The sequence below is a fragment of the Patiria miniata genome, unplaced genomic scaffold (assembly GCF_015706575.1).
Source record: "Patiria miniata isolate m_02_andy unplaced genomic scaffold, ASM1570657v1 HiC_scaffold_23, whole genome shotgun sequence".
Classification (NCBI taxonomy): domain Eukaryota; kingdom Metazoa; phylum Echinodermata; class Asteroidea; order Valvatida; family Asterinidae; genus Patiria; species Patiria miniata.
This window is the reverse complement of record NW_024037062.1, coordinates 3,205,744-3,324,896: the sequence shown is the minus strand read 5'-3', so window position 1 is coordinate 3,324,896 and position 119,153 is coordinate 3,205,744. Positions and strand designations below refer to the sequence as shown.

General features: G+C 41.6%; 7 protein-coding genes and 1 pseudogene across 7 annotated transcripts; 3 read left to right on the top strand and 5 right to left on the bottom strand.

Annotated features, from left to right (window-relative positions):
• Nucleotides 1-16,479: 16,479 nt before the first annotated feature.
• Nucleotides 16,480-20,400, bottom strand: LOC119731388 (uncharacterized protein K02A2.6-like). The gene has a single exon (XM_038204561.1). The coding sequence runs from the start codon at nt 20,398-20,400 to the stop codon at nt 16,480-16,482; it is 3,921 nt and encodes a 1,306-aa protein (XP_038060489.1).
• Nucleotides 20,401-28,175: 7,775 nt separating this feature from the next.
• Nucleotides 28,176-32,641, bottom strand: LOC119731387 (monocarboxylate transporter 13-like). Its single transcript, XM_038204560.1, has 6 exons — nt 32,380-32,641; nt 31,559-31,855; nt 30,865-31,289; nt 30,411-30,636; nt 29,838-29,984; nt 28,176-29,353 (listed from the first exon to the last, which is right to left on the bottom strand). Exons 1-6 carry the CDS (start codon nt 32,636-32,638, stop codon nt 29,151-29,153), a joined length of 1,557 nt encoding a protein of 518 aa, XP_038060488.1. The 5' UTR covers nt 32,639-32,641; the 3' UTR covers nt 28,176-29,150.
• A 2,480-nt stretch (nt 32,642-35,121) lies between these two features.
• LOC119731386 (cholesterol 7-desaturase-like) lies at nt 35,122-39,423 on the top strand. The gene is made up of 5 exons (XM_038204559.1): nt 35,122-35,584; nt 35,736-35,924; nt 37,349-37,428; nt 37,843-38,022; nt 39,098-39,423. The coding sequence occupies exons 1-5, from the start codon at nt 35,122-35,124 to the stop codon at nt 39,257-39,259; spliced, it is 1,074 nt and encodes a 357-aa protein (XP_038060487.1). The 3' UTR covers nt 39,260-39,423.
• Nucleotides 39,424-55,969: 16,546 nt separating this feature from the next.
• LOC119731385 (cholesterol 7-desaturase-like) lies at nt 55,970-60,663 on the bottom strand. Its single transcript, XM_038204558.1, has 5 exons — nt 60,079-60,663; nt 59,739-59,927; nt 58,226-58,305; nt 57,632-57,811; nt 55,970-56,555 (listed from the first exon to the last, which is right to left on the bottom strand). The coding sequence occupies exons 1-5, from the start codon at nt 60,539-60,541 to the stop codon at nt 56,394-56,396; spliced, it is 1,074 nt and encodes a 357-aa protein (XP_038060486.1). The 5' UTR covers nt 60,542-60,663; the 3' UTR covers nt 55,970-56,393.
• A 2,406-nt stretch (nt 60,664-63,069) lies between these two features.
• Nucleotides 63,070-67,397, top strand: LOC119731303 (monocarboxylate transporter 13-like). Its single transcript, XM_038204450.1, has 6 exons — nt 63,070-63,442; nt 64,440-64,736; nt 65,009-65,445; nt 65,674-65,899; nt 66,317-66,463; nt 66,949-67,397. The coding sequence occupies exons 1-6, from the start codon at nt 63,184-63,186 to the stop codon at nt 67,149-67,151; spliced, it is 1,569 nt and encodes a 522-aa protein (XP_038060378.1). The 5' UTR covers nt 63,070-63,183; the 3' UTR covers nt 67,152-67,397.
• Nucleotides 67,398-71,799: 4,402 nt separating this feature from the next.
• On the bottom strand, nt 71,800-78,812 carry LOC119731384 (lactadherin-like). The gene is made up of 3 exons (XM_038204557.1): nt 78,710-78,812; nt 73,437-73,651; nt 71,800-72,424 (listed from the first exon to the last, which is right to left on the bottom strand). The coding sequence occupies exons 1-3, from the start codon at nt 78,810-78,812 to the stop codon at nt 72,287-72,289; spliced, it is 456 nt and encodes a 151-aa protein (XP_038060485.1). The 3' UTR covers nt 71,800-72,286.
• A 6,556-nt stretch (nt 78,813-85,368) lies between these two features.
• On the top strand, nt 85,369-86,280 carry LOC119731383. The gene has a single exon (XM_038204556.1). It carries the CDS (start codon nt 85,369-85,371, stop codon nt 86,278-86,280), a length of 912 nt encoding a protein of 303 aa, XP_038060484.1.
• Nucleotides 86,281-116,331: 30,051 nt separating this feature from the next.
• LOC119731382 overlaps nt 116,332-119,153 on the bottom strand; it is a 4,248-nt pseudogene continuing 1,426 nt past the window's right edge.

Genomic DNA, 119,153 nt, shown 5'->3' with positions numbered 1-119,153 from the left:
CTTGACATGCTAAATCTTGACGAAAAAGCCTAACTATTGACGCATTTGTGATCAAAATGCACCAAAGCCATGCCGCTGTACGCGTATACGATGTTCCGTGCGGCATAGCATGGCAGTGCAGTGCAGTGCCATCACCATTTACTGGTAGGACTGGAACCAGTGACTACGACCTACATAACGTGACAGGACGAATTTGGATCGTAGAAAATACCAAATAATTAATAAACATCGATGGAGAAAGAGAATTTATTCCAATTAATTCCCAGAACGTGATCTCTCTTTTCTGTGTATGTATTTTCCATTAAAATATATTTATAAGGAGATTGCTCCGCTCATACGTACTTGATACACCGTTAGCGTGTTTCTGAAAAAAATGTTCGGCCACAGCACGTGGGTTCGTTGCCGAGTCCGCTACAAATACACAGTGCAGGTATGCACACTGATAGTGTGCCGTGTGCGTGAGGCGATATACGGCCACTGCTGGCTGGCGGCTGACGGTGACTAACGTTGAGCATAGTGGCGTGGAGGACTTCAATTCTCCATTATTTTTAAGAATCATCCACCTTAAATATATGTTTTTCATATTAGGTGAGGCAAGTTTTTATCACTTTTGACGGACAGTCTCGATTACTTTTGTGGTGCGAATGAACATTATTAAGGCACAAATTATACATGATTCCTTGGTATGCTGCATTATTTCAATCAGCACAAAATATTTTTTTGACGAAATAAAAATAAATTCCGACCTAACGACCCTAATTTTTGGAAGGTCATGTAATAGGAAGCAGAATTTTGTTTTTTTTTGCTTAATTTGTTTTAATCTGAACTTACTTTTCATCCGAACTTTTCCAGTTCAGAAAATTGTTATGTTTGTGAAATGTTTATTATATTTTTATTTTAAAAAAAAATGTTATCTATCTCCTCTAAATTTTGAGGAAAAATCTACCTCAAAGATCCCAAGATTTGCTCTAAAATGCACCAAAGAGCTTCTAAAGTTCACAATTTTGGGACCATAAGTCGGCCCCGAACCCCACGCCGTGGCATCGCACGTTGGTGGATCACGACAAAACTTCCCCTACAGGTTTAAAAAAATCACGCCCTTCCACCCTTTGGAAGATCCTGGATCCGCCCCTGAAGTTACCTCACATAGATAGTCAGCTAAAACTATTTCCAAATGGTGGGTAGAGGTGATTCATTGATTGTTTCACGAATGAACAAATCATATGCAAACATCCGTCGTATATTATGCAGATATTAGGCCTATATTCCTCCAAAATGTTTAATTTTTTTACAACGTTGCGCAGCTAGGCCAAGTAGGGCTGGAACCGTTGCCAGAACATGAGCAACTCTTTGCAGATGACCAAAATCGACTGAAAGAGAAAAAAGTTCTTTATAATAAATAATCAGTGCTATGGTCGAGTCCACCCCATCCGAGTCCGAGTCCTTGGTATCCTAGTCCAAGTCTGAGTCCGACTCCTTGTCTCCGAGTCCGAGTCCTTTTGTGAATCTCAAATACACATCATCGTGGATGAGAACTAGGACAAAGTTGATTGTTTGACCCCTTTTATTACAAAGCAAAGGTTAAAGGTAATGTGTAGTATACATTTTAACCAAATTCATAAATGATTTCGCCCTCAATATTTTTAAGTGAACTTCAGGATTTAAAAGGCTTTTCAAGTGTAAAAACCTTAAAATATTGAAAACCCAAATTCCGATCCTCTTTAAAAAAGATGTTGCTGGAAAAAATGTCACTGCTTGTACTCAGAATGCCTTGCAAAGTCACAAGTATGAAAATCATGTTCTGGCTTAACTAAGATTTAAACTAAAACATGTTCATTACATCTTTGACACAGAAGCATTTTAACATGCGGGAAGATAAGCTGGCACGATGGGGACGCATTATTATACCCCCATGACTGAAAATGCGCTCCAATGTTGCACTTGATGGGGTATACAAGTAAAATATTTCACAGAATTGTAACGCCTACCACAATGGTTTAAAATTTTGGGAGGAAAGAAAAGGTCCCCCCGCAACTGGATCTATCCCATCATTTGCGAAGTTCATCAGGCTTATACCAGGATTTCTGAACACTAATTTCAGAAATCGTGGCTTTGCAAAAGTTACAGTTTGCAGAATGTCTCTTCTTGCCCGTTTTGTGGCCCGAATACTTCTTGTGATTGGTAAATCCATACTTGATCACTCGCGAAAGCACTGATTTGATAATATCATGTCGGCGCATATTATCATACCACATATTATGTGGTATGGAGTGGTAAGTCAGCTTCCTCGGCAGTGGACAAGAAGTTGAACACGTGTTGCCAACGATCTGCGGGATGATCGGATGGACTGCTCAGTATGTGCGCGTGCGTGCTGCGTAGGCACTGCGTGCGCCCAAACCTCGAACTTTTGCTAATTGACACATCGTTTTGCAAAGGATTTTCATTTAAATTCTAGCGCACGCAATATTTTAGCAGATAAATGCATGAGAATGTTCGCTGGGTGTACACATTGAAAAAGTGCTGTACAATATAGAAATTTAACATTTAATCATGTCATGCAAGCCACCAGGCCAGTGAATGTGCCAGTTATTAGGCACAGTCTCATTAGTCTGGTTCTATGGCGTCGTTAAGCCCCTGTCACACTTTTGCATATCCCAATTCCTTATGAGTTCCTTATCAAAATTTTTCAATACGCAGCCGTACGATCAAAAACGTCGATTTTTTTTGATTACTTTGACATGTGCGACGCAAATCTAGCAAACAAGTAACGAATTCAGCGCATCCACTGCGTATGAGATGCGTATGAGTTGCGTATGCAGTGCGCAAGTTCGCCATCTGTGCGTTTCACATAAGTTACGAATAAGTACAATGCGCTGCCCGCTCGCAGGACGAGCGGTACCAATTCGTGCAATACGTCGGCATTCGATATGAGTTCGTTCAGCGTGCGTTGTATCTGCGCTGCAAGTACGCTATGTATACGTCCAATATAGGAGGTCAGCGTATTACCGCGTATGAACGGCTTATCCCCCTTGAACACATAGCGTAATCGTACCGCGCTCGACCGATGCGGGACCGATGTGCTGCGTATTTATAACTTATGACCTGCGTAACAGCGTACGCAGCGTAGTTTTGTGCATGCCCAAAACTATCCAGCGTATTGAGCCGTACCATGCGTATGCCTGCGTACATACAACTTACACAAAACGATAGAGATGCATATGAGGTGCGTATTGTGCGTACGACTGCGTATGAAAAAAATGTCAATGCGCAACTCATAAGGAATTAGGATACGCAGAAGTGTGACAGGGCCCTTAGGGAGTCTTTCATCAAGAAAGTGAACGGGCACTCGCAGCGGACGTCCGTGCCTACACCGAGCACAGACAGTATCCGTATCACACAATATGGACCCGTACGAGTTCACGTCGCGCAGGGCTAGCTACGTACGTAGGCGAGGCGGTGCGTTCACTCAAATGTACACTGCCACTATCCGGCATTAGGGCTATTTACAAATGAAAAAATATAAAATTCTAGATGATAAATAATCGCTAAAATGATAATCAATAATCTCTGTAGTGTACACTGCCACTATCCGCCATTAGGGCTATTTACAAAAAAAACACCACTAAAATCATCAAAATGTGCACTGCCACCTCCATCCGCCTTTATAGCTATTTACAGTAGAAACAAATATAATATTCTAGATAATAAATAATTACTCAAATGTACACTGTCACCATCCGCCACTGGGGCTATTTACCAAAAACAAACTAAAATCATCAAAATGTGCACTGCCACCTCCATCCGTCATTAGGTTTTTTTACAAAGGAAAAAAACCAATAAAATTCTAGATGATAAATAACCACTGAAATGCACACTGCCGCCTCCATCCGCCATTAGGGCTATTTACAATTTTTTCTTTCTTTTTTTAATTTAAATTCATCTTTAGTGTTGTACATGTATGATTAAAGTGTTGCAATATAGCGGTCGAGTACTAATAGAGGGGGGTGGTAAAGTCCAATGTCAATATATGAAGACGCCCATCTGGGAAATGGTTAACACCATCAATACAAGACTGTTGACACCAAAACTAATGCTGTATCTCTTAAATACCCCCCACCCCTTGAAATTCCAAATTAACCCCAAAATGGCCCCTTTTTCTGGCTATTTGAGTATTCTGCTGTTCATACCCTGACTAGTCATGTTGTAGTAACGATGAATAAAGACTTATTATTTCAAATTGGAAACATTCAGGCACAACAGCATATGGAAAGAACTCAGAAAGATGCTTAACTTGAGGTGCTGCCTTGAAAGTTTAACCTCTGAAAGAGGCAACAGGAGCATTGCTTGGTGTGTTATACACATGCGTAATAAGGTGAATGACTTTACAAGACTCCGAATGTTATGGAGGTGGATTTCAAAGCAGGTCTTTGTGCTTTTTTATGAATTTTTTTTATAAACATTCCTGTATTATTCGTGATTGCACTGATAAATAAGTAAGCTGATTCAATTAATATGTATGGAATTACTATGCCATCTTTAAGATGAAAAGACGGACATGGATGGACATTCTTGAATCATACTACATGTACTTTCTTTCTTATGATTAATCCATCTCTTGTTCCCTTATTCAATGTAGAATTGGTATCATTCAACACTAAAGCAACCTATTTTATTGATGAAATTGAGATGCGACTTGATACATGTTCATAACAAGGACACAAATTTGTGATGAATTTTTGTTCCTGTTATAAAAATGTATGAAGTCTTGAAGATGTACATCCCTGAAGTTTTAAAATACCTACCGGTATAGGTTTAATGTAAGATTGGCCAGTGGCAATCCCTCAATGGATAGCTTTACTTTAGGAACAAATCTGGGATAATTCATGCATTTCATTTACTGCTTCCCAACACTTAAAAATATAATGTTTGTCCATGTTATGAACGTTAAATCTTGAAGATAGTCCTTTGTAATTTCTGGAATCCTGAGAAATTTATCAAACTTGTTGGTGGACAATGTTCTTACCAGGACATGGGATGTAAAAAGAGGAAAAAGCATGACAGAGTACTTCATGTATCGACTTCTGTCTATGGTTCCCTCTAAATGTCGCACTTTAGTTACCGTTTGTGTGGAAAGACCCCTAGGCCTATGATTTACATGTACATCTACATGTATGCTCCGACTGTCTGTGATATTTAGTGATATTTGTGCATTAATAATGTTCTTAATAATTATATTAATTTGTCAGTTATGTGCTCATCTATGAAAGTCTTACTGACTTCAGTGGTGTGTTCAATATAAACTATGTCAAAGTTATTAAAATGGGGGGAAAAAGCATTCATTTCGCAATAATACTCACTGTCCACTGTGCGTGCAGTGCGAATTTAGTTTTTTGGATGGGGTGGTTTTGTTCATGCTAGATACCCACTTCTTATTATACAAAATATCCCTCAAATGACCCAATGCATCACCTCTGAAGTGGGCACAATCATATTCCAACATTATGATTTTCATCCCAATTATCACCCCGTTAGTACTAACGTAATAATTTATTCCAAGTTGCACTTGACCAAATATTAAAATAATCGGTTTATGAAATGTCCGAAAGATGCATATCTTTGCACTGATAATGTCTTTCACTCAGATTCAAAAAGTATCATTTTAGTAAAAAAAACCTATAATATGATTTACGCTGAGATAACTAAGAATTTTATAGGAATACAGACATGCAGGAAGTTAAGATATGCTTGACAAAATGTTAAATATTATGTTTGCTCATTAATGAAAATAAATGTCCGATCAACCCTTACTGTTGGTTCAGACGAAATTCAAAGAACAAGACGATACTTTCAGAATGCTAGAATAATGAAATTAAATTATTCTTTTTGATGGTCGAATGGCGTTATGCGTGATCTTTTCATCTTAATCTAAAATGAATTAACCATAGGTGTTAAATTGAATGAAACATATATTATAGGTTTTCCCGAATTTTTCTAATCAGTTTCATTATCAGCCATTCAATTTCGCGTGAGTTTTGCACATGTGGACTTATTGGGGTTTCTTTTTCACTTGGGGTTCATTCAATTTCATTTTTAGGCAGCCAAGATTTTGCTGTGAATGTTCGTTTTCGTTTTCGGGCAGCCCATTTCGTTTTGGTGAATTCAAGACTTAACTTGTAGCAGTCTAAATTTAAGTCTTTGCAACCTTTTGACGGTTGACGCATTCAAATTAGCGAACATCTGTGCGCTTATAACGCATAATGCTTTTCGTTTCTTATTCGTTTATGGGCAATCACTTTCATCGTTTTGTCATTTAAATTACGGTAAGATTTTTTTATCGATATTTTTTCCTATTTTTCTCCGAGGTTCATTTCCCCCCAAAAATCTTGGCGACTGTAAAATTTACAATGTTACAAATCAACTAATATAAGGGAAACAAGATGCAACGAAATATAGGTTTTCCCAGCGAATTTCCGAATTTTTCTAATCAGTTTCATTATCAGCCATTCAATTTTGCGTGAGTTTTGCCCATGTGGTCCAATTAGGGTTTCTTTTTCATTCGGGTTTCATTCAATTTCATTTTTAGGCAGCCAAGATTTCACTGTGAATGTTCGTTTTCGTTTTCGGGCAGCCTATTTCTTTTTGGTGCATTCAAGACATAAACTTGTAGCAGTCTTAAATTAAGTCTTTGCAACCTTTTGACGGTTGACGCATTCAAATTAGTGAACATATGCGTGCTTATAACGTATAACCATGCTTTTCATTTCTTATTCGTTTATGGGCAATCGCTTTCATCGTTTGGTCATTTAAATTCGTAAGATTTTTTTATCGATATTTTTTTCCTATTTTTCTCCGAGGTTTATTCCCCCCCCAAAAAAAAATCTTGATGACTGTAAAATTTACAATGTTACAAATCAACTGATGTGAGGGAAACAACAAAGGACTAAGATAATTTTTATTTGATCTTTTCTACTTGAACGTTTGATCAAGGGGCTTTCTTACGTTGACGATTTCTTGACGTGCAAGACATCGGGACACGTAATATGTTTGGAAATGGTTATACCGTCGGGAACACTTCTCTTGCGTTATTTCTTAAATGTTTTCTTGCGTATGTCTGACCGAACACTTACCATATTCATAGGGCCCATGCAAATGCAAAACATCTTTGTGTCACATTTAACCTTATTTGCAAGTTTTATTTTCTTTTTTGAGGGGTGTTTTTGGTGCCTTCTCCGTTTTTATGCTAATGCAAAGTTTCATATTCATTAGAAAACCTGTGATGGCATTCCGAGCATGATTAATGTTACACGGCTTATTTTAGCAAAACAAGTTGCTAGAATTTTGGATATTTTGCCGTCATAAATTTATTTTATTTGGTGATTATATAATGTGTCAGTACATGGCAGTAAGGGCCCTGTCACACTTCTGTGTATCCTAATTCCTTATGACTTGCGCATTGACATTTTTTTCATATGCAGTCGTACGCACAATACGCACCTCATATGCATCTCTATCGTTTTGTGTATGTTTTATGTAAGCAGATATACGCATGGTACGGCCCAGTACGCTGGATAGTTTTGGGCATGCACACAACTACAGTTATAAATACGCAGCGCATTGGTCCCGCATCGGTCGAGCGCGGTACGAGTACGCTATGTGTTCGGGAGGGATAAGCCGTTCATACGCGGCAATACGCTGACCTCCTATATTGGACGTATACATAGCGACGTATTGCACGAATTAGTACCGCTCGTCCTGCGAGCGGGCAGCGCATTGTACTTATTCGTAACTTATGAGAAACGCACAGATGGCGAACTTGCGCACTGCATACGTTGCTCATACCCATCTCATACGCAATGGATGCGCTGAATTCGTTACTTGTACGCTAGATGTGCGTCGCACATAAGTCAAAGTAATCAAAAAATTTCGACGTTAATTGAGCGTACGGCTGCGTATTGAAAATTTTTGATAAGGAACTCATAAGGAATTCAGATACGCAAAGGTGTGACAGGGGCTTTAGCCAATGACCATCCCTTTCCCACAAATGTTTTTAATTAGCAAATTTTGGATGAATAATTTGAAAGAAAAAACCCTAAACTGAACAGTGTCTTTCTGAAATGACATCACAGTAACAGCCGGAAAAACATGGAAACTTTTAAATGTTTAAAGAAGTGTACATTTGCAATAAGATTAAATCCAAAAAGTGTTGTCAAATGTGAAGTCTTCTTACATTTCACAGAGTTGCGCAAAAAGAATTCCTGAGAAAAATTCATTGCACATACCCTTTAAGAAAGAAAGTCAATGTACGGTTTGAAGTCATCAAATATGATTTACGCTAAGGAATACGGACACGTATGATATGGAGTCTTAAAAGATGTTTGACAAAATGTATAACATGTTTGCCCATTAATGAAAACGAATGCCCGATCAACCCCTTACTAATGGTTTAGACGAAATTGAATGAACAACGCGATACTTTTAATATGAATGCATCTTTGATTGGGACGAGTGAAGCTAAAAGGCGATAAAATGCTCGGATAGTGAAATTGAACGATTCTTTTTGATTGTCGAGTGCCGGTCTGCATGATCTTTCAATTTCAATCTAAATCGAATGAGCCAGGCGTTAAATTGAATGAAAACTAGGTGAAATTGGCCGGGAAAACCTATAATAAATTGAAAGGGATTAAGATAATTTCTTTTTCAGTGTTGATCTTTTCTATATACTTGTTTAAACGTTTGATCAAGGGGCTTTTTTACGTTGACGATTTCTTGACGTGCAAGACATCGGGATACGTATGTTTGGCAATGGTTGTACCGTTGGGAACACTTCTCTTGCGTTATTTCTTAAATGTTTTCTTGCGTATGTCTGACCGAACACTTACTGTATTCACAGGGCCCATGCAAAGTTTTCAATGCAAACCTTAAAAATACATCTTTGCGTCACACTTAATCATATTTTTTTGAGGGGTGTTTTGGTGCCCTTCTTGTTTTCATGCTAATACAAAGTTTCATATTCATTAGAAAACATGTGATGGCATTCCAAGCAAGATTAATGTGACACGGTTATTTCAGCAAAAACAAAGTTGGTAGAATTTTGGATATTTTACTGTCATAACTTTTTTTTTTGGTGATTATATGATGTGTCAGTACATGGCAGTAAGCCAATGACCGAACCCTTTCCCACAAATGTTTTCAATTAGCAAATTTGGGATGAATAATTTGAAAGAAAAAAACCTAAACTGAACAGTGTCTTCCTGAAATGACATCACAGTATTGACAGCGTTATGCCGGGAAAGCATGGAAACTTTTAAATGCTTAAAAGAAGTGCACATTTGAAATAAGATTAACCCAAATAGTGTTGCCAAATGTGTAGTTTTCTTACATTTCACAGAGTTGCGTAAAAGAATTCCTGAGAAATATTCATTACACATACCCTTTAATTAAGAAAGAAAGTCAATCTACGGTTTGAAGTCATCAAATATGATTTAGACTTTTAAGACTTCATACGGACACGTATGACGTCTTAAAAGATGTTTGACAAAATGTAACATATGTTTGCCCATTAATGAAAACGAATGCCCTATCGATCCCTTACTTATGGTTTAGACGAAATTGAATGAAAAACGCGATACTTTTAATATGAATGCATCTTTGACAGGGACGAGTGAAGCTAAAAGGCGATAGAATGCTCGGATAGTGAAATTGAATGATTCTTTTTGATTGTCGAATGCCAATCTGCGTGATCTTTTAATTTCAATCTAAATCGAATGAGCCAGAAGTTTAATTGATTGAAAACTTGGTGAAATTGGCCGGGAAAACCTTTAATATGATTGTGTATTTTGTTCATTGTTTATTTTGTTAAAAATTGCCTCAGATAGCACCAAAGAGCATTTAGAATCCAAATTTTTTCGGGGCCCTTAAGCGGGCCCCGAACCCCACGCCGTAAGGGCTTCGCGCTTCGCGCTCGCATCAGTTCTGATCAAGTAATGTCTCTTCCCCCCCCCCCACTTTTGAGAAGCGATTGACGCCCCTACATGACGCCCCCCCCATGAAATGTTCTAGCCCCCAGCCCCCCCCCCCCCCCCCCCCCCCCCCCCCCCCCCCCCCCCCACTGAACAATTCCTGGCTACCTAGTGACTGTTTCTAATATTCAAACTCGTCCATCAACATCCATTTAGTGCACCTCCAATGTTTAATTTTGTCTTGTGTCAGACAATTTCAAATTCAGTTCATACAAGCAAATTCAAACAATGATTACACGTTTTCGTCCCGGAGTATTCGATCTCGTCTCGTCTACGCAAAACCTTAGCTTGTTATTCAGAATCAAATTCGTCTAATTGATTTATATAAGACGAATTCGATCTCTGAATGTTACCGTTCGGAAACAGCTTAGATGAATTTGACCTGTAATGTCGAATATTCTCGACCCAGTGACTAAAGAGGGTGACCAAACTTTGAAATTGAATGGTAAATGACTAATTTAAGTGGTTTTCTTTAAGCATGTGACATTTTTCTCGGACGAAATTGAATGTTAGAGTTGATGAAATTGAATGAAAATGTTTTTAAATAGCCGGGACCGTAGACCGTAACATTCCCAAGGCCTTTCTGGTAATATTTTATCCTCTCATCAATTTGATCATAAAGTAAGCCTCGTTCATTTAAGATGCAGTTACTCCGAGAGAATACACAAAAGAGGCACAACCATTAATTGCTAGCTTTCTGCCTCGTCTTCTTGCCAAAATGTCAATTAGGCATCGATAAAAATAAATAAATTAAGTCAAATTATCCATGACATTTCAATTGTGTAGTTCACTGAAAAGCAGAGCCAACATAAACAATGGGGTAACCCATCGGATACGCACCAATGGCGGCGATTTCTAGTCAGGATTTTGAAGGCACAGCGGCGTCGACAGACGAATTTCTGAGGGGAGGGGGGGGGGGGGAGATTGCCATGTAGGCATATTAATGGTTCGAGCTTAGTGGTAGCCCGCTAGCCAAATGCGAGTAAATACAGCAGCGGGCTAGTCAAAGCACTTGTTACATAACGGTGTAATAATTCGTTTGTCTTGTTAACGACTTATACTATTTAGGGAGATATTTCAAGGGGGAATTAATTTAAATTGTGTGGTAGTTGAATGTTTGTAATGTAAAGTTGAATGTATTTTAACGTTTGAGCACGAGAACCACGACACTTTCTATTGTATACCATTGTATATAAATTGCAATCAACCTAATCAATCAACCAATCAATCAAAACCATTAAAGTATAGTCCCCCTGGCGAGTCAAAATTATTGAAATAAGGCACGCAACTTTCTCGTGTATCCGCGGATTTTAGCGTTTTTAATGGGAATTGCGGCCTAAAATCCCCGAAAATGTCATGTTTTGGATTGATTAATACTTATCCTATTTCAAAGGTCTGGTTGAAAGGAAACTATTCTAATGTCTTACAGTTCTAAAGAAAGAAGGGGGGGGCGGTCGTTCACATCGCGTGGATCGGACGCGGCGGACATTTCAGCCGTGTCCATTCAATGTACGGTACTCGTTGCGCGAGTGTAGCAAATAATACACACGGCGCAAATACGCGTCCGCAAAATACAATGCACTGGTAAGACAAGTGCGGCAGAATTCAAGACTAGCAGCCAACAGCTCGATTTTTGAAAGTCAAACTTTTGTCTTTTAAAGGATGGTTATGGTGTCGATATTTATATCCTTTTTAAATGCTCTTTCCAATTTTGTTGCCCTACTTGGCGCATTCGAGAACGTAATATCCCTTTAAAAAATGCCGGTCTCAGAAAAAAAATAATCTGATACTGACGCGCATTTGGCTTGTTTCATGTCATTGCGCCGCCGACTTTTGCGCTAAAACCGCTAGCGTGTAAATTTACAAAACAACAAAACATGGCCTGGCTTTGTGTTTTTGTAGAGCGTACCGGTATTGATGCCAAACAAACAAACAAACACCCCAACAAACACCCCAACAAACAAACAAACAAACAAACACCCCCAACACCCCAACAAACAAACAACCCAACAAACAAACAAACGACATAGTATCTCGTTTAAACGACTTAATATCTCAATTAAACTGCTTATTATCTCGGTTAAACGACTTATTAATATTATCTTGTTTAAACGATTAATTATTTCGTTTAAACGACTTATTTATCTGCTTTAAACGACGGATTTAACCTTGTTTAAACGACTTTTTTATCTGGGTTATAAACGACTTATATCTTATGAATGACTTATTTGTCTCTCTTTCAAACGAGCCTAGGCGCACTATTAAAGTGAAATTCGCGCTACTAAGGTGTTCCCCATCTGCCATCTTACATCTCGCATCTGGTGTGGATGACCTGACCTTTGTGTCGCGAGGTGTAATATGCAAATTTGGAACAATTATCAACCCTTTTACACACAAGAGATTTCCATTCATTAACGGGGGCTTGAGTGAAACATGATAATCACAATACTTGAAACACTTCGTCTGATTGAGCTACAGCGTCAATGTACAAATCGAAATCAACACTAGTCCATCGGAGCCAGGGGCTGAAATTTTACATATTGGTTCCATCTCAAGGGACTAATCGCCACTATGATTTTGTTTTTCCTACATATGTAAAAATATCAGAAAAGTATGATATACTTTGTAGGTGGTAGCTTAAAGTGGAATTTGGGGCTTGTTCCATAACATCACTGATGGAGGCTCAAATCTGATCTTTATTTTACTCCATAAAACACTTGCTTGATGTCCTCTACGGCATCCCAACATTAAATGCTTTCAAAGATTACAATTATTCCACCTGTATATGGCTAAACACTGTATTGTGGCCACCTGCCTAATGTGGCCAACATGTCATTGCATGTCATAAGCTCATAAAAGGGAATGGACAACATAGCTTTTCCTGTAAGTTTCAGAAAAGGCTGTATTTTGGGGGGTAAGTATTTTATAGCAAACTTACCCGGACTTGTATGAAATTTTGTGTTCATAGATGCTGGAAACCCCAAGAAAAAAATGATTTTCTTGTAGTCTGGCTCCCTGACCCCTGTTTAAATGAAACACAGCAATTTATAGACGCCATTTTATAGACCAATTGTATGGTCAGGGAACCAGTCTATGTACCCGTTCAAGGAGTGCAATCGATTGCAAACAAAATGTCAACTAACTAAATATGGTTATTTGGGGGGCACCCTCCCTGTCACGCCGACCTGCCTGTAACACAGTTCAGAATATACGATCACTACATCAACCACAATGAATTTGAAAAACAACTTGCCGTGATGTGACTATATAATTGTTGATATGCAAATGTGATTTGCCTGACAGCCTTGTGGAACTTGGTGTTCTTCTGGAGCTTCTTCAGTGGCGCCACCTTGAAAGCACTGGGTGCAGTCCTCCCCGAGAACACATAGGCCATGTACCGGGCAAACATGACGGTACAGGGCAGATACCGACTTGTTCTGGCAGTACCGTACAGTTTCAATGGTCCAAAACCAGAAACGGGCCGTTGCTGGCTCGATTGCGGCAATGCTGTTCCGTGTTGACGGCACAGAGCTGGTCCAGTGCTGGCAAACCTTAATGGTAGCACAATACAAAGCCTGAATCGGGCCAGTGCCGGCCCTCTTGCGACAAGTTGGATTAAAAACAAAATTATGGTTAACAGAATTTAAATTTACCCTTTGCCGGTGTACGGTTAAATATCTTTTTAAAAATACTGTTAAACTACTATAAAGTGTAAATCTGATGAAGAAACTCTAACTTAGGAGTATGATAACTTGTACTAGTTTTTTGCAATGTTGAAACTTGACAAAAGTAAAAAAGTTAAAGGTGGATGTTTCATCTGTTATAGGAACTCGGACCCTAAACTCCACAACCACCCCTTGGTTTCAGCATTGACTACTAACGGATATTTAAGTGCAACTTTAACTTTACATTGGACCTCCTTGTAAACCTGATTCCAAAAACAATTGGAGCAAGAAAATATTGAATTTTTTTTTTTAATTTCAGTCATGGAATATAGACTTGTACATGTAACCCCAAAATTTAGAGAGGTGGAAGCAAGATATGGATTGGTCGCCCCCCCCCCCATCCCTCTTTGTGATTCTCCTTCCAACCCTGCATGTTTATGTGTCCCCTACATGTTTGTTTCTTGTTCCTCTGTCATTTACCTCTGAAGAAGGCCTGGCTAAGGCTGAAATGTAATGCCACTTTATTTTTGTTTAATGTCAATACCTTTACATATACTATAGAAGATTGATGAACCATATTTGCCTGATCTATCTTCTGTTAATCTGCCCGCCGTCATCATCGTCATTAGCCTATTTGAGAATATGGCCGACACAATAGAAGAGCGCTGTCACAAACTGAATGTGGTGGGCGAGATGTACTTTTAGGATTCATGGCTCAGTGCGCACGCCTCTCTGTGTTTTGTACCGTGCCAGCGTATCGCTCGCATCGGCTACTTTGCCGGGCGATTCACTTGAATATTTTAGTGATTTACAAGTAGGACATATTGCCAATATTTTAATCGTTTATTGTGATGGCCGTAAACAGCATATAACGATTAATGGAACAAAAGTCTTCTCGACTCATGCAAACGAATTGACATTTAGGAAGGAGACGAGGCAGGCATGATGTTACAATCATGTATAAGCTTTATGTGGCCTCTCTGGGCTCCCTTACATTTTGTACTAAATTTAGTCGGGCACCATATGCAGACGTTGTTGTAATTTTGTAATTGTGTGTCTGGCAGCCAGACTGAGGGAGTGATGGTCATGTATCTGGAACATGTAAACGCTTTTTAATTAGCGCAAGCAGACTAATGACCAGCGTGGCAGCTCATGCACGATGTCGATATCGCTGTAGTGTGTGGTCCGACGTTACCGTTTTCTCTGACTTTTGTCTTGACTATCCAAATTTCGTGCATAAAATTGTATTTTTAACATGTCCGGGATGTTTTTCTTTATTTATCGACATAGCTTCTTGAAGTAAAACAATCACACCACAAATATTATATGAGAGATCAAACTAAAGAAAATAGTATAGACTAAAATTCATAATTTTGAAGTTAATCGTGTGCTTCTTCATTCAATTTTGTTCTGCGATCATGGATGCACCCGCCATCAGTAGTACCGATCGATAATAGCGCGGCGGCGACATGCAGATGGGGGGACTCAAATGCGTCCCTGTAACGGCGGGCAAGATAGAGGGCTCCCTTTCATAATTTTAATTGACATTGAAAGCACTCTGGGTTGCGGAAAAAGACCCATTACTATTTTCTTTTTCTATTTTATTGAAATGGGATTCGGTACAAAACCTGTTCTTGAAACAATCGCACATTTTTCCTCAGGTGACTCTTCATGCTCTGTGGAGGGACCTCTCGGGATGGAAGATGGTCGCATCCCGGATGAACGCATCACAGCTTCGTCTTTTTGGGCAAACCGCACTGATCATGCCCCACCCAGGGCCAGGCTTAATATTCAAGGTAAGCATTTGTATTTCAGACTAACCACGTTATACTTCGTACAGCCATTTAAAAGACAATACAGTTGTTTAACCCTAAAGGGGCCGGGCGGAATCCGCCCCCCCCCCCTCAACTTTTTCCGCGATAGCCTTGAAAAAAGAATGTCGCGACCCGAGCTATTCGTCTGACGTTTTAGCTACGAGCCTTGCCCATTTTTTGATACCAAAAACATTTTAAAAAAATTCCAACGCAAACTGAATTTCCCCATAAACGTAGTGTACACAGAGCATTCGTGCATATGAATAATTAATTAGCCATAATTCCAAAATCCTTTGACCTATAGTCATGAAATTTCTTGGGTATGTTCATGGTAAGTGCATGGACTGAGTTTCAAAATGTTTCGTCACTCGATGGCCCACATCTTAGGGGGCTGAGAGATGGTCCAAATAACCTGGCCCTTTTAGGGTTAAAGGGATATTATACGGCCTGAAATTCACGAAATTATTATGTTGTTAGGGATGTTTCTTTTTACTATTTCAAATGTCTGGTTGAAAGGAAACTAACCTAATGTCTTACCGTTCCTGAGAAAAGACGGATGTGTAATATCTTAGGGAAATAACTGGAACGGACTCACCGTAAACCATAGACACTGATAGAGTAAGACTTGTTCATAGCGAGCTGCCATCTTGGAACTCCTTTTATTTGATAACATGTAGTTCGTGCCATACGACATCTCCCCCTTTTCTAGAACAAAATAAACTGGTTAAGAAAACACATTTACAATGCACATGATTGAGTCTGGGTGTTCAATGTTAGAAAGTGTCTGCAAAATGTTGAGTGTTCCAAATCAGCTCCTAGAGTCCAATGTTCTTGGTTCAAGCAGATTTCTAGAGTTCTTGAATTAAATCAGAATGAATTTGTAATTCAGAGATGAGTGCGAGATAATGCAAGATTGATTGATTTTAACCGAGTAATGAGTGATTGAGTGATTGAGTGATGGAGTGAGGACAGTTCAGTGTTCTAGTACATGACGTAATCCTGCTGCCATGCTGGTGGTTTCCTCATTCGCTGAGACAGTCTCACTCCCTGTTGCTGAGCATCTAGGTTTTGTTGGACTGGATCCTCCAGTTGGATCTCGAAGTCTGGCTCAGGTGGTGGTTGTGGCATCCGGACAATATGCCGCCTGTTCCGACGATATTCTGCGCCATTCACTCTCACGATGTAAGAACGGGGTGTGTCTGCTTTACAGAGGACCTCTCCGATTGGACCAAGTTTGCCCTTTGTTCTGATCTTCACCCGGGCTCCTGTTTCCAGTTGATCCAATGCCTTGGCGCCATGTTTCTGGTTGAAGTAGACTTCTCCCTTGGACTTGGATGCAGCGTCTGCTTGTTTCAACTTTGTCTGGTTGATTGGTTTCTGAAGGAGATTCTTGGGCAACATTGGTAGGGTAGTGCGTAACTCTCGGCCCATCATCAGACTTGCCGGACTGACACCAAGACTTGGAAGTGGGGTCGCGCGGTATGTCATGAGAGCTCGTATGGGATCTGGTTGACGCAGGATACTCTTGGCCACATGGACAGCTTTTTCGGCTTGCCCATTTGCTTGGGGATAGTGTGGACTGGTGGTAATGTGGTTGAAGCCAAACTCTCTAGCAAACTGTTGAAACTCTCCTAGGAATTGTGGGCCGTTATCTGATACAACAACTTCAGGGATCCCATATCGTGCAAAGGTAGTTTTCATGAAGTTGATGACTGCTAAGGCTGTTGTCTTCACAAGGTGATGAATCTCGATCCACCTCGAGTAGTAGTCAACGATCACTAAGTACACCTTCCCTTTCAGCTCTGCAAGATCGCACGCGATTCGTTGCCATGCTCGTTGGGGTAAAGGTGTTGACATCAGGGGTTCCGCCTTCTGTGCTGGTTGTTTTTCTCTGCAAAACTCGCATTGTTGAATGTGCTGCGCGATGTCAGTACCGATTCCAGGCCACCATATGGCTTGATTTGCACGGAGTCGGCTCTTGGTGACCCCATGGTGACCCTCATGGAGTTTCTCCAGCATTTCCTGCTGCATCTTCTGTGGGATGATGATGCGGTCCCCATATGTCAGTATGCCGTTGATCTGGCTTATCTTATCTTGTTCCTCCCAGTATCGCTTGACATCAGGATCTACGTCCTTGATGTACTTCGGCCAGCCGTCTTTCACGTACGACGATACTAGGGACAATACGTTGTCTTGCACTGTCTCATCTGTGATTTCTGCAAGTTTGGCATCCGAGGCTGGCCACTGGCTTGTTACCATGCTCACGTGTGCTGCAATTTCTGCTGCGAGATCATCACTGTCATCAGATGTCTGGTCTGTATGAACTGGAGCTCTAGACAGGGTATCTGCAACGACTAGGGTCTTGCCTGGTGAGTAGACAGCTGTACAGTGGAATTTCATGAGGCGCATCAGTAAGCGCTGGCATCTCAGTGGTGCGTCACAGAGGTCCTTTGAATTGATCAAAGACACCAGTGGTTTGTGGTCGGTTTGTAGGGTCACGTGAAGTCCTCTGATGTAGACATAAAATCTCTCGCATGCCCATACGCTGGCCAACAACTCTTTCTCGATTTGGGCATACTTCCTCTCGGCAGGAATCAGGGTACGGGAACAGTAAGCGACTGGCTTCCATGTCTCATCTTCGTGCTGCTGTAGTAAGCATCCTCCCAGCCCATAGCTACTGGCATCTGCGCTGACCATGGTAGGTTTAGCGGGGTCATAGAAGGCCAATGTGGGTGATCTGGTGAGGAGTGTCTTGAGGTGTCGGAATGCAATCTTCTGTTGTGCTCCCCACATCCAGTCAACGTTGTCTTTCAGGAGATCAGTGATTGGGGCTGCAACTGATGCTGCGTTCGGGATGAAGCGGGACAACCAATTGACCATGCCCATGAGCCTCTTGACTTCATCCTTTGATGTTGGTGGGGGCATCTGAACGATTGCTGTGATCTTCGAAGGATCAGCATGTATACCATCCTTGTCTAGCTGTAGACCCAGAAAGGTAACCGTCTCTTGAGAAAACTTTGATTTCTCTTTGTTTAGCCGCAAGCCAGCTTTCTGTAGGATTTGGACTACACGATGCACACGTTGATCGTGCTCTGCCTGTGTTCGGCCGGTGATGAGAATATCATCCATGTAGACAACTACACCATCCAGATTCACGAGTAGGTCACACATAATACGCTGATACAACTCAGGCGCTGATGTGATGCCGAAAGGGAGTCGCGTAAAACAGAAACGCCCAAATGGAGTTATGAAGGTTGTCAATTTCTGACTGTCACTAGCAAGGGGTATCTGCCAAAACCCGTGCTTTGCATCGAGTAAGGAGAACACTTGTGCACCAACAATCTTTCCCAAAACCTCTTCCAGGCTGGGGATAGTGAAACGCTCCCTCTGCACAGCTTTATTCAGTTGTCGCAGATCTACACAGAGTCGAATCTGGTTGTTCTTCTTGGGTACAATCACGATTGGAGCACACCACTCTGTCGGCTCAGTGATGCGCTTCACGATACCTTGGGTTTCCATCTTTTCCAGTTCTTGCTTCAACTGGGGAAGTAGGGGCAAGGGGATTCTGCGAGGAGCGGTCACACAGTATGGAGTAGCGGAGTCGGTTAACTTTATGTTAACCGGTGGGCCTTCAAGACAACCCGTGCCTTCAAACACGTTGTCTCGGTTCACCATGGTGTACACCCGCTGTATCAGACCAAGTGCTTCACATGCTGTCTTGCCAATGACAGGCTGACCACTGGCAAGAATCTGGAACACCAACGAGTACTGACGATTCTTCATTTCACATGACAGTTTCTTTTGTCCAAGAGGTTTGGCCTTGCCACCAAAGTAGCCATGCAAGCGAAGTGTCGTTGGCTGCAATGTCTTATCACTGAGTTTCAGTGATTTGTACACGTTAGCGGGTAGGATGTTGACTTCCGAACCTGTATCTAGCAGGAACTGCACCATCTGTCCCTGCACTTTGATAGGTTGTCTCCACACATCACCATTTAGTATGTCATGGCTGGTGTGATGCACTGTTCCAACGAAGAAATCATTAGTTTCAGTGTCCCCATCATCGCTGTCAGTTGGATCGTGCTGTACTGTATGCAACTTCTTCGGTTTAGCGCGACACACTACCGAGAAGTGACCAAGTTTCTGGCAGTAGTTACACTTTTGTCCACTTGCTGGACAGGATTGGTGGCTTGGATCTCTGCCGCATCTACTGCATCTCTTCCCGCCTTGTTGAGGTTTGGCACGTGTCTGTGGGGGTGGCTGTTTGAACGATGGCTTGTACGGTTGCTTGTACGGTTGCTTGGCGTTTCGGTGTAGTGCGTGAACTGATACTGTGTCTGCATTAGGGCTGTTCTTAAATTCACGCAAGTCCTTGACAGCTGTTTCAAGGGTTTTGGCCAAGTCCACGGCTGCTTTGAAGGTGAGACCATCTTTGGTGAGAAGATGTTTCTGGATATTGTTGCTGGTCAGACCACACACAAGCCTGTCTCGCAATGCGTCGTCGAGAAACTGGCCAAATTTACATGTACTGGCCAAGTTTTGAAGTGTCATGGCATACTGTGCAATGGTCTCTGATGGCTGTTGATCCCTTTTGTAGAAGCGAAAACGCTCTGACACAACCAGGCGTTTGGGTCCATAGTGGGCGATCAACAACTCACACAGTTCTGTGTATGTTTTCTCAGTTACTGGGGTTGGCTCTGCAAGACTTTTAGCAGTTTTATACACAGTTGGACCGACTGCACTTAACAGAACAGCTGTCTTTTTCTCCTGAGCAATGTCATTTGCTTGAAAATACAAGTTCAGCCGCTCAACATAGTTACGGATATCTTCCACCTCATCATATTTGTCGAGGCGACCGATCAGCGGTGCGCGAGAGTGCGCCCCCTGTTGTGGAGTTTGTGCCATTGTTCTGAACCGTCACTCGTGCGGTGAATTTCCGACGTAAAAATGCCCTTATTACGTGTCCAAAAAGTCAAGTGACGTTCGAATACTATGCCCTAAATGTCCGCGGGTATATTAGAAACCCAGCGCTGCCACCATGTAATATCTTAGGGAAATAACTGGAACGGACTCACCGTAAACCATAGACACTGATAGAGTAAGACTTGTTCATAGCGAGCTGCCATCTTGGAACTCCTTTTATTTGATAACATGTAGTTCGTGCCATACGACAGGATGAACAGTTGTTTACATCGCACGCGGTGGACTTCTGTGGCATACATATACGCATTTCCCGCCGTTTCCATTCAATGTACAGTTCAAGTCGTGTGTGTCACAATACACAAAGTAGCAACACAAATGTTGTTTCTCGCACGTCCGCATTATACAATACACTGTGTCATGCCAGATTCACAACTAGCACTCAACAGTTCTATTTTTGAGACTCACTATTTTGACACCCAAAATTAGTTGTCGCATGGTTTACGCAAGAATCACACAAAAACAACCAGTGTTAAATGATGGTTGGGTAGACGTTTATGTCCTACTATTAAATGTTCTTTCCATTTAATATAATTTCATTAAAATGCGTTTTGTAGCCCAATTGGGCGCATTCGCAATGTCCCTTCAGTTGCACAATTTACTGCTCGATTTGTGGTTGATTCGTAGTAACCTAATCCATTATGACTGTGCACTACAAATAACGTGCGGACGTCAATAGTCGGAGGATATCGGCAAAATGTCATCAGGAAATTATATGGGTCACAGGTCCCCGCTGCGCATTGTGATGCGTGCAGCTATCGTACGCGTAACCAGCAATGCGACCGACCACCAAGGCGGTCCTGAAGAGCCGACGATACCATGGGCGTCGCTGCAGGGGGGGGGGGGGTCACAACCCCCATTAGACAATTTTTTGTCGGTGAAATCATGGTGCTGTCGGCAAAAAAAGAAGAAAATATTGAGAGTGTAAATAATAGACAGCGTTGCTCAAAACCCTGCGAAGCTAACATCCGGTTCTGAATTCCTTGGCAAAAAAATTGTACACTCTGTCAAGACTGTCATGTCGGCACGAGCTGCCGCGCGAGGTCGCTTCATATATGGCGGTTGACAGCTACGGCTAAGTGACGACTCAAAACCATGGATCAAGCTAAAGCTAAAGAAGGCAAAACTCGAAAGAGTGTCGAGCTTCAGTTTGATGTAATGTTTGTGATGTAATACATCAACTTTGATGACCCCCCCCCCCCCCATCTCCCTAAACACGAGCCAGTAAAAAGTTACAAAAAGTCAGGGGAAAGTGGCCAGGAAATGCTTCAGATTGCACCACAAAGCATAAAATCCAGACCTTTTAGGCTGGCCCCGGACCCCACGCACACATAAAAAAATCAGTGGAAAGTGGCTAGGAAATGCTTCAGATTGCACCACAGAGCACACAATCCAGAACTTTTAGGTGGGCCCCGGACCCCACGCCTTCAGGGCTTCGCGCTCTCCGCTCGCATATAACAGAAATTCACTTTAGGATTTAAGGTATATTCCATCATTTGTAATTTGTGCATTTTGTTCGTTTGAAGCCACAAAAGTGCTCAAAATCAGCTGTATATTTCGAGAAAAACAGCATTTTAGGATCTCGATTTCAAATCCAAAGTTGCTGAATCATGTTTTGAATGGGCCTGAATTCAGCGTCCGGCAAGACACGTTTTCACTGAGCCGATTGCAGCTACGCGAAGTCGCGCACTGATCCGACGAATTATAGCAACAGCGTGCGCGTGTGCATCGTGTCAACGCTTGCGCGCGCTTCGCTGAATAAAAAAACGAACTACTACGGAAATTTTCAACGGTGCTTCTTAAAACGCACCTTTGGAAAGGCATTCCTTCGTTGATTTCTTCAAAATGACAGCTTGCCGGAAAGAATAATTTCACAGGGAGTTTAGTCCTCTTGCTATCTTTCAACCAAGTATGTTTTTTCAACAATAATTAAGTCAGTCACTTTTTGGATGGCTGCAAATGATGGACTATAGCTTTAAAGAACCCCCCCCCCCCCGGCTGGGATCAGGGATCGGGCCTGCACAAGGTATGCTTACGTGGGCGTGTACACGCCAGCAGCGTATCCAGCTTTTGATGGGGGGGGGGGACAACTGGTTACAATCAGCGCCGAAATGTAGACATGTTTTTTTCTCTTCGGACACTTGCCATTATTATGCATACTACATATCAAATGAAGATTTTCACGGCTCATTTTAATGGTTGTTGAATGGGTTTCCTTTAGGCCAAAAAAAAGTCTCCGGTTTCTGGTATGGAGCTTGCCCAAAAAGTGGTGCGGCGTTATTATGGAAGACCAGAGAGGCCACATAAAGCTTATTCTCGATCATAACCCCATCTAAAAACACGTTAAAATTGTGCAGCAGCAGGATTCCTGTCAAACCAGTGAGTTTGGCGGTTTTGAGACATCATCTTTCATTGAAAAAAAAAAAACTTTTTCATTTTGCCGACGCGCATGGCTACGGCGACGCGCGCGCATACCAGAAACCGCAGACTTTTTTTTTGGCCTTAGTGGGATTGATGTCAGAGGAACTCTTGAAACATAACTGAAAATTTATTCCATTCAGAGCAATCAACATAATAAACCATTATAATACATGATGTGGGGGAATTAGAAATGGATTTAATTAAGGGGTCTTTTGGGGCAGAAATTATCAATTATTTTGTGTGCCGGTCCGTCGGCAAATTTCATGTTGACACCCCCCCCCCTTTCAAAATGGTCTAGCGACGCCCGTGGACGATACGCTAGACAACGTAGTCGTCTAACGTTGGGTCAGACAAAGATTATTGGCAAAGATCATTGTTAAACATTACCTCGAAGTCCAATTTGAGCCAGATTCCTGCAATATGGCTAAATCGTTGAATGCAGTAAGAAATCTTAGGTTTTTTGTTGTTGTACAGAATACGCTGCAGCATGGTGTAACGCTGGCAGCACTGATAATAGTCCATGGATACAGGTTGACTTCGATGGCACAGTCACCATCACTGGTCTGATCACCCAGGGGCGCGGAGACAACTCACACCTCCAATGGGTGGAGGAGTACCAAGTGACGTACAGCGAAGATGGTCAGTCCTGGAATAACGTGACTGATGCAGACGGCACACCAATAAAGGTATATAGTCAGGTTTCATACGGTTGGAATCATGACCGACTGGTCCAAAGCACCAAAATTGGCAGATAGATTATTAAAGCCCTAAAGAAAATATTTAGAAGGGGTGCCCACCTGAAATTCTTTTGGGAAGAGTGCCTAATTTGCATATTAAAGCGTTAATGAGTGCAACTTTAGAGTATAAAAGTAGCCATTTAGGATCGTTACTATGTCCTCATATTATTATCCAGTCAGTCTTAAATGCTTTCGAAAATGTTATTGAGGTAAGGATGTGTAAGTGAAATCCCCAAAATATCCTTTTCAAAAAATTTAAAAATATACTTTTCAAAAAATTAAAAGTGGGAAAAATATATTACACTGTTGGGATTAACGATTTATGCAAATAAGGCACCCTTCCCTTCTTCATATTTACTCTAGGGCTATAACAATCTATCTGCCAAATTTGGTGGTTTGAACCAGTCGGTCACGATCTTGTCAAAAATTGGGTCTAAGCTTTCTGACTAATAGAAATGTTTAAAGGTATCAAAATGTCAAAAGTTGTTTTGCTGACTATGTTACGACATAATCAGTAGCGTATCCAGCTCATGATGTGGGTGTGTGTGTGGGGGGGGGGGGGGGGGGGAGGGGGAACCGCACATCCACGGCCAAATATAGATATGGTGTTTTTTTTCCGACACTTGGCCTCCGTAAAATCAAAAAGTGTTGGGGGAGGACCATCTTCCAAATGAGGGCGCTCTTCAAAACCTTTATTATGCATACTGGAAAATATGTGCCGATTTTAACAGCGCATTGTAATGCCTTTTTTTTAGCTGGTTTTCTTTTTTGGGGTTGATGTCAGAACTCTCTAAACATTTATGGAAATACTTACTGAGCAAAATATTTTTCAAAAAATCCTTGGGGGGGGGGCCCCTGCCCCCCCTGCCCCCCTCCTCTGGATATGCCACTGGACATAATGAATCCATTCGAATCTCTACAAGCTGAACACACCATTCTTCTTTTTTGAACAGTTCCCTGGTAACAAGGACAGTAACACCCTGGTAACTACTCGCCTACCGTTTGCCTTGCGCACCAGAATCCTGCGCATTCACCCCACTGAATGGAACAACCATTGCAGCATGAGGTTTGAAGTGATTGGCTGCTATTAGTCAGACTCATTACATTGCCGACGAGTGAGTGAAATGATTTCAACGTCAAAAGGTAGCTCTGTCGTAGAACAAAACGAAAATATTCATGCTTGTAAATACCGGCTCTACTCAAAATTATTTGGTAGTTTGGATGAAATTTGATGAATATTATTAGCTTTTTTTTCTTAAAATTTGTTGAATCTATATTACTGATGCATTTAAAATGCATACTGGTTAATCGTTAGTCAGGGTGTACGTATAGATATTTAGCTGATTGGTAAGACTTACAGAAAAAAGCAAACCCTGGGAGTACACTTTAAAAAGAAAGGCAAATCTCCAGGGAAATCTGGACAGTCGTACAGCAAGGTTGCTTTTTCCTGTGTACTTGAAGGACTTAAAATATAGGTTTTCCCGGCCAATTTCACCAAGTTTTCAGTCAATTTACCGCCTGGCTCATGCGATTTATATTAAAATTGAAAGATCACGAAGATCGGCATTCGACAATCAAAAAGAATCATTCTATTTCACTATCCGAGCATTCTATCGCCTTTTATCTTCACTCGTCTCTATCAAAGATGCATTCATATTCAAACTATCGCGTTGTTCATTCAATTTCGTCATAACCAGCAGTAAGGGTTGATCGGGCATTCGTTTTCATTAATGGGCAAGCATATTTCACATTTTGTCAAACATCTTTTAAGACTTCATACGTGTCCGTATTCCTTAGCGTAACTCATATTTGATGTCTTCAATCCGTAGATGCCTTTGTTCTTAATTAAAGGGTATGTGCAATGAATTGTTCTCAGGTATTCTTTTTGTGCAACTGTTATGTAAAAAAAAATACACATTTGACAACATTTTTTCGAAAATCTTATTGCAAAAGTGCACTTCTTTAAACATTTCAAAGTTTCCATGCTTTTTCGGACTACCTATGAGCGCGCTGTCACTGTGATGTCATTTCAGGGAGACACTGTTCAGTTTAGGGGTTTTTCTTTCAAATTATTCATCCAAAACTTGCTAATTGAAAACATTCGTGTGAAAGCATGCATTAGCATAAAAATGGAGAGGGCAAAAAAAAAACACCCTTCAAAATGGAAAATAAAACTTGCGATTAAGGTTAAATGTTACACAGAGATGTATTTTCAAGGTTTGCGTTGAAAACTTACTTTTGCATGGGCCCTTTGAATACGGTAAGTGTTCGGTCAGACAAACGCAAGAAAACATAAATAACGCAAGAGAAGTGTTCCCGATGGTTGCCAAACACACGTGTCCCGATGTGTTGCACGTCAAAAAAGTGCAAGACGTAAAGATACCCCTTGATTAGACGTTTAAACAAGTAGACAAGATCAACAGTGAAAAATAAATTATCTTAGTCACTTTCAATTAATTATTTTGTTACATCTTGTTTCCCTCATATCAGTTAGTTTGTAACATTGTAAATTTTACAGTCATCAAGATTTTTTTTTGGGGGGGGGGGAATGAACCTTGGAGGAACATAAAAAAAACATATCAATTAAAACATCTTATTAATTTGAATGACCATACGATGAAAGCTATTGCCCATAAACGAATAAGAAACGAAAAGCACGGTTATACGTTATAAGCGCACAGATGTTCGCTTATTTGAATGCGTCAACCGTCAAAAGGTTGCAAAGACTTAATTTAAGACTGCTACAAATTAAGTGTTGAATGCACCAAAACGAAATAGCATGCTCAAAAACGAACACGAACATTCAGAGCAAAATCTTGGCTGCCTAAAAATGAAATTGAATGAACCCAAAATGAAAAAGAAACCCAAATTTGACCACATGTGCAAAACTCACGTGAAATTGAATGGCTGATAATGAAACTGATTAGAAAAATTCGGAAATTCGCCGGGAAAACCTATAAATTTAGAACATGACAACGAATAAGAGAAATTTTATGTACGAATTTAAGAAAGAAATATGCTCGTTATAAAAAATTAAGAATTATTATGTGTTAGTTGCTAGAAGGTACTGTGTGTCTAATAAAAATAATAATAATAATAATAATCGGCATTTAAGAACGCTCTTTTTAGTCAACTAAATCACAGCGCTTACAAATAATGAACAATTAAAGTAAATAAATAATTTAAGTTAAATAATAAAAACAGGTAGCATAGACAATGAATTGATTATTGGTGGAATAAATTGGTCTTGATCAGCTTCTTGAATTGCTCGAGAGATTTGGCATTTTGAATGGAAAAGGGCAGACTATTCCACTCCTTCGCTGCACTGGGGAAAGCGTATCCAGGAGGAGTGCACTCACCTATGACAACGGGATCATCTTCGTACAGCCAACTCTCACTGATTGCAATGATGTCTATGTCATGTTCTACAATGTAGTCACATGTGGAACATGACTTGTTCCTGAAGGAGTGGGCATTCCAAACACAAATTCTGGAATTGAGTTCATTTGTGTTGTGGTCCTGTTTTGGGATGTATCGTAGGTTTTCATGATTGACACCGCGCAGTTGGTTAACTCTGTGACCGATAACACGGCAAGATGACACAACCTGAATTTGGCGTTGCTTCCTTTTCCCTTACCTCTGTGGGACCTGTGTTTTCGTGACAATCCAAGGGATTTAATGTTTGTCCATATGACATCAGGCAGCTTCTGAGCTGACTGTAAGTAAACATTCTCCTGCTGGACTCGCAAAAGAAAGGATCTGTCATAAACCAAACGATTGCTAGCAGTTTCTGGGCAATGACTACCTTCAAGATTTTCAGGGGGATAGTCATGCGTAACTGGCCCTGGGTTAGGGTTTACATCCCCAGAAAGAAGTAGTTTTGACTGGAATGTTGAAAAACAGTTGGAATAATAGTGGAATCGTGACCAAAGAAATTTGTACTTTGGTTGTGTATGCAGTTTCTTATGCACTATGTCGAGACTCAAGTTCCAGTGAAGAGCAGTATCAGCAGTTAATGTGTCACTGTGTCTACAGAGAATTAGTATGGGAGAAATTATTATCCTGAAATTTTGTAATTCGGAAAAAAGCATTTGAGAAACACTCGCTCTATTTATTTCATATCAAGCCCAAATCTGGGGGTGGATGCAGCCCCTGAGCTTCTGATTTATTTATGATACCAGTAAAATGGGGCCCAAAGAAGATAAAAGGAATTCTAAAGTTCCTATATTCTCAAATAGTGTTATAGAATGGCGGGGAAAGCATCGTAGATTTCACAATTTTCAGGGCGGAGGGGGGGGGGGGATGCCCCGGACCCCCAGCAGTCACAACCTCCTCACACACCCCCTTAACATTACCCCCATGTTTCCTGAATGCTGGATCCGCCCGTGAAGCTGTTTGTATTAGCAATTGTATAAGTCAAAAGACCTTTATCAAGGGTACGCCATCTTGAACATCAAAGCGTGACATAACGCAAACAAACGTACATGGCTGCCTAACTATTGTGTGCGGTGAACGAGTGACTCTTGCAATGTTACAGCAGATTGACATTCTTATAAATGGATGGATAGCTCGATTCCCCGCAACATCAATCAGCATAGGCAGGTCACGTCTTATTGTATTTTGAAGAAGGATCTGATAAATATAAAGCCCAAAACAAGTGGCCAGACTTAAGTTTCCGTGTCTGAGTATAATATGCGTAATTAGCACCGCCGTCAGATTAGAAAAACGATCAAGACTTTTTCTGAGCTGAACATGCATCTGTTTTATTTTTCGTGTTGTCAAAAAGTAGAGAAAGTGAATATGCTTTATTGTGACTTTAAGTGTAGCCGATACATGTACATGTACAATTATCATGCCAACCAGCGCTTTAAAGGCGGCACATATATGTTCATTCATTGAATGAGGTATTTTATAATATATATAAGTAAAGCACTTCAAGTTACTGCTTCGACTGTTTTGGCCAACATAACACAGAAAAAAAAGTGACCAGAGTTTGAATTGATGGCATGGTATCTTTGTAATTCCTTTTTTTCCTACCCCAAATTATGAAATGTATCCCCGCTCCCATAATTTTGTCTCCTGATTAGACGAGAGTGCATCACGTGGTGATGCACTGTACCGTCCATTCTATTCACGAATATTCATGGCGATAAAACGATCGAGACAAACTAAAATAATGGATGTGTGCCCAAAATCAGTGGCGTAAATCCGTGTCGACGAGCGGTGGAAATGGGGGATGACCAGACCGCAAAATCAAGAAATTGCGCGCCGTGGAAATGGGAGGGGGGGGGGGGCAGGCATCACGATATTCTAGGGGGCGCTGTTCATGAAATTGACATGGAATGCAAACAGGTTATACTTATATCCATCTCAACGTGAAATTAAATAAGCAGAGCTACTTATATGACGACTAATAATTGTGAAAGATTGAATACAATATTTTGGGAAAACAAATCCTGTGCAGTGGCTTCGCTTCCTTGCCTTTGAATTTAGTTTTCTGACACACTAATGTTCAGCTTACATTGTCACCTGATTGCATTGACCCTCAGGATATTGTAACTCATGTTGCTGATCACGTGATGCGGATGAGTAACATGAACCACCTGACCGAATCTTTCTCCGCACTGGAATGAACAGAAATGCCGCCGAAGCGCAAACAAAGATGGCGGCGATGACGAGAAGACTGGCGAAATAGCTCCCAGTGACATCAAACAGTGAACCTGACAACAAAGCAAGAGAACAAAAATACGAATAGACGTGTTACTAACACAAATCGAGAAGAACATCAGTGGTTCATGTCGGGCTTGAACTCGAGCTCATGATCTTCAGTCAGAGTCAAAAACACCGGTCAAAAACCGAGCCCTGTTTATCTGCGTCAGATTCCGTAACACGTGGGCTCAAATTCAATCTCGGACTCAGGCATATGGACTCGAGACCAAGTTCAAATTATGATTAAGAAACAACTGGTTCAGTTAAAACAAGGAAGGCTTAAAAGAGTGAAATAAAAGTGCCAACAATTACTGTTATTGTTATTACAATTTTGCGACTCGAGCCTGAGCCTGGTCATGTCAAACTGCCTAAGTTTAGTTCGTGCCCATTTGATTTAGAAATTGTAGCTTGCTCGAATATTTCTGCAGCTTGAGATGGAGCCGAAGCCATACAGGAGAACGAGGTTTCGAAAATCCCAATGTTACAGTACTGTACCTGATAAAGGAGCACTGACTAGGATCCCGAACCCCGGTGGGACCAAAGTTAGAACCATGACGGTACTGGGTCCATACTTCTCCAAGAACAATTCTGCGCCCGCGGCATACAGTACTCCATACGCTCCCGATCGCAGAAAACCAGATGCTGAAACAGATGTTGTGTTTTAGTCTTTAAATAAAACCCTTCGTTTTTTTATACCAGTGTTTGGGTGTAGGAAGACCGTGGACCTTAGAGAGCAATAAGAATAAATCAGATGTCCTCGGTAAGAAATGTTGTCAGAAATGGTCCACGGTAGTGATTTCCATAGTGCAATTGGGAAAAAATTATATCCGAAGATATAGCAACAAGAAAAGTATTACACAGAGGTCCTCGCAAGTGATTTTGCCATTTTGATTGGGAAGTCATGTTATTTGATTCTTAACTTTCAATCCTTCAGCAACGATTACGTCAGGGATTCCTGAGCCTTTTAATGAATACATATAAAGCTCTTATCACAATGCTTTTCCTTCAAGCCAGGTATTTACAGAAAAAAATAAGGTAAAACGGAGATTGAACACTTAAAACACTCACCTACTGCAATCGGCATTATTGCAGCGAACGTTTTGACAATGGTCATCAATCCCAGAGGAACGGCTGCAAGAAGACACGAGGATACTACGACATACAGATACTTGAACGGCAGACGACCTCCTAGCAACGCAATGAGCAATTTCCCGCCAATTTCCCCACCGGCGAAGCCCATAATGACGTAGGAGATCTGGTTGCTATGGAGATTTAGGCCGTCCATGTAACTGGCCTGCATCAGGAGGGGCGAAGATTGTTAAATCCAAATGCATTTGTCACAAGTTTGCATATGTTGTTTTCTCTAAAGAATTCATTTTGTCATGCGCACTTTAGTAAACAGTAAATAAGTACCACGGAAAGTTATTGCACAATTTTGGTGGAAAATGGAACAATCCCGTGTGATTTCTTCAGTTGAGGATGCACAAAGATTTTTTTAAATGGCTGTAAATATGCTACTTACAAAATTGATGTCGAAAAATGTCCATCCCAAGAACGTGAGGAAATTGGCAACAGACCACAACCATAACTCCAGACTTTGCATCATTCTCCACACTTCACACCAATCGGGCTTGGTATTTGAACCCTCGTGGCTTGACACGATGGCGTCATCTAGCAGCTCAGTCCTTTCCTTTCCCTCGTTCTCCTGTTCACAACTCTCGTCGGCCCGTTCCCGTTTCCGTACGTTTTGCATATCGTGTTCATTCTGTTCCGTGTCCTCGGATCTATTTTGCCGCGGGAAGATGTCCTCTGTAGTCGGGGGATCGGTCAGAAGCAATCCGTCGGCGATGCCCACCACGAATATCCCTCCGCTGAGAACTCTCAGTGCATTGCGCCACCCACAGTTAGTTATAAGTACTGTCAGTAATGGGCTGAAGGCGAGCAAACCTGCACGTTGGAAGAAACCAAATAAAATTCACTCTTAAAAAAAGATGTACCTTCTCCCAATGATTTGTAATATTTGAAAATCCATACCCGGTTTTATTTGATAATGTCCCCCCCCCAAAAAAAAAAAAAACAGTGGCATCTTCTTCTTCATTTTTTTTTTTTTTTTTATAATCAGTGGATATTTAAATCGAATACTAAAGTCAAATTTGATTGTACACAAGCGGATTTGTCAACATATATATAAAAAATGTTCAATTCCATGCACATACCGCCCGTGGATCCCAACAAAGCGATTGCACTCGCACGGGCGAAGTTGCCTTTCGCAAACCATTCCAGCAACAGTTGAAGCGATGAATGAAGCGTGAGATTGGCGCCAACACCCGATAGGACTCCGTACGTTATGAAGGCGTAGCCTAGGGCCGGTACGAATGACGTCGTCAACAGTCCTGTGCAGTACAACACGAGCCCAATCAGCGTGACTGCCCTCTTGCTTAGCCTCTGCTCGAGCAGAACGGTGACGGGACTGAAGAGTCGGGCTAAGGCGGCCGATAAAGACCCCAACCAACCTGTCAATGGCAATTATGTTGCACACAAAATGTATACAAAGAATTTGCATAATTAAAGAACATACATTATCATACGACTCCAAGAAACATCGTTGTCTCAAATTAGATGCCATTTTGGTCACTAAAATACTTGACATTTTTCTTCTTCAATACAGGAGGCACAAGGGAGGCAGAAGCATATCGCCCAGATTGACGGTAAAGTCTGCAACAGAACGGATCTATTACGTGGCGACCATTGGCCGACCATTGTGCATCCATCCAAATTTTCAAACATTTACGGCGACCATGGCAACCATGGCGATGTCTGAACCCTGTGTAAAGGGGGTCTAAGAGAATTCCAGAGGCTAACACAAAATCAAATTTGTTTGACACCTTTTTCAATACTAAGACCGAACCAAAATACTTTATCATCAAGCCTGATGGGTCATTTCGTCCGAACAAAACGCTATTAAAGAGAGAGAGGGATTTAAAGTTTGTGTGCCTTGCTGCTTGGATGTTAAAAGAAAACAAAATTGGATTTGTACCTGTTATTGCCGCAGCGGACTTGAATTCGCCCTGAAGACTTAAATACAATATGCTGAAATTGAACATCGGTCCAAGAACGAGGAAATACAGCGTGAATGTTGCCAGCGTGATCACCCAATGCCACCGTCGGAGACAAGTTTGTGGGATGGCCATTGCTGATTTCGCGTCAGTCGTCAGATGTTGTCTCTTCGTGGTACATGTAGTACAAAAGTCGGCCCTCATAGCTGTCTCATTGAACACCAAACAGCACAGCGGCATTCATGGTCCTCTTTTTATACAGCAAGTTGTTTGTTTCTGTAATTTGTATAGTCGCACAAAAAAACCCCGATACCAACAATCACGGTAACCTCACTGCGAGGTCAAACTTTGTGTGCAAAACAACATATATTAGTACTTTGACAGTTCAAGGTAAATTATTGCTGGCATTTTCTCGTTGTATTTATCGCATATACAGTACATGTGGCCTCAACTAAAGCCGAACACTTAATGCAAATGTTTATTTCTCCATTCAAAGGAACAACTTTAATTGTGATCATCTATAAACTTCAAAAACAAGTCTTAATGCTTTTAAGACTGTAAGATTTAAGAACTGTTATTATGATAAGAAAAATATTAGAGCGATGACTAGACTTTTAACTTTCAGAAAACGCGCCTCTAGAGTAAAGTTTTTAGGTGATTAAACAGGTTAGCCGATAGTGTTAATAATTTGGGGCAGTGAGAGAATAAAGGGAGGAGTGGGGGAGAAACACTAAGCTAGAAGAACACCCATTCGTTAAAAATATAACAACAAAAAAGTGGAGATTTGTTGGACTAGGCCCCCATAGAACTGCGCTGGAAATAGTTTAGAACAATGCTAGTTGTAGAGATTTGTTTTTGGGAAAACAAATAATGATTAAATTAGTTTCCACGTAAATTTGCACGCTATAGCGTGGATTAAACCGTCACTCGTAACGGCCACTGGTACAAAAAAGGGCACTTTTTTAACCCCCAAATGACACTTAAAATAACCCCTCAAAACAAGGTCACTTGTTAAACAAAAAAGAGGGGGAGGGCACTCATTGGATAAAAAAAAGGCCTAGCTCGCCTCATTATTAGTCTGTGGAATATTCCCTTGCAAGGGTCTATGATATGCAAGCAGATTCGGCGATTTATGTAACTTGACTGTGTCTTGAACTCGAGATTCTGACCATTCAGCGGGCGCCTATGATATCGAGTCTTCTGTGACCCGTTGGACGACACCTAATCAAAGGAGTTCTAGCACCCCAGTTACTAGTCTATGGGATACCCCCTTGCACAGCAAGGGTCTATGATATGCAAGCAGATTCGGCGATTAATTATGCAAAACAAGACTGCGTCTTGGCCTCAAGATTCTGACCATTTAGCGGGTATAACCCGCTGTAGTATTACAAAAACATAGCAGTCAAATTAACCAATCAACAGCTTAATCCACGTTTCTAATCGAAATGACGTCACAACTTTACAGCTTTACGCTTAAGCATTTGCTTGATCACATAAATGTATCACACGTTGATTACGGAGAGGGCTCCATTGAAAAACGGAAGATACTCAGACTATTCATTTATCGGTACCATTATAAATGGTCCGTCCACGCGAGACGTATGTATGCAGCTCGGAAAAAAGTCGCCTAATCACCATTTTGCGTTGCTATTTCATCGGCAATGTACATCTCAAATCAAAACATTAAAATGTATTATGTAAGTCTCGATGAAATTATCTCAATAAATGTTGACTCCGAACAAAATAAAAGTTAAAACACTCCCCCCCCTGCTGAAAGCCATAAGCACAACCAAAGCCGCAGGGAACATCTGCTTACAAGCCCATATTTTTAAAATAATGTCAAGGTAGGGCTCCACTGTACTGTAACCGGTCATTTCGGCACCTTGTCCACTCGGCACCCACCAACTCGGTACCAAAACTGTTACATAAATATGCATTAGCAAGTGACCTACGTGCGTAGAGGGTAGTAATTGACCAACCCCCTAACCACCTCAGATCTCGGCCATCGAGTGACGAACAATTATGAAACTCGGTGAATGCATAGAACAACTTAACATGAACATACCCAAGAAATTTCATGACTACAGGTTAAAGGGTTTTGGAATTATGGCTAATTAATTATTCATATGCACCAATGGTAATTCTGCTTGTGTACATTATGGGGAGATTCAGTTTTTGCGGCGCGTATAGCGCCCGTAATTATTTTCGCTACGCGCTTACCCATGCTCGGAATTTATGTTTTTGGTATCAAAAGATGCTCAAGACTCGAGGCTTAAAAGTCAGGAAAGCTTGGGTTGGGGCATTTTTTTGCAAAGGTATCGCGGGAAAAATTGAACGGGTGGGGGGGGGTGCGGATTCCACCCTCTGGCCCTTTTAGGGTTAAGGTCGATGAAATACGTACTCTTCAAAGTGCGCTAGAAGCCTGCCTGATGTTCATAAGCTGTCGTGCTTTCACAATTTTATAGTGGTCTTTTTAATGACTCCGTACGGCAAACATATCTGTGAAGCCTATATTCACAGAAGCCAGTACAACTAAAACCTAAAGTATCGAAATCGATGCGTGGCAAGATGAGAAACAATAGTCAATTTTTGTCTGGCCTAAAGTTTGTTGGTCCCATTAACGATCAAAGATAACTGAGGTGGCCACTCATTATAACGCTCACCTTAAATCAGACACTGCCGTATACCCATACCATGTTTGATACCTCTAGGTTCAGTTAGATATGGCCGTCTCAAAAGCTGGAGTTTTATCCTTCATCCTGCCGGTCTTCCTGGCAGGTTTCGTCACCCGTCCTTCGATCATTGAAGATTCAGCTAAGCAGCTCGCTAATCACGTGCAGAATGCCAACATTTCAGCTGAGGTTGTTTCTGAGAAAATCAACCAAGTCGTCCACAGTTCTGGCTTCAAGTTTCTTCTTGTCTACGGACTTGCTGCCGTGCTGACTTACTTGGCAGTTCAGCTGTACAAGGCGGTGACTGAGCCCTTGGCACTCTACTGCGATGAGACCAAATATACGTATTTAGTGGACGGCCCAGCCGACGGAAAATCGGCTGAGGAACGAGTGAGGGATTTGAAGAGATGTCGGAAGGTCGGAGACGTTCCCCCTGTCTACCCGAATGGCTGGATGTCTATCCTGATGTCGTCTGAATTGAAGAAGAAGGAGCACAAATTCGTTGCCGTTGCTGGTAGGCCAACTGAAAAACTAACCTAAGTTGAAATAAATGAATTATATGGAGACTCACCCCACGCAAACTAAGTGATTCCACAACGTCAAGCAAGGTATACACTTTTCATTATTATTGGCCATTTAAGTACCGGCTCCCTCTCATTTTCTAGGTAAGAACTTGGTGGTATTCCGAGGAGAAAGTGGGCGGCCCTACGTCGTTGACCCCTACTGTGCTCATCTAGGCGCCAATCTGGCCATAGGTGGCTCAGTACACGGTGAATGTATCGAATGTCCCTTCCATGGCTGGAGTTACCGGGGAGAAGACGGCAAGTGCGTCCATATTGGATACGCGGAAAAAGGTGTATATTAACAAAGCTTTTTAGCATGAAATTTACCAATGCAAACATTGTGCGAAGTATCCAATGCCAACTTTCTTTTAACTTAGGGGTTCATTTAAAGGGTAATCACCCAACACACTGAGATTTGTTTATTTTTTTTATTGCCGGAACATAATCAAACTTATCTAATACATAGAACGGGTCAAATGGGAAAATATGGGAATTTGGCTACATAAAGCGGAAAAAATCGTGGAAAAGGGAACTCATTTTCTTCCAGCTAATCATGGTAACTCATACGGCTGTGCTTTTCTCGGGATGTCAATTTCCAGTGGGGGGGGGGCACCTGGGGCGTCAACTTTTTATGGGGGGAGTGAGCCCCCCCCCCCCCCCCCCGCCAACGGCCCCCCGTAGCTTCGTTGCTGCTTTACATTCCTTCGGCTCGGTCGCGTTGTAGCCTCGTCCTTCGCACGGCAGCTTCTCAGCCGCGAGTAAGGACGTTTACCCTTACCCCACCCAAAACATTGATGAATACCCTTTAAAAACTATGAACGAAAAGTTCCAAAGGAAAACAGTGAAAAAAGCATCATTCTCATTGCAGAAAAAAAGCTACTTGATTAATTGCTCATTACAAAACCAAATCTGGCAGTAAAAATAATATTTTAATTTTAACTCAGTTAGTTTCTTAAAATCTCATGTGTGTAAATCTCTGGTACTGACACCGAACTGCGCAGAGCTTCAAAATGGCATTCTGTAAACATGGCTTTAGTAATACATGCATAACCATTGGGAGCATGGTTTAATTTCAGTGATTTTTTTTCACATGAGTTCTTATGTTCTTTTAATACATAATCTCATCGGTATATCAACCTTGATTGCTTGTGTAAAAAAAAACATTAGTCAAGGTTTATTTCTTATTGAGTCACCCCGGAATTCTTCTATTCGCTGGCATGGCCCCTACCATGTACCGCCTTATCCAAAGGCGCTTAAGACCGCTAATCCCTTTCACGAAAACTTGTTCAGGAAACGCAGTGTAATATAGTTCACAAAACACTGAATGTTCAAGGGCGTATATAGCAAGGTCATTTTGATTGGGGGTTGGATGTTAAAAGGGCACTCGCTATATCATCCGTCCTGAAAGGAAGACAGGGTTTTCTCACTGATATCAGACATTTTCCATGTTAGCAAATGTGCTAACTTTAGTGTTCCAAGACAATATCGCCGTCTGATTGTAGTCTAGGCACCAGTTGTTAAAGAGGAGCCTAACGGCAGCGGTCGGACTATGCAACGATAGCACAAGGAAACTGGTTACCATGTCTTTGGATAGAGGCGGATGGAGCAAGCGAAGTCGAGAGGCCTCGCTCCTGTGACAAAACTTCCAAAACTTAAAACGTAATTTCCATTTAGATTTTCGTAAAGTAAATATCATGTTTCCCTTTCCCTGACAGGAGGGCTTTCGTTGGTCAGGCCCACTTTACCGACGTCAGCTGGGAGCCACACCCTACCGACAAGCATGTGGCTGTACTTCGTATGTCCACCAAACCCCCGTATTTTTTTAATCTGCTCAACCTGCCGGCAAACACCTTCCATATCGAGCAGGTATGAGTAGAGAACTTTCCCACATCAGGCTCATTGTAAAACCAATCCTGATGTTCGGAATATAACTTTATGAAAAAAAGTATAAAAAGGGGGATACTAGGACCTGTAAGCTGCTGTATAATATAAGCCAAATGTCGACATCCACGTAAGATGAATCGATAGAAACAAGGACGAATAAAATATGCCATATTCGTGAATTAAACTGAACCCAAAATGTTATCCGTTGGTGTACATATTAATATTTATATTGAAGCTTGCGGAGCGAACCGTGTAATTATTATACAGGGTAATTAATCGGAAACAGGCATAAAATGCTGTTTCGCATATTGATTGATCATGACAGATAGGACCCTGCTTCGCCCATTTCCACATGGACAGTCCCCTGCTGGGTGAGCTACAATTGGTCTTAACCGTCACTCCTGCTGGACCCATGCGACAGAGGATTGTGACCACTGGGTATACCCGGAGAGGACCCATCTCATTCTACATTGGCAAGAAGGCCTTGTATGAACAGTACTACCAGGTTAGAATTCCGCCTTCCCCTCCCAATTAACCGCGCCTATCGCCACTCCTCCTCCTCAGCCATGTCAGCCCTTACTGTCATTCACTTCCCGTAGGCCTGCTGTCGTGTCTGTCCTTCCACTTGATCACCATAGTTCACACGCAGGTCATCACTGCGTCTCATTTTGGCGAGAAGATCATTGGCCCATTGGTATGTGTTCCTTTAGGACCAGCATTGTGGAGCCACATTGATCCACTCTCGCTTCTTGTTGTACAAGTCATATGAATCAAGAGCCGCAGAGTACAAAAAACAAATAATGAAATCAACCTAGGATATACAGGGCGATTAAAAAAAAGAAACCCAAATGTCGGGACCATTTTTGTAGTGAAGTTCTGCATGTAGCACTTTCAAAATCTAGGGTATGAAAGCCAAATTCATAAGCTTTCGTTTAGTACAAGAATCAATCAAATCACTTATGTACTTTTTAAGTTACGGAGTTTTAAACACAATCGCCGTTTTAAGGTTCTGTCCACGGATCACAAAAAAGTTCAGTGTTCTCTCAGCAACACGAAAACAAATAAAGGATGTGTGTGAATTGGCGTTTTGCTGAAAGAACACACACCTTTTGTGTGATCCGTGGCCAGAACTTTAAAACGGTGGTTGCGTTTAAAACTCCGTAACTTGAAAAGTACATGTGATTTGAATGACTCTTGTACTAAAAGAAAGCTTATGAATGGGGCTTTCATATCCTTGATTTTGAAAGTACTACATGCAGAACTTCAGTTAAACAATTGTCCCGACATTTGGGTTTCGATTTTTTGACTCACCCTGTACTCCAACAAGTTCCCAGCATAAATTGAATCAGATACATGTACATGCATTATTAAGACTAATTAAACATGGTCCTGTCCGGACCTCATAGCGAACGGGCTACCATACCTAACTCTACACCGGCCTGCTTCATCCTGCTGCCTGTTAATCTGCCCAAACAAGCCTTGCTTCACCATCCCCACTACATGTTCGCCAGTCGGGATGCCTTCCCCATCATATATACTGCCTGCCTCGAAATTAATGATAATATGATTACCTCTGCTAGATTTGGGGTGACCTTCCGGTGTGGGCCAACAAGAAGTACGTTCGTAACCCCCCGTTTGTGAAGGAGGATCATCTGATAGCGAAACATCGCCGATTCTTCGCCCAGTTCTACTCTGAGAACAGCCCCAAGTACGACCCGAAAGAGGAATCTATGGATTGGTAAAATTACCGTCTAAGGTTAAAAAGAGAGTACATGTGTATCTCAAAGCTGTCACTTTTAATATTTTGGCTTGGCGATCTACGAGTAAAGGCTTAAGACTAGAATTTACTCTTTTTGCGCTTTCTTTTTTAATTCATATGCAAAGAACATTCATGTAATTGCTGTAATAAAAGGAATTATTTAAGTGTTGTATTTGTCATACGATTTGTTATGTTAACGTATAATTGCTTCATTATAAAGTACTACGCTTTATAAAGCAACCACATAATTTATGTTTTACAAACAAGGATGACGAGGCGTTGAGTTAAAATAGATATATCTTTTTTAGAATGTAATTACTGTTTCGCTCGGAAATCAAAACGAATTGGTCTAGGTGAGCGTAGATAAACATTAAAAACGTTTGACTCAATTTTAACGGGAAGGGGCCGGGAATGTCTATAGATAAAACAAATATTTAGGGGAATGTTTACCTGAATACCATTTTGAAACGTTTTGAAACGATTTCATTGCTGTATTTTTGTGAACCCTACCCACAAGTATGACAGAATTGAATAAAAGAAAATAATTTGTTTGAACGTACTCCCGAAATTTCCTGTAATCGTAGAAAAATTCCCACTTCCGCCCGAGGGCTAATTCATTCAAAACTTTTTTGATAACTTACTTTTTTTCCTGATAAACACGTTGTGTGACATGAATAAATAATCCACCTGTTGAAATTTAAGTTAAGATGCACTTTGATGTGACAACTGAAGGTTACAATTTGTGAATATCACTTCACTTCGTCGACGTTTCTGGGAATCGCCGATAGAGTGCAGTAGTTACAACCTCGATCCAGCTCTTCGTGAGAGGCATCATATAGGAAATAACGTTCTCGTACCTTTAGGGGGATGAGGTGGGCATGCACAAGCACAAAACACTGCGACGCCCATGAATTATAGGACGACTTATGTTATCATTTACTCAATTGCTGCAGTTCGATGGTCCCAAAGACAAGGGATCCTATTCAAGATCGTTTAATGTAGCTTGAAACTTGCACAATTGTTTTGAGCATTGCTAGCCTATTTGATTCCCCCAAGTCATAAGGAAAAATCGTGTGTACAGAGAAACAAATAATGAGTATCAACAGCACGCTTTTTATTAACAAAAAGGTGTTAATATTTTCATCATCTGCTTGCTTTTTATAAAGTTTGCTTTTAGTAGCCTATACTTCTATTTGTACTGTAAACAGGTTCTTATCGGTAATTTAGGTACAACGTTGTGAGTAGCGGCGTAGACGGGTGCGTGGCATGGGGGCACGCTCCCTCTAAACAATCTGGAAATGTGTATCACCATGGTTAATGGTTTAACAGAAAGTGGGCGCCCCCACATAACATCCAGTCCCCTACCCCCACTTCCCCGTGTGAGAATTACCCTGGCTACGCCGCTGGCTTTGAGTTTACACTTGAAATATTTCGACAGATTTTCGCCAATCTCTGCCAGATCATAAGTATAAGTAGTTGTGTTTTGTACAAGGCATGCTGCGAATAAAACTGACAAAAGAGGGCTGAATTAGATCACAACAAAATAACTCTTCATGTAAAGGTATCATTAGCCGTTATAGTAAATCAACTTAGCGGAAATCCTTAACAGATGACATGTTGCAGTTTAGGTCGTGTCTATGATGTTGTTTGCGTTACAACTAAGCATTCGTTACAAGCGTTTTTTAATAAAACAACTTCATTTCCTGCTACAAATTTTGTCATAATTTTAAAATCTTTCAAATAGACCTTTTGCAACCGCTTGAACTTTTTGGTAACTTTTAAATAATTTTACGATGCTTAATAATTTTACGATGCTTAAATCGCTACCGTGTGATATTCCTCGACGAGCAAGTTATTGTGAAGATACACCTTGCCCAACCTATTGCATATCCTTAATCTACATGAAATGAAAATTCATTCGAATAAATCGTATTTAGATAGTGTACGTCTTGTTTGATTTGCTTTATTTCTTTAATAAAGACGTGAACTATATTAAGTAACGGGGCTTGTATTGTTTTCGCTGATTACACGCTATAATATGGCGTGCAGGAGAAGTAGCTATTGATCGTGTAAAAAAATGGGCTAAATTTTCGTTCAGGTTGTGAAAGAGATCAACAGTTTTTCATGAGCACTGCAACAATTGGTCCTTATGTTGTACAGCAACGTGTTGGTCTCCATAAGTCGTGTAGTCGCACATAAATCACCCCAAAAAGGTGAGAGCTGATTGCATGGTCAAACACAACTGAATTTCAATTCGAGGACTGTCCCTTCAGTTTTGGTCAAGGCCTCAACCTCGGAAGAAATTGCCCATAATATAGCCTGAGACCCATATTTACATGCCAGTGAAAAGAAAAGAAGTAGACTGTACTCTACACCCACGAATTGCATGAATCAGTTTCGGACACAATAACTTTTTTTTCTGCTGTCAAAGTTAGCCACATGCCACGTCAGTTGTTAACCCTAAAAGGGCCGGGGGCGGAAACTGACCCCCCCTCGACTTTTTCCGCGATAGCCTTTAACAATTTTTTTTTCGCGTCCCGAGCTGTTATGACTTTTTAGCCTCGAGCCTTGCGCATCTTTTGACACCAAAAATATAAAAATCGGACAAGGGGTTGTCGCGCAGCGAAAATTTTTCCTGCGCTACGCGCCGTGAAAACTGAATTTTCCCATATACGTCGTGTACACGGACCAGAATTACCATTCGTACATATGAATAATTAATTAGCCATAATTCCAAAAACCCTTTGACCTATAGTCATGAAATTTCTTGGGTATGTTCATGAAGAATTGTTCTATGCATGTACCGAGTTTCAAAATTGTTCGTCACTCAATGGCCGAGATCTTACGGGGGCCGCCCCCCCCCGGCTGAGATTAACGGAGTGAATATCAGGCCACGCTCGAACTTTTTACTTACGCAATATACCAGAGCCATTAATCAGAGCGACAAGGTGAAGTGATTTTCATTGAATAGTATACAAATAATGAACGTTTATGAGTGCAATGGTGAGAATATTTTCATGAGTTGAAAGATTGAATGTTCCATTCAACGAGGCGAAGCCGAGTTGAATGGAACATTCCATCTTTCCACGATTATCACTATTGCACGAATGCGAAACATTCATTATTTGTTTTTCATATAACCGACATACAGATCCTTGTCATTTGATTGGTGGAACTCACATCACGTGGCATTCGTTATTGCTCCAATTCATGCCACGGCTCAAAAAGTACCTTCCGCCCATGGGCAATCCGCTGCTTAACAGCCGATTTTGTGCTTACCCAGCCTCCGTTTATGGCATAGAGGCCGTAAAGTCCGCCGCACACGAGAGCTACGTCCTGAGCAAAAAGTCATTCGAGGCTGTTTGCTCAGCCCGAAGTTTACAAAATATCCCCGTGTTCGGTGATTTGTTTGCTCGCGAGGCCGTGAGGGAAATATCTATCCTTTTTGAATTCTTTTGCCACGCGAGGTGAAAAACTTACCGTTTGCGGTCAACCCGAGGTACCTTCTGAGCTAAAAAGATTATAGCCAATGAAATCACGTACTCTGTATACGTAATTTTCAGATATTTTTGTGCAAATCTTCTAAAGCCTGTTGGCGTTTGTCCCCATTTTTTAAATCACGCGACCGACAGACAAGAATATTGTGCTTTCATTGGTCACTTAATCTTTTAGCTCAGCCCGTAGCTCAGCGCGTAGGGTAGCTATCGTACGCGTGTGCGGCGGGCTTTAGCAGTAAGAAAGCGTGCTTGAAACTCCTCCTGGATGGTATAGTTTTTCGATACCTTTACCGGTGTCACGGTCTCACTTCTCCGTCGTGCTAGCTTCCCAGCCCTGTTGGATTCGGCGGATAATTGAGCACGTTACAGTGCACGTTACATGAGCACGATACATGCTCATGAGTCCACTGTGCTTACTTTTCCTCGGGCTGTGTTGTGAAGTCTACCAAGTCCATTAATAACACAGTGATGGACACCCAAGAATGAGTTATGTAACACTTCCTGTGGGTCAAGTCATTCCATGGTCTTGCAAGCATTCTGATTTGTGTTCCCAGTGTCATGTGTGTGTTTTCATGAGGGAATAAATACTAAGAACGAACTCCTTGCTCAATCGTGGTCTTTTTGGTTATTGCGCACGCCACGAAAATTCTGGATTCGACTGGTTCCCTGTGAATAACGTATACATACAAATATCCCAAGATCTTACGTGCACCAGTACAACACCAGACTCAGCACACCAAAAAAGTTGGCGAAAATGTACACTACTGCGCACAATAAAATTGGCGAAAATGTACACTACTGCGCAATTTTGCGTATGCGTGTTGAAGCGAAATTTCCCTCTCGGAGAAGCTAGCACGCTGGAGAAGTGAGACCGTGACACCTGTCCGCCGGTTTTCACTGAGGACGCATGCGTGTAATACGCTGTGCACAATAATGCATACGGAAAGCCCAGTGTGATCAACCGAGCGTATCCATGAACAACGAGCACGTACACTGAAAGGGCGGATCCAGAACACAATGGGGGGGGGGGGGGAACCCAAACAACAAAGCGTATAAGGGGCCCCTAATTTTTGGGGGAATCCAGATGCTCTGTGGTGCGATCTGAGGCAATTTCTGACCACTTTAACACGCTAATGGTTGTGTACGCAGTGCCTGCCTTTATTGCGAAGTCACTTAAAGGGAATATACATCATTTGCTTTTGCTGTAATTTTCAGAAATGGATGGAATTGGGGGGTTGGAAATATAAAGCAAATATAGTTACACTGACTTTCTGGAGGTTTTGGGTTCGAAAATGCTATAAAAACCAAGAAAAACGATCATTTTCCTGTAGTCTGGCTCCCTGACGCCATATAAGAAGAAACAGAGCAGTTTACATACATTGGGGAATTGTAAGGTCAGGGAACCAGTCTAGCTGGCTCGTACCCGTTCATAGGTTTGTAATCGATTGCAAACAAGTGCAATGGTCAATTGGGGCCAGTATTTGAAAAAAAGCCAGTTGTTTCCAACGCTGATCGGCCGATCAGCGTTGGAAATTGATACAAAAATACCACTTTTCTTGAAAATGACAGTATACCAGGTGCCATAATTTTACAGGATGCTTTAGACTGTCATTTACCAACATCCTATTAAGGTATTTCGCAAAAACTTGGTAGTTTTATTTGTCGATGTTTGCAAATGTTGTATATTCCCTTTAAAAAATAAATGGGTTCGTTGGGGGGGGGGGGAGGAGAGGGGATCCGCCCTGGTGAGCCCGTGTGCCGTGCTCGAGAAAAACCCCAACTATTCAACTAAGATTAATAAGTGGTTTTGCTGAATAATTTCGCTTTTCATGACTAATAAGTGTTCACCGAGCTTTCTGTTTCTATAAAATTCAATCTTGTAGCAACCACATGTGCATGATGAATGAAATGTGTACGTGCGGGAATGCGGATCTAGCCGTCTCCCGGCACATAGCCTTTCTTCAAGCCGCGGCTATAGTCGTCAACAGCCAGCGAGGTGGGGTTAACCCCAGGGGAAAAACTTGCTTAAATCAGCGACGTCTCCATCCGACGCACGAGGCGACGCACGGCGCGAAGCACGACGGTGCGCTGCAACGGGCAACGAAAGGGGAATTATTGACGACACACCGCGTCGCCTCTTTAACATACACGCGACGTGAGTACACAACGTATGGTGTTCTATAGATGCCAAATCTGCGTCGCGTCGTGCTTTCACGTCGTGCCGTCGCATCGTACCGTCGCGTCGTGCCGTCGTCCGTCGCGTCGTGCCGTCGCCCGTCGCGTCGTGGCGTCGCGTCGTGCCGTCGCCCGTCGCGTCGTGCCGTCGCCTCTTAAATTACCGTTTCTAAGCACGTACACTGCATGAGGAAGCGACGCTCCTTCACACGTCGCGTCGTGCCGTCGTGCGTCGCGTCGTGCCGTCGTCCGTCGCGTCGTGCCGTCGCCCGTCGCGTCGTCCCGTCGCCTGTTACCTCGGCGCTTCTAAGTAGACTGCTTGAAGAGGCGACGCACACATTGCCCGTCGCGTCGTGCCGTCGCCCGTCGCGTCGTGCCGTCGCCCGTCGCGTCGTGCCATCGCGTCGTGCCGTCGCCCGTCGCGTCGTGCCGTTGCCCGTCGCCCGTCGCGTGACTGTATCTTTCTTGGCAATAGGTGGCGCCTTCATTCTTCATGTACCTGTGTGTATTTATGACATGCGTGCCGTGCGGTGAAAGTGTTGCAAATTGCTATGTCGTACAGTTTGTACACGGTTTGTGGGGAGGCCTATTATTATGGTGTTCTATAGACGCCAAATCTGCGTCGCGTCGTGCTTTCACGTCGTGCCGTCGCGTCGTACCGTCGCGTCGTGCCGTCGTCCGTCGCGGCGTGGCGTCGCGTCGTGCCGTCGCCCGTCGCGTCGTGCCGTCGCCTCTTAAATTACCGTTTCTAAGCACGTACACTGCATGAGGAAGCGACGCACCTTCACACGTCGCGTCGTGCCATCGTACGTCGCGTCGTGCCGTCGTCCGTCGCGTCGTGCCGTCGCCCGTCGCGTCGTGCCGTCGCCTATTACCTCGGCGCTTCTAAGTAGACTGCTTGAAGAGGCGACGCACACATTGCCCGTCGCGTCGTGCCGTCGCCCGTCGCGTCGTGCCGTCGCCCGTCGCGTCGTGCCGTCGCCCGTCGCGTCGTGCCGTCGCCTGTTGCGTCGTGCCGTCGTCCGTTGCGTGACTGTATCTTTCTTGGCAATAGGTGGCGCCTTCATTCTTCATGTAGGATGGAACGCCGTATTATCGCGGTACTTATCACGTTTCTCGTTCGGAATAGAGATTGCCCACTAACCCTCCAGAATTGTCCTGTCTTATGTGTAGTATAACTCTTCCTTTTTAAATTAATATAAAAAAATCTGACGGGTGGTGAGGTTTATTCCGTGTACGATGCCTGTGAAAATAGACATGCGCAGCGTGTGCGAACGGAGGTGGACTCCCTATTATCGCGGTATGCGGGAAGTGGTTTTTATAATGATCCCAACTTTTTTGTTCATAGTTTATGTTTGACCAAAACACTCCCTGAATAAAGTCTGATATTTTCCCTGTAACGTTCAAGATGATTAAAGACAAAATGTCTGCAGGATGATTTCTTAAGACCCTGCCTTTCCCCCGAAAGGAGAACACAAATCCCCGAGGCAAGTCTACTGATCGGCGATTGAGGGCGCCACTCACTTTACACGGTGTGCCGTTTTATTGTCGCTACGCGCGGTGCTAATTTTGATCCAGTAAAAGTTGTTACAATTTCGCGCTGCAAATATCGTCGTTCGACCTCATTTTACATATGCAGCTGAAGAATGGGAACCAGACAATGGAACTTTCATGGACAGACCGCAATTAAAGATTTATGTTAAAATATAAACGGTACCTTTTAGCAGACACGGTGAGGGAAATTTTGCAAGTTTTGGAAAACGTTAATATTTATTAAAATCGTTAAAAGTCCCGAAAGACACAACATTTTTTAATCGTCCTTTTTATACAACTCGGTAGAAAATCCTTGATGACTGGTGAACTGGATAAAAATCGCCACTTGAAGGAGTTTTGACACTGTAAAAAGAGAAATTTCCCATGCCGCGATAATAGGGATGCTGCGATAATAGGGAGTCCGACTATACTTGTGTTTAAAAAGAAAGGGGCACAATCATACATGTCGCCACTACATTTTAAGTTAAATGGAATGCAGTTTGGCCGCCACCATGCATTAAAGTTTTTATCAGACTTGTGTTTTCTTAAAAAGAAGTGGTTTTCTGGCTAGCTAGAAAATAGCAAGGAAGAACCGGTTTTGTGCGAGCAAAATTCAGGGAACAATCTGTTGATACTGTAACGTCTCTCTAGGGTGAGAGACATTATCAAATAAAGAGTCAGATACAAATATCTTACACACACACTCTAGTACTTTATTCGGGATTATTTACATCTCAGGTCAATAGAGGGCGCACTATATACAATGTAAAGTTACGGCGTACATGATTATCTGTGTACAGACGTAGGGTCTATGGCCAGTGAGCGGACAGCTCGATAATCTACGTGTACATGTCAGGGACTCTGTCGGGGTCAGAGCCCAGATCAACAATCTAACGCATCATACGTGTGGGAGCTCTGTGTAGGTCAGAGCTCAGCTCAAGAACCTACTGGGTGAGAGCCCAGTACAACAATGACCAGAACTGCCATTTCTGCGCGCTTTATATAGACTTTTGGGGGCGCGTCTTAGCCAATGGGAGCATTGGATTCTAGTAGTTATGAATAATGCATCCGTGTACAAAGGCATGGGGAAAGTTCTCTATGGGAGATTTGTACACGACTGACTTAGACATTCTAGTGGAAGAAAGTCCGAGAGCAGTGGTTAGCGGGCGAAGTAGGATCACTCGTGGGTGCGTTACGGGGAACTGATCCTCAAGGAAAAGGGAAAGGGAATAACTTCTCGGTACATAGGTTTGTGTACAAGACTTAGTCTCTAGACTAGGTAAGAATCTACACACTAATGCTATGGAGTAAAACTATGAGATGAAGGACGTAACCTGACCTCTAGCTACCGTAGGTCTCGGCCAGTGGGTTAGCGGGACACACTCGCTGTGGTGTACGGGGTCACTAAGGGGTGAATACACGGGTAGGTTTTAGCGAGCCACATTCGCTAAATGCTTCGGGTCAATGTGGGTCAGATGCGAGGTAAGGTGTGTGAGGGGAATTCGCATCGACTCCGGGGAAAGGTGGAGGGAAAATGGCTAAGTCCTAAGTACATGTCCCATGGCGGTACATGTTCAATAGCTGTGAGAGCTACATGCATTGCGCGCTATACAATGGCGTACTGTATAATGTGCTGCACACTTACACGTGTGTCTAAGACTTTGTGGTAAGCTTCGCGCTGTGTGAGGGCACACAGGATCGCTGCAAGCATTACGCTGTGCATGGAGTGGAATGGATTGGTGTGGAAAGAAGTAAACTACGCAATTTGCGGGAACGCAACAATACTAATAACTTGTTGGAAAGTTCCAAAGTCATTCCAAGAAAGTTGCCGCCGTGAATAAGGGTTTAAAACAAGGGAGGAGGATGGGATTTGCTATCAGCATCAGCAGGGCCGTTCCTCATTCTTTTCTTTTTATGGGATGTATAATAAAATTGGAGTACGAGGGGCTCTGCGAGCTGATGAATCTTTTTGAAAACATTGTATTTGCAACCAGCTTGGGAAGATTTCCGTTTATTTAAGACTTAGAAGCACTGGTATGGATACCTGTGTAAGTATATGACTAAACTGCCTAGAGCGTATTTGTTAAGGTTTTTTTCTTCTTTTTGGAAATTCAATACGCATATAGGGAGTAAAATCAGTTCCACTGCTAGGTTGCGGTGATGGGTGGGTTATAACTTGTCAACACATACCTCGCCAGCGGGCCCATTAGATTGGTGATAACCGGAGAGCGGGAGTTTAAAAAAACTCATCCGGTGTTTAGGCGACGCAGGGACTGGTTTGTGTACATGTGGTTTTTGTTTCTAGTTCACTTAATGATTTGATTTATACCGGCGATAATATGCCGTCCCACCTGTTTTTTCTTTTTTGTGTGTCGGGGGAAACAGTGCATATTTTCTGTGCCCTTTTTACGCACTTCATCAGTCACCCTTTGTTTAATTCTGTTATACGTAATTATTGCTAATGATGGTTAAGAATATTTTACGCGTTAGCATTTCTTGTAATGATCAAATTAAGTGGATTCCTTATTTTTTATTTTTTATTTCGAAATCCATGCCTAAATGACCATTATGTTAGTTCTGTTCTTCAAGAAGTTCCAATAGGACTTGTACGTTCTCCTCATCCAAGTTTTTTTTCTTGGTTGGATGGTGGAGATGGGTTAATCCTTGATCGGACCAGGCCATCTTTTATGTTTTTTTGTCGTTTGTATGCCAGGATGGGATGGGTCGCAAAGAGTGCACTGAGAAAATCATTATCGCTGATCAGATTCCAGTGTTTCAGAAGGGCCTGCTTAAGAGCTGGGTGTTTAATTTGTGGGTGGTAGGGTAAAACAAAGACCAGCGGGATATATTCTTTTCGGTTTTTGCACTCTCTTTAGAGTTCACGCGAGTTTCGCCTTTTTGGGGAAGAAGGGCTAAGTCTTCTTGGTTGTATCCGCGTTTATGAAGTTTGTCTTTGAAGAATTCAGCCTTCTCCTCAAATTCTTTTGAGTGTGTGCATATACGGTCATATCTCATTAATTCTCCCTTAAAGGGAATATACATCATTTGCTTTTGCTGTATGATTTTCAGAAATGGATGGAATTGGGGGGTTGGAAATATATAGCAAATATAGTTACACTGACTTTTTTTAGGTTTTGGGTTCAAAAATGCTATAAAAAAAACAAGAAAAACAATCATTCTCCTGTAGTCTGGTTCCCTGACTCCATTTAAGAAGAAACAGAGCAGTTTACATACATTGGGGAATTGTGAGGTCAGGGAACCAGTCTAGCTGGCTTGTACCTGTTCATAGGTGTGTAATCGATTGCAAACAAGTGCGATGGTCAACTGGGGCCAGTATTTGAAGAAAAAAAGCCCGTTTTTTTCCAACGCTGATCGGCTGATCAGCGTTGGAAATTGATACAAAAATACCACTTTTCTTGAAAATGATATACCAGGTGCCATGATTTTACAGGATGCTTTACACTGTCATTCACTAACAGTCCAGCAAGGTATTTCAAAATGATTTGGTAGTTTTATTTTTTGATGTTTGCAAATGTTGTATTTTCCCTTTAATCAAACCGCCAAACACTGACTTAGCGTGGGCTGAATCTCGAGCAAGATACTGAAAGGTATCAGTTTTTTTGGTTGCTACTCGAGTATCCAGTTTCCCTTCTTTTTTGAACCGTTCACCTTGGTAGATGACGAGGTCGAGGAAGGTGACTTGACTGTTTGAAATTTCTGACGTGAACTTGAGCGTGGGATGAATTTGGTTTAGAGTTTGGACGAGGTCACCGGCTTGGTCTTCGTTACCGTTAATTTTATTAAGACGTTGTCCCTGTATCTCATGTAACTCACAATTGAAGGATTGTGTGGGAAAATAATTTCTTTTTCATATTTGAACAGGGTTATATCGCATATTTCTGGACTGCATTTGCTTCCCATAGCCACGCCAATTGTTTTGTCTGAAGAACTTTCCATTGATTTCAAATATGTTTCGATGCATGATAAGTTCCAGGAGACAGCGAGCGTGTTCTCTTGTAGGTTTGGGTTTTTCAAGCACATGCCCGGAATCGCGTGTATATGTGCTTTGTTGTTTTGACAATCGGAAGCAGAAAATAGTCTATGTATTTTGAAATTGATTGAGTCGGACCTCCGCAACCACTAATAATAGGCCTCCCCACAAACCGTGTACAAACTGTACGACATAGCAATTTGCAACACTTTCACCGCACGGCACGCATGTCATAAATACACACAGGTACATGAAGAATGAAGGCGCCACCTATTGCCAAGAAAGATACAGTCACGCGACGGGCGACGGGCAACGGCACGACGCGACGGGCGACGGCACGACGCGATGGCACGACGCGACGGGCGACGGCACGACGCGACGGGCGACGGCATGACGCGACGGGCAATGTGTGCGTCGCCTCTTCAAGCAGTCTACTTAGAAGCGCCGAGGTAACAGGCGACGGGACGACGCGACGGGCGACGGCACGACGCGACGGACGACGGCACGACGCGACGCACGACGGCACGACGCGACGTGTGAAGGAGCGTCGCTTCCTCATGCAGTGTACGTGCTTAGAAACGGTAATTTAAGAGGCGACGGCACGACGCGACGGGCGACGGCACGACGCGACGCCACGACGCGACGGGCGACGGCACGACGCGACGGACGACGGCACGACGCGACGGTACGATGCGACGGCACGACGTGAAAGCACGACGCGACGCAGATTTGGCATCTATAGAACACCATACGTTGTGTACTCACGTCGCGTGTATGTTAAAGAGGCGACGCGGTGTGTCGTCAATAATTCCCCTTTCGTTGCCCGTTGCAGCGCACCGTCGTGCTTCGCGCCGTGCGTCGCCTCGTGCGTCGGATGGAGACGTCGCTGATTTAAGCAAGTTTTTCCCCTGGGGTTAACCCCACCTCGCTGGCTGTTGACGACTATAGCCGCGGCTTGAAGAAAGGCTATGTGCCGGGAGACGGCTAGATCCGCATTCCCGCACGTACACATTTCATTCATCATGCACATGTGGTTACTACAAGATTGAATTTTATAGAAACAGAAAGCTCGGTGAACACTTATTAGTCATGAAAAGCGAAATTATTCAGCAAAACCACTTATTAATCTTAGTTGAATAGTTGGGGTTTTTTTCGAGCACGGCACACGGGCTCACCAGGGCGGATCCCCTCTCCTCCCCCCCCCCCCCCCCCCAACGAACCCATTTATTTTTTAAGTGACTTCGCAATAAAGGCAGGCACTGCGTACACAACCATTAGCGTGTTAAAGTGGTCAGAAATTGCCTCAGATCGCACCGCAGAGCATCTGGATTCCCCCAAAAATTAGGGGCCCTTTATACGCTTTGTTGTTTGGGTTCCCCCCCCCCCCCCCATTGTGTTCTGGATCCGCCCTTGCAGTGTACGTGCTCGTTGTTCATGGACACGCTCGGTTGATCACATTGGGCTTTCCGTATGCATTATTGTGCACAGCGTATTACACGCATGCGTCCTCAGTGAAAACCGGCGGACAGGTGTCACGGTCTCACTTCTCCAGCGTGCTAGCTTCTCCGAGAGGGAAATTTCGCTTCAACACGCATACGCAAAATTGCGCAGTAGTGTACATTTTCGCCAATTTTATTGTGCGCAGTAGTGTACATTTTCGCCAACTTTTTTGGTGTGCTGAGTCTGGTGTTGTACTGGTGCACGTAAGATCTCGGGATATTTGTATGTATACGTTATTCACAGGGAACCAGTCGAATCCAGAATTTTCGTGGCGTGCGCAATAACCAAAAAGACCACGATTGAGCAAGGAGTTCGTTCTTAGTATTTATTCCCTCATGAAAACACACACATGACACTGGGAACACAAATCAGAATGCTTGCAAGACCATGGAATGACTTGACCCACAGGAAGTGTTACATAACTCATTCTTGGGTGTCCATCACTGTGTTATTAATGGACTTGGTAGACTTCACAACACAGCCCGAGGAAAAGTAAGCACAGTGGACTCATGAGCATGTATCGTGCTCATGTAACGTGCACTGTAACGTGCTCAATTATCCGCCGAATCCAACCGGGACGGGAAGCTAGCACACCGGAGAAGTGAGACCGTGACACCGGTAAAGGTATCGAAAAACTATACCATCCAGGAGGAGTTTTAAGCACGCTTTCTTACTGCTAAAGCCCGCCGCACACGCGTACGATAGCTACCCTACGCGCTGAGCTACGGGCTGAGCTAAAAGATTAAGTGACCAATGAAAGCACAATATTCTTGTCTGTCGGTCGCGTGATTTAAAAAATGGGGACAAACGCCAACAGGCTTTAGAAGATTTGCACAAAAATATCTGAAAATTACGTATACAGAGTACGTGATTTCATTGGCTATAATCTTTTTAGCTCAGAAGGTACCTCGGGTTGACCGCATACGGTGAGTTTTTCACCTCGCGTGGCAAAAGAATTCAAAAAGGATAGATATTTCCCTCACGGCCTCGCGAGCAAACAAATCACCGAACACGGGGATATTTTGTAAACTTCGGGCTGAGCAAACAGCCTCGAATGACTTTTTGCTCAGGACGTAGCTCTCGTGTGCGGCGGACTTTACGGCCTCTATGCCATAAACGGAGGCTGGGTAAGCACAAAATCGGCTGTTAAGCAGCGGATTGCCCATGGGCGGAAAGTACTTTTTGAGCCGTGGCATGAATTGGAGCAATAACGAATGCCACGTGATGTGAGTTCCACCAATCAAATGACAAGGATCTGTATGTCGGTTATATGAAAAACAAATAATGAATGTTTCGCATTCGTGCAATGGTGATAATCGTGGAAAGATGGAATGTTCCATTCAACTCGGCTTCGCCTCGTTGAATGGAACATTCAATCTTTCAACTCATGAAAATATTCTCACCATTGCACTCATAAACATTCATTATTTGTATACTATTCAATGAAAATCACTTCACCTTGTCGCTCTGATTAATGGCTCTGGTATATTGCGTAAGTAAAAAGTTCGAGCGTGGCCTGATATTCACTCCGTTAATCTCAGCCGGGGGGGCGGTCCCCGTAAGATCTCGGCCATTGAGTGACGAACAATTTTGAAACTCGGTACATGCATAGAACAACTCTTCATGAACATACCCAAGAAATTTCATGACTATAGGTCAAAGGGTTTTTGGAATTATGGCTAATTAATTATTCATATGTACGAATGGTAATTCTGGTCCGTGTACACGACGTATATGGGAAAATTCAGTTTTCACGGCGCGTAGCGCAGGAAAAATTTTCGCTGCGCGACAACCCCTTGTCCGATTTTTATATTTTTGGTGTCAAAAGATGCGCAAGGCTCGAGGCTAAAAATTCATAACAGCTCGGGACGCGAAAAAAAAATTGTTAAAGGCTATCGCGGAAAAAGTCGAGGGGGGGTCAGTTTCCGCCCCCGGCCCTTTTAGGGTTAACAACTGACGTGGCATGTGGCTAACTTTGACAGCAGAAAAAAAGTTATTGTGTCCGAAACTGATTCATGCAATTCGTGGGTGTAGAGTACAGTCTACTTCTTTTCTTTTCACTGGCATGTAAATATGGGTCTCAGGCTATATTATGGGCAATTTCTTCCGAGGTTGAGGCCTTGACCAAAACTGAAGGGACAGTCCTCGAATTGAAATTCAGTTGTGTTTGACCATGCAATCAGCTCTCACCTTTTTGGGGTGATTTATGTGCGACTACACGACTTATGGAGACCAACACGTTGCTGTACAACATAAGGACCAAGTGTTGCAGTGCTCATGAAAAACTGTTGATCTCTTTCACAACCTGAACGAAAATTTAGCCCATTTTTTGACACGATCAATAGCTACTTCTCCTGCACGCCATATTATAGCGTGTAATCAGCGAAAACAATACAAGCCCCGTTACTTAATATAGTTCACGTCTTTATTAAAGAAATAAAGCAAATCAAACAAGACGTAAACTATCTAAATACGATTTATTCGAATGAATTTTCAATTCATGTAGATTAAGGATATGCAATAAGTTGGGCAAGGTTTATCTCCACAATAACTTGCTCGTCGAGGAATATCACCCGGTAGCGATTTAAGCATCGTAAAATTATTAAGCTTCGTACAATTATTTAAAAGTTACCAAAAAGTTCAAGCGGTTGCAAAAGGTCTATTTGAAAGATTTAAAAATTATGACAAAATTTGTAGCAGTAAATGAAGTTGTTTTTATTAAAGAACGTTTGTAACGAAGGCTTAATTGTAACGCAAACAACATCACAGACGCCACCTAAACTGCAACATGTCATCTGTTAAGGATTTCCGCTAAGTTGATTTACTATAACGGCTAATGATACCTTTACATGAAGAGTTATGTTGTTGTGATCTAATTCAGCCCTCTTTTGTCAGTTTTATTCGCAGCATGCCTTGTATAAAACACAACTACTTATAATTATGATCTGGCAGAGATTGGCGAAAATCTGTCGAAATATTTTAAGTGTAAACTCAAAACCAGCGGCGTAGCCAGGGTAATTCTCACACGGGGGAGTGGGGGTAGGGGGCTGGATGTTACTGTGGGGCGCCCACTTTCTGTTAAACCATTAACCATGGTGATACACATTTCCAGATTGTTTAGAGGGAGCGTGCCCCCATGCCACGCACCCGTCTACGCCGCTACTCACAACGTTGTACCTAAATTACCGATAAGAACCTGTTTACAGTACAAATAGAAGTATAGGCTACTAAAAGCAAACTTTATAAAAAGCAAGCAGATGATGAAAATATTAACACCTTTTTGTTAATAAAAAGCATGCTGATGATACTCATTATTTGTTTCTCTGTACACACGATTTTTCCTTATGACTTGGGGGAATCAAATAGGCTAGCAATGCTCAAAACAATTGTGCAAGTTTCAAGCTACATTAAACGATCTTGAATAGGATCCCTTGTCTTTGGGACCATCGAACTGCAGCAATTGAGTAAATGATAACATAAGTCGTCCTATAATTCATGGGCGTCGCAGTGTTTTGTGCTTGTGCATGCCCACCTCATCCCCCTAAAGGTACGAGACCATTATTTCCTATATGATGCCTCTCACGAAGAGCTGGATCGAGGTTGTAACTACTGCACTCTATCGGCGATTCCCAGAAACGTCGACGAAGTGAAGTGATATTCACAAATTGTAACCTTCAGTTGTCACATCAAAGTGCATCTTAACTTAAATTTCAACAGGTGGATTATTTATTCATGTCACACAACGTGTTTATCAGGAAAAAAAGTAAGTTATCAAAAAAGTTTTGAATGAATTAGCCCTCGGGCGGAAGTGGGAATTTTTCTACGATTACAGGAAATTTCGGGAGTACGTTCAAACAAATTATTTTCTTTTATTCAATTCTGTCATACTTGTGGGTAGGGTTCACAAAAATACAGCAATGAAATCGTTTCAAAACGTTTCAAAATGGTATTCAGGTAAACATTCCCCTAAATATTTGTTTTATCTATAGACATTCCCGGCCCCTTCCCGTTAAAATTGAGTCAAACGTTTTTAATGTTTATCTACGCTCACCTAGACCAATTCGTTTTGATTTCCGAGCGAAACAGTAATTACATTCTAAAAAAGATATATCTATTTTAACTCAACGCCTCGTCATCCTTGTTTGTAAAACATAAATTATGTGGTTGCTTTCTAAAGCGTAGTACATTATAATGAAGCAATTATACGTTAACATAACAAATCGTATGACAAATACAACACTTAAATAATTCCTTTTATTACAGCAATTACATGAATGTTCTTTGCATATGAATTAAAAAAGAAAGCGCAAAAAGAGTAAATTCTAGTCTTAAGCCTTTACTCGTAGATCGCCAAGCCAAAATATTAAAAGTGACAGCTTTGAGATACACATGTACTCTCTTTTTAACCTTAGACGGTAATTTTACCAATCCATAGATTCCTCTTTCGGGTCGTACTTGGGGCTGTTCTCAGAGTAGAACTGGGCGAAGAATCGGCGATGTTTCGCTATCAGATGATCCTCCTTCACAAACGGGGGGTTACGAACGTACTTCTTGTTGGCCCACACCGGAAGGTCACCCCAAATCTAGCAGAGGTAATCATATTATCATTAATTTCGAGGCAGGCAGTATATATGATGGGGAAGGCATCCCGACTGGCGAACATGTAGTGGGGATGGTGAAGCAAGGCTTGTTTGGGTAGATTAACAGGCAGCAGGATGAAGCAGGCCGGTGTAGAGGTAGGTATGGTAGCCCGTTCGCTATGAGGTCCGGACAGGACCATGTTTAATTAGTCTTAATAATGCATGTACATGTATCTGATTCAATTTATGCTGGGAACTTGTTGGAGTACAGGGTGAGTCAAAAAATCGAAACCCAAATGTCGGGACAATTGTTTAACTGAAGTTCTGCATGTAGTACTTTCAAAATCAAGGATATGAAAGCCCCATTCATAAGCTTTCTTTTAGTACAAGAGTCATTCAAATCACATGTACTTTTCAAGTTACGGAGTTTTAAACGCAACCACCGTTTTAAAGTTCTGGCCACGGATCACACAAAAGGTGTGTGTTCTTTCAGCAAAACGCCAATTCACACACATCCTTTATTTGTTTTCGTGTTGCTGAGAGAACACTGAACTTTTTTGTGATCCGTGGACAGAACCTTAAAACGGCGATTGTGTTTAAAACTCCGTAACTTAAAAAGTACATAAGTGATTTGATTGATTCTTGTACTAAACGAAAGCTTATGAATTTGGCTTTCATACCCTAGATTTTGAAAGTGCTACATGCAGAACTTCACTACAAAAATGGTCCCGACATTTGGGTTTCTTTTTTTTAATCGCCCTGTATATCCTAGGTTGATTTCATTATTTGTTTTTTGTACTCTGCGGCTCTTGATTCATTTGACTTGTACAACAAGAAGCGAGAGTGGATCAATGTGGCTCCACAATGCTGGTCCTAAAGGAACACATACCAATGGGCCAATGATCTTCTCGCCAAAATGAGACGCAGTGATGACCTGCGTGTGAACTATGGTGATCAAGTGGAAGGGTAGACACGACAGCAGGCCTACGGGAAGTGAATGACAAGTAAGGGCTGACATGGCTGAGGAGGAGGAGTGGCGATAGGCGCGGTTAATTGGGAGGGGAAGGCGGAATTCTAACCTGGTAGTACTGTTCATACAAGGCCTTCTTGCCAATGTAGAATGAGATGGGTCCTCTCCGGGTATACCCAGTGGTCACAATCCTCTGTCGCATGGGTCCAGCAGGAGTGACGGTTAAGACCAATTGTAGCTCACCCAGCAGGGGACTGTCCATGTGGAAATGGGCGAAGCAGGGTCCTATCTGTCATGATCAATCAATATGCGAAACAGCATTTTATGCCTGTTTCCGATTAATTACCCTGTATAATAATTACACGGTTCGCTCCGCAAGCTTCAATATAAATATTAATATGTACACCAACGGATAACATTTTGGGTTCAGTTTAATTCACGAATATGGCATATTTTATTCGTCCTTGTTTCTATCGATTCATCTTACGTGGATGTCGACATTTGGCTTATATTATACAGCAGCTTACAGGTCCTAGTATCCCCCTTTTTATACTTTTTTTCATAAAGTTATATTCCGAACATCGGGATTGGTTTTACAATGAGCCTGATGTGGGAAAGTTCTCTACTCATACCTGCTCGATATGGAAGGTGTTTGCCGGCAGGTTGAGCAGATTAAAAAAATACGGGGGTTTGGTGGACATACGAAGTACAGCCACATGCTTGTCGGTAGGGTGTGGCTCCCAGCTGACGTCGGTAAAGTGGGCCTGACCAACGAAAGCCCTCCTGTCAGGGAAAGGGAAACATGATATTTACTTTACGAAAATCTAAATGGAAATTACGTTTTAAGTTTTGGAAGTTTTGTCACAGGAGCGAGGCCTCTCGACTTCGCTTGCTCCATCCGCCTCTATCCAAAGACATGGTAACCAGTTTCCTTGTGCTATCGTTGCATAGTCCGACCGCTGCCGTTAGGCTCCTCTTTAACAACTGGTGCCTAGACTACAATCAGACGGCGATATTGTCTTGGAACACTAAAGTTAGCAAATTTGCTAACATGGAAAATGTCTGATATCAGTGAGAAAACCCTGTCTTCCTTTCAGGACGGATGATATAGCGAGTGCCCTTTTAACATCCAACCCCCAATCAAAATGACCTTGCTATATACGCCCTTGAACATTCAGTGTTTTGTGAACTATATTAAACTGCGTTTCCTGAACAGGTTTTCGTGAAAGGGATTAGCGGTCACAAGCGCCTTTGGATAAGGCGGTACATAGAAGAATTCCGGGGTGACTCAATAAGAAATTAACCTTGACTAATGTTTTTTTTACACAAGCAATCAAGGTTGATATACCGATGAGATTATGTATTAAAAGAACATAAGAACTCATGTGAAAAAAAATCATTGAAATTAAACCATGCTCCCAATGGTTATGCATGTATTACCAAAGCCATGTTTACAGCTATGTCCACGGAATGCCATTTTGAAGCTCTGCGCAGTTCGGTGTCAGTACCAGAGATTTACACACATGCATTCAATTTCAAATGCGATTTTAAGAAACTAACTGAGTTAAGATTAAAATATTATTTTTACTGCCAGATTTGGTTTTGTAATGAGCAATTAATCAAGTAGCTTTTTTACTGCAATGAGAATGATGTTTTTGTTCACTGTTTTCCTTCGAAACTTTTCGTTCATAATTTTTAAAGGGTATTCATCAATGTGTAGGGTGGGGTAAGGGTTAAACGTCCTTACTCGCAGCTGAGAAGCTGCCGTGCGAAGGACGAGGCTACAACGTGACCGAGCCGAAGGAATGTAAAGCAGCAACGAAGCTACGGGGGGCCGTTGGCGGGGGGAAGGGGGCTCAGTCTCCCCATAAAAAGTTCACGCCCCAGGTGCCCCCCCCCCCCCCACCTGGAAATTGACATCCCGAGAAAAGCACAGCCGTATGAGTTACCATGATTAGCTGGAAGAAAATGAGTCCCCTTTTCCGCGATTTTTTTCCGCTTTATGTAGCCAAATTCCCATATTTTCCCATTTGACCCGTTCTATGTATTAGATAAGTTTGATTATGTTCCGGCAATAAAAAAAAATAAACAAATCTCAGTGTGTTGGGTGATTACCCTTTAAGTGAACCCTTAAGTTAAAAGAAAGTTGGCATTGGATACTTCGCACAATGTTTGCATTGGTAAATTTCATGCTAAAAAGCTTTGTTAATATACACCTTTTTCCGCGTATCCAATATGGACGCACTTGCCGTCTTCTCCCCGGTATCTCCAGCCATGGAAGGGACATTCGATGCATTCACCGTGCACTGAGCCACCTATGGCCAGATTGGCGCCTAGATGAGCACAGTAGGCGTCAACGACGTAGGGCCGCCCACTTTCTCCTCGGAATACCACCAAGTTCTTACCTAGAAAATGCGAGGGAGCCGGTACTTAAATGACCAATAATAATGACAAGTGTATACCTTGCTTGACGTTGTGGCATCACTTAGTTTGCGTGGGGTGAGTCTCCATATAATTCATTTATTTCAACTTAGGTTAGTTTTTCAGTTGGCCTACCAGCAACGGCAACGAATATGTGCTCCTTCTTCTTCAATTCAGACAACATCAGGATAGACATCCAGCCATTCGGGTAGACAGGGGGAACGTCTCCGACCTTCCGACATCTCTTCAAATCCCTCACTCGTTCCTCAGCCGATTTGCCGTCGGCTGGGCCGTCCACTAAATACGTATATTTGGTCTCGTCGCAGTAGAGTGCCAAGGGCTCAGTCACCGCCTTGTACAGCTGAACAGCAAAGTAAGTCAGCACGGCAGCAAGTCCGTAGACAAGAAGAAACTTGAAGCCAGAACTGTGGACGACTTGGTTGATTTTCTCAGAAACAACCTCAGCTGAAATGTTGGCATTCTGCACGTGATTAGCGAGCTGCTTAGCTGAATCTTCAATGATCGGAGGACGGGTGACGAAATCTGCCAGGAAGACCGGCAGGATGAAGGATAAAACTCCAGCTTTTGAGACGGCCATATCTAACTGAACCTATCAAACATGGTATGGGTATGCGCCTAAACTGATCGCTAAGCGGCAGTGTCTGATTTTAAGGTCAGCGTTATATTGAGTGGCCACCTCAGTTATCTTTGATCGTTAATGGGACCAACAAACTTTAGGCCAGACAAAAATTGACTACTATTTTCATCTTGCCACGCATCGATTTCGATACTGTTGGTTTTAGTTGTACTGGCTTCTGTGAATATAGGCTTCACAGATAATGTGTGCCGTACAGTGTCATTAAAAAGACCACTATAAAATTGTGAAAGCACGACAGCTTATGAACATCAGGCAGGCTTCTAGCGCACTTTGAAGACTACGTATTTCATCGACCTTAACCCTAAAAGGGCCAGAGGGTGGAATCCGCAACCCCCCCCCCCCCCCACCCGTTCAATTTTTCCCGCGATACCCAAGCTTTCCTGACTTTTAAGCCTCGAGTCTTGCGCATCTTTTGATACCAAAAACATAAATTCCGAGCATGGGTAAGCGCGTAGCGAAAATAATTTCGGCGCTATACGCGCGGCAAAAACTGAATCTCCCCATAATGTACACAAAGCAGAATTACCATTGGTGCATATGAATAATTAATTAGCCATAATTCCAAAACCCTTTAACCTGTAGTCATGAAATTTCTTGGGTATGTTCATGTTAAATTGTTCTATGCATTCACCGAGTTTCATAATTGTTCGTCACTCGATGGCCGAGATCTGAGGGGGTTGGGGGTTGGGGGGTGGTCAATTACTACCCCCTACGCACGTAGGTCACTTGCTAATGCATATTTATTTAACAGTTTTGGTGCTGAGTTGGTGGGTGCCGAGTTGACAAGGTGCCGAAATGACCGGTTACAGTACAGTGGAGCCCTACCTTGACATCATAAAAAAAAATGGGCTTGTAGCAGATGTTCCCTGCGGCTTTGGTTGTGCTTATGGCTTTCAGCAGGGGGGGGGAGCGTTTTAACTTTTATTTTGTTCGGAGTCAACATTTATTGAGATAATTTCATCGAGACTTACATAATACATTTTAATGTTTTGATTTGAGATGTACAATTGCCGATGAAATAGCAACGCAAAATGGTGATTAGGCGACTTTTTTCCGAGCTGCATACATACGTATCGCGTGGATGGACCATTTATAATGGTACCGATAAATGAATAGTCTGAGTATCTTCCGTTGTTCAATGGAGCCCTCTCCGTAATCAACGTGTGATACATTTATCTGATCGAGCAAATGCTTAAGCGACCCCAAGCGCCAGCCAATCGAAGTTGACTGTAAAGTTGTGACGTCATTTTGATTAGAAACGTAGATTAAGCTGTTGATTGGTTAATTTGACTGCTATGTTTTTGTAATACTACAGCGGGTTATACCCGCTAAATGGTCAGAATCTTGAGGCCAAGACGCAGTCTTGTTTTGCATAATTAATCGCCGAATCTGCTCGCATATCATAGACCCTTGCTGTGCAAGGGGGTATCCCATAGACCAGTAACTGGGGTGCTAGAACTCCTTTGATTAGGTGTCGTCCAACGGGTCACAGAAGACTCGATATTATAGGCGCCCGCTGAATGGTCAGAATCTCGAGTTCAAGACACAGTCAAGTTACATAAATCGCCGAATCTGCTTGCATATCATAGACCCTTGCAAGGGAATATTCCACAGACTAATAATGAGGCGAGCTAGGCCGAAAACCCAATCTCACAACACGTGTCAGAGGCGTAGCCAGCGAGGGATTCCTTTGTAAAGACTGCCCTTTATCATTCAAGTTCCCCCTTTTTCACCAGTGTCCCCCCCCCCCACCAATATATCCAATGAGTACCCTCCCCCCTCTTTTTTGTTTAACAAGTGCCCTTGTTTTCAGGGGTTATTTTAAGTGTCATTTGGGGGTTAAAAAAGTGCCCTTTTTTTACCAGTGGCCGTTACGAGTGACGGTTTAATCAACGCTAGCTTCCCACTTTTTTTCATTTTTTTTTACAATATTACTAGGAAACTAATTTAATCATTATTTGTTTTCCCTAAAACAAATCTCTACAACTAGCATTGTTCTAAATTATTTCTGGCGCAGTTGTATGGGGGGCCTGGTCCAACAAATCTCCACTTTTTTGTTATATTTTTAACAAATGGGTGTTCTTCTAGCTTAGTGTTTCTCCCCCACTACTCCCTTTATTCTCTCACTGCCCCAAATTATTAACACTATCGGCTAACCATTTTAATCACCTAAAAACTTTACTCTAGAGGCGCGTTTTCTGAAAGTTAAAAGTCTAGTCATCGCTCTAATATTTTTCTTATCATAATAACAGTTCTTAAATCTTACAGTCTTAAAAGCATTAAGACTTGTTTTTGAAGTTTATAGATGATCACAATTAAAGTTGTTCCTTTGAATGGAGAAATAAACATTTGCATTAAGTGTTCGGCTTTAGTTGAGGCCACATGTACTGTATATGCGATAAATACAACGAGAAAATGCCAGCAATAATTTACCTTGAACTGTCAAAGTACTAATATATGTTGTTTTGCACACAAAGTTTGACCTCGCAGTGAGGTTACCGTGATTGTTGGTATCGGGTTTTTTTGTGCGACTATACAAGTTACAGAAACAAACAACTTGCTGTATAAAAAGAGGACCATGAATGCCGCTGTGCTGTTTGGTGTTCAATGAGACAGCTATGAGGGCCGACTTTTGTACTACATGTACCACGAAGAGACAACATCTGACGACTGACGCGAAATCAGCAATGGCCATCCCACAAACTTGTCTCCGACGGTGGCATTGGGTGATCACGCTGGCAACATTCACGCTGTATTTCCTCGTTCTTGGACCGATGTTCAATTTCAGCATATTGTATTTAAGTCTTCAGGGCGAATTCAAGTCCGCTGCGGCAATAACAGGTACAAATCCAATTTTGTTTTCTTTTAACATCCAAGCAGCAAGGCACACAAACTTTAAATCCCTCTCTCTCTTTAATAGCGTTTTGTTCGGACGAAATGACCCATCAGGCTTGATGATAAAATATTTTGGTTCGGTCTTAGTATTGAAAAAGGTGTCAAACAAATTTGATTTTGTGTTAGCCTCTGGAATTCTCTTAGACCCCCTTTACACAGGGTTGCGGCTTTTGGGCCTCCCTTGTGCGACCATAAAACTAGTCAGGTCGCCGTTGGAGGCTCAAAGGAGGCGAATGGTTGCCTAGGTCGTTCAAAGGTGATACACAGGATGTTCAGACATCGCCATGGTTGCCATGGTCGCCGTAAATGTTTGAAAATTTGGATGGATGCACAATGGTCGGCCAATGGTCGCCACGTAATAGATCCGTTCTGTTGCAGACTTTACCGTCAATCTGGGCGATATGCTTCTGCCTCCCTTGTGCCTCCTTTGGCCGACCAATAGCGTGCATTGAACGATGACTGTGGTGGCCGATGTGCCTCCATTTCGGCGTTGGTTGCCGTAGGTTGCACAGGGGAAGCACAGGGGAGGCAGGCAAGTGGCTAATAAGTGGACGCACAAGTCGCTCGTAGCTCGACATGAAAATGCCCGAAAATTGCAGTTTTGGTGGTTCAATGGAGGCAAAAAGATCGCTGGAGCAGTTACATAGAAACAGGATTTTGTGGGTTTAGGCGACCATTGAGCGTCTTGACCATTTTGGTCGTTCATAGCTGGTACAAAGGTCGCAGCCCTGTGTAAAGGGGTCCTTATACTGACATATAATTGATATATGCGTAAATTTTCCATGGAGCTGAATTGAAGAAGAAAAATGTCAAGTATTTTAGTGACCAAAATGGCATCTAATTTGAGACAACGATGTTTCTTGGAGTCGTATGATAATGTATGTTCTTTAATTATGCAAATTCTTTGTATACATTTTGTGTGCAACATAATTGCCATTGACAGGTTGGTTGGGGTCTTTATCGGCCGCCTTAGCCCGACTCTTCAGTCCCGTCACCGTTCTGCTCGAGCAGAGGCTAAGCAAGAGGGCAGTCACGCTGATTGGGCTCGTGTTGTACTGCACAGGACTGTTGACGACGTCATTCGTACCGGCCCTAGGCTACGCCTTCATAACGTACGGAGTCCTATCGGGTGTTGGCGCCAATCTCACGCTTCATTCATCGCTTCAACTGTTGCTGGAATGGTTTGCGAAAGGCAACTTCGCCCGTGCGAGTGCAATCGCTTTGTTGGGATCCACGGGCGGTATGTGCATGGAATTGAACATTTTTTATATATATGTTGACAAATCCGCTTGTGTACAATCAAATTTGACTTTAGTATTCGATTTAAATATCCACTGATTATAAAAAAAAAAAAAAAAATGAAGAAGAAGATGCCACTGTTTTTTTTTTTTTTTGGGGGGGGGGGACATTATCAAATAAAACCGGGTATTGATTTTCAAATATCACAAATCATTGGGAGAAGGTACATCTTTTTTTAAGAGTGAATTTTATTTGGTTTCTTCCAACGTGCAGGTTTGCTCGCCTTCAGCCCATTACTGACAGTACTTATAACTAACTATGGGTGGCGCAATGCACTGAGAGTTCTCAGCGGAGGGATATTCGTGGTGGGCATCGCCGACGGATTGCTTCTGACCGATCCCCCGACTACAGAGGACATCTTCCCGCGGCAAAATAGATCCGAGGACACGGAACAGAATGAACACGATATGCAAAACGTACGGAAACGGGAACGGGAACGGGAACGGGCCGACGAGAGTTGTAAACAGGAGAACGAGGGAAAGGAAAGGACTGAGCTGCTAGATGACGCCATCGTGTCAAGCCACGAGGGTTCAAATACCAAGCCCGATTGGTGTGAAGTGTGGAGAATGATGCAAAGTCTGGAGTTATGGTTGTGGTCTGTTGCCAATTTCCTCACGTTCTTGGGATGGACATTTTTCGACATCAATTTTGTAAGTAGCATATTTACAGCCATTTAAAAAAATCTTTGTGCATCCTCAACTGAAGAAATCACACGGGATTGTTCCATTTTCCACCAAAATTGTGCAATAACTTTCCGTGGTACTTATTTACTGTTTACTAAAGTGCGCATGACAAAATGAATTCTTTAGAGAAAACAACATATGCAAACTTGTGACAAATGCATTTGGATTTAACAATATTCGCCCCTCCTGATGCAGGCCAGTTACATGGACGGCCTCAATCTCCATAGCAACCAGATCTCCTACGTCATTATGGGCTTCGCCGGTGGGGAAATTGGCGGGAAATTGCTCATTGCGTTGCTAGGAGGTCGTCTGCCGTTCAAGTATCTGTATGTCGTAGTATCCTCGTGTCTTCTTGCAGCCGTTCCTCTGGGATTGATGACCATTGTCAAAACGTTCGCTGCAATAATGCCGATTGCAGTAGGTGAGTGTTCAATCTCCGTTTTACCTTATTTTTTTCTGTAAATACCTGGCTTGAAGGAAAAGCATTGTGATAAGAGCTTTATATGTATTCATTAAAAGGCTCAGGAATCCCTGACGTAATCGTTGCTGAAGGATTGAAAGTTAAGAATCAAATAACATGACTTCCCAATCAAAATGGCAAAATCACTTGCGAGGACCTCTGTGTAATACTTTTCTTGTTGCTATATCTTCGAATATAATTTTTTCCCAATTGCACTATGGAAATCACTACCGTGGACCATTTCTGACAACATTTCTTACCGAGGACATCTGATTTATTCTTATTGCTCTCTAAGGTCCACGGTCTTCCTACACCCAAACACTGGTATAAAAAAACGAAGGGTTTTATTTAAAGACTAAAACACAACATCTGTTTCAGCATCTGGTTTTCTGCGATCGGGAGCGTATGGAGTACTGTATGCCGCGGGCGCAGAATTGTTCTTGGAGAAGTATGGACCCAGTACCGTCATGGTTCTAACTTTGGTCCCACCGGGGTTCGGGATCCTAGTCAGTGCTCCTTTATCAGGTACAGTACTGTAACATTGGGATTTTCGAAACCTCGTTCTCCTGTATGGCTTCGGCTCCATCTCAAGCTGCAGAATTATTCGAGCAAGCTACAATTTCTAAATCAAATGGGCACGAACTAAACTTAGGCAGTTTGACATGACCAGGCTCAGGCTCGAGTCGCAAAATTGTAATAACAATAACAGTAATTTTTGGCACTTTTATTTCACTCTTTTAAGCCTTCCTTGTTTTAACTGAACCAGTTGTTTCTTAATCATAATTTGAACTTGGTCTCGAGTCCATATGCCTGAGTCCGAGATTGAATTTGAGCCCACGTGTTACGGAATCTGACGCAGATAAACAGGGCTCGGTTTTTGACCGGTGTTTTTGACTCTGACTGAAGATCATGAGCTCGAGTTCAAGCTCGACATGAACCACTGATTGTTCTTCTCGATTTGTGTTAGTAACACGTCTATTCGTATTTTTGTTCTCTTGCTTTGTTGTCAGGTTCACTGTTTGATGTCACTGGGAGCTATTTCGCCAGTCTTCTCGTCATCGCCGCCATCTTTGTTTGCGCTTCGGCGGCATTTCTGTTCATTCCAGTGCGGAGAAAGATTCGGTCAGGTGGTTCATGTTACTCATCCGCATCACGTGATCAGCAACATGAGTTACAATATCCTGAGGGTCAATGCAATCAGGTGACAATGTAAGCTGAACATTAGTGTGTCAGAAAACTTAATTCAAAGGCAAGGAAGCGAAGCCACTGCACAGGATTTGTTTTCCCAAAATATTGTATTCAATCTTTCACAATTATTAGTCGTCATATAAGTAGCTCTGCTTATTTAATTTCACGTTGAGATGGATATAAATAAAACCTGTTTGCATTCCATGTCAATTTCATGAACAGCGCCCCCTAGAATATCGTGATGCCTGCCCCTGTTACAGGTAATTCTGTCCCCCCTGGTAAATGTGTCCTCCCCGGACACATTTACCGGATCGTGGCCCGATAAATGTGTCCGGGGGGACACTTTTACCTAGGTAAATTTGTCCCCCTCCAGGTAAAAATGTCCCCCTGCCCAACGGTGAAAGTGTCCCCCTGGTAAATGTGTCCCCATACAGTATGTAATGAGAGCAGCAGCGTGTCGCACGCGCCAGTACATGCTGCAAGATTTTAGGCAGTGATTATCACGTGTACATTATGCGTCTCCCTCTACAATGGAAATTCGTCCAATAGGAAATTTCGTTACGCGCTATGATGGGAACACAGACCAATCCAAGTAGACGTTGTATCGTACTATCAATGAGACGAGGGCCATCGCCATGCATCGCCGCTGTGTTGAACTATCGCGGTAGAATCGCGATAGACTCTTAATCCACGTATTCCGAATCGAAACATTGTGTCACGTATCATCTAATAGACTAAATTAAATATTTTTATATTCATGAAGGGCAGACTAAAAGTCCAAAATGTATACCTTAAAGAGTGAATTCATCAAAACAATAACCTTCCGGGTTAGAGGGGGACAGAATTACCTTGGGGGACAGAATTACCTGGAGGGGGACAGAATTAACAGGCCAGGGGGGACACTTTTACCTAGGTAATTCTGTCCCCCCGGACACTTTTATCGGGGGACAGAATTACCTGCCCCCCCCCCCCCTCCAATTTCCACGGCGGGCAATTTCATGATTTTGCGGTCTGGTCATTCCCCATTCCCACCACTCGTCGACACGGATTTACGCCACTGATTTTGGGCACACATCCATTATTTTAGTTTGTCTCGATCGTTTTATCGCCATGAATATTCGTGAATAGAATGGACGGTACAGTGCATCACCACGTGATGCACTCTCGTCTAATCAGGAGACAAAATTATGGGAGCGGGGATACATTTCATAATTTGGGGTAGGAAAAAAAGGAATTACAAAGATACCATGCCATCAATTCAAACTCTGGTCACTTTTTTCTGTGTTATGTTGGCCAAAACAGTCTAAGCAGTAACTTGAAGTACTTTACTTATATATATTATAAACTACCTCATTCAATGAATATACATGTATGTGCCGCCTTTAAAGCGCAGGTTGGTATGATAATTGTACATGCACATGTATCGGCTACACTAAAAGTCACGACGAAGCATATTCACTTTCTCTACTTATTGACAACACGAAAAATAAAACAGATGCATGTTCAGCTCAGAAAAAGTCTTGATCGTTTTTCTAATCTGACGGCGGTGCTAATTACGCATATTATACTCAGACACGGAAACTTAAGTCTGGCCACTTGTTTTGGGCTTTATATTTATCAGATCCTTCTTCAAAATACAATAAGACGTGACCTGCCTATGCTGATTGATGTTGCGGGGAATCGAGCTATCCATCCATTTATAAGAATGTCAATCTGCTGTAATATTGCAAGAGTCACTCGTTCACCGCACACAATAGTTAGGCCGCCATGTACGTTTGTTTGCGTTATGCCACGCTTTGATGTTCAAGATGGCGTACCCTTGATAAAGGTCTTTTGACTTATACAATTGCTAATACAAACAGCTTCACGGGCGGATCCAGCATTCAGGAAACATGGGGGTAATGTTAAGGGGATGTGTGAGGAGGTTGTGACTGCTGGGGGTCCGGGGCATGCCCCCCCCCCCCCCTCCGCCCTGAAAATTGTGAAATCTACGATGCTTTCCACGCCATTCTATAACACTATTTGAGAATATAGGAACTTTAGAATTCCTTTTATTTTCTTTGGGCCCATTTTACTGGTATCATAAATAAATCAGAAGTTCAGGGGCTGCATCCACCCCCAGATTTGGGCTTGATATAAAATAAATAGAGCGAGTGTTTCTCAAATGCTTTTTTCCGAATTACAAAATTTCAGGATAATAATTTCTCCCATACTAATTCTCTGTAGACCCAGTGACACATTAACTGCTGATACTGCTCTTCACTGGAACTTGAGTCTCGACATAGTGCATAAGAAACTGCATACACAACCAAAGTACAAATTTCTTGGGTCACGATTCCACTATTATTCCAACTGTTTTTCAACATTCCAGTCAAAACTACTTCTTTCTGGGGATGTAAACCCTAACCCAGGGCCAGTTACGCATGACTATCCCCAGGAAAATCTTGAAGGTAGTCATTGCTCAGAAACTGCTAGCAATCGTTTGGTTTATGACAGATCCTTTCTTTTGCGAGTCCAGCAGGAGAATGTTTACTTACAGTCAGCTCAGAAGCTGCCTGATGTCATATGGACAAACATTAAATCCCTTGGATTGTCACGAAAACACAGGTCCCACAGAGGTAAGCGTGCTGGGAAAAGGAAGCAACGCCAAATTCAGGTTGTGTCATCTTGCCGTGTTATGGTCACAGAGCCAACCAACTGCGCGGCGTCAATCATGAAAACCTACGATACATCCCAAAACAGGACCACAACACAAATGAACTCAATTCCAGAATTTGTGTTTGGAATGCCCACTCCCTCAGGAACAAGTCATGTTCCACATGTGACTACATTGTAGAACATGGCATAGACATCATTGCAATCACTGAGAGTTGGCTGTACGAAAATGATCCCGTTGTCATAGGTGAGTGCACTCCTCCTGGATACACTTTCCTCAGTGCAGCGAAGGAGTGGAATAGTCTGCCCTTTTCCATTCAAAATGCCAAATCTCTCGAGCAATTCAAGAAGCTGATCAAGACCAATTTATTCCACCAATAATCAATTCATTGTCTATGCTACCTGTTTTTATTATTTAACTTAAATTATTTATTTACTTTAATTGTTCATTATTTGTAAGCGCTGTGATTTAGTTTACTAAAAAGAGCGTTCTTAAATGCCGATTATTATAGGTTTTCCCGGCCAATTTCACCAAGTTTTCATTCAATTTACCGCCTGGCTCATTCGATTTAGATTGAAATTGAAAGATCACGAAGATCGGCATTCGGCAATCAAAAAGAATCATTCTATTTCACTATCCGAGCATTCTATCGCCTTTTATCTTCACTCGTCTCTATCAAAGATGCATTCATATTAAAAGTATCGCGTTGTTCATTCAATTTCGTCATAACCAGCAGTAAGGGTTGATCGAGCATTCATGTTCATTAATGGGCAAACATATTTCACATTTTGTCAAACATCTTTTAAGACTGCATACGTGTCCGTATTCCTTAGCGTAACTCATATTTGATGTCTTCAATCCGTAGATGCCTTTTTTTCTTAATTAAAGGGTATGTGCAATGAATTGTTCTCAGGTATTCTTTCTGTGCAACTTTTATGTAAAAAAACTACACATTTGACAACATTTTTTCGTAAATCTTTTTGCAAAAGTGCACTTCTTTAAACATTTCAAAGTTTCCATGCTTTTTCGGACTACCTATGAGCGCGCTGTCACTGTGATGTCATTTCAGGGAGACACTGTTCATTTTAGGGGTTTTTCTTTCAAATTTTTCATCCAAAACTTGCTAATTGAAAACATTCGTGTGAAAGCATGCATTAGCATAAAAATGGAGAGGGCAAAAAAAACACCCTTCAAAATGGAAAATAAAACTTGTGATTAAGGTTAAATGTTACACACAGATGTATTTTCAAGGTTTGCGTTGAAAACTTACTTTTGCATGGGCCCTTTGAATACGGTAAGTGTTCGGTCAGACATACGCAAGAAAACATAAATAACGCAAGAGAAGTGTTCCCGATGGTTGCCAAACACACGTGTCCCGATGTCTTGCACGTCAAAAAAGTGCCAACGTAAAGATACCCCTTGATCAAACGTTTAAACAAGTAGACAAGATCAAAAGTGAAAAATAAATTATCTTAGTCACTTTCAATTAATTATTTTGTTACATCCTGTTTCCCTCATATCAGTTAATTTGTAACATTGTAAATTTTACAGTCATCAAGAATTTATTATTTTTTTGGGGGGGGGGGATGAACCTTGGAGGAAAATGAGAAAACATATCGATTAAAACATCTTATTAATTTGAATGGCCATACGATGAAAGCGATTGCCCATAAACGAATAAGAAACGAAAGGCACGGTTATACGTTATAAGCTTATTTGAATGCGTCAACCGTCAAAAGGTTACAAAGACTTAATTTAAGACTGCTACAAATTAAGTGTTGAATGCACCAAAACGAAATAGCATGCCCAAAAATGAACACGAACATTCAGAGCAAATCTTGGCTGCCTAAAAATGAAATTGAATGAACCCAAAATGAAAAAGAAACCCAAATTTGACCACATGTGCAAAACTCACGTGAAATTGAATGGCTGATAATGAAACTGATTAGAAAAATTCGGAAATTCGCCGGGAAAACCTATATTATTATTATTATTATTAGACACACCGTACCTTCTAGCAACTTACACATAATAATTCTTCATTTTTTTATAACGAGCAAATTTCTTTCTTAAATTCGTACATACAATTTCTCTTATTCGTTTTCATGTGCTAAATTTATTTTTAACTCCTTCAAGTACACAGGAAAAAGCAACCTTGCTGTACGACTGTCCAGATTTCCCTGGAGATTTGCCTTTCTTTTTTAAAGTGTACTCCCAGGGTTTGTTTTCACTCTATAAAAGTCTTACCAATCAGCTAATTATCTACACGTACACCTTGACTAACGATTTCACCAGTATGCATTTTAAGAGCATCAGAAATATAGATTCACAAATTTTAAGAAAAAAAAGCTAATAATATTCATCAAATTTCATCCAAACTACCAAATAATTTTGAGTAGAGCCGGTATTTACAAGCATGAATATTTTCGTTTTGTTCTACGACAGAGCTACCTTTTGACGTTGAAATCATTTCACTCACTCGTCGGCAATGTAATGAGTCTGACTTAATAGCAGCCAATCACTTCAAACCTCATGCTGCAATATGCGTGCCAAGCAGTGGGGTGAATGCGCAGGATTCTGGTGCGCAAGGTAAACGGCAGGCGAGTAGTTACCAGGGTGTTCCTGTCCTTGTTACCAGGGAACTGTTCAAAAAAGAAGAATGGTGTGTTCAGGTTGTTGACATTCGAATGGATTCATTATGTCCCGTGGCATATCCAGAGGGGGGGGGGGGGGCAGGGGCACCGTGCCCCCCCCCCCCCTGAGGATTTTTTGAAAAAAAATTTTGCTCAGTAAGTATGTTTAGAGAGTTCTGACATCAACCCCAAAAAAGAAAACCAGCTAAAAAAAAAGGCATTACAAGGCGCTGTGAAAATCGGCACATATTTTCCAGTATGCATAATAAAGGTTTTGAAGAGCGCCCTCATTGGGAAGATGGTCCTCCCCCACCACTTTTTGATTTTACGGAGGCCAAGTGTCGGAAGAAAAAAAAACATGTCTACATTTCGCCGTGGATGTGCGGTTCCCCCCTCCCCCCCCCCCCCCCCCCCCCCACACACACACCCACATAATGAGCTGGATGCGCCACTGATTATGTCGTTACATAGTCAGCAAATCAACTTTTGACATTTTGATACCTTTAAACATTTCTATTAGTCATAAAGCTTAGACCCAAGTTTTGGACAAGATCGTGACCGACTGGTTCATACCACCAAATTTGGCAGATAGATTGTTATAGCCCTAGAGTAAAAATTTAAGAAGGGAAGGGTGCCTAATTTGCATAAATCGTTAATCCCTACAGTGTAATATATTTTTCCAACTTTTAATTTTTTGAAAAGTATTTTTTTTTTTTTTTTTTGAAAAGTATATTTTTGGGATTTTACTTACACATCCTTACTTCAATAACATTTGCAAAAGCATTTAAGACTGACTGAATAATAATATGAGGACATTGTAACGATCCTAAATGACTACTTTTATACTCAAAAGTTGCACTCATTAACGCTTTAATATGCAAATTAGGCACTCTTCCCAAAAGAATTTCAGGTGTCACCCCTTCTAAATTTTCTTCTTTAGCGCTATAATAATCTATCTGCCAAGTTTGGTGCTTTGAACCAGTCGGTCACGATTCCAACCGTATGCAACCTGACTATATACCTTTATTGGTGTGCCGTCTGCATCAGTCACGTTATTCCAGGACTGACCATCTTCGCTGTACGTCACTTGGTACTCCGTCACCCATTGGTCGCATGGGCTGTCTCCACGCCCCTGGGTGATCAGACCAGTGATGGTGACTGTGCCATCGAAGTCAACCTGTATCCACGGACTGATGTTATCAGTAGTTTCATCGTTACACCATGCTGCAGCGAATCCTGTACAACAACAAAAAACCTAAGATTTCTTACTGCATTCAACGATTTAGCCATGCTGCAGGAATCTGGCTCAAATTTGGACTCCGAGGTATGTTTAACAATCTTTGCCAATAATCTTTGTCTGACCCAACCCTAGATGACTAAGTTGACTAGCGTATCGTCCACGGGCGTTGTTGGCCATTTTGAAAGGGGGGGGGTGTCATCATGAAATGTGCCGACGGACCGTCACACAAAATAATTGATAATTTCCGCCCCAAAAGACCCCTTAATTAAATCCATTTCTAATTCCCCCACATCATGTATTATAATGGTTTATTATGTTGATTGCTCTGAATGGAATAAATTTTCAGTTATGTTTAAAGAGTTCCTCTGACATCAATCCCACTAAGGCCAAAACAAAAAGTCTCCGGTTTCTGGTATGCGCGCGCGTCGCCGTAGCCATGCGCGTCGGCAAAATGAAAAAGGGTTTTTTTCAATGAAAGATGATGTCTCAAAATCTCCAAACTCACTGGTTTGACAGGAATCCTGCTGCTGCACAATTTTAACGTGTTTTTAGATGGGGTTATGATCGAGAATAAGCTTTATGTGGCCTCTCTGGTCTCCCATAATATCGCCGCACCACTTTTTGGGCAAGCTCCATACCAGAAACCGGAGACTTTTTTTTGGCCTAAAGAAAACCCATTCAACAACCATTAAAATGAGCCGTGAAAATCTTCATTTGATATGTAGTATGCATAATAATGGTCACTTTTGAAGAGTGCCCCCATTTGGAAGATGGATACCAGTGATGTAGTGCCTTGATGCTAAGCCTTGGCCTTAAGGCTGCCTTAAGGCTGGATTTTAGGGCCTTGGCCTTGGCCTCGAGGCTTGAGGGCAAAAGCCTTGGCCTTGGCCTTGGCCTTGAGGGTTCAGGGCCTTGCAATTTTGAGTCAAGGCTCTTTAAGGCCCATAGATTTTTGCATTTTCCAGATAAATCTGTTCGAAATTTTGCTGTTACCATTTTAATCATATTACCATGGAGGAGGGAAGCACCCTATAGATTTGTGTGTTGGGCACACTTCCACTTTTGTAGCATCACATTTTGTTACCATTGTAGTAGATTTGATGCAACAATATTCCGTACACTTGTGGGGCTAATGAGATGATCACTTTAATTGCATATAACTATGGAATAGATCTGATTGGTTGTATAGGCCTACATGTATGTCTCCCTGATAAGTGCTAAAGATTTGCATGTATCTGTTTTAGATAATGCTGATATTTCTGAGCATGCTGGGCCAGCAAATAAAAATTTCCCAAATTAGTTTCTTGGATCCCCTTTTGTTTCACTGGGGAGAATTGTGTGTCAATATAGAAGTAAATCATTATTTTGTTTAGTTAACCATATTGAAGACCTGAACTTATACTTTAATAGATACAGTGCAGTCATAAAACGGTGTAGGCATATGCGAGCATGTTGATTGCAATTGAAAAAATGTTGTTCTTCGTAACGAGCAATTCGTGATGATAAGGGCAGATCCAGGGGGACCAAAAGGGGCCATGCCCCCCCCCCCAAAAAAACCCAACGAAACCATTTTTTTTTATGTGACGTCGTAATAAAGGCAGGCAATGAGTACACCACCATCTTTTCCTAAAAAAACAACAGTTAAAATGGTCAGAAATTGCCTCAAATCGCACCACAGAACATCTCGAATCCAAAAATTTTTCGGAGCCCTTAAGCGGGCCCCGAAGCCCAAGCCGTAATTTTTTGACCCACCTTTTTTTTGGGGGGGACCAACATTTCTTTGCCCCCCCCACATTGTGTTCTGGATCCGCCCTTGCGTGATGATGTGTCACTCATGTAACTGTAATTAGTTCTATATCATAATTAGGTCATTTCGTAAAACAGGGCCTTGGCCTTGGCCTTGGCCTTGAGGGTTAAGCCTTGGCCTTGGCCTCGACGCTTGAGGGTTAAAGCCTTGGCCTTGGCCTTGGCCTTGAGGGTCAAAGCCTTGGCCTTGGCCTTGGCCTTGAGGGTCGAAGCCTTTGCTCCAACACTGATGGATACCAGACCCAACACCCCCCCCCCCCCACCCGCTTTTTGATTTTACGGAGGGCAAGTGTCCGAAGAAAAAAAAAGGCTACATTTCGGCGCTGATGTGCAGTTGCCCCCCCCCCCCGAAATCAAAAGCCGGATACGATGCTGGTGTGTACACGCCCACGTAGGCATACCTTGTGCAGGCCCGTTCCCTGATCCCAGCGGGGGGGGGGGTCTTTATAGCTATAGTCCATCATTTGCAGCTATCCAAAAAGTGACTGACTTAATTATTGTTGAAAAAACATACTTGGTTGAAAGATTGCAAGGGGACTACACTCCCTGTGAAAATATTCTTTCTGGCAAGCTGTCATTTTGAAGGAATCAACGAAGGAATGCCTTTCATACGGTGCGTTTTAAGAAGCACCGTTAGAAATGTCCGTAGTAGTTCGTTTTTTTTAATCAGCGAAGCGCGCGCAAGCGTTGACACGATGCACACGCGCACGCCGTTGCTATAATTCGTCGGATCAGTGCGCGACTTCGCGTAGCTGCAATCGGCTCAGTGAAAACGTGTCTCGCCGGATGCTGAATTCAGGCCCATTCAAAACATGATTCAGCAACTTTTGATTTGAAATCAAGATCCTAGAATGCTGTTCTTCTCGAAATATACAGCTGAGCAGAAACTTCATCACCTTTCTTTAGATTTTGAACACTTTTGTGGCTTCAAACGAACAAAATGCACAAATTACAAATGATGGAATATACCTTAAATCCTAAAGTGAATTTCTGTTATATGCGAGCGGAGAGCGCGAAGCCCTGAAGGCGTGGGGTCCGGGGCCCACCTAAAAGTTCTGGATTGTGTGCTCTGTGGTGCAATCTGAAGCATTTCCTAGCCACTTTCCCCTGACTCTTTTATGTGTGCGGGGGTCCAGGGCCAGCCTAAAAGGTCTGGATTTTATGTTTTTTGGTGCAATCTGAAGCATTTCCTGGCCACTTTCCGCTGACTTTTTTTTAATGTACTGGCTCGTGTTTAGGGAGATGGGGGGGGGGGTCATCAAAGTTGATGTATTACATCACAAACATTACATCAAACTGAAGCTCTACACTCTTTCGAGTTTTGCCTTCTTTAACTTTAGCTTGATCCATCATGGTTTTGAGTCGTCACTTAGCCGTAGCTGTCCACCACCATATTATATGAAGCGAGCTCGCGCGGCAGCTCGTGCCGACATGACAGTCTTGACACAGTGTACAATTTTTTTTTGCCAAGGAATTCAGAACCGGATGTTCGCTTCGCAGGGTTTTGAGCAACAGTGTCTATTATTTACATTCTCAATATTTTTTCTCCTCTCTTTCTTTTCCTTCTTTCTCTGTTCTTCATTTTTTTTGCCGACAGCGCCATGATTTTACCGACGAAAATGACTAATTGGGGTTGTGACGCCCCCCTCCCCCCCCCCCCCCTGCAGCGACGCCCATGGTATCGTCGGCTGTTCAGGACCGCCTTGGTGGTTGGTCGCATTGCTGGTTACGCGTACGATAGCTGCACGCATCACAATGCGCAGCAGGGAGCCGTGACCCATATAATTTCCTGATGACATTTTGACATTTAAAACTGGTTGTTTTCGTGTGATTCTTGCGTGAACCATGCGACAACTAATTTTGGGTGTCAAAATTGTGAGTCTCAAAAATCGAGCTGTTGAGAGCTAGTTGTGAATCCGGCATGGCACAGTGTATTGCATAATGTGGACGTGCGACAAACAACATTTGTGTTGGTGCTGTGTGTATTATGTGATGCACACACGACGTGTACTGTACATTGAATGGAAACGGCGGGAAATACGTATATGTGTGCCACAAAAGTCCACCGCGTGCGATATTTGAAATAGTATAAAGAAACAACCCTAACAACATAATAATTTCGTGAATTTCAGGCCGAATATTACCCCTTGGCTAAATGGGCCAGTACCCGATTTAACTAAACGATGCGACGCGTCGCAACTCAAGTTTCGACGTGTAACACGTCGCAACTGGCGATGCGTCGTATCATCCATTAAACGAAACTTGCGATGTGTTGAAGGCGTTGTATTCAAGTGGTCATTGCCAAATAAGAAGAGTCCTTTTCTGAGCCAGTTTTATGCCTTAATCATCACATAAACAAGATTATAATACCGAGGCAGTGTGTGTAAAGTTGTAAATAGAAAATTCATTGAATAATTATGAAATAACCTTGAATATTGCAGTTATAACTTCAAAGTAGCTATACCCTCCACTGAGAGCTTGTTTTCCTTTAAAATTGCATCACACGGCCGCCATTTTATTTGACGTTTTAACAAATTTTGGGCGGAGATCCGAAAACTGATTGTTGAATATCAGATGACTATTTACTGTGAGCTGATTAAAGACATAAAATGATCACCGAGTTGTGCTATAAATACACCTACGACGTGTTTTGTGAAATGGATCGCCGGATGCATCGCAGCTGTGACGCATCGTAGAAATACAACGCATCGCAGCGCTGTGATACATCATAAGTTTATACGAAGAATTTGATGAAATCGGGTGCAGGTTATTTTGACCATCTCTCAGGGGAGGGGGGGAGGGGTAGATTCCGTCCCCCCTTAGATGTCGGCCATCAAGTGGCAAAACATTTTGAAACTCGGTACATGCATAGAACAACTTATCATGAACATATCCAAGAAATTTCATAACTAAAGGTTAAAGGGTTTTGGAATTCTGGCTAATTAATTATTCATATATGCACGAATGGTAATTCTGCTCTGCATACACTACGTTTATGGGGAAATTCAGTTTTCAGTATCACTAAAATTTGTTATGATTTTGGTAATCAAAAGATGCGCAAGCCTCGAGGCTAAAAATTCACAACAGCTCGGGTCGCAAACCTTTTTTTTTTCAAGGCTATCGCAAAAAAAGTTGAGGGGGGGGGGGTTGTGGATTCCGCCCCGGCCCCTTTAGGGTTAAACAACTGTATTTTCTTTTAAATGACTGTACGAAGTATAACGTGGTTAGTCTGAAATACAAATGCTTACCTTGAGTATTCAGTCTGGCCCTGACTGGGCCACAAACAGCTCGGTTTGTTTGCCAAATAGACGAAGCTGTGATGCTTTCATTCGAGATGCGACCATCTTCCATCCCGAGAGGTCCCCCCACAGAGCAAGAAACGTCATCTGAGGAAAAATGTGCGATTGTTTCGAGAACAGGTTTTGTACAAAATCTCATTTTATTAACAAAAAGAAGGATTATGGGTCTTTTCTGCAACCCAGAGTCTCTAGCAACAAAATGATCTTAGGATGCTAAGATGAGCGCTTGCAACGTCAATTAACATATGAAAGGTCGCCCTCTATCTTGCCCGCCCTTACAGGGACGCATTTGAGTCCCCCCATTTGCATGTCGCCGCCGCGCTATTATCGATCGGCACTACTGATGGTGGGTGCATCCATGATCGCAGAACAAAATTGAATGAATAGCACACGATTAACTTCAAAATTATGAATTTTAGTCCATACTTAGTTTGATTTCTCATATCATATTTGTGGTGTGATTGTTTTACTTCAAGAAGCTATGTCGATAAATAAAGAAAAACATCCCGGACATGTCAAAAATACTATTTTATGCACGAAATTTGGGTAGGACAAAAGTCAGAGAAAACGGTAATGTCGGACCACACACTACAGCGATATCAACATCGTGCATGAGCTGCCACGCTGGTCATTAGTCTGCTTGCGCTAATTAAAAAGCGTTTACATGTTCCAGATACATGACCATCACTCCCTCAGTCTGGCTGCCAGACACACAATTACAAAATTACAACAACGTCTGCATATGGTGCCCGACTAAATTTAGTACAAAATGTAAGGGAGCCCAGAGAGGCCCGTAAAGCTTATACATGATTGTAACCTCATGTCTGCCTCGTCTCCTTCCTAAATGTCAATTCGTTTGCATGAGTCGAGAAGACTTCTGTTCCATTATTCGTTATATGCTGTTTACGGCCATCACAATAAACGATTAAAATATTGGCAATATGTCCTACTTGTAAGTCACTAAAATATTCAAGTAAATCGCCCGGCAAAGTAGCCGATGCGGGCGATACGCTGGCACGGTACAAAACACAGAGAGGCGTGCGCACTGAGCCATGAATCCTAAAAGTACATCTCGCCCACCACATTCAGTTTGTGACAGCGCCCTTCTATTGTGTCGGCCATATTCTCAAATAGGCTAATGACGATGATGACGGCGGGCAGATTAACAGAAGGTAGATCAGGCAAATATGGTTCATCAATCTTCTATAGTATATGTAAAGGTATTGACATTAAACAAAAATAAAGTGGCATTACATTTCAGCCTTAGCCAGGCCTTCTTCAGAGGTAAAATGACAGAGGAACAAGAAACAAACATGTAGGGGACACACAAACATGCAGGGTTGGAAGGAGAATCACAAAGAGGGATGGGGGGGGGGCGACCAATCCATATCTTGCTACCACCTCTCTAAATTTTGGGGCTACATGTACAAGTTTATATTCCATTACTGAAATTAAAAAAAAAAAAAATCAATATTTTCTTGCTCCAATTGTTTTTGGAATCAGGTTTACAAGGAGGTCCAATGTAAAGTTAAAGTTGCACTTAAATATCTGTTAGTAGTCATTGCTGAAACCAAGGGGTGGTTGTGGAGTTTAGGGTCCGAGTTCCTATAACAGATGAAACATCCACCTTTAACTTTTTACTTTTGTCAAGTTTCAACATTGCAAAAAACTAGTACAAGTTATCATACTCCTAAGTTAGAGTTTCTTCATCAGATTTACACTTTATAGTAGTTTAACAATATTTTTAAAAAGATATTTAACCGTACACCGGCAAAGGGTAAATTTAAATTCTGTTAACCATAATTTTGTTTTTAATCCAACTTGTCGCAAGAGGGCCGGCACTGGCCCGATTCAGGCTTTGTATTGTGCTACCATTAAGGTTTGCCAGCACTGGACCAGCTCTGGACATGCAATGACATGTTGGCCACATTAGGCAGGTGGCCTCAATACAGTGTTTAGCCATATACAGGTGAATTAATTGTAATCTTTGAAAGCATTTAATGTTGGGATGCCGTAGAGGACATCAAGCAAGTGTTTTATGGAGTAAAATAAAGTTTGTTGTTATTGTTTGATGTAAAAAGATCAGATTTGAGCCTCCATCAGTGATGTCATGGAACAAGCCCCAAATTCCACATTAAGCTACCACCTACAAAAGTCTATCATACTTTTCTGATATTTTTTACATATGTAGGAAAAACAAATCATAGTGGCGATTAGTCCCTTGAGATGGTACCAATATGTGAAATTTCAGCCCCTGGCTCCGATGGACTAGTGTTGATTTCGATTTGTACATTGACGCTGTAGCTCAATCAGACGAAGTGTTTCAAGTATTGTGATTATCATGTTTTACTCAAGCGCCCGTTAATGAATGCAAATCTCGTGTCTGTAAAAGGGTTGATAATTGTTCCAAATGTGCATATTACAACTCGCGACACAAAGGTCAGGTCATCCACACCAGATGCGAGATGTGAGATGGCAGATGGGGAACACCTTAGTAGCGCGAATTTCACTTTAATAGTGCGCCTAGGCTCGTTTGAACGAGAGACTAATAAGTCATTCATAAGATATAAGTCGTTTACAAACCAGATAAAAAAGTCGTTTAAACAAGGTAAAATCTGTCGTTTAAAGCAGATAAATAAGTCATTTAAACGAAATAATTAATCGTTTAAACAAGATAATAAGTCGTTTAACCGAGATAATAAGCAGTTTAATTGAGATATTAAGTCGTTTAAACGAGATACTATGTCGTTTGTTTGTTTGTTGGGGTGTTGGGGCGTTTGTTTGTTTGTTTGGCAGCAATACCGGTACGCTCTACAAAAACGCAAAGCCAGGCCATGTTTTTTTTTTTGTAAATTTGCACGCTAGCGGTTTGGCGCAAAAGTCGGCCGCGCAATGATATGAAACAAGCCAAATGCGCGTCAGTATCAGATTATTATTTTCTGAGACCGGCATTTTTTAAAGGGATATTTCGTTCTCGAATGCGCCAAGTTGGGCAACAAAATTGGAAAGAGCATTTAAAAAAGGATATAAATATCGACACCATAACCATCCTTTAAGAGACAAAAGTTTGACTTTCAAAAATCGAGCTGTTGGCTGCTAGTCTTGAATTCTGCCGCACTTGTCTTACCAGTGCATCGTATTTTGCGGACGCGCGAGAAACAATATTTGCGCCGTGTGTATTATGTGCCACACACGCGCAACGAGTACCGTACATTGAATGGTCACGGCTCAGTGAAATGTCCGCCGCGTCCGATCCACGCGATGTAAACGACCGTCCCCCACCCCGTCTTTCTTTCTTTGGAACGGTAAGACATTAGAATAGTTTCCTTTCAACCAGACCTTTGAAATAGGATAAGTATTAATCAATCCAAAACATGACATTTGCGGGGATTTCAGGCCGCAATTCCCATTAAAAACGCTAAAATCCACGAATACACGAGAAAGTTGCATGCCTTATTTCAATAATTATGACTCGCCAGGGGGACTTTAATAGTTCTGATTGATTGATTGATTGATTGATTTGGTTGATTGCCATTTATATACAGTGGCATACAATAGAAGGTGTCGTGGTTTTTGTGCTCAAAATATTAAAATACATTCAACTTTACATTACAAACATTAAACTATACCACATAATTTAAGTTAATTCCCCCTTGAAATATCTCCCTATAAAAGTATTAGTCATTAACAAGACAAACGAATTATTACACTGTAATGTAACAAGTGCTTTGACTAGCCCGCCGCTGTATTTACTCGCATTTGGCTAGCGGGCTACCACTAAGCTCGAACCATTAATATGCCTACTTGGCAATCTCCCCTCCCTCCCCCCCCCCCCCCGGAGATTCGTCTGTCGACGCAGCTGTGCCCTCCAAATCCTGACTAGAAATCGCCGCCATTGGTGCGTATCCGATGGGTTACCCCAAGGGTTACCAAAACTCTGTGATGAAAAAACATAAGTTCATGGAGTAATCCGCTTTCAGGGTTTTTTTTATGTTGGCTCTGCTTTTCAGTGAACTACACAATTGAAATGTCATGGATAATTTGACTTAATTTATTTATTTTTATCGATGCCTAATTGACATTTGGGCAAGAAGACGAGGTAGAAGGCTAGCAATTAATGGTTGTGCCTCTTTTGTGTATTCTCCCGGAGTAACTGCATCATAAATGAACGAGTCTTACTTTATGATTAAATTGACGAGAGGATAAAATATTACCAGAAAGGCATTGGCAATGTTACGGTCTAAGAAACTATAGGTTTTCCCGGCTATTTAAAAACATTTTCATTCAATTTCATCAACTCTAACATTCAATTTCGTCTGAGAAAAATTTCACATGCTTAAAGAAAACCACTTAAATTAGTCATTTACCATTCAATTTCAAAGTTTGGTCACCCTCTTTAGTCACTGGGTCGAGAATATTCGACATTACAGGTCAAATTCATCTAAGCTGTTTCCGAATGGTAGCATTCAGAGATCGAATTCGTCTTATATAAATCAATTAGACGAATTTGATTCTGAATAACAAGCTAAGGTTTTGCGTAGACGAGACGAGATCGAATACTCCGGGACGAAAACGTGTAATCATTGTTTGAATTTGCTTGTATGAACTGAATTTGAAATTGTCTGACAAAAGACAAAATTAAACATTGGAAGTGCACTAAATGGATGTTGATGGACGAGTTTGAATATAGGTTTTCCCAGCGAATTTCCGAATTTTTCTAATCAGTTTCATTATCAGCCATTCAATTTCGCGCGAGTTTTGCACACCTGGTCCAATTGGGGTTTCTTTTTTATTTGGGGTTCATTCAATTTCATTTTTAGACAGCCAAGATTTTGCTGTGAATGTTCGTTTTCGTTTTGGGGCAGCCTATTTCGCTTTGGTGCATTCAAGACTTAACTTGTAGCAGTCTTAAATTAAGTCTTTGCAACCTTTTGACGGTTGACGCATTCAAATTAGCGAACATCTGTGCGCTTATAACGTATAACCATGCCAGTTTTCGTTTCTTATTCGTTTATGGGCAATCGCTTTCATCGTTTGGTCATTTAAATTAATAAGAATTTTTAATCGACATTTTTTCCTATTTTTCTCCGAGGTTCATTCCCCCCCCCCCTAAAAAAAAAACAATCTTGACGACTGTAAATTTTACAAAGTTACTTGAGGGAAACAAGATGCAACGAAATAATTAATTGAAAGGGACTAAGATAATTTCTTTTTCCTTGTTGATCTTTTCTACTTGTTGAAACGTTTGATCAAGGGGTTTTGTTACGTTGATGATTTCTTGACGTGCAAGACATCGGGACACGTAATATGTTTGGAAATGGTTGTACCATCGGGAAATCTTCTCTTGCGTTATTTCTTGAATGTTTTCTTGCGTATGTCTGACCGAACACTTACCATATTCATAGGGCCCATGCAAAGTTTTCAATGCAATACATCTTTGTGTCACATTTAACCTTATTTGCAAGTTTTATTTTCCATTTTGAGGGGCGTTTTTGGTGCCTTCTCCGTTTTTATGCTAATGCAAAGTTTCATATTCATTAGAAAACCTGTGATGGCATTCCAAGCATGATTAATGTTACACGGCTATTTCAGCAAAAAAAGTTGCTAGAATTTAGGATATTTTGCTGTCATAAATTTCTTTTATTTGGTGATTATATGTTGTGTCAGTACATGGCAGTAAGCCAATGACCAACCCTTTCCCATAAATGTTTTCAATTAGCAAATTTAGGATGAATAATTTGAAAGAAAAAAACCTAAACTGAACAGTGTCTTCCTGAAATGACATCACAGTAACAGCGTTAGTCCGGAAAAACATGGAAACTTTTAAATGCTTAAAGAAGTGGACATTTGCAATAAGATTAACCAAAAAAGTGTTGTCAAATGTGTAGTTTTCTTACATTTCACAGAGTTGCGCAAAAAGAATTCCTGAGAAAAAATTCATTGCACATACCCTTTAAGAAAGAAAGTCAATCTACGGTTTGAAGTTGTAGTGACTGCCCCTTTAACCATTACGCGGCTTAATGTAAATAACAACATTGGCGTCACATGTAAAGAACTCGCCAATCAACGCCAGCGAACATCTTTGACTGGTACCCTGTATTGTACATACATGTATATATTCGCTGGTGCGTCCACATGTGCTCTGTGTGGGTTTTTCCATGTGTTCTTTTTTTGGTGAAAAGTTACGAGTTATCGCGTTTGACATTTTTGAGCACCAATCTTCAGCAGTATTTTATCAGCGTTTATCATCGTCTTCGTGTGTTTTTCGTCAAGTCAGTAATCGTCTGTTTGTGTCCTGAACAATCCTCGTGGATAAAAACTCTATACGAACAGTGGTTCGTGCATCCGCGCCAGGAGAAATATCGCGATCGACAGAGTCAATATTCGTTCCGCGGCGAGAAGACCGAGCGTGTGGACTCGTGCCCAATTCTCGGACAAATCTCTTGGTGAGTTGACAACAGCTTTCGTACTGAGTATAACCAAAAATACCCTACATTGGTGACCCTGCACACCTGGAAAAGGTTCGCAAATTCTCTGGTCTCCCTCATCATCATTCGTGTCTCGCCCGTGGGTACACATCACACGTTGTTTTATATTTCAACTCGGCCATGCCGGACCCAGCCCCCGCCGACGGCGCCGCCCCTGAGGGCGCCCTACCACCTAAGCCAGTTCTGCACCCAGTCGCCGCGGTCAGTCTCAAACTGCCACCATTCTGGCCAAATGACCCTACTCTGTGGTTCGCGCAAGTTGAGGCCCAGTTCCTCACTCGCAACATCACAACACAGGCCACCCGTTTCGCATATGTCATTGCCTCTCTGCAGCCAGAGATAGCTCAGGAGGTCAGGGATCTTCTGATCACACCACCCACTACTGACCAGTATGACCGTCTTAAATCAGAGCTGATTCGCCGGACCTCCCTGTCGGAGCAGAAACGCCTCCACCAACTACTCATCTCGGAAGAGCTCGGAGATCGCAAACCGTCCCAGCTACTACGCCGGATGCGGCAGCTCCTCGGAGACAGTTCACTGGAGGATAAGATCTTGAAACAGCTCTTCCTGCAACGTTTGTCGACCAGTACGCAGTCTATTCTTGCCTCCATGGCTGATTCCGTAGGTATTGAACAGTTGGCTGATTTAGCTGACAAGATCGTGGAAGTTTCTCCCCCTTCAACCGCGTCAGCTGTTGGAATTGCAGCCCCCGCTCCCTATTCTCCACCACAGACCCAACTGCCGCAAGCTCATCCGGATATCCTGGTACTGCAAGACCAAATGGCCTCACTCACGCGTCAAGTCCAAGCCTTGACGACACAATTACAGCATGGACAGGCCCGTAGCCGTAGCCGTGGTCGTCCAAAATCCCGCACCTACCCTGCTGACCGCAGTCCCAGCGCCCCCGCCGGTCGGTCTGGAGACCGACAGTGCTGGTATCACTGGAAGTTTGGTAGCAAGGCAACCAAGTGCACCAGCCCGTGTTCCCGCCGTACTCCACCAGTCTCGGAAAACCCCCAAGCCAGCGGCTAGCGGCGACAAGTCAGCCTGGCAACACCATACCCAGTCGCCTCTTTTACATCACGGATAAGCAGATGGGCACACGTTTCCTGGTCGACACCGGGGCAGAAGTAAGTGTCCTTCCACATAACCCTAAACTTAAGATGCAATCTACTTCCGTTAACTTACAGGCAGTCAATGCTTCGCCTATCAAGACCTACGGAGAAAAATCTGTAACATTAGATTTTGGGTTGAGGCGTGTATTTCGTTGGGTATTCATCATTGCTGACTTACCAACACCAATCATTGGTGCAGATTTTCTCCGCCACTTTGATTTATTGGTTGATGTACGACACAATCGACTCATCGATACCAACACGAATCTTTCTGTACAAGGGATTTCATCGCATACAGCTTCCGTCAGTCCTATGTTTGTGGTTGCATCAGCTTCATGCTATGACACTCTACTTCAAGAATACCCCAGGATTTCTCGTCCGGTGTATACGCATACAGAAGTGAGACACAACATCACCCATCATATTGAGACTACGGGACCCCCGGTCGGTGCTCGTCCCCGACGACTCGCACCTGATCGTCTGCACGTTGCGAAAGCCGAGTTCGATCACATGCTGGAGTTGGGCATCATACAGCCATCCTGCAGCAATTGGTCCTCGCCTCTGCACATGGTGCCAAAAAAGACGCCTGGTGACTGGCGCCCTTGCGGAGACTATAGGGCACTCAACAAATGCACCGTACCCGACTGCTACCCGATCCCACACCTACAGGATTTCTCATCATCCCTGTACGGTTGCACGGTTTTCTCCAAAATAGACTTGATCCGGGCATATCACCAACTACCAGTCGAGCCTGCTGATGTCCATAAGACCGCCATAACTACGCCCTTTGGACTTTACGAGTTTGTGCGCATGCCCTTTGGGCTGCGGAATGCAGCGCAAACTTTCCAGCGGTTCATCGACGAAGTAACCCGAGGCTTGCCTTTTGTCTACGTCTATCTCGATGACCTATTGGTGGCAAGCACTTCCGAGGCGGAGCACTTGGATCATCTCCGACGGCTGTTTGATCGTCTAGCTGAGTATGGCGTGGTCATTAATCCAGGCAAATGTCAGTTTGGAGTTCCCAACCTCACTTTTCTCGGCCATCACGTTGATCAGTTTGGTATCCGCCCGTTGGCAGACAAGGTGAAGAGCATCCAGGAATTCCTAGTGCCGGAGTCACTTAGCAAGTTACGAGAATTTCTTGGGTTGATCAACTTCTACAGACGGTTTATCCCCAATTGTGCAGACACCGTTCAACCTCTCACTGACATGCTCAAGAACTGTAAGAAGAAAAACCAACCCATCGAGTTGGACGAGCGTGCCCGGTCAGCATTCGAGCGCGTCAAGGCAAAATTAGCAGATGCAACGCTGTTGGTCCACCCAAAGGCTGAGGCACCATTGTGCCTTCTCACCGATGCATCAGATGTGGGAGTCGGGGGTGTTCTACAACAATGTGTAGATGGAACATGGCAACCTCTCTCCTTCTTCTCGAAGCGTCTCCAACCGGCCGAAACACGCTATAGTACATTTGGCAGAGAACTCCTCGCAATTTACCTCAGCGTGAAATACTTCCGTCATATGCTCGAAGGTCGCTCGTTCTGCATTTACACAGATCACAAACCACTCACCTACGCTATGCATTCCAAGCCAGATCGCCATTCACCACGTGAAGTTCGTCATCTTGATTACATCTCACAGTTTACGTCTGACATCCGTCACATCAGTGGGAAATCTAACACGGCAGCAGATGCACTTTCACGCATGGCACTAATCGATGCTTTGGAGGTTTCCGATGTCATCGATTTTGAGGCCATAGCCGCTGCCCAACAGACCGATGCGGAATTACTCAACCTGACCAACACTTCGTTACGACTCATCACAGTGCCTCTCCCCACATCGCCTGGCACCATCATCTGTGACACGACTACGGACAATCCTAGGCCTTATGTTCCTCACAAGTTCCGACGGCCCATTTTCAATGCATTACATGGCTTGTCTCACCCTGGTATCAGAGCGACGCAGCACTTAGTCTCTGCACGTTTTGTGTGGCCTGGTATCAACAAAGACGTCAGGACCTGGGCTAAAAGGTGTCACCAGTGTCAACGTTGCAAGATTCATAGACACACCAAATCACCTTTGGGAACATTTTCCACTCCCGACGCTAGGTTTGCCCATGTCCACATTGACCTCGTTGGCCCGCTTCCGCCTTCCAATGGACAGTCATACTTGCTAACTTGCGTTGACCGCTTCACCCGATGGCCGGAGGCCATACCCATCCCTGACATCACGGCAGAGACGGTTGCTCGAGCTTTCATCACCCATTGGGTGGCCCGTTTCGGTGCACCTTCCACCATCACTACCGACAGGGGACGACAATTTGAGTCCTCACTTTTCCGAGCTCTCACAGACATGCTCGGCTGCACGCGAATCCGCACGACATCCTATCACCCTTCCGCGAATGGACTCGTAGAACGCCTACATAGACAGTTGAAGGCATCCCTCAAAGCTCACACTAATCCGAAGTGGACCGAATCCCTTCCGTTTGTGTTGCTTGGTGTCAGGACCGCTGTTAAATCAACTCTCGGTTGCTCCTCTGCAGAGATGGTTCTCGGTACTACACTCCGATTGCCCGGTGAATTTGTTGCACCTAGTCCCACAGATGGGGATCTGGACCCCAGTGACTACATCCATCGTCTTAGACGACACATGCAAACCATTCACCCTCCGCCACCTCGGTCCCAGCAGAGCAACTCTCAGGTGCACCCTGATCTCCTCACGTGCACGCATGTATACGTTCGACACGACGCAGTGAGAACACCACTTCAGCCCCCCTATGATGGCCCGTTTCTGGTACTCAAACGGACGAACAAGTTTTTCGTTTTGGACAGGAAGGGTAAGCACGACACCGTCAGCATTGACCGTCTCAAAGTCGCATACCTTGAGGATGCCATACCCGTCGGCCTCAGGGCACCTGCGATCCCACAGAAACTTCCTCCTGCCATGCCCCCTCCTCGACCCACGCCGCCTCCTCCAGTTCCAGAGGTCAAGACCACTAGATCTGGACGCCATGTACATTGGCCTGCTCGTTATGTCCAGTTTTGCACTTCAGGCACTTGAAACATTTTGATTTGGTCGTTTGTATCGATCGTTTCTTATCTGCTCCGATCTAGGGGGGAGCTACTGTAGTGACTGCCCCTTTAACCATTACGCGGCTTAATGTAAATAACAACATTGGCGTCACATGTAAAGAACTCGCCAATCAACGCCAGCGAACATCTTTGACTGGTACCCTGTATTGTACATACATGTATATATTCGCTGGTGCGTCCACATGTGCTCTGTGTGGGTTTTTCCATGTGTTCTTTTTTTGGTGAAAAGTTACGAGTTATCGCGTTTGACATTTTTGAGCACCAATCTTCAGCAGTATTTTATCAGCGTTTATCATCGTCTTCGTGTGTTTTTCGTCAAGTCAGTAATCGTCTGTTTGTGTCCTGAACAATCCTCGTGGATAAAAACTCTATACGAACAGTGGTTCGTGCATCCGCGCCAGGAGAAATATCGCGATCGACAGAGTCAATATTCGTCCCGCGGCGAGAAGACCGAGCGTGTGGACTCGTGCCCAATTCTCGGACAAATCTCTTGGTGAGTTGACAACAGCTTTCGTACTGAGTATAACCAAAAATACCCTACAAAGTCATCAAATATATGATTTGCGCTAAGGAATACGGACACGTATGAAGTCTTAAAAGATGTTTGACAAAATGTGAAACATGTTTGCCCATTAATGAAAACGAATGCCCGATCAACCCCTTACTAATGGTTTAGACGAAATTGAATGACCAACGCAATACTTTTATATGAATGCATCTTTGATAGGGACGAGTGAAGCTAAAAGGCGATAGAATGCCCGGATGGTGAAATTGAATAATTCTTTTTGATTGTCGAATGTCGATCTGCGTGATCTTTCAATTTCAATCTAAATCGAATGAGCCAGGCGTTAAATTGAATAAAAACTTTGTGAAATTGGCCGGGAAAACCTATATTAGAAACAGTCAGTGGCGTAGCCAGGAATTGTTCAGTGGGAGGGGGGGGGGCGCTTGAGGGCTGGAACATTTCATGGGGGGGGGCGTCATGTAGGGGCGTCAATCGCTTCTCAAAAGTGGGGGGAGGGAGGGGACATTACTAATCAGAACTGATGCGAGCGCGAAGCGCGAAGCGCGAAGCCCTTACGGCGTGGGGTTCGGGGCCCGTTTAAGGGCCCCGAAAAAATTGGATTCTCGATGCTCTGTGGTGTGATCTGAGGCAATTTCTTACCACTTTAACCAATAATTATCTTAGCACAAAAGATAATTATTTAAACATAATTTTCGATGTTTTCTCAGCTAAAGGCATAAGAAAATATTTTGAACATTGTTTTCGAGGTTGGAGTCATTGAATCAGCTACCAGAATTCTGAGCTATAGGCGTGGGGTTCGGGGCCCGCTTAAGGGCCCCGAAAAAAATTGGATTCTAAATGCTCTGTGGTGCTATCTGAGGCAATTTCTGACCACTTTAACCAATATTTTCTAAGCAAAAGATACATTGTAGTACATAACCGGGCCCTGTAAATGAGACACGAGTTCAAAAATCTGTGGGGGGGGGGGGGGACATTTGATATTGTTTCCCTCACCCTTCAAAAAGTGGGATTGACGCCCATGGCGTCATATAGATCAATGATAATTTTTTTAGAAACTCAAAATCTCAGTGGGGGGGCGACTGGGGGGGCTACGCCACTGGAAACAGTGAATTCGAATAAAGAACGTTTTGAAATAGCCGGGAAAGCCTATAATAAAAATAGTGACAACCGTGGCCCAATTTTTAAATTTGAATTTGAATCCACAGTGATATTTGTCTTATTATAGGTTTTCCCGGCCAATTTCACCAAGTTTTTATTCATTGTAACGCCTGGTTCTTTCGATTTAGATTGACATTGAAAGATCACGCAGATCGGCATTTCACAATCAAAAAGAATCATTCAATTTCACTATTATCGTCCCTATCAAATATGCGTTCATATTAAAAGTATCATCAAGTTGTTCATTCAATATCGTCTAACCCAGCATAAAGGGGTTGATAAGGCATTCGTTTTCATAAATGGGCAAATATATTTCACATTTTGTCAAACATCTTTTAAGACTTTATACGTGTCCCTTTTCCTTAGCGTAACTCATATTTAATGTCTTCATTCCGAAGAAGCCTTTCTTTCTTAATTAAAGGGTATGTGCAATGAATATTTCTCAGGAATTCTTTTCGGTTAACTCTTTGTGAAGTGTAAACAAATACACATTGTCATAATTTTTTAGTTAATCTTATTGCAAAAGTGCACTTCTTTAAACATTAAAGGTTTCCATGCTTTTGCCGGACTACGTATGAGCGCACTGTTTAATGATGTCATTTCAGGAAGCCTAACACACTGCTTAGTTTAGGGTTTTTTCTTTCAAATTATTCATCCAAAATCTGCTAATTGAAAACATTTGTGGTCAATGGCTTACTGCCAATTTGACCACATGTGCAAAACTCACGCAATATTTAATGGCTGATTATGAAACTGATTTGAACAAATCGGAATTTCTCCGAGAAAACCTTTATTGAAAAGGAGGGCCTATTCTTGGCTGACTTCTTCATACTTTAAAAGGCATTGATCCAATGATTGTCTTCATACTCATTAACGAACGACTGAATTACCCCCTCTATCAGTGCCTCCCTGTCTCATATCGTTTGAACATTTTTTACTTCTTCCCAATATCATTGCTCCCTGTTACTTTCGGATCAGGAAGATGTACATGAATGTACACACTATGAGGTCTCAGTCAGTCTCTTGTAAGTCTGATTCTACTGGCCTTGCATTTAAGTGCACAATCATCATTAAAAATGCCACCGATTTAGAATCGTACGAGCTTTTCTTTCTTTTTCCCGGACCGTCATTCTCAGCGACTTTTCTTCAATCTGTTCTCAGCAGGAACTTGAGACGTGGAACGAAAATCAACCCTGATACAGAGGGCACGTCATTTTGACGTCATCAGGAATCACATTACCAAATTATCATATTTAACAAAATAAACAATGAACAAAATACACAATCATATTAAAGGTTTTCCCGGCCAATTTCACCAAGTTTTCATTCAATTTAACGCGTGGCTCATTCGATTTAGATTTAAATTGAAAGAACACGCAGATCGACATTCGACAATCAAAAAGAATCATTCAATTTCACTATCCGAGCATTCTATCGCCTTTTAGCTTCACTCGTCCCTATCAAAGATGCATTCATATTAAAAGTATCGCGTTTTTCATTCAATTCCGTCTAAACCATTAGTAAGGGATCGATAGGGCATTCGTTTTCATTAATGGGCAAACATATGTTACATTTTGTCAAACATCTTTTAAGACGTCATACGTGTCCGTATGAAGTCTTAAAAGTCTAAATCATATTTGATGACTTCAAACCGAAGATTGACTTTCTTTCTTAATTAAAAGGTATGTGCAATGAATATTTCTCAGGAATTCTTTAAAGCAACTCTGTGAAATGTAAGAAAACTACACATTTGGCAACACTTTTTGGGTTAATCTTATTTCAAATGTGCACTTCTTTAAGCATTTAAAAGTTTCCATGCTTTCCCCGCATAACGCTGTCCCTACTGTGATGTCATTTCAGGAAGACACTGTTCAGTTTAGGTTTTTTTCTTTCAAATTATTCATCCCAAATTTGCTAATTGAAAACTTTTGTGGGAAAGTGTTCTGTCATTTGCTTACTGCCATGTACTGACACATCATATAATCACCAAAAAAAAGAAAAAGTTATGACAGTTAAATATCCAAAATTGTTTTTGCTGAAATAACCGTGTCACATTAATCTTGCTTGGAATGCCATCACATGTTTTCTAATGAATATGAAACTTTGTATTAGCATAAAAACAAGAAGGGCACCAAAACACCCCTCAAAAAGGGAAAATAAAACTTGCAAATATGGTTAAGTGTGACGCAAAGATGTATTTTTAAGGTTTGCATTAAAAATTTTGCATGGGCCCTGTGAATACAGTAAGTGTTCGGTCAGACATACGCAAGAAAACATTTAAGAAATAACGCAAGAGAAGTGTTCCCAACGGTACAACCATTGCCAAACATACGTGTCCCGATGTCTTGCGCGTCAAGAAATCGTCAAGGTAAATAAGCCCCTTGATCAAACGTTTAAACAAGTATATAGAAAAGATCAACACTGAAAAAGAAATTATCTTAATCCCTTTCAATTTATTATTTCGTTGCATCTTGTTTCCTTCATATTAGTTGATTTGTAACATTGTAAATTTTACAGTCGCCAAGCTTTTGGGGGGGAAATGAACCTCGGAGAAAAATAGGAAAAAATATCGTTTAAAAAATCTTACTAATTTAAATGACAAAACGATGAAAGTGATTGCCCATAAACGAATAAGAAACGAAAAGCATTATATGTTATAAGCGCACAGATGTTCGCTAATTTGAATGCGTCAACCGTCAAAAGGTTGCAAAGACTTAAATTTAGACTGCTACAACTTAAGTCTTGAATGCACCAAAACGAAATGGGCTGCCCGAAAACGAAATCGAACATTCACAGCAAAATCGTGGCTGACTAAAAATGAAATTGAATGAACCCCAAGTGAAAAAGAAACCCCAATTGGACCACATGTGCAAAACTCACGCGAAATTGAATGGCTGATAATGAAACTGATTAGAAAAATTCGGGAAAACCTATAATATATGTTTCATTCAATTTAACACCTATGGTTAATTCATTTTAGATTAAAATGAAAAGATCACGCATAACGTCATTCGACAATAAAAAAGAATAAAATAATCTGAAAGTATCGTCTTGTTCTTTGAATTTCGTCTGAACCAACAGTAAGGGTTGATCGGACATTTATTTTCATTAATGAGCAAACATAATATTTAACATTTTGTCAAGCATATCTTAACTTCCTGCATGTCTGTATTCCTATAAAATTCTTAGTTATCTCAGCGTAAATCATATTATAGTTTTTTTTACTAAAATGATACTTTTTGAATCTGAGTGAAAGACATTATCAGTGCAAAGATATGCATCTTTCAGACATTTCATAAACTGATTACTTTAATATAGGTTTTCCCGGCGAATTTCCGAATTTTTCTAATCAGTTTCATTATCTGCCATTCAATTTCGCGTGAGTTTTGCACATGTGGTCCAATTGGGGTTTCTTTTTTCGTTTGGGGTTCATTCAATTCATTTTTAGGCAGCCAAGATTTTGCTGTGAATGTTCGTTTTCGTTTTCGAACAGCCTATTTCGTTTTGGTGCATTCAAGACTTAACTTGTAGCAATCTTAAATAAAGTCTTTGGAACCTTTTGACGATTGACGCATTCAAATTAGCGAACATCTGTGCGCTTATAACGTATAACCATGCTTTTCGTTTCTTATTCGTTTATGGGCAATCGCTTTCATCGTTTGGTCATTTAAATTAGTAAGATTTTTAATCAATTTGTTTTCCTATTTTTCTCCGAGGTTCATTTCTACCCCCCCCCACAAAAAAAAATCTTGATGACTGTCAAATTTACAATGTTACAAATCAACTGATATGAGGGAAAGAAGATGCAACGAAATAATGAATTGAAAGGGACTAAGATAATTTCTTTTTCACTGTTGATCTTTTCTACTTGTTAAAACGTTTGATCAAGGGGCTTTTTTACGTTGACGATTTCTTGACGCGTAAGACATCGGGACACGTGACGCATGTTTGGCAATGGTTGTACCGTCGGGAACACTTCTCTTGCGTTATTTCTTAAATGTTTTCCTGCGTATGTCTGACCGAACACTTACCATATTCACAGGGCCCATGCAAAAATTTCAATGCAAACCTTGAAAATACATCTTTGTGTCACATTTAACCTTATTTGCAAGTTTTATTTTTCATTTTGATGGGTGTTTTTGGTGCCTTCTCCGTTTTTATGCTAATGCAAAAGTTCATATTCATTAGAAAACACGGCTATTTCAGCAAAAAAAGTTGCTAGAATATTTTGCTGTCATAAAATTCTTTAATTTGGTGATTATATGATGTGTCAGTACATGGCAGTAAGCCAATTACCAACCCTTTCCCACATATGTTTTCAATTAGCAAATTTGGATGAATAATTTGAAAGAAAAACCCTAAACTGAGTGTCTTCCTGAAATGACATCACAGTAACAGCATTAGTCCGGAAAAACATGGAAACTTTTAAATGTTTAAAGAAGTGGACATTTGCAATAAGATTAACCCAAAAAGTGTTGTCAAATGTGTAGTTTTCTTACATTTCACAGAGTTGCACAAAAAGATTTCATGTGAAAAATTCCTTGCACATACCCTTTCATTAAGAAGGAAAGTCAATCTACGGTTTGAAGTCATCAAATATGATTTACGCTAAGGAATACGGACACGTATGAAGTCTTAAAAGATGTTTGACAAAATGGAAAACATGTTTGCCCATTAATGAAAACGATTGCCCAATCAACCCCTTACTAATGGTTAGACGAAATTGAATGAACAACACGATAATTTTAATATGAATGCGTGTTTGATAGGGACGAGTGAAGCTAAAAGGCGATAGAATGCTCGGATAGTGAAATTGAAGGATTCTTTTTGATTGTCGAATGCCGATCTGCACGATCTTTCAATTTCAATCTAAATCGAATTAGCCAGGCGTTAAATTGAATGAAAACTTGGTGAAATTGGCTGGGAAAACCTATATTTGGTCAAGTGCAACTTGGAATAAATTATTACGTTAGTACTAACGGGGGTGATAATTGGGATGCAAATCAAAATGTTGGAATATGATTGTGCCCACTTCAGAGGTGATGCATTGGGTCATTTGAGGGATATTTTGTATAATAGGAAGTGGGTATCTAGCATGAAAAAAACCCACCCCACCCCAAAAAAAATAAATTCGCACTGCACGCACAGTGGACAGTGAGTATTATTGCGAAATGAATGTTTTTCCCCCCATTTTAATAGCTTTGACATAGTTTATATTGAACACACCACTGAAGTCAGTAAGACTTTCATAGATGAGCACATAACTGACAAATTAATATAATTGTTAAGAACATTATTAATGCACTAATATCACTAAATATCACAGACAGTCGGGGCATACATGTAGATATACATGTAAATGATTGTATAAAACATAGGCCTAGGGGTCGTTCCACACAAAAGGTAATTAAAGTGCGACATTTAGAGGGAACCATAGACAGAAGTCGATACATGAAATACTTTGTCATTCTTTTTCCTCTTTCTACATCCCATGTCCTGGTAAGAACATTGTCCACCAAGTTTGATAAATTTCTCAGGATTCCAGAAATTACAGAAGACTATCTTCAAGATTTAACGATCATTACATGGACAGACATTATATTTTTAAGTGTTGGGAAGCAGTAAATGAAATGCATGAATTATCCCCAATTTGTTCCTAAAGTAAAGCTATCCATTGAGGGATTGCCACTGGCCAATCTTACATTCAACCTCTACCGGTAGGTATTTTCAAACTACAGGGATGTACATCTTCAAGACTTCATACATTTTTATAACAAGAACAGAAATTCATCACAAATGTGTGTCCTTGTTATGAACATGTATCAAGTCGCATCTCAATTTCATCAATAAAATAGGTTGCTTTAGTGTTGAATAAACCAATTCTACATTGAATAAGGGAACAAGAGATGGATTAATCATAAGAAAGAAAGTACATGTAGTATGATTCAAGAATGTCCATCCATGTCCGTCTTTTCATCTTAAAGATGGCATAGTAATTCCATACATATTAATTGAATCAGCTTACTTATTTATCAGTGCAATCACGAATAATACAGGAATGTTTATAAAAAAAAATTCATAAAAAAGCAAAAGACCTGCTTTGAAATCCACCTCCATAACATTCGGAGTCTTGTAAAGTCATTCACCTTATTACGCATGTGTATAACACACTAATCAATGCTCCTGTTGCCTCTTTCAGGGGTTAAACTTTCAAGGCAGCACCTCAAGCTAAGCATCTTTCTGAGTTCTTTCCATATGCTGTTGTGCCTGAATGTTTCCAATTTGAAATAATAAGTCTTTATTCATCGTTACTACAACATGACTAGTCAGGGTATGAACAGCAGAATACTCAAATAGCCAGGAAAAAAAGGCCATTTTGGGGTTAATTTGGAATTTCAAGGGGTGGGGGTATTTAAGAGATACAGCATTAGTTTTGGTGTCAACAGTCTTGTATTGATGGTGTTAACCATTTCCCAGATGGGCGTCTTCATATATTGACATTGGACTTTACCACCCCCCTCTATTAGTACTCGACCGCTATATTGCAACACTTTAATCATACATGTACAACACTAAAGATGAATTTAAAAAAAAAAGGAAAAAAAATGTAAATAGCCCTTATGGCGGATGGAGGCGGCAGTGTGCATTTCAGTGGTTATTTATCATCTAGAATTGTATTGGTTTTTTTCCTTTGTAAAAAACCCGAATGACGGATGGAGGTGGCAGTGCACATTTTGATGATTTTAGTTTGTTTTTTGGTAAATAGCCCCAGTGGCGGATGGTAACAGTGTACATTTGAGTAATTATTTATTATCTAGAATATTATATTTGTTTCTACTGTAAATAGCTATAAAGGCGGATGGAGGTGGCAGTGCACATTTTGATGATTTTAGTGGTGTTTTTTTTGTAAATGGCCCTAATGGCGGATAGTGGCAGTGTACACTACAGAGATTATTGATTATCATTTTAGCGATTATTTATCATCTAGAATTTTATATTTTTTCATTTGTAAATAGCCCTAATGCCGGATAGTGGCAGTGTACATTTGAGTGAACGCGCCGCCTCGCCTACGTACGTAGCTAGCCCTGCGCGACGTTCGTACGGTCCATATTGTGTGATACGGATACTGTCTGTGCTCGGTGTAGGCACGGACGTCCGCTGCGAGTGCCCGTTCAGTTTCTTGATGAAAGACTCCCTAAGGGCCCTGTCACACTTCTGCGTATGGGTCATTCCATGTCAGACCAACGCACTTTTTTACCTCATGTCTTCCGATTTTAATAAAAGTTGCTGTGCTTGTAGGTCCTGATGAGCAATGAATGCACACCAATTTTTAGCCCGATCCGACCTACCATGTGGTCAGAGCAGAAACCACAAAAAACTGACATTTTTAGAGTAAAATACCACCCTTTTGGTAGAAATATGTCAAAACCATGTCAATTTTCATCGAATATATGCAAATTTGGTATCAAAATAATAAGAATTGCATGCTCAAATCAACTCTTTTGTCAAAATTAAATTTTGTGAAAAGGAGGTCACGTGACCTTTAATATGTTATCGTGACCTTTGACCCAATTTATGTATCATTCCCAAAATCAACAAAATGAAAGTGACTTGATAGAGCATGTCTTCCTCTATCAGAATCTACTAAAAATCAATTGGGGTCTTCAAAATTTACAACTTTATGACTATTTTTGTACAGTTGGTGGGTTACAAATGAGTAAATTTAAAGAATTGACATTAGAAATCCACCCACACAACTTACTATTCTGTTTCTAAAGCTACTTAAATTAATCTTGGTTTGGGAATTTCTCATGTTAAAGGCTGATGAGGTCTAACCAGACTCATAATATAAATTATCAGCAGTGGCGCACCCAGGATTTGGCTTTTGGGTGGGGGGGGGGGGGGCTCATAGCTTTTTGTTTTCAAATTCCTGTAGAAGATTGCAATTGTGAAAAAAAAATTACCCAAAAATCAAACAAACAAATTGACAACCTTGGAGGGGGGGGGAGGGGTTCAAGCCCCTCGAGTCCCCCCCCCCCTTCCCTCCAGTGTCACTGATAATTAGTTATCCCACGAGCACGCTTGGAATATTGGAATATGAAACAATTAGTTTAGTCGGAAAAGGGGGGTATCGTGCACCCTCGGAAATCAATTTCTAATCAACGTTCCTAGGTCAGAAAAAATGCGTAGAAAACGATTTGCTATGTTAAAAAATTCAAAAAATGTCCCATGTATTGTTTTTATGCAAATTAGTGCCGCCATTACCGAAAAATCTATTTTTAATTATATCTCAGCCAGTATTGCAGATAACTGAACGAACTAGGTGTCTAAACCCATGTTTTCAAGGTCAGAGATCACAATAAAACTATTCTGGAAGTGACCACATGTGTCTGTGGCATAGGAATATGCAAATTAGTGCCGCTAATACCGGAAAATCATGTTTTTGGCATATCTCGGCCAATATAGCACATAAGTACACCAGTAAGGTGTCTAAACCCATGTTTTGAGGGTCAAGTATCATTAGAAGACCATTCACGAAGTAACTTTGTGTGTCTTTGGCATGAAAATATGTAAATTATAAAGTGTCGGTTTATCAGATATTTGATTCTTAGCCAATATCTCGGCCAATATTGCACTTAACTGCACAAGTAAGGTGTCTAAACCTATGTTTTGAGGGTCAGGTATCATTAGAAGACCATTCACGAAGTAACTATGTGTGTCTTTGGCATGAAAATATGTAAATTCTAAATTGCCGGTTTATCAAAAAAATTATTTTCAGCCAAATTATATTCAATTTCAGCCAATATTACAGTTTATTTTGAATATGATGGCTTAAAATAAACTTTGATCATTATTGCTTATTAAAAACCCTTCTGTCAACATTAGCTGCAATATTGGCCGAGATGTTGGCTAAAAATCAAATTTTCGATAAATCGACACTTTAGAATTTACATATTTACCTGCCAAGGACACACATAGTTACTTTGTGAATGGTTTTCTAATGATACCTGACCCTCAAAACATGGGTTTAGACACCTTACTTGTGTAGTTATGTGCAATATTGGCGAGATATTGGCTAAAAATCAAATATCTAATAAACCGACACTTTATAATTTACATATTTTCATGCCAAAGACACACAAAGTTACTTCGTGAATGGTCTTCTAATGATACTTGACCCTCAAAACATGGGTTTAGACACCTTACTGGTGTAGTTATGTGCTATATTGGCCGAGATATGCCAAAAACATGACTTTCCGGCATTTGCGGCACTAATTTGCATATTCCTGTGCCACAGACACATGTGGTCACTTCCAGAATAGTTTTATTGTGATCTCTGACCTTGAAAACATGGGTTTAGACACCTAGTTCGTTCAGTTATCTGCAATATTGGCTGAGATATACTTACAAATAGATTTTTCGGTAATGGCGGCACTAATTTGCATAAAAATAATACGTGGGACATTTTTTGAATTTTTTAACATAGCAAATCGTTTTTTACGCATTTTTTCTCACCTAGAAATGTTGATTAGAAATTGATTTCCGAGGGTGCACGATACCCCCCTCTTCCGACTGAACTAAATGCAATGCTGCTGTGACCCGTATGCCACCTGACGCACTACATTATTCCGTGTTCCACGAGCCATAACGAATTTATCTTCACGCAAACTTGACGTCGGATGCGTACATTGTACGTGGTGAGGGATGTAGGTGCATAGTGTATCGTACCGTTCAGCAGCAAATCAAAACATGCAAATAAAATGTACATGTACATTCCATATCTGGGGTGCAATATAGCTGTGCAATATTATATCAAATCACACTGTTGTTGCTATAGATGGACTAATCAGGGGGTAGGATTCAAGGTTGATTGAAGATAATACTCAATATCGCAATCAAAGTTACCGGTACCTTACTCATTAGGCCTAATCACTGCATTGTTTCATATTCCAAGCGCGCTCGTAGGATAACTTATTATCAGTGGCACCCTGGGGTGGGTGGGGGTGGGGCCTCAATTCAAAGCGCACTCGTGGGATAACTAATTATCAGTGGCACTGGAGGGGGGGGGCCTTGAGGGGCTTGAACCCCCCCCCCCCCCCCTCCAAGGTTGTCAATTTGTTTGTTTGATTTTTGGGTAATTTTTTTCTAATCTTCTACAGAAATTTGAAAACAAAAAGCTATGAGCCCCCCCCCCCCCCCCCCCCAAAGCAAAATCCTGGGTGCGCCACTGCTGATAATTTATATTATGAGTCTGGTTAGACCTCATCAGCCCTAAACATGAGAAATTCCCAAACCAAGATTAATTTAAGTAGCTTTAGAAACAGAATAGTAAGTTGTGTGGGTGGATTTCTAATGTAAATTCTATAAATTTACTCATTTGTAACCTACCAACTGTACAAAAATAGTCATAAAGTTGTAAATTTTGAAGACCCCAATTGATTTTTGGTAGATTCTGATAGAGGAAGACATGCTCTATCAAGTCATTTTTATTTTGTTGATTTTGGGAATGATACATTAGTACATAAATTGGGTCAAAGGTCACGATAACATATTAAAGGTCACGTGACCTCCTTTTCACAAAATTTAATTTTGACAAAAGAGTTGATTTGTGCATACAATTCTTATTATTTTGATACCAAATTCGCATATATTCGATGAAAATTGACATGGTTTTGACATATTTCTACCAAAAGGGTGAGATTTTTCTCTAAAAATGTCAGTTTTTTGTGGTTTCTGCCCTGACCACATGGTAGGTCGGATCGGGCTAAAAATTGGTGTGCATTCATTGCTCATCAGGACCTATAAGCACAGCAATTTTTATCAAAATCGGAAGACATGAGGTAAAAAAGTGCGTTGGTCTGACATGGAATGACCCGTATCCTAATTCCTTATGAGTTGCGCATTGACATTTTTTTCAGTCGCAGTCGTACGCACAATACGCACCTCATATGCATCTCTATCGTTTTGTGTAAGTTGTATGTACGCAGGCATACGCATGGTACGGCCCAGTACGCTGGATAGTTTTGGGCATGCAGAAAACTAACCTGCGTACGCTGTTACGCAGGTCATAAGTTATAAATACGCAGCACATCGGTCCCGCATCGGTCGAGCGCGGTACGATTACGCTATGTGTTTAAGGGGGATAAGCCGTTCATACGCGGTAATACGCTGACCTCCTATATTGGACGTATACATAGCGTACTTGCAGCGCAGATACAACGCACGCTGAACGAACTCATATCGAATGCCGACGTATTGCACGAATTAGTACCGCTCGTCCTGCGAGTGGGCAGCGCATTGTACTTATTCGTAACTTATGAGAAACGCACAGATGGCGAACTTGCGCACTGCATACGCAACTCATACGCATCTCATACGTAGTGGATGCGCTGAATTCGTTACTTGTTTGCTAGATTTGCGTCGCACATGTCAAAGTAATCAAAAATTCGACGTTTTGATCGTACGCCTGCGTATTGAAAAATTTTGATAAGGAACTCATAAGGAATTGGGATATGCAAAAGTGTGACAGGGGCTTAACGACGCCATAGAACCAGACTAATGAGACTGTGCCTAATAACTGGCACATTCACTGGCCTGGTGGCTTGCATGACATGATTAAATGTTAAATTTCTATATTGTACAGCACTTTTTCAATGTGTACACCCTGCGAACATTCTCATGCATTTATCTGCTAAAATATTGCGTGCGCTAGAATTTAAATGAAAATCCTTTGCAAAACGATGTGTCAATTAGCAAAAGTTCGAGGTTTGGGCGCACGCAGTGCCTACGCAGCACGCACGCGCACATACTGAGCAGTCCATCCGATCATCCCGCAGATCGTTGGCAACACGTGTTCAACTTCTTGTCGACTGCCGAGGAAGCTGACTTACCACTCCATACCACATAATATGTGGTATGATAATATGCGCCGACATGATATTATCAAATCAGTGCTTTCGCGAGTGATCAAGTATGGATTTACCAATCACAAGAAGTATTCGGGCCACAAAACGGGCAAGAAGAGACATTCTGCAAACTGTAACTTTTGCAAAGCCACGATTTCTGAAATTAGTGATCATGGAACTACCTCCAACTTCATCCGTCATCTGCAGCGTGAACAGATATCCGGGTATAAGCCTGAGAAACTTCGTAAATGATGGGATAGATCCAGTTGCGGGGGGACCTTTTCTTTCCTCCCAAAATTTTAAACCATTGTGGTAGGCGATACAATTCTGTGAAATATTTTACTTGTATACCCCATCAAGTGCACCAGTGGAGCGCATTTTCAGTCATGGGGGTATAATAATGCGTCCCCGTCGTGCCAGCTTATCTTCCCGCATGTTAAAATGCTTATGTGTCAAAGATGTAATGAACATGTTTTAGTTTAAATCTTAGTTAAGCCAGAACATAATTTTCATACTTGTGACCTTGCAAGGCATTTTGAGTACAAGCAGTGACATTTTTTCCAGCAACATCTTTTTTAAAGAGGATCGGAATTTGGGATTTCAATATTTTAAGTTTTTTACACTTGAAAAGCCTTTTAAATCCTGAAGTTCACTTAAAAATATTGAGGGCGAAATCATTTATGAATTTGGTTAAAATGTATACTACACATTACCTTTAACCTTTGCTTTGTAATAAAAGGGGTCAAACAATCAACTTTGTCCTAGTTCTCATCCACGATGATGTGTATTTGAGACTCACAAAAGGACTCGGACTCGGAGACAAGGAGTCGGACTCAGACTCGGACTAGGATACCAAGGACTCGGACTCGGATGGGGTGGACTCGACCATAGCACTGATTATTTATTACCTAGAATTGTTTTCTTTTTCAGTCGTACTTGGTCATCTGCAAAGAGTTGCTCATGTTCTGGCAACGGTTCCAGCCCTACTTGGCCTAGCTGCGCAACGTTGTAAAAAAAATAAACATCTTGGAGGAATATAGGCCTAATATCTGCATAATATACGACGGATGTTTGCATATGATTTGTTCATTCGTGAAACAATCAATGAATCACCTCTACCCACCATTTTGAAATAGTTTTAGCTGACTATCTGTGTGCGGTAACTTCAGGGGCGGATCCAGGATCTTCCGAAGGGTGGAAGGGCGTGATTTTTTTAAACCTGTAGGGGAAGTTTTGTCGTGATACACCAACGTGCGAAGCCACGGCGTGTGGTTCGGGGCCGACTTATGGTCCCAAAATTGTGAACTTTAGAAGCTCTTTGGTGCATTTTAGAGCAAATCTTGGGATCTTTGAGGTAGATTTTTCCTCAAAATTCAGAGGAGATAGATAACATTTTTTTTAAATAAAAATATAATAAACATTTCACAAACATAACAATTTTCTGAACTGGAAAAGTTCGGATGAAAAGTAAGTTTCAGATTAAAACAAATTAAGCAAAAAAAACCAAAATTCTGCTTCCTATTACATGACCTTCCAAAAATTAGGGTCGTTAGGTCGGAATTTATTTTTATTTTGCTGATTGAAATAATGGAGCATACCAAGGAATCATGCATAATTTGTGCCTTAATAATGTTCATTCGCACCACAAAAGTAATCGAGACTGTCCATCAAAAGTGATAAAAACTTGCCTCACCTAATATGAAAAACATATATTTAAGGTGGATGATTCTTAAAAATAATGGAGAATTGAAGTCCTCCACGCCACTATGCTCAACGTTAGTCACCGTCAGCCGCCAGCCAGCAGTGGCCGTATATCGCCTCGCGCACACGGCACACTATCAGCGGCATACCTGCACTGTGTATTTGCAGCGGACTCAGCAACGAACCCACGTGCTGTGGCCGAACATTTTTTTCAGAAACACGCTAACGGTGTATCAAGTACGTATGAGCGGAACAATCTCCTTATAAATATATTTTAATGGAAAATACATACACAGAAAAGAGAGATCACGTTCTGGGAATTAATTGGAATAAATTCTCTTTCTCCATCGATGTTTATTAATTATTTGGTATTTTCTACGGTCCAAGTTCGTCCTGTCACGTTATGTAGGTCTAGTCACTGGTTCCAGTCCTACCAGTGAATGGCGATGGCACTGCACTGCACTGCCATGCTATGCCGTACGGAACATCGTATACGCGAACAGTGGCATGGCTTTGGTGCATTTTGATCACAAATGCGTCAATAGTTTAGGCTTTTTCGTCAAGATTTAGCATGTCAAGATGAACTAATTTTTTTTTACGATTATAGTGCCATATGTAATTCCAGCGTATCGGGCCAATACGCACGCATAACCCAATATTGTGTCCTATAAATGGCTTAAACTCAAACTCTAGTTTTCTTACACACGGAGTACCCCAAGGCTCAATTTTAGGACCTTTGCTTTTTATAATATATAGTAATGATTTTACAAAGTCTTCTAACTTGCTCTCTTTTATATTGTTTGCTGATGACTCTAATTTATTCTTTTCCCATGGCAACCTCAATTACCTCACTGACACTGTTAATTAACACCGAACTGTTTCGAGTTGGTTCAGACTTAATAAATTATCTTTAAATATTTCCAAAACTAGCTTCATGTTGTTCAGTAACTTTGTCAGTGAACTAGCCTGTAATATTATGATTGATGATTCTGTAATTATCAAAACTGATTGTTGTAAATGTTTGGGTTTGTTTATTGACTCAGGGCTAACATGGAAAAATCATGTTGATCATTTATGTAAAATCATTGCAAGAAACGTAGGTGTATTAACAAAATCAAGCATCTTTTACCTGTAAATGTTTTGGAATCTCTTTATAACACCCTAATTGTCTCTCATCTTAACTATGGTTTACTTGCTTGGGGTAGTAGTTCTGCTACAAGACTACTTCTATAACAGAAAAGAGCCTTGCGTGTAATTAATTTTGCCGACTTCTATGAACACACATATCCCCTTTTTATAAAACATAGAATTTTAAAACTTAATGATATGTATAACGTTCAGCTTGGGTCTTTAATGTATCAATCTTCTCGCAATACTTTACCATCTTCCATTAATAGTATTTTTAGCCAGAAGTGAAATTCATTCTCATTGGACTCGCCAAGCTTCTAATTTTTATATTCCATTTAGTCGTACCTCTCTTTCTCAAAATACTGTTAAATACAAGGGACCCAAGCTGTGGAATTCGTTCTCTACACAACTTCAAGCTTCTACCAATCTTTCCACTTTTAAACGCCTATTTAAATCAATCTTAATTCAAACTTATTATTAATTCATGCTAGTAGATATATGTTGTTACATGTAGATTGTAGAATATCCATTATTTTATTGCTCATTGCTGACCTGACTAGTTAAAATGATCTGTATTGTATTGTTTGTTTGTCTGTTGTTTACGTCTGAATGTGTATTGTGTTTAGGTATGTTGCTTTTCTATGTAATTACTTTAAATACAGCATGCTCATTGAGCCCTACCTCGTTTGACTGACCATTTAATAGTGTTTATTGTAAGTTACTTCCTTTCCCTTGGTTTGGGCTCAATGAGCATGCCCGTCTGGGGCCCATGCTTAAAAGCTCTGCTTCTTAATGGGCCCCTCTGCAGTGTCTCTAAAATATCAGTTTTGTTGTATTATTTGTAATTCTTTTCTGCTATGCAATTATTTTATGTCATTTATAGATTTGATGCTGTGGAAATAAATAAACCTTGAACCTTGAACCACGTTTGTACGTGGGGAGAACATCTTAATGTTTTATCTGAAGGAAAGGGGGCGTGCGCCCTCAACTCCCCCCCCCCCCCCCCCCGCTGGATCCGCCCCTGACCTTACAATTCTGTCACAAGTACAATGTAAAAGCAGCCTCAAATAAATGCGTCATGCCATAATTTGTTGAGCAATCCACAGACTTACGCACTGAGAAACTTTCTTAAAATTCTCGTGACTGAAATGTTGCGCAACGTACACTATAAATGGTGGCCCGAGTGTTCTTTGTCATCGCATAAGGTGACATGAAATCGGCTGCAGGAATGAGATTGTCAAATAAAAAAGTCTGACAATTGAAAGGTGTGAAAGATGCGTATCTGTCTATGCATTTTCATGAAGGACCAAATATAACTGTGTGAACTTGAATTATACTGGGTTAGTTCAAAAAAAAGTGACCTGGATTAATGATTTTGTATCTTAAAACCTAATTTGACACAATCTAATTTGACACACTAATGAAGTACGTTTTAAAAGAGCATTTTTTTTATATAAAAAAGACAAAGGCAAAAGTAATGCACCAGCCAAAATGACAAAACATAATGAAAAAATTGCTACACTATAATAAAGTAAGATCGATTGATAAAATTGATAAAATTGACCTTAAAAGATGACACAGCCACCAGGAATAAGATATTGCACGAAGTACACAATAGACCCAGACATAGTATGATAGTGCATAAAGCACACTAGACCCAGACATATTATGAAGATCAAGAAGTTAATAAGCATGGTCTTGTATACTCATCTGAAAAGGTCGGTATATTAAAATAGCTTTAAAAAACTAGCAATTGTGAAGTTACAGGCCCCGTACCACACTCATTACAATGTTAGTGACGTTTAAAATAATAATATGACATGTTTGCTTAAAAAAAAACTGTGATAAAAATCACAGAACGTAACGTGAAAAGATGGTTATCGGCGCAATGTACTGTGAAAAAGCAGAGCCGCGTTCATGTCGCTACGCAATGCATTAGCTGAAAATGCGTAGAAAAATGTCTAGTGGATATTATGCCGGATTCGGTTTTCTTTAAGTAGGCCTATGGGTGCACTCCAGTAAATAGGCCAAATATCCGTCCGCCGAGCTCATGAATACAAGTTATACACTCAAATTCGTCCATATTAGAGAGTTCTGAGAGCCATGGAATGGGGAGATTGAAGAGATATGGCAATACACCTCTGGCCCGGACTTTTTTTAGCCATGTTGTGGAGGGATCCCTTTTCGAGATGGCTACTTTTTCACTTTGGGAAATATCACTAATTTAAGGGGTCGGCTTCTTTGGATGAGATTGTCTCGAAAAGGTCAACCCAACAAAAATTAAAAATAAAATAAAATTTGACATGTTCATCATCATTTTTCTGTGCAGCGTGAAAACATGTGAGAGTTTTGAGTATTTTTAAAAGAATTTTGAAGTATGGGCATTTACACTGTTGTCTATTGGACATTTATTAGATTGGGTGCACCCCTATACGATGTTAAGCCGGGTGATCTTACAGCGCCCTCCTTGACGCATAATTATAGACGAAGACTTTTCTGCAACTATGCAAAAAAGCAAAAACCAAAAAAAAATCGGAAGAAAAACAATTGCTTTTCAGTTGACGGCGGGAAAGCCAATCTGCAAAGTTGGCGGAAAAGCCTGAATACAAAAGTTATTGCATTTTAAGAAGTTCGAATCATGGGAAAAACTCCATTGCACGGTCCTTTAAATGTGTATTTGATAAGATGAAGCTCGGCTTTAATTCTGATATAGAGACTAACACTATAGTTACGTGGCCTCCTAATTTGCATACGGATCGCAAAACGTCAGCAAACAGATCATTTTAGAAATCTGGTTTTGCAATGAAATGATTGCAATAAAAAAAACTCAATTTAGTAATTTGGCACAACCACCACATTTCTGAGATTTCCCTGTAAGACATCTTGCTATAGTTGCACTTTTAAAAGATTAATTTTGGAGTAGAATTACTTACCTCGTTTACCACGGCACTGGGCTCTGAAAGACGCGAAAGCCTTGTTACGAAGTGCGGTCAGATCATCACCGGGTGCAGCCTGGACCATGGCACTACACGTGTTCCCTCGCACAGGTAGAATAAAGAAGGAACTAAAAAGCCACAGAGTCCAACTGAAGACCCACATTTTACGCGGGTTTTTCATGACCAGCCAGCAGGTCTTCACTTTGATATCTGCGATCAAAACGGGCAGAGCACCACTCCCTGGCACGATGAGCCTAATGTTTGGGATATCGCTTGCTGTCGTCACATAGTTTCCACGGTAACCGTAACAATGGTTATTGTTTGGAGTTGGTTCATCGACGATCATGACAGAGCAAAACCCAATGTCATGTGACGCTCGTTATTTTATTTATTTATGTTTTTCCCCTGGAAGAAATATGTTATTCAACCTCAAAGCAACTTCTCAGCTACACAGAAACTACTTAAGAAACCAAAGCAATGCCGCAAAATATCTTGACCTATAATACATTTGGAATACAGAGTTAGTTTCGACACAGTACTTCAAAGGAGTCTCATTTTGTATGACATTTTGCAGTAGATCCATTTGTAATCAAGATGTACTTTTCCAAACTAAAATAACGTTTTAAATCAAGTATCAATAGTGCAATGGATGATCTGCTATCGTTCATCTTCATCTTATAAATGTGAAAACGACACAAACTAAGGATCAGGTTAAGAGCAATCCACGGTGGTTGTTTTTTTTTCACTTATGCCGGAAAGTATAGCCTCATCGTCTAAGTGTATGTTTAAATTAAGAGTCCTCTCAAACCAATCATTATAACCTGGGTCCAAACACAGATGAAATCTCAAAATAGATCTCACCTACAAAATAGATGAACAAGCGTTTTGCTCTCTAAGATATAGAATATCTATGTAACGAACCGGATAGGGCGCTCGCGCGCTATGCACATCAAGTCACGTCCAAGCATGCGTAAACATTTTTTTTCTTGCGCGATGCCTGTACGATATGGATTATGGTAGCCTCGTTTTTTTCGCCCAAAAGAACCTGTATCTTCGGTTGTAAAGGGACGAAAGAGGTATGTACATTTAATACAAATCCTTGCTAAATAACGCAACGTCGAAACCTTGTGTTGAAAAGGATTGATTCTTCAAAAAACCAACTTTGAACATTTTAAACATGGCGTCGCGCGGTAGATACATCGACTGCAGTCTTAGTTTAAATGTGCCAATTTTCGACATATTTAAATGAGACAATTCCAGTGGTTACGATCCCGCAAGGCATGATGGTAAACAACATGGCGCAGCAAGATCGTTCCCATGGAAGCGAGGTTTCCCAGCAGGCTTCAGTTTGCAATTCAATACAGCCTATGCTTGCACACCAGTAAATAGGCCAAATATCCATCCGCCGGGCTCATGAATAAAAGTTTTACCCTCAAATTATTCTATACTAGATCTAGGGAGTTCTAAGAGCCATGGAATTGGGGAATTGAAGAGATATGGCAATGCACCTGTGGCCCGGACTGGGGGCTTTCAATTCTGAGCATTGTGGATGCAAATGGGCCCGGAAGTGGCGCTATTTAGCCATGTTGTAAAGGGATCGTTTTTCAAGCCGTACTAAAGCTGTACTGAATTTCGAGTTTTCCATTTGTTTGTGCACAAACGTGGATCCGCCCATCAGGCTTCACTTTGTACAGCGAGTTAGCACTCTAGTAATTCAATATAGCTCTATGTATTCTATTATATAGACTAATCCGGCAACAGCCATTTTCTCTGGTGGCACCAGGCTCGCGCGAGGCGCGTAAATGCGAGCTGCTTTCATTTGTAATGCAGCAATTCCGGGGAAATGCACAAAAGGAGGCCCAACGATTAACTGCCTGCTTCCTGCCTTGTGTGAGCTCCAAAATATCAACTGGAACACCGGTGACAAGAAATTAATGAACTTCCATAAACCATCACCATTGTATAGTTTCACTGATGCCTGAAACCAGCACAAACAATCCAAAGCGGATTACTCCCTGTGCTGTTTTTCTGCACAGAGTACGTGTAACCCTTGATGTAACCCGTCTGGTACGCACCCACAATGGCGACTTCTAGTCGAGATAAGGGAGGGGACACCGGCGTCACCAGATTAATATGTGGGGAAGGAGGGTTAAGGCGTCATAGATTGAGCATTTCTGGGTCTTAACAATCGTTTTGTCAAGACTAATATTGACAAACTCGACTTATCAAGATCTAACTATGATCACATGTACAGCTTCAGTTCTTATGTTACCTTTCCTACCCTAAAATTAATGTCGCTCCTTCCGTCAAGCAACTTTACTTTCGGAAATCAGAAAATAATGTTTATCAAGGTATGGTCCATAATATAACAAAGTACGAACATGAATGTTCATTTTGTTCATGAGTTATAAGTGAATAAATCTTGTCATATTTAAACTAAACTCACTTGTAATTTGATACCTATGACGTCATCATGAAGTAACTTCTGTTTCAGGCCGGTTCATACTCAAAGCGAATGCGAACGCTGCGATTTCGCAAAAGGTAAGCACATTTGAACTCAGGCGAATTTTGCAGCGAATGTTTCATGACTCCAAATTCGTTTCGCATTCGTGTGAAGTATTATGGTCGGTTCATACTTCATGCGATGCGAATTTGACGTCACGAAGCATTCGCTACGAAATTCGCCGGAGTTGAAATGTGCTCAACTTTTAAAACTGCCCTGATATTATCTTTTACTCAAAGGATAGATACACTCATTGACATTTATTACCACTCTTTTTCTTAATTATTGCATGTTTTGAGATTTAAGATTAGTGGTGTTTAGTCAACTTTAAACTGTGCATTTAAGCATTCAAAGCCCATGAGGCCACATAACTTAGTGCATTTTTTCTACTTCTCGTTACACAATTTCACTCCTTTTTCATTGACGATTAAACTTGGAGCTTGGACGCTACTTCCTGACTCCCTCGTCGTTCTTTAATAGGAGTTTGGCTGGCTGTCTAATTTTGGTTAGATACACCTTAAGGAGGACAGTACAATGACACTGGGAACACAAATCAGAATGCTTGCAAGACCATGGAATGACTTGACCCACAGGAAGTGTTACATAACTCATTCTTGGGTGTCCTTCACTGTGTTATTAATGGACTTGGTAGACTTCAGAACACAGCCCGAGGAAAAGTAAGCACAGTAGACTCATGAGCATGTATCGTGCTCATGTAACGTGCACTGTAACGTGCTCAATTATCCGCCGAATCCAACAGGGCTGGGAAGCTAGCACGACGGAGAAGTGAGACCGTGACACCGGTAAGGTATCGAAAAACTATACCATCCAGGAGGAGTTTTAATCATGCTTTTACTGTGCTTACTGCTAACGCCCGCCGCACACGCGTACGATAGCTACCCTACGCGCTGAGCAAAAAGCCGTTTGAGCCGTTTGCATAGCACGTAGCTCAACGTGTGCGGTGAATTTTTGCTGAATTTTCTGTCTCGCGAGGTCATGAGGCAAAATAATATCTATCCTGTTGATTTCTTAAATTTGGCCTCGCGAGGCTAAAAACTTTCCGTGAGCGGCCAACCTGCATTGAGCTACGGGCTGAGCTAAAAGATTAAGTAACAATGAAAGCACATTATTCTTGACTGTCGGTCGCGTGATTTAAAAAATGGGGACAAACGCCAACAGGCATTAGAAGATTTGCACAAAAATATCTGAAAATTACGTGTACAGAGTACGTGATTTCATTGGCTATAATCTTTTTAGCCCAGAAGGTACCTCAGTTTGACCGCAAACGGTAAGTTTTTCACCTCGCGTGGTAAAATAATTCAAAAAAAAAATAGATATTTCCCTCACGGCCTCGCGAGCAAACAAATCACCGCACACGGGGATATTTTGTGAACTTCGGGCTGAGCAAACGGCCTAGAATGACTTTTTGCTCAGGACGTAGCTCTCGTGTGCGGCGGACTTTACGGCCTCTATGCCATAAACGGAGGCTGGGTAAGCACAAAATCGGCTGTTAAGCAGCGGATTGCCCATGGGCGGAAAGTACTTTTTGAGCCGTGGCATGAATGGGAGCAATAACGAATGCCACGTGATGTGAGTTCCACCAATCAAATGACAAGGATCTGTATGTCGGTTATATAAAAAACAAATAAGGAATGTTTCGCATTCGTGCAATGGTGATAATCGTTGAAAGATTGAATGTTCCATTCAACTCGGCTTCGCCTCGTTGAATGGAACATTCAATCTTTCAACTCATGAAAATATTCTCACCATTGCACTCATAAACATTATTTGTATACTATTCAATGAAAAGCACTTCACCTTGTCGCTCTGATTAATGGCTCTGGTATATTGCGTAAGTAAAAAGTTCGAGCGTGGCCTGATATTCACTCCGTTAATCTCAGCCGGGGGGGGGGGCGGCCCCCGTAAGATCTCGGCCATTGAGTGACGAACAATTTTGAAACTCGGTACATGCATAGAACAACTCTTCATGAACATACCCAAGAAATTTCATGACTATAGGTCAAAGGGTTTTTGGAATTATGGCTATGTAATTATTCAAATGTACAAATGGTAATTCTGGTCCGTGTACAGCGCAGGAAAATTTTTCGCTGCGCGACAACCCCTTGTCCGATTTTTATATTTTTGGTGTCAAAAGATGCGCAAGGCTCGAGGCTAAAAAGTTATAACAGCTCGGGTCGCGAAAAAAAATTTGTTAAAGGCTATCGCGGAAAAAGTCGAGGGGGGGGGCAGTTTCCGCCCCGGCCCTTTTAGGGTTAACAACTGACGCGTGCGCGTTGTGGCATGTGGCTAACTTTGACAGCAGAAAAAAGTTATTGTCTCCAAAACGATTCATGCAATTCGTGGGTGTAGAGTAGGGTCTACTTCTTTTCTCTTCACTGGCATGTAAATATGGGTCTCAGGCTATATTATGGGCAATGTCTTCCGAGGTTGAGGCCTTGACCAAAACTGAAAGGACAGTCCTCGATTTGATATTCAGTTGTGTTTGACCATGCAATCAGCTCTCACCTTTTTGGGGTGATTTATGTGCGACTTCACGACTTATGGAGACCAACACGTTCTTGTACAACATAAGGACCAATTGTTGCAGTGCTCATTAAACACTGTTCATCTCTTTCATAACCTGAACGAAACCTTAGCCCCTTTTTGACACGATCAATAGCTACTTCTCCTGCACGCCATATTATAGCGTGTAATCAGCGAAAACAATATAAGCGCCGTCACTTAATATAGTTCACGTCTTTAAAAAAGAAATAAAGCAAATCAAACAAGACGTACACTATCTAAATACGATTTATTCGAATTATTTTTTATTTCATGTAGACTAAGGATATGCAATAGGTTGGGCAAGGTGTATCTTCACAATAACTTGCTCGTCGAGGAATATCACACTGTAGCGATTTAAGCATCGTAAAATTATTAAGCATCGTAAAATTATTTGAAAGTTACCAAAACGTTCAAGCGGTTGCAAAAGGTCTATTTGAAAGATGTTAAAATTATGACAAAATTTGTAGCAGGAAATGAAGTTGTTTTATTAAAAAACGCTTGTAACGAATGCTTAGTTGTAACGCAAACAACATCATAGACACGACCTAAACTGCAACATGTCATCTGTTAAGGATTTCCGCTAAGTTGATTTACTATAACGGCTAATGATACCTTTACATGAGGAGTTATTTTGTTGTGATCTAATTCAGCCCTCTTTTGTCAGTTTTATTCGCAGCATGCCTTGTACAAAACACAACTACTTATAATTATGATCTGGAAGAGATTGGCGAAAATCTGTCGAAATATTTCAAGTGTAAACTCAAAGCCAGCGGCGTAGCCAGGGTAATTCTCACACGGGGAAGTGGGGGTAGGGGACTGGATGTTATGTGGGGGCGCCCACTTTCTGTTAAACCATTAACCATGGTGATACACATTTCCAGATTGTTTAGAGGGAGCGTGCCCCCATGCCACGCCACCGTCTACGCCGCTACTCACAACGTTGTACCTAAATTATCGATAAGAACCAAGCTACATTAAACGATCTTTAGTAGGATCCCTTGTGTTTGGGACCATCGAACTGCAGCAATTGAGTAAATGATATCATAAGTCGTCCTATAATTCATGGTCGTCGCAGTGTTTTGTACTTGCGCATGCCCACCTCATCCCCCTGAAGGTACAAGAACATTATTTCCTATATGATGCCTCACACGAAGAGCTGGATCGAGGTCGTAACTACTGCACTCTATCGGCGATTCCCAGAAACGTCGACGAAGTTAAGTAATATTCGAAAATTGTAACCTTCAGTTGTCACATCAAAGTGCATCTTAACTTAAATTTCAACAGGTGGATTATTTATTCATGTCACACAACGTGTTTATCAGAAAACAAAGTAAGTTATAAAAAAAGTTTTGAATGAATTAGCCCTCGGGCGAAACTGGGAATTTTTCTACGATTACAGGAAATTTCGGGAGTACGTTCAAACAAATTATTTTCTTCAAATCAATTCTGTCATACTTGTGGGTATGGTTCACAAAAATACAGCAATGCAATCGTTTCAAAACGTTTCAAAATGGTATTCAGGGAACATTCACTTAAATAGTTGTTTTAGACATTCCCGGCCCCTTCCCGTTAAAAATTGAGTCAAACGTTTTGAATGTTTATCTACGCTCACCTAGACCAATTCGTTTTGATTTCCGAGCGAAACAGTAATTACATTCTAAAAAAGATATATCTATTTTAACTCAACGCCTTGTCATTCTCGTTTGTAAAACATAAATTATGTGGTTGCTTTCTAAAGCGTAGCACATTATAATGAAGCAATTATAATTTATTACAGCAATTACAGGAATGTTCTTTGCATATGAATTTAAAAAGAAAGCGCAAAAAAGAGTAAATTCTAGTCTTATAGGGAAAATACAACATTTGCAAACATCGAAAAATAAAACTACCGAGATGTTACGAAATTCCTTACTAGGATGTTGGTAAATGACAGTCTAAAGCATCCTGTAAAATTATGGCACCTGGTGTGAAGTCATTTTCAAGACACCTGGTGTGAAGTCATTTTGTATACCTTTCCAACAGTGGTCGGCCGACCACCGTTGGAAAAACCCTAACTATTTTTCAACTACTGCTCCATATTTACCATTGTTGTTTTTTCAGTCTAAATGTTGTTTGCTATTGGTTCCATGTTCATGAACGGGTGCAGGCCAGCTAGACTGGTTCCCTTACCTTACAATTTCCGGCATTTTTTGATCAATTTCATCTTTAGTGGAGTCAGGGAACCAGACTACTTGAACATTTTTGTTTTTCTTGGTTTTTCCAGCATTTTCGAACGCAAAACTTCAAACAAGTCAGTGTAACAATATTTGAACTATTATACTAACCCCCAGAATAGTTCGTTTCTGAATATTACAGCAAAAGCCAATGATGTACATTCCCTTTAAGCCTTTACTCGTAGATCGCCAAGCCAAAATATTAAAAGTGACAGCTTTGAGATACATATGTACTCTCTTTTTAACCTTAGACGGTAATTTTACCAATCCATAGATTCGTCTTTCGGGTCGTACTTGGGGCTGTTCTCGGAGTAGAACTGGGCGAAGAATCGGCGATGTTTCGCTATCAGATGATCCTCCTTCACAAACGGGGGGTTACGAACGTACTTCTTGTTGGCCCACACCGGAAGGTCACCCCAAATCTAGCAGAGGAAATCATATTACTATTAATTTCGAGGCAGGCAGTATATATGATGGGGAAGGCATTCCGACTGGCGAACATGTAGCGGGGACGGTGAAGCAAGGCTTGTTTGGGTAGATTAACAGGCAGCAGGATGAAGCAGGCCGGTGTAGAGGTAGGAAGGGTAGCCCGTTCGCTATGAGGTCCGGACAGGACCATGTTTAATTAGTCTTAATAATGCATGTTCATGTATCTGATTCAATTTATACTGGGAACTTGTTGGAGTACAGGGTGAGTCAAAAAACCGAAACCCAAATGTCGGGACAATTGTTTACTGAAGTTCTGCATGTAGTACTTTCAAAATCAAGGATATGAAAGCCCAACTCATAAGCCTCTCTTTTTAGTACAAGAATCATTCAAATCACATGTACTTTTTGAGTTACGGAGTTTTAAAGAGGTTGTGGATTTCTCGAAGACATTTCCGTCATTTTTCGGGTATGTGTAGCCTAAGGTGTGATGAAATAAAAACGACTATTGTGTCTGTCATGCAATTAGTACAAAAGGTACTTTTGAGAGCTGTTTTTCAGGTCCTGTTTCGACCCGAACGTGCAATTTGTGTAAAAGACGTCGTTGGGGGGCAGCAAACAAAACATAGTAAATCGTGACGTAATAAACATGACTCATTTATACTACGCTGCATCGGGAGTCCTGTTTATTAAGTCACGATTTACTATATGTTTTGTTTGCTGCCCCCAACGACGACTTTTACACAAATTGCACTCTCGGGTCGAAAAGGACCTGAAAAACAGCTCTCAAAAGTACCTTTTGTACTCATTTCATGACAGACACAATAGTCGTTTTTATTTCATCACACCGTAGGCTACATATACCCGAAAAATGACGGAAATGTCTTCGAGCATTCCACAACCTCTCTAAACGCAACCACCGTTTTAAAGTTCTGGCCACGGATCACACAAAAGGTGTGTGTTCTTTCAGCAAAACGCCAATTCACACACATCCTTTATTGTTTTCGTGTTGCTGAGAGAACACTGAACTTGTTTGTGATCCGTGGACAGAACCTTAAAACGGCGATTGTGTTTAAAACTCCGTAACTTAAAAAGTACATAAGTGATTTGATTGATTCTTGTACTAAACGAAAGCTTATTAATTTGGCTTTCATACCCTAGATTTTGAAAGTGCTACATGCAGAACTTCACTACAAAAATGGTGCCGACATTTGGGTTTCTTTTTTTTTAATCACCCTGTATATCCTAGGTTGATTTCATCATTTGTTTTTTACTCTGCGGCTCTTCATTCATTTGACTTGTACAACAAGAAGCAAGAGTGGATCAATGTGGCTCCACAATGCTGGTCCTAAAAGAACACATACCAATGGGCCAATGATCTTCTCGCCAAAATGAGACGCAGTGATGACCTGCGTGTGTACTATGGTGATCAAGTGGAAGGGTAGACACGACAGCAGGCCTACGGGAAGTGAATGACAGTACGGGCTGACATGGCTGAGGAGGAGGAGTGGCCATAGGCGCGGTTAATTGGGAGGGGAAGGCGGAATTCTAACCTGGTAGTACTGCTCATACAAGGCCTTCTTGCCAATGTAGAATGAGATGGGTCCTCTCCGGGTATACCCAGTGGTCACAATCCTCTGTCACATGGGGCCAACAGGCGTGACGGTTAAGACCAATTGTAGCTCACCCAGCATGGGACTGTCCATGTGGAAATGGGCGAAGCAGGGTCCTATCTGTCATGATCAATCAATATGCGAAACAGCATTTTATGCCTGTTTCCGATTAATTACCCTGTATAATAATCACACAGTTCGTTCCACAAGTTCCAATAAAAATATAAATATGTACACCAACGGATAACATTTTGGGTCCAGTTTAATTCACGAATATGGCATATTGATTCGTCCTTGTTTCTATCGATTCATCTTACGTGGATGTCGACATTTGGCTTATATTATACAGCAGCTTACAGGTCCTAGTATCCCCCTTTTTATACTTTTTTTCATAAATTTATATTCCCGACATCAGGACTGGTTTTACATTGAGCCTGAAGTGGGAAAGTTCTTTACTCATACCTGCTCGATATGGAAGGTGTTTGCCGGCATGTTGAACAGATTATAAAAATACGGGGGTTTGGTGGACATACGAAGTACAGCCACATGCTTGTCGGTAGGGTGTGGCTCCCAGCTGACGTCGGTAAAGTGGGCCTGACCAACGAAAGCCCTCCTGTCAGGGAAAGGGAAACAAGAAATTTAGTTTACGAAAATCTAAATGGAAATTAAGTTTTAAGTTTTGGAAGTTTTGTCACAGGAGCGAGGCCTCTCGACTTCGCTTGCTCCATCCGCCTCTATCCAAAGACATGGTAACCAGTTTCCTTGTGCTATCGTTGGATAGTCCGACCGCTGCCGTTAGGCTCCTCTTTAACAACTGGTGCCTAGACTACAATCAGACGGCGATATTGTCTTGGAACACTAAAGTTAGCAAATTTGCTAACATGGAAAATGTCTGATATCAGTGAGAAAACCCTGTCTTCCTTTCAGGACGGATGATATAGCGAGTGCCCTTTTAACATCCAACCCCCAATCAAAATGACCTTGCTATATACGCCCTTGAACATTCAGTGTTTTGTGAACTATATT

Coding starts and splice junctions, on each gene's coding strand:
- LOC119731384 (XM_038204557.1), bottom strand. CDS start 78,812: ATGGAAGATGGTCGCATCTCGAATGAAAGCATCACAGCTTCGTCTATT. Junction 73,652..78,709: donor GGCCAGACTGAATACTCAAG/GTAAGCATTTGT, acceptor GTTGTTGTACAG/GATTCGCTGCAGCATGGTGT. Junction 72,425..73,436: donor CAGACGGCACACCAATAAAG/GTATATAGTCAG, acceptor TTTTTTGAACAG/TTCCCTGGTAACAAGGACAG.
- LOC119731386 (XM_038204559.1), top strand. CDS start 35,122: ATGGCCGTCTCAAAAGCTGGAGTTTTATCCTTCATCCTGCCGGTCTTC. Junction 35,585..35,735: donor CAAATTCGTTGCCGTTGCTG/GTAGGCCAACTG, acceptor CTCATTTTCTAG/GTAAGAACTTGGTGGTATTC. Junction 38,023..39,097: donor TGTATGAACAGTACTACCAG/GTTAGAATTCCG, acceptor TACCTCTGCTAG/ATTTGGGGTGACCTTCCGGT.
- LOC119731388 (XM_038204561.1), bottom strand. CDS start 20,400: ATGGCACAAACTCCACAACAGGGGGCGCACTCTCGCGCACCGCTGATC.
- LOC119731385 (XM_038204558.1), bottom strand. CDS start 60,541: ATGGCCGTCTCAAAAGCTGGAGTTTTATCCTTCATCCTGCCGGTCTTC. Junction 59,928..60,078: donor CATATTCGTTGCCGTTGCTG/GTAGGCCAACTG, acceptor CGCATTTTCTAG/GTAAGAACTTGGTGGTATTC. Junction 58,306..59,738: donor TATTGGATACGCGGAAAAAG/GTGTATATTAAC, acceptor TTTCCCTGACAG/GAGGGCTTTCGTTGGTCAGG.
- LOC119731383 (XM_038204556.1), top strand. CDS start 85,369: ATGCCGGACCCAGCCCCCGCCGACGGCGCCGCCCCTGAGGGCGCCCTA.
- LOC119731303 (XM_038204450.1), top strand. CDS start 63,184: ATGCCGCTGTGCTGTTTGGTGTTCAATGAGACAGCTATGAGGGCCGAC. Junction 64,737..65,008: donor TTTGTTGGGATCCACGGGCG/GTATGTGCATGG, acceptor TCCAACGTGCAG/GTTTGCTCGCCTTCAGCCCA. Junction 65,446..65,673: donor CATTTTTCGACATCAATTTT/GTAAGTAGCATA, acceptor CTCCTGATGCAG/GCCAGTTACATGGACGGCCT.
- LOC119731387 (XM_038204560.1), bottom strand. CDS start 32,638: ATGCCGCTGTGCTGTTTGGTGTTCAATGAGACAGCTATGAGGGCCGAC. Junction 31,290..31,558: donor TTTGTTGGGATCCACGGGCG/GTATGTGCATGG, acceptor TCCAACGTGCAG/GTTTGCTCGCCTTCAGCCCA. Junction 29,985..30,410: donor AATAATGCCGATTGCAGTAG/GTGAGTGTTTTA, acceptor CATCTGTTTCAG/CATCTGGTTTTCTGCGATCG.